The sequence below is a fragment of the Carassius carassius genome, chromosome 47 (genome assembly GCF_963082965.1).
Source record: "Carassius carassius chromosome 47, fCarCar2.1, whole genome shotgun sequence".
Classification (NCBI taxonomy): Eukaryota; Metazoa; Chordata; class Actinopteri; order Cypriniformes; family Cyprinidae; genus Carassius; species Carassius carassius.
The window spans coordinates 1629176-1751071 of NC_081801.1; the positions used below are offsets into that span (position 1 = coordinate 1629176).

At 36.6% G+C, this 121896-nt stretch overlaps 6 protein-coding genes and 1 long non-coding RNA gene across 9 annotated transcripts; 4 read left to right on the plus strand and 3 right to left on the minus strand.

Moving 5' to 3' along the window:
• Positions 1–6440: 6440 nt before the first annotated feature.
• LOC132130139 (cyclin-dependent kinases regulatory subunit 2) lies at positions 6441–8673 on the minus strand. The gene is made up of 3 exons (XM_059541805.1): positions 8466–8673; positions 8062–8189; positions 6441–7049 (listed from the first exon to the last, which is right to left on the minus strand). The coding sequence occupies exons 1-3, from the start codon at positions 8522–8524 to the stop codon at positions 7006–7008; spliced, it is 231 nt and encodes a 76-aa protein (XP_059397788.1). The 5' UTR covers positions 8525–8673; the 3' UTR covers positions 6441–7005.
• Positions 8674–12529: 3856 nt separating this feature from the next.
• On the plus strand, positions 12530–41143 carry LOC132130373 (SHC-transforming protein 3-like). Its single transcript, XM_059542071.1, has 12 exons — positions 12530–13781; positions 26313–26383; positions 28663–28726; positions 31047–31166; positions 31243–31296; positions 33748–33799; positions 36040–36169; positions 36243–36390; positions 37531–37585; positions 37677–37871; positions 39275–39570; positions 40651–41143. The coding sequence occupies exons 1-12, from the start codon at positions 13221–13223 to the stop codon at positions 40777–40779; spliced, it is 1875 nt and encodes a 624-aa protein (XP_059398054.1). The 5' UTR covers positions 12530–13220; the 3' UTR covers positions 40780–41143.
• A 3901-nt stretch (positions 41144–45044) lies between these two features.
• LOC132130375 (sphingosine 1-phosphate receptor 3-like) lies at positions 45045–47970 on the minus strand. The gene is made up of 2 exons (XM_059542072.1): positions 47769–47970; positions 45045–46311 (listed from the first exon to the last, which is right to left on the minus strand). Exon 2 carries the CDS (start codon positions 46175–46177, stop codon positions 45128–45130), a length of 1050 nt encoding a protein of 349 aa, XP_059398055.1. The 5' UTR covers positions 46178–46311; positions 47769–47970; the 3' UTR covers positions 45045–45127.
• Positions 47971–66842: 18872 nt separating this feature from the next.
• On the plus strand, positions 66843–68132 carry LOC132130745 (uncharacterized). Its single transcript, XR_009428767.1, has 2 exons — positions 66843–67266; positions 67842–68132. It is a non-coding gene; the product is annotated as an uncharacterized LOC132130745 (long non-coding RNA).
• Positions 68133–72571: 4439 nt separating this feature from the next.
• Positions 72572–78810, plus strand: LOC132130574 (small ribosomal subunit protein RACK1-like). The gene is made up of 8 exons (XM_059542319.1): positions 72572–72789; positions 73876–74047; positions 74129–74276; positions 74455–74550; positions 74787–74897; positions 76473–76613; positions 77659–77769; positions 78677–78810. The coding sequence occupies exons 1-8, from the start codon at positions 72681–72683 to the stop codon at positions 78740–78742; spliced, it is 954 nt and encodes a 317-aa protein (XP_059398302.1). The 5' UTR covers positions 72572–72680; the 3' UTR covers positions 78743–78810.
• Positions 78811–79616: 806 nt separating this feature from the next.
• Positions 79617–83577, plus strand: LOC132131005 (heterogeneous nuclear ribonucleoprotein A/B-like). 2 transcript variants are annotated; one of them, XM_059542954.1, is made up of 9 exons: positions 79617–79754; positions 80154–80306; positions 81323–81491; positions 81566–81724; positions 81798–81953; positions 82484–82577; positions 82664–82825; positions 82915–82995; positions 83525–83577. In XM_059542954.1, exons 2-8 carry the CDS (start codon positions 80173–80175, stop codon positions 82980–82982), a joined length of 942 nt encoding a protein of 313 aa, XP_059398937.1. In that variant the 5' UTR covers positions 79617–79754; positions 80154–80172; the 3' UTR covers positions 82983–82995; positions 83525–83577. The 2 variants fall into 2 exon arrangements, with proteins under 2 accessions (XP_059398937.1, XP_059398938.1); XM_059542955.1 differs by having other exon boundaries at positions 81798–81929.
• A 5389-nt stretch (positions 83578–88966) lies between these two features.
• Positions 88967–110628, minus strand: LOC132130335 (zinc finger and BTB domain-containing protein 7C-like). Of its 2 annotated transcripts, none has more exons than XM_059542014.1 (3): positions 110518–110628; positions 91916–93239; positions 88967–89612 (listed from the first exon to the last, which is right to left on the minus strand). In XM_059542014.1, the coding sequence occupies exons 2-3, from the start codon at positions 93223–93225 to the stop codon at positions 89042–89044; spliced, it is 1881 nt and encodes a 626-aa protein (XP_059397997.1). In that variant the 5' UTR covers positions 93226–93239; positions 110518–110628; the 3' UTR covers positions 88967–89041. The 2 variants fall into 2 exon arrangements, with proteins under 2 accessions (XP_059397997.1, XP_059397998.1); XM_059542015.1 differs by lacking the exon at positions 110518–110628 and adding an exon at positions 100690–100924.
• Between the last annotated feature and the right edge of the window lie 11268 nt (positions 110629–121896).

Consider the following 121896-nt stretch of genomic DNA (forward strand, 5'->3'; position numbering starts at 1 on the left):
AATAAAACAAATACATTAAAAATAAATAAATGAGGTCCTGATCGGATAATTATTATGACTGTATTACATATAAAGTATTTTTGCTGTTTTTTAATGAAAAATATAATATATAAAATATTCTAGTTTTTATTCCTTTTGATGATTTTGGAGTGAAATACCCCAAATTTAAAGAAAAGCTATCACTTTTTACATTTTACTGATATTATATGAAGGCTGGTTTAAATACAAAAAATACATTAAAAATAATAGTTTTAAATGTTTAAAGAAAAACTAATCTTTTTTTTTCTTTTCAAGAATTATTATTTATATATATATATATATATATATATATATATATATATATGCACAATATAATTTTAGTTTTCTTTTTATTCTGGGTCGAAATGTCAAAGAAACTACAAAATATAAATAACAATTATTTTTATTATTTTTATTTTGTAATTTTGACAATATTTCATGACAGTGATTTGAATAAATATAAATAAAAAAAATTGCATCCTGACAGGATCATAAACAATTTTCTTTTGCCATTGTATGTAAATGTGCTTGAATGTCATGGAAATAAAATAGAATAAGGTCAAATCTTTTTCTTTTGATTTTGGGGTGAACGGAGTCCTGGGCATTTGATGTTTGTTTGGCTGTAGTGTTCCCGCATCTCCTGTCCTCCTCTGATTCTCAGCTCACTCTTCCTTCCACTTCCTGTTTCCTGTTTCCAGAGCCCAGCTCTGTGCCCTCGTCCGGGGGTCTGATTCCTCCTCTGCTGAGGGAGCAGTCCTGGAGCGTTCACCCTCACCAGGCCTTTCTGCTCTTCTGCCTGGCCCTGGGTGAGTGCTACCTCTGACCTTTGACCTTTCTCTCTCACTCATCCATCTCGTCTCAATACTCTGAAGTGTGACTTCCCTTCGCTCCTCCTGCACTATTAAGTGTTCTGATTGGCCGAGGAGCCAGAAATCAGACAGGAAGTCAGTGAAGAGTATTTAGACAGCGTTTGTGTGTCTGCATGTTCCAGATCTTCTGTCTGATGGCTGATATGTTTTGGAATTTTAATTTTTACGCATTCTTTTTATTCAATCCATAAAGGATGAATAAGCTTATTAGTAAATAGTTTTAGATTTTCCTTCATTTGTTTTTGTTTTTTTAGTTCAAAATTCTCTAATTTATGATTCTGGTTTTTGTATTGTTTCCCTGCTGACTTATAAAGGAAGATGATTGACTGACTGTACAGTGTAAATACACTATATGTACATATGGAAAGCTCTAGATGTACAAAGTTTCTTCAAATCTTTTTTGGTAGAGAGACTGAATAAATGTTTAAATGGCAAAACATCTGTGTTGAGGTGTGTTAGTGAAGCTGTATATCATGTGTTTTAACATGCAAGCTCATGACAATATGAATATAACTTTGCACAACAAACTGATTCTTCTCTCAAATACATATGTGTGTATTTGTAACCCTCGTGCTGCTGAAAATCCTTTACCTTATTTGCTTTTAAAAATTGCTTGTAAATCTTTCAGAATGCTGTATTGTCGCCAATATTTGGATTCAGTTACAGTATCTTCTTTCAGTTAGCACAGGTTCTTGATTTCTTCTTTGATCCCAGGCCTCATTAATCTTAACACAGTCAATCTTGGCAGAGTTAAATATAAATAAAGCCTTTTTTCAAGTCCCAAATGTGAAAACCTATGTTATTTGAAAGAAAACTCATTTAAAAAAAAGATTGAATCCAGTATATGGCAATAATGTCTTTATGAGAAAATGTTGTATGCCAGTCATTTTTGACCAGGAGCAGCACAAGTGTAAAGAAGAGGGGGGAATAAATCCCCGGAAAAAATATTATTATTATTATTAGTTTTAAGTGGGTTTTAGTCCAATGAAATAACATTAAACTAGCATTTTCAGGAAAATATATTTATTCTCTCTCTCTCTCTCTCTCTCTCTCTCTCTCTCTCTCTCTCTCTCTCTCTCTCTCTCTCTCTCTCTCTCTCTCTCTCTCTCTCTCTCTCTCTCTCTCTCTCTCTCTCTCTCTCTCTCTCTCTCTCTCTCTCTCTCTCTCTCTCTCTCTCTATATATATATATATATATATATATATTTTTTTTTTTTTTTTTTTTTTTTTTTCCCCATATATATCCAGGTCAAAATGACTGGAGCAAAACATGAAAACATTTATTAATATATGCATTATTTTTTATTAAAAAAAATTTTGTAATACAGAGAGACATTTGTTTCAAATTGTTATATATGGGGTGTTTTTAATGCATTTGTGGTGATCCAGCCTAATCAAATACATATGGTGATTATTGATGGTTTATGATCTGAACCTAAAGTTTACGATGCATGTGTATGAAACTAGTGTCATAACACAGACAGCATGATGGTGCTTTCAGCTGTGAATGGAAGATCATTTGAAGTGTCTTGTTCACACTGAATGTGTGTGTGTGTGTGTGTGTGTGTGTGTGTGTGTGTGTGTGTGTGTGTGTGTGTGTGTGTGTGTGTGTGTGTGTGTGTTGGAGTGCTAAATACCCTGTAGGATCCATATGTAAGTGCAGTTTTCATTCAGGTCCTAGAGATGTAAGTGTTGAGTGGCACAAAAACGGGCAGAAGCTCAAGACTCCAGTCAGTGAATACAGACATGTGGTTTCCCATGATGCCGTGCTGGTGAGCAGCTGGCTGAAGGAGGAGGCTTTGATTAAAGACGTCCAGTACGAGTGTACAGCGGTGTCTGAAGCAGGAAGTGATGCGTCTAAAGTGGACCTTCGGCTCAACAGAGGTAGTGCTTCATCACTCTGTGTTAGTCTGAGCTGAACGTGATGTGACGTGTGTCTGTGTGCTCTCAGACGAAGCTGTGGAGCGCTGGAGAACCGCTCTGAACGACCACAACACACTCCTGCAGCAGTGGAAGAAAGCATGGGTGAGAGAAAGAGACACAAACCAGTGAATAAATCACAGCATCATTGATTTTATAACAGTCTCTCAATGAAATTCAAATAGTTTTCAACAACAAATTATCATATTACAACGATTTACGAAGATCATGTGACACTGAAGACTGGAGGAATGATGCTGAAAATACAGCGGAGCATCACAGAAATAAATTACATTCTAGCAGATATTCACATAGAGAACAGTTACTTTAAATTGTAATAATATTTCAGAATTTTTACGGTTTTATTGGATTTGTGATCAGATAAATGCAGCATTGGTGAGCAGAAGAGACCGATCTCAAACTTTTGGATGTTAAAGTGCATGTTTGATTTCAGACTCGTTTGGGCTCACTGCACACATTTGTTGAAGGTGAAAAAGACTTCGTCCAGTATTTATAAATATCTGCATTATTTATTTGTGATGCATTTCTACATTTAAAGTGCTGCCTCATCTGACTTTGGGTGGTACTGAGGTCACTTAGACATAGAAAAGCTTCCTTAAAATTGCTCCAGAAAATACTGAATAAAGGTGTCCCCTTTATTGCACTTCCCCTCCAAAAATTCATATTTATTTTATTGTATATATTTTTATTTATAATGTTATATTTTATTTTATTTTAGAAAAATGTACATTTTAATATTTTATTTTTTTATGTATTTTATATTTATAATCAATCATATTTTTAGTCTTTTATATTTATTTTATTTAGTATTTTACATTTATTGTATTTTAAATATTTATTCTGTATTATGTTATATGTTACATGACATTGTCTGGACATGAATTTAAGCTCAAAATAGTTTCAGTTGCTTCATTAAACACATTTGTTTTCTGCAGGTTGAAGATCTCAGCATGTGTTAGTGATGCTGATGCTGATGTTTGTTGTTTATTGTTGTTGTCCTCTAGGAGAGCTGTGATGGACAAGGTGTTCTCTGAACCGCCTCATTATCGCTCATCATGGCATCATTTTCTGACTCCAGGGACAGACTCTCAGTCTGCAGTCGCTCTGGGTCTGTTGGTGGTCCGTGGATCCCGTCTGTCGGTGAATGTGTGGGATTCAGACTGTTTGAGCGCCGTGGAGGATGTGTGCAGTGAGACGGGCCTCAGGCTGATGACAAGTGCTATCTACGACCGTCTGCACACTTCTATTTATACTCCCTCCATCCTCGAGAGCAAATGACGCCGGCTCATGTTAGTGAAAGCAAGATTTGGATTTCAAGTATTGTGTTATTTCAATAATCACGTGTGTTTATCTGAACAGATATATTTAAACTTTCCTAGAATATATTTTGTCTTTTAAAATAGAGGTTGTTACCACAATAAATAATATTTCTATCACTTGTGAGCGTCTATAACCATGTTTTTAAACATATCTGAAGTGTTTAGTATTGAGATACTATCATTAGTTTTTCATTTTCCATTTTAAATAATTTTACTTCAAGTATTAGTATATTTTAAGTGTTTAGATACTTTTTTTTATTTCAGTTTTAGTTTTGAAAAATGAGAAATGTTGCTTTGGCAACCTGGAAAAACAAAACCGTATTTATTGAGATACTTTTATAGTTTTATTCATATTTTAATTGCTTGTAATATTTTCTGTTTTCATTTTATTTTAAGTTTTTTTAGTATTTTCTTTTGTATTTTTTTTGTACATCTATTATTTTTTTTAATTAAATATCTATATAGATTTTATATTTAAGTACATCAATTTAAATTTAGCATGAAAAATAAAGTATTGGCAACTAGGTGAAATACATTTTTTATTTCGGTTAACGTTTATTTTATTTCAAATAACAAAAATAAAGTTGTTTTCAGTTTTAGTTGATGACAATAAGACAGATTTGCATGCGCCTGCCCTGTTTTGAGCTGTGGGTTTGTATGCAAACATAAAGACTTTAAAACATAAAAGCTTTTGTGGATTCTCTCCATGTCAAGGTCAATGATGTTGTCCTTTATCCTCATCCAGAGGTCAGCATACATGACCCTGACCCCTCTGACCTCTGAGATGACCATATGACAGTAAACTAACCCACACAATCAGTAGCCAATAAAAGACTTGTATATCAAGTCGATATAGACTCCTACAACACATACACACACACACACACACACAGAGAGACTCTTAACCACCTATTAAAGTCATTGTTTATGCCTCTGAACAAGGGAAGGTGACATCTCATCCATTCATCTTTCTGCATAAAAACCAAAACTGGATAGATTATTATTGCAATTAATAATAGTATTCAATTATTGAATGCATATGCAACAGTATTCTGCAGCTAAGCTGTCACACAATGCTCTTTCTGTACATTTTCCACAAGATTCTCAATGCAATCATTAATCTGTGAGCAAATGAAACTGTGTTGTGGTTTTATCTTGTGGTTTGAGGCTCTCTCCTCTTCCTCTGTGCATTATGAGCATCTTTTAGCCACATGCAGGATGTGGTTCTTCAGAAACAGGAAATGAGTTAGATCGAGCCACAGGTGAGTGAATTTAATGAACAATTAATTTAATTAAACTCCACTTTGATGAAACTCAGACTTAATAATAAGCATCTGTAAGTAAATCTGGTCATACTCCAGCCAAGGCAGAGACATTTATGATAACTGAACAGATCTGTTTAATGTTTTAGAGTCCAAAACCTAGTGGCTTTTATTTTATTATTTTGACAGCTATCGAAGTCATACAAGTTGTGATTGTTGTCTTATTTATATATAAAGAAAACCTGGATGTCTGGATATTTAGCAGAAGCATTAAAATACATATTTTATATTTACAGAAACAAAACTGGACACGTATTGCAAACAATAAAACGTAAACTCTGCCATGATAATCTGATAAAACATACGTTAAATATTCTGCCTTAATTATGATCGTAATTCTTCCGTCAAGTATTATAGTTCCTTCCTCTAAGCTTTAAACAACTACATATATTATTACAAATAGTTGTGCTTTAACGGGTAAGTTCGTCGATTTTAAACCAGCTTTGTATTGTAACAATGTCAGGGGAATAAGTTAATAATGAGTAGCTATGTTTCCCGTTTGTTTACATTCGACAGGTATAATGCTTTTGTAAAAACTACAGATCATACTTCCGTCTTTTTGAATCCCCACACACGGTAATCCTGATCGAGCCAAGTGCATTATGGGTGTTGAGGTTTTCCTACCTACTTCAGACCCTTTTCACGATTTTCTCTAGTCGTTTTGCACAATTTTTTGTCGCGTATAGACAGACACATTTTATATGTGTATCTTATCTTGCCAGCGGTGAAATTAGACCTTTTACAATTAAGTAATTTAGCATTAGAATATTTTTACAAACCGTTTTTATACACCGTTTCAAACCGAACCATGGCGTTAGTTGTGAAGTGGCGCCATCGTGTGATGAAAGATGTGAAGTGCTGATAGAAAAACCTCGCATAAAGCACATTTTAATACTTTTTTTATTATTATACAGAGCAGCAAGAATAAAAAACTGTTTACACAGTCACAATTCTACTCTTTTTCAAAAGTACATTGTGATGAAGGGTGAAAACTTATTTTCTTTTCAGGTAACACAGTTGCTGATAGTGCTGTGATCATGGCTCTTTTTCTATTTCTACCTTTTTAACAAAGTTTTATATGTGATATAAGCACATTTTATAAATTATCTGTACAGTATCACAATCGCCTTCCCTGAAGAATTCATTTCAACCTGAGAATGGCTGATGTCTTAACTGGATAGACACCAAGGATCTCCCTTTAGTACATCTTTTATCCCAAAAAATGTATTTAGCTGAGCCACTTAAACACTGATTTAGGTTTCTAAACACTGATGATGCATCACAGACTTTTATTCAACACAAATTTTTAAAGGTTTGGCTTCACTCAGAGAGGCACTGGAGTCGCATTATTATTATTATTTTTTTTCCCAGAGTTAAGAGTCCTTAATTTTCACTGAAAATACATTTCCCACAATCTCTTGATTCTGTTTGAGCACAACTGACGTGAAACGCAGCATCATGTTCAAAGGAGTCCAGAAAACGTGGTTAGTTCTCCAGTATTCACTGAAAACCACAGGAGTGTTCCTGACGGGTCGCTGTCACTGTTTCGGCAGAGGTCGCCTAAACAGCAGAATATGAGGTTCTGAAAAATAACAATCAAATGTAAGTCTTTTTAGTTCTTTCATCTATAATAACTTTTATATTAAAGGAGTCATTCACTTTCAGAATAAACGCTTCCTGATCATTTACTCTCCTCCATGTTGTCCAAGATGCTCATGTCTTTCTCTCTTCAGCTGAAAAGAAATCAAAGCTATTGAGGAAAACATTCCAGGATTCTTCTCCAAATAATTAACTTCAATACACAGACAAAGAAGTCAAGCATTTGTGGTTAAAAGAATATGACTTTTTTATTTTTGTTTTAGAAAATGATCGCTTGGCTAACGTAGATAAGAGCCTTATTCCGCGGCTGGGATCCTGGAAAGTTTTCCTCCGTAACCTTCATTTCTTTTTAAATGAAGAAAGACAGACATGAGCTTCTTGGATGGCATGGAGCGGAGTCAATTATCTGCGATTTTTATTCTGGAAGTGAATTTATCCTTTAAGGACACAGTTTGGAAATGCAATATTCAAGCCCAGATTCACACCACATGCTCAGAGATCAGCTGACTTTAGTGCTGTGATGAATGTGTGTGTGTTTGTTTGTGTGTATGTGTCGGTCTGGGTGTGTGTCTGTCTGTCTGTGTGTGTGTGTGTGTGTGTCTGTCTGTGTGTTTGTATGTTTGTTTGCGTGTGTGTGTCTGTCTGTCTGTGTGTTTGTGTCTGTCTGTCTGTCTGTCTGTGTGTTTGTGTCTGTCTGTCTGTCTGTTTGTGTCTGTCTGTCTGTGTGTGTGTGTGTGTGTGTGTGTGTGTGTCTGTTTGTTTGTTTGTGTGTGTGTGTGTCTGTCTGTGTGTGTGTGTCTGTCTGTCTGTCTGTGTGTTTGTGTATGTGTCTGTCTGACTGTCTGTCTATGTGTGTGTCTATCTCTGTGTGTGTGTGTCTGTCTCTCTGTGTGTGTGCGTGTCTATCTGTGTGTGTGTGTGTGTGTGTGTGTGTGTGTGTCTATCTATCTCTCTCTCTCTCTCTCTCTGTGTGTGTGTGTGTGTGTGTTTCAGACCTGGTTCATGGATCATATAATGCACCCATCCGAGCGACTGCTGCACGCCCAGCCTCCTCCACTCGTCCTCGGTCATCAGGTGGGATTTGGGCACTTGTTTGGCCAGTTCTCGCGGTAAGACCACGTGTCTGCGTCACAAAACGACAATCAATAATATTTACGTGCTGTGACTGACGTGAACGTGATGCTGCGGAATGACGTCACTACAGTAAAAGCACACGGGAGACAATCCTTCCACAAGTTTTCAATTGACGTCAAAACATACTTCTAAAATGACCATATTCGTATGAATTAATTATACTAAGCAATTCATAACGCTTCAATTCAACAATGACGAACAACTGACGCTTAAATAAACACGCGCCGCGTCGAGGCCTCAAAACTCCTCGTTTTTCTCCTCTTACCGGTATTCGTAAAGATCATCTGTGTATTTATCCGAGTAATAGATCTGTTTATGAGCCATTGTAGTTGTTAAATTAAGTCACTTATGACAATGATCAGATGTATTGATCCGTGAAAGAAGGATTCAATCAGACTTTCGCAACTTTAACAAATTTAACCGAAACGGTTTTGAACCCGCTGTTCAACCCGGAGCCGACGCTTCTGATTGGTTGAGAGAGATCATGTGATTGCAGTCAGCGTGAGCACGTCGGAAGGGCGGGGGCGGAGGAAACCGATCAGCGATGAAAAATGTTCTAGTTAATAATGTATTTTTGTATTTTTAAATAAAATTTTGCTTTTATTGCATCTAACTTTTCTAGTGCTCGACGTATTCAAAATTTCAAAGAAGGTAAAAATAAAATCGTATAAATAGTATTAGTATATTTCAAAAACAGAAGAGAAAAGCAGAAATAAAAGAAAGACGTAATAAACAAAATTGTCATTTTAACCAAAGTCATTTTAAGATATATATTAATATATATATTATATTTATATTTAATGATACCTAATTGTTCTGTCAAAAAAATCTGTAATTTTGGCTTCAAAAAGACAATATAGTTATTTGTTGAAAATCTTGCTCATGTGAAAATGCACACTTTCTTTTGTGTATTAAATAATAATAATAATAACCAAAAATAATTTTGCACAAGTTTTGGTCCATATTATGTCAAACACCTAAATGAACTCAAGCTACTGTTAAATAATATAAATAATTTACACATTAAATATGCATTTGTGCCATTACAGGTTTTTGAGATATGCACCGAATGATACATACTATTTTATCTTCATGCTCCTAAATGCATTAGTATTTAAAAAAAACACAAAAACATAAGCCATCATAATCAATATTGTTCATGAGTCAATTATAGTGACTCATCCTCTGGAATTTGCATCATAGATTGTTTGCATGAAAACAAATGCTGATCTTATGTAGCGGTATCCTAGTAACACCTGAATTCCATCTTCCTGCAAACGCATGTAGTGGCATGTTACACTACCGGAAAACACTCTAACACTCTATCGCGGCAGCCAATGGCATCCACCGGATGTGAGCTGCCAATCATTAAGGCCGGCCCCCTCACCTCATTCCTGTTGCTATGCTGTCTTTGAAACTATGGTTACAGTAAAGGTTCCTGTAGGCAGCATCTCTCTCTCTCGCTCTCTCTCTCTGTCTCTCTCTCTCTGTCTCTCTCTCTCTGTCTCTCTCTCTCTCTCTCTCTCTCTCTCTCTCTCTCTCGCGTTTCTGGATGCAGTCGGAAGATTTACTCTGCTATATGCAGTTTTGAAATAAAGCACAATCAATATGTTGTAGATATTATTGTTTTATTATATATTTAAATTTTTTATACTGTAAATTGACATTTTAGGGTCACAAAAGACATCTAGAATATTGAATCTTTCAGAGTCACATAAACGAAAATAGTCTGTTATAAATCTGCAGTTTAGTTAAAAGAATGCTTTTAGGTCACTAAATCTTACTATTAGTCACTGGAATAAAATTATTCTTGTCTTAGCTTGCTTTACCTGCCATTTAAGAGTGACATACCTCATATATGTCCTAACAGACATGTGATCATGTGATGTGATTTTTGGACTTTGGAAATAAAAGCTTTATGTGTTCTCTCTCTGTGTGTGTCTCTCTCTTTCTCTCTCTCTCTCTCTCTCTCTCTCTCTCTCAGTTTCTATGCTTCCTGCTGTTTTAATGAGCATGTGTAGGAGTGAACCCGACACACTTCAGTCACGACTATGAAGATAACACAAACACACACACACACACACACACACACACATAGTCCGCCACCCACTATCACCACTCTCTCTATGCGTATAAATATAAACATATAGAACACATCATTAGTAATAAATACAGTATGATTTCTTATATATTTGTAACAGATTTTCTGTGTTTTTCGTCATTCAGGTGTATTATGAAAGGAAGATGAACCTGATGAACTCGTTTCCAATGTGAGTAAACAGCCTGAGAAACACTGTAGAGTCAAAGAGATAGATGTGATGCAGATTAAATAAATCCTTATCCAGATGCGGACCACTTAAGCTTATTCATTATTGAAGGCTATTGATCAGCTTTTTATATTTAATTTGTGAAATATTAGAAGTCAAAGTGAAGTATATTTTTTTTATTAGTGCATGTTATTCCAACAAATATTTTATGTGACTTCATTGTGGTATGTAAAGGCTAATTTTTAAACTTAAATTGATACTCTTTTCTTAAACTTCCCTAAATGCATCAGATTTGTGGATTTTTCATCTGCTGGACAATAAAACAGGTGAAGAAATCACACAGATTTACACTGAAGAATGAACTCAACCAGGGAGAAAGCCCCTAGCAACCATACACAACATCCTAGCAACACTGTAAATACTCTAAAAGCAGTCACAAACACCTTAGCAACCAAATTGCAACATTCTTGCAACCATCCTAATACCCTAGCAACTGCACCACATTACATTTAAAAAACACACACACTCAGAACACCTTAGCAGCAATAAAAACCACCAAGAATCACCACACTGACATTTTCATCAAGAAATGTACAAATCTAGTTCCTTTTATTTGCTTTTGCTGCATCTTTTTATTTTTAGAACAACCTACTGCAATCAAACGGCTCTGTTGGGCAGGATGCATCATATAATTCAGTCGATGCAGTTCAGTGTATGTTCTTTGATCAGCCTTCATTCATATGAATGTGCTAAATTTGCACTGAGGACAGACACAACGAGGGATCAGTTTATCGGCGAGTGCAATCGACTATCATTGTTTTCTTCCGAAACAGGCCATGCATCCCACCGAAATGTATTTTAGAAGTGGGTTACATGCATTCAGGAGTTTAGAAGCGACGCAGTATGCATTGCTGTCAGGAAAGAATGGTTTCTCCCATCACCTGTGCTTTAAGTGGTTTGTCCCACTATTCAGCCAGCCTACCCTGAATGAGTCATCCTGCTCTTCCCTGATTGGCCGGTTGGGATCCATCCCGAGGGATTGCCATGCAGAAAGCTGCCGAGGCCTGACTTCATTCACAGAAACATCGGTATGCCCGTCTGCCTTTCCATTCACAGCAAGCCCAAATCATTTTTGTCTGCACGGCTCCCCAGCATCCTCACATCCTCTCCTCAGCATCTCTTCCACATCTCTGTGACCACACAGAACAAGGAGCTCTTATAACTCTTTCTTTGCTTTTGTCTTAGTGGAGAAGACAAACCCTTGCTCGCTCTCTCTCTCCCTCTTTCTCTCTCTGTCTTTTCCTCTTTTTTCAGTTTGCATGCAGGCAGAAAAGAAAGCGAGACGCTGGGAGGGACTGCAGTGCGTTAGCCGCAGCGGTACAAGAAGCTTGTGAATGACTGCTGCTTCCCTGTCACGAGCGCTTCTGGACATTTTACATGAATGGCTCTTTTTTTGCTGCCTTAATATCGTGGGCTTCATCCCGTTTACTCCTTTTTATCAGGGCTGGGAGATCTGACATCACTGTTTACGGTCGTATCCCTGCTGAATACGGATGGCATTTAAGTGAGATTGAATCGTTGAGTGTTGTGTATTTGAAAGGGATGTTTAATTATACAACAAAGCTCATTGAGGAGTAAAGCTTAGCTTGTTTTGTCCTCTCTAGGGGGAGATATTCGAGTGCTCGTGTGGATTGATTTATGCCGATTTCGTAGTACGTAAGGAAGAACGAATGTGACGAACACAGAGATAAAACCGTATTGTTTTGGGGTTTAAATTTGAACACATTTTTAAACTTGCCATTAACAATGGCGATGCATTAGCAAGGTAGAACCAACCAGACTGATGCGGGGAAAAGGAGAACGCTTTCAAATATTTAACATCAGTTTGGTAGATTATTATTTTACAATCTATGGCAGGTCATGCAACACACCTTTTGAGTAGAGCACCTTGCTTCTGAATTGAAATAAAACTGTGATTGCATGTATGGGAAATTAGAGGTCTCCGTGCATGGCGACTCAAGTTTCATTTTATGTGGTGTACATGTGATCCAAAAACATGCACTGTACTCAATTGTGTTTTCTGCATTGAATTATGTCAGTGGATTATGCTGCTGACTGATTTTGATTCTAGTTCATTCTGACTGAGCTCGGATTTCATTACAGTGATCTGTTTATTGCATCTTTTCCATTCTGTTTATCTGTTTCAACACGGACAGAATCAAAGCGAGAGGCGTTCCTACGAACAGGGCAAATTTTAAGAATTGATTGGTTCTACTGAGCTGTAAGTGGGAGTTTTTCTTTTTTGTAAGGGAAAGTGCTCTGCAGTGTTGAGTGAGTCTTTTGTTGAGAAGGGTCTCTCGTTCTCTCTCTCTTTCTCTCCGAGTGAGTCATGCATGTTCAGGGATCTGCCAGGATGCAGAGGGAGAGAGAAACATCCCATCACTAGAGCTCTTTCTCTTTCTCTCTCTCTCTCTCTGCCATCTCTGGCCCTCTATCTCTGTACAGGAGCGACCTCGCGCTGCTTTTCTCTCTAGTCGTCCTCTGTCTCCATGGATTCTGCGTCTTGTGGTTTATTTTTGGTCCCCAAGCTGCTGCTGCCACTGCTGCAAGGCGTCGGATTTTCCTGACGGTCCCCTCGCTTCCTTTCTTCGAACCCTTGAGGCCGCTTTCTCGGCTCCAGCATGTTAAAGAAGTGGACAGTCAGCTGGGAGTTGGATGTGTCCGTTCGCATGTAGGCTGGCACACCGAGGGGAATGCTTCACCGTGCTAAATACAACCGATTCCGGAATGAGTCAGTGACGTCCGTCGATGAGCTTCTGCACGGTCTCTCCATGAACGCCAAGGTCTCGGCCGTCCCGCCGTCGCCGCCCGTGGGCGACCCTCCGTACGCCCCACCAGCCGAAGTTTTGCCGCCCGACCCTGTGGAAGAGACTGGCACCTTGTGCACCCTCATCAACAAAGTCTCCAACCTCAAATTCGCCAACTCTTCTGGACTCCTGGGCATCAAGGGCCTGCCATCCGCCGTCAAGGACCTGGCCGTGTCTAAACTCCAGGGGGGAGCGACAGGAGGCGGATCCGGCAGCCCAGGATCATCCACCCTCCCAGCGGCCTCTGGAGCGCCTCACGCCCCGCTGGAGCCCGGTTCCACAAACTCTGGGAAGAAGGGCAGGATGGAAGAGTCTCAGCCCGGCGGAGAGAGCTGGGGCCTGGGCACATCGGGTGCTGTGGGTTGCGGTGGTCTAGTGAATAAGCCTCATGGATGGCTGCACTCAGCCGAAAAGATTTCCGGACCTGGAGTGACGTACGTCGTTAAGGTAAGATCCAAATTCTTTCTGTGTCCTGCATTACTCTTGTTGTTTTCCTTCCGTGTGCTGGGACGGAGGGATTATGTGTACAATACAGATCGCCAGTGACTCGAAACAGCACCATTAGATTCACAACTGACCATAAAAGCACAGACTGTTCTGTCACACACTGCACCATGTTTATCTGTTTTGTCTGAGTCTTACATGCATGTGGGCGATATGAGCTAAATCAGATTTTGTAATACCGTTAAAAAATAGTTTAGAATGAAATCATACGGTATAGATTAAATGATCATGTTTGTGTTTGAATAAATGAGTGAATTTAAAACAAGTGAAGATAGTTCATCTCATTTGATTTGTTTTCTTTGATGGAACTTGATCAAACAAATCAAAGGATGATTATGCATAACCAGTGTTTGATATTTTATAACACTAGAGCAAAACCGTAAAACTAATATCATAAACACCTGTGACTGAACCAGGGTTGTTATAGTACTAAAACTAAAACCATAACCAAACATTTTATGGTTTCATTATTTGAAATAAAATAAAATCAACATTAAATAATAATAATAAAAAAAAAACATAAACTTATTTTTAATTTATCTAGTTGCCAAGGCACCTCAGTTTCCTTTAGGGTAACTTCTTGTGCTACAATATCTAAAAATAAAAGAAAACTATTTTTAACTATATTATAACTAATATAAATTCTATAATAAAAAATAAATCTATATAGATCTGTTTTAAAAATGATATATAGAAAGATGGCAAAAACACACAGCTAAATTATTAAAACAAATTTTAAAACGAAAAAAGAAATGTCAAAATAAAAACTCATTTAAAATATGAATATTATATTATTATATTATATTATTAAGTTTACAAGCGTGATATTGTTCAAACTTGTCCTAATCTGCACTTTTCATATTCCTCTTTGTTATTAAAGTCAAATTACATTTATGTACACCGCTTTATACCAAGCAGCTTCATATTAATTAACAGGAAAATATTGTGTTTATGTTGTAAAATTGTAAAACGGATGCAAAGGAGTTCTACAGTAAGTAAAATTAATCAGTCGTGTCCAATCATAGCTTTGCAACATAGCTTTATTTAATTCACTTTATACAGTATAGCATGTTTTTACTGTCACACAGCCCAACACGCATGCGTTTCAGAGACTCTGACTGCCATCTTCTCTATGTGCATCGTTATTGTGATATATTCTCAGCTTCCCTTAAATATCAAAGGTATAGTGGTTCAGTTGTCCGTGCGACTGCTTATTTTTTACCTCTACGGATTTGATCTATTCAAATTAACAGCAAGTTTATCACATCAAAAGGGAAGTGCATGCAAATCGGGTAACCACGGCGACCGGTTACCAGTCCGGGGGGATGTTTTTCCGGGTACGGTTCTGTTACTGTATCGTCTCCGAGGATCATGACGTGTGCAGGACTGAGCAGTTATTCTTGTCCACATCTATATGCAAAGACAAGCATGATAACCGATCTTTGACTGTTGAAGTTTTGATTTGTGCAAATATGTGCACGTACGCCATGTTTTACATGCATGTAGCACCCGCTTTCTGTGCATTCGATATATGAATGCACAAGCTTGTATTTGTCTATAATTATATATGACATAAATATAAACATGTGCATAAATAGGTGCTACATGCATGTTAATCATGGTGTACATACACATATTTACACAGATGCATGCACTATAGAAATACCAACATCATCGTCTACTTTTAGGGTTGTTTTGCAAACATTTGAAATATTTGTGCTTCAGTAAGTGCATTTTAATGCCGTTGTACAAACATATTTGTGTAATAGACAATGCATGTTGAACACTGACCTCAGATCTTGCAGTATCGTGTATTTTAAGCGTATTGTCTAGTGTGTTTGCGATCAAATAGGCATGTTCTCAGCCCCATTGAGCTAAAGGTGACTTGGGTTCGTGCAGCATGAATCATACATTATTCCCTTCTAGCTTATTTTTTTAGTTCTGAATAGTCAGTTGGTGTCGAGGCAAAACACGAACCGCCAACACGACTCAATTATATTGTGCAAACCGGCGTGCAATGGAAGTGGACTAATTTGATGTGTTTTATTATCAGTGACAAAGGTCTCTCTAAGCATTCAACGTACAGAGAGTGACACAGAGTAAGTAAAGGACAGTATTTCTAGCTCCTTGTTTGAGTTTGATGTGTTTTTTGATGTGATAAAGTTAGCGGTGTCTGTACCAAACCCCTCTGGCGTCCCTTTGCTGGACTGAATGTGTGTTATTCTTTACAGTTCACTTATTTAGTGACCCTGTGCATGAACACACACACACACACACACACACACACAGACTATGCTCCATTTGACTAAAAGGACAGCTGCTGACATTGACTGGATGGGCTGCTTCTCAAACAAACGTGACTAGCATTCAGACAGACTACACACGTTTTTTTTCTTCTCTTAAAATTAATAAGACACTTATTGTGAATATATATTGCATATTCCACATTTTTTACAGTTTAGTGTGCCAGTATGTCTGTGTTTTGTGTTTAAATTGAATAGCTGTTATGCAAAAGCTTCCAAATTTTTAACTTTTATTTTTGCTCCGCTAAATTTATTAACTTCGTGAGTATCTGAGAAGACTGACTGTAGAAGACAGTTTACGCAAAAGCCCACTGTTGGCATTTCTGAGAATGCAACATGTACTTATACATTTCAAAACACAGAACACAAGTTTGCATAACATATGCATTTTCATATTTTTTTTAGAGTAGGTTTTTGGGCCTTAGTTTGATGGAAATTCTTTTTTAATTTTCTTATCATTTTATTGTCTTTGATTATCATCACGTTCCTAAATGTAGTAACTACTTCCTTGCAGTGACAAAAAACACGAAAAAGTAGGTTACTGAAAACCTGTTGGTTAAAAAATATCTAATATTACAAAATATATATTTAATGTTAAATATATATTAAATTATAAAATTTTCAGTGATTTATTTAAAATTATTTATTTTTCTGGTCATTTTACTGTCTTTGATTATCTTGACATTTTACTGTCAGTTGCTGAAAATCAATGGGTGTAAAAAAATTGCAAAATAGATATTTAATGTTACAAAATATAAATGATTTACTTCTCTAATTTATTTATTTATTATTATGATAATTTTACTGTCTTTTATTATCTTGAGATTTTACTGTCAGTTGCTAAATATCTATAGATGTAATTTATTTTGCAAAAATAGATATTTAATGTCATAAAATATAAATTGTTTACTTCTCTAATTTATTTATTTATTTACTATTATGATAATTTTACTGTCTTTGATTATCTTGACATTTTACTATATGTAGTAACCACTTTCTTGAAGTGACAAAAAAAGTTAAAAGTTGCTAAAATCCATAGGTTTTAAAAAAATATTCCAAAATATATGTGTGATGAAACGGCGGAGTCAGTTAGATCCATCTGCAGCAGTTTATTTAGGCAGGTAATCAAACAGAGAATGGCAGACATAAACTCAGGCTGGCATCAAAGGGGAACTCAAGCTGACGTTAGTAGAGAACTCAGATAGTCTAAATGATCAGGTTACTGAGTCCAGAGATAATACGGAGAATAGCAATATAGACCAGGGGTAAAACAAAACTTCACAAAATAACAAAGAGGAGAGCACTTGGCCCGCCTCTCTCCTGGGGGTGACTGCGGGTCTGAAAAGAGACACATGAAAGGTAGGTGAGATTCTGTAAAGAGAAGGAAGAGCCAACCTAAATGAGACCGGGGTGATCTGGCGCAGAATTTTGAAAGGACCAATGAAGCGAGGGGATAGCTTCTTGCTGGGTAGTTTGAGACGGAAATCTCGGGCTGAAAGCCACACCCACTGGCCGGGATGGTACCGGGGACCCCCGCGTCGCCTCCGATCCGCATAATGCTGATATTTGCGAATGGCCCGCTGTAAATGCACATGAGCAGCATCCCAAGTGGCCTCACTGCGCCGAAGCCAGGAATCTACCGCGGGGAGATCGGAGGGCTCGCCCGCCCAAGGGAAGAGTGGAGGCTGAAATCCCAGGACACACTGAAAAGGTGTCAGACCAGTGGCCGGTTTAACTAAGGAATTCTGAGCGTATTCCGCCCAAACAAGGAAACGACTCCACTCCTGCTGATTTTGATGGCAATAGGTCTGTAGGAAACGAGTTAGGTCCTGATTCAACCTCTCATCCTGCCCGTTGGCCTGAGGATGGTAGCCCGAGGTGAGACAAACATTAATATTGAGTTTCGAGCAAAGTTCCCTCCACACACGAGAAGTAAACTGAGGGCCTGGATCAGGAAGGCCAAAGAGCCTACACACATGATTGAGGAGGGCTTCGGCGGTCTGTAAGGCTGTGGGAAGACCAGACAAAGGGATGAAACGACATGATTTTGAAAACCGGGCTATTAGTGAGAGGATGGTGGTGAAACCCTGGGACTGAGGGAAGTCCGTGACAAAATCCACGGCGATATGGGACCAAGGGCGTCGTGGTACCGGCAGGGGTTGAAAGAGGCCAGCTGGTTTCAGGTGAGAAGCCTTGACCATGTTACAGGTGGAACACTGATGAACAAACTTGATCGCGTCAGCTCGAAGGGAAGTCCACCAGAAGCGATTGGAAACTAGCTGAGTGGTGGCCGTGATACCTGGATGTCCCGCGCTGGGAGTGCAATGAACCCATTGGAGGACACGGTCGCGGAGCTCGGGAGGAACATAGAGGCGGTCCCCCGGACATTCCGGGGGTGCGGGATATTTTTGCTGAGCTGTAGAAACCTCCGTGATTATATCCCACTGCACAAGTGCGACAATGAGAGAGGAGGGCAGAATAGTGAGAGAGCATCCGCCTTCCCGTTCTTAGAACCTTGGTCTGAAAGTGACTTTGAAATTAAATCGGGAGAAGAATAGGGACCAGCTAGCCTGGCGAGCATTCAGACATTTGGCGGATTTGAGATACTCCAGATTTCTGTGGTCCGTAAGCACAGTGAAAGGATGACACGCCCCCTCCAGCCAATGCCTCCACTCTTCAAAAGCGGTCTTCATCGCCAGAAGCTCTCGATCGCCCACATCGTAGTTGCGCTCTGCTGCATTGAGTTTACGAGAATAAAAGGCACAGGGATACATTCTAGCTGGATTACCATGACGTTGTGACAGGATGGCACCCACGCCCTTGTTAGAAGCATCCACCTCCACAATAAACTCTCTCTCGGGATCTGGGTGACGGAGAACGGGTGATGTGGTGAATCTCTTCTTCAAACTTTCAAACGCCACAGTGCATTCCGAAGACCAGCGGAAATGTCCTCCTCCTCCTTGGAGCAAAGAAGTGAGAGGAGCCACAACCATGCTGAAATTTCGGATAAATCGGCGATAAAAATTAGCGAAGCCCAAGAAGCGCTGTAGCTCTTTCCCTGACGTGGGTCGAGGCCAGTTAACCACCGCTTGTACCTTGTTGTCATCCATTACCACTCCGTCTGAAAAGTGAAAGTGAAAGTGACGTGACATTCAGCCAAGTATGGTGACCCATACTCAGAATTTGTGCTCTGTGTTTAACCCATCCAAAATGCACACACACAGAGCAGTGAACACACACACACACTGTGAGCACACACCCGGAGCAGCCATTTATGCTGCGGCGCCCGGGGAGCAGTTGGGGGTTCGATGCCTTGCTCAAGGGCACCTAAGTCGTGGTATTGAAGGTGGAGAAAGAACTGTACATGCACTTCCCCCACCCACAATTCCTGCCGGCCCGGGACTCGAACTCACAACCTTTCGATTGGGAGTCCGACTCTCTAACCATTAGGCCACGACTTCCCTTATAACTTCCCTGCACTGATGATGTAACCCAAGAACGAGATCCGAGTGTGATGAAACTCGCATTTCTGTATCTTCGCATACAACTGGTGCTCGATGAGGCGCTTGAGAACAGCTCGCACATCCTGAACGTGCGTTTCAAGGTTGTCTGAATAAATCAGGATGTCGTCAATGTATACAATTACACTCCGATTGAGCAGGTTTCTGAAGATCTTGTCTTCCACTCATCACCCTCCCGAATACGAATAAGGTTGTAAGCATTTCGTAGGTCGAGCTTGGTGAAATATTGGGCCGTATGGAGCATTTCAAGGGCAGCTGGGACCAGAGGCAGAGGATAGCGGTATTTGACAGTTATCTCATTGAGACCCCGATAGTCTATGCACGGTCGGAGACCCCCATCCTTCTTCTTTACAAAAAAGAAACTGGCCGAAGCAGGAGATGTTGAAGGGGTAATGAAGCCTTTGGCAAGCTGTTCTTCTATATACGAATTCATGGCCTCGGTCTCTGGCTGAGATAGGGGGTAGACACAACCGCGTGGAGGCATGGTTCCCGGCAGGAGCTCAATAGCACAGTCGACAGCACGATGGGGAGGTAAGTGTGAAGCTTCACGCTCACTGAATGCTTGGGCAAGGTCATGGTAAACAGCATGGATTTCCTGTAGATTAACGTCCACGGAGGGGCTGTCACTCAATTCAGGACCCTGGACAGCGGGTATGCATTTATTCCGACAAAACGAAGACCACTGAATAATCCTCCTCTCCGACCAGGAAATTTGCGGGTTGTGTCTCTCCAGCCAAGGAAACCCCAGAATCATAGGATGAAGTGGCGAGTGAATGGTGTAAAACTGGATGGTCTCCCTGTGTTCCGAGCCGATGCTGAGGGTGAGAGGTGGTGTGATGTGCTGAAGCTCCCCTGTCCCCAGGGGGCGACCGTCCAATGCTGTCACTGTCACAGAGGGTTCACAAGAGCGGAGAGAAATTTGATGAGTTTTTGCAAAGGTTGAGTCAATAAAATTTCCAGCATCTCCCGAGTCTATAAAAGCCCTCGATTTTACCACCTGCCCATTAACAATTAACGAAATATCCACAGTGAGAGATTTCGAAGAGAGTGAACGTGAACTCACCGCAGCGGGGTTACGAGGAGCGGCTTTCACCGGGAAGGAAGCCCTGAAATGACCAGCCTGACCGCAGTACATGCATAAAAGATTGCGCCGCCTCCTCTCACGTTCCGCCTCGGAGAGATGGGTGTATCCGATCTGCATGGGCTCGGGCTCAGAGGTGCATACCGGGTTGAAACTCAGGCTGGTCCTGGCTGGAGGGTAGCGAGCCCGGATGGTAAGTTCCATGATCTGACTGAGGGTCCTTCCGTCATCACGACAAGCAAGTTCTCCCTGCAGCTCCGCATTCAAACCCTTCCGATACAATATTTTGAGAGGATCCTCCCCCCAGCCAGTCTGAGCGGCGAGCGTACGGAAGGAGGGAGTGTAATCCGCTGCTGTGGAATTCCCTTGCCGCAGGACGAGCAACAGTTCACCTGGATGCTTTCCTCCAGCTGGGTGCTCAAACACTTCTCTGAATAGGGTGACAAAAGCATCATAAGTATTAGACGTGAGCTGACCTCCTGACCACAGTGCCGTTGCCCACTCCAGCGCTTTTCCCGTAAGCAGGGTGCAGATGAGAAAGATGCGACCCTCATCGGTGCGATGTTCCGGGGCCTGCTGACTTAGATAGAGCTCGCACTGCAACAAAAATCCCTTGCAAGTGGAGGGTGAACCTTCATACTTTTCGGGTAGGGATAATCTTGGATTTGAGATCGTACTCACGACTGGCAGCGGAGGACCAGGTGCAATGGGAGTTGGTGCCTGACTAGCAGCTGCAATCTGCGGGGTTAGTTCCTGAACAGACCTGACAAGTTCCTCTGTGTGCGAGGTTAGTTTAACCAGCTGCTGCTGATGTGAAGCAAGCACCGCAGCCTGGGATGAAACCTCATTGGCGAGATGATGAAACGCTGCTGGATCTTGAGTTGGTGAAGTTTTCTGTGATGAAACGGCGGAGTCAGTTAGATCCATCTGCAGCAGTTTATTTAGGCAGGTAATCAAACAGAGAACGGCAGACATAAACTCAGGCTGGCATCAAAGGGGAACTCAAGCTGACGTTAGTAGAGAACTCAGATAGTCTAAATGATCAGGTTACTGAGTCCAGAGATAATACGGAGAATAGCAATATAGACCAGGGGTAAAACAAAACTTCACAAAATAACAAAGAGGAGAGCAATCCATATAAAGGGGAGAAGACTAGTTGCAGGTGATAATACTTAAAATAATCAAGATAATTAAGCAGGGTTAGACGGGGATGATTGGGGGGAGAGGGAGACTGGGAAATGCAGTTCTAATATTCAGTAGAGAGGGATCTGATGCCGCCAGAGGAGGGCGTAGCAGACCGTTCCATGACAATATGTTTAAATTTAAATTATATATTAAATTATTTACTTTTCAGTCGTTTATTTATCTTGATATTTTACTATATGTTGCTGAAAATATATAGGTGTTGAAAGATATTGCAAGAAATATATTTAATGTTACAACATTAAATTAATTTTCAGTTTGATATTTTACTAAATGTGGCTTGCAGTGACAAAAAAAAACACATAAAAAGGTATGTAGCTGAAAACCAATTTTTCGAGATTTATAAATCATCTGAAAGCTGAATAAATAAGCTTTCATTGATGAATGGTTTATTAGGATCAGACAATATTTGTCTGAGATGCAACTATTTGAAAATCTGGAATCTGAGGGTGCAAAAAATCTAAATATTGAGAAAATCATCTTTAAAGTTGTTCAAATTAAGTTCTTAGCAATGGATATTACTAATCAAAAATTATATTTATGGTAGGAAATTTACAAAATATCATCAGGTAACATGATCTTTACTTAATATCCTATTGATTTTTGGCATTAAAAGAAAAAATTATAATTTTGACCCATACAATGTTTTTTTGACTATTGCTAAAAATATACCCCAGAGACTCGAGGCTTCTGTGCTCCAGGGTCACTTATGTATATATAGATATTATTATAAAACTTTGTGTTGTCTAACACCATCATTCAAGAAGCTCAAATTCTCCATCATTTTATGTAGCCAAATACTATTTGCCAAAACATCAGTGACTCATCGTCTGCTTCCGTCCTCGATTCCTCTCTGTGCTTTGAGTCGAACACTAGAGTTAATCTGGGCAATAAAAACAAGGCAGTAAGGAGATAATTTTCCATGAACCACTCGAGTAAACTTAACTAATCAGTGTTTACAGTGTTCTTGGAAGAAGGTGACGTGATTGGAGCGGACGGTGGAGTTAGTGGGTTCTCAGGTGGGTTACTGCTGGTGAATCATTCATTTAGTCAAGGAAAGTTGTAGTGAGACTCTGACTGAGTGAGTCATACAGCATTGAGAGATCAGTGAGGTGAGAGGCTAAATAAAGCAGAGATGTGCTGATGGATGATGTCATCGCCTGGAGAGGAAGTGACACTGCTCTCCACGGACGTCTCATGTAGAGCTTGCTGTTTTTATATGAATATTGGATCTTATTTTCTGGTATTTTATTTAATGCTTTTGTGATATGTGACCCTGGAGCACAAAAGCAGTCATAAGGGTCAAGGGTTAAGGGTTTTTTAAAATAGAGATTTATACATCATCTCATTATCTATACAAAGCTGAAGATACAACTACTTGAAAATCTGGAATCTGAGGGTGCAAAAATATTTTTAATAATAATAATTCAAATATTGAGAAAATCTCCTTTTAAAGTTGTCCAGATGAATTCTAAGCAATGCATATTACTAATCTAAAATTAAGTTTTGATATACTTACACTAAGAAATTTACAATTAAATCTGTACTTAATATCCTAATGATTTCTGGCATAAAAGAAAAATCTCATACCCCATCACAAATCCCATAATTTTGACCCATACAATGCATTTTTACTATTTCTTCAAATATTCCCCAGCGACTTAAGACTGCTTTTGTGCTCCAGGGTCACAAATCCTGTAAGTTGTATCTTTGAGTCATTTTAAATGACTTTTTACTCTTAAATTTGATTCATTTTTATTCAGAAAATTCTTATGTAGTTCATGTAGGTTTAGGGTTTTCAGTTTAAGATTTAAAAATATGAGGTGAATCCTTTAAGATGGAGCATGATTTTTTTTTAAATGCCTTCTATCAGTTTTTTATTTATTTTGGTATTCTTTTTATATGTTATCTATTACTTTATTTATTTATTTATTTATTATATAGTTATTGTAGGGTTAGCATTTTGAGTTTTATTTGATTAAAGAATATAAGATTAATCATTAAACCATTAAAAGAGTGTTTTTTTTATAGTCAGTTTTTTTTTCATTTTTTGTTAATCATTATAATTTGTTTCTATTTAATTTATTTTATTTAATGTTTTTTTTTTTCCTTCGGTTCATTTAAGGTCAAAGGTTTGTGCCTTTTTATAGATTTAATCTTGTGAGATTGATCCTAAAAACTGAAATGTGTCATTTTATTCAGTGTCCTCTTTTGTAGTTTATTTTAAATATTTTTATTTTATTGATTTTAATTAATACTTTAGTACATGATGGGTTAGGGTTTTGAGCTTTATAAAGATTTAATAATATGTGATGAGTATTAAAGATTTTTGTGTATTTGTGTTAATTTGTGTGGTGTGTGTGTGTGTGTGTGTGTGTGTGTGTGTGTGTGTGTGTGTGTGTGTGTGTGTGTGTGTGTGTGTGTGTGTGTGTGTGTGTGTGATTTACAGTGTCGGACTGTAGACAAGCAGATTAGATTATTAACTACACTGTCATTAATTAATCACCCTAATGTCGTTCATAACCTGCATTAATTATTATTCTCAAACATGATAAATGTTCATTATGAGCATTGAATGTCAGTACAAGACTATGAACATATATCAAAAAAACTAAATAAGCTTAATTTTGATATCATGTTGGCTTTAATGTACAACCCGAATTCCGGAAAAGTTGGGACGTTTTTTAAATTTTAATAAAATGAAAACTAAAAGACTTTCAAATCACATGAGCCAATATTTTATTCACAATAGAACATAGATAACATAGCAAATGTTTAAACTGAGAAAGTTTACAATTTTATGCACAAAATGAGCTCATTTCAATTTTGATTTCTGCTACAGGTCTCAAAATAGTTGGGACGGGGCATGTTTACCATGGTGTAGCATCTCCTTTTCTTTTCAAAACAGTTTGAAGACGTCTGGGCATTGAGGCTATGAGTTGCTGGAGTTTTGCTGTTGGAATTTGGTCCCATTCTTGCCTTATATAGATTTCCAGCTGCTGAAGAGTTCGTGGTCATCTTTGACGTATTTTTCGTTTAATGATGCGCCAAATGTTCTCTATAGGTGAAAGATCTGGACTGCAGGCAGGCCAGGTTAGCACCCGGACTCTTCTACGACGAAGCCATGCTGTTGTTATAGCTGCAGTATGTGGTTTTGCATTGTCCTGCTGAAATAAACAAGGCCTTCCCTGAAATAGAAGTTGTTTGGAGGGAAGCATATGTTGCTCTAAAACCTTTATATACCTTTCAGCATTCACAGAGCCTTCCAAAACATGCAAGCTGCCCATACCGTATGCACTTATGCACCCCCATACCATCAGAGATGCTGGCTTTTGAACTGAACGCTGATAACATGCTGGAAGGTCTCCCTCCTCTTTAGCCCGGAGGACACGGCGTCCGTGTTTTCCAACAAGAATGTCACATTTGGACTCGTCTGACCATAAAACACTATTCCACTTTGAAATAGTCCATTTTAAATGAGCCTTGGCCCACAGGACACGACGGGGCTTCTGGACCATGTTCACATATGGCTTCCTTTTTGCATGATAGAGCTTTAGTTGGCATCTGCTGATGGCACGGCGGATTGTGTTTACCGACAGTGGTTTCTGAAAGTATTCCTGGGCCCATTTAGTAATGTCATTGACACAATCATGTCGATGAGTGATGCAGTGTCGTCTGAGAGCCCGAAGACCACGGGCATCCAATAAAGGTCTCCGGCCTTGTCCCTTACGCACAGAGATTTCTCCAGTTTCTCTGAATCTTTTGATGATGTTATGCACTGTAGATGATGAGATTTGCAAAGCCTTTGCAATTTGACGTTGAGGAACATTGTTTTTAAAGTTTTCCACAATTTTTTTACGCAGTCTTTCACAGATTGGAGAGCCTCTGCCCATCTTTACTTCTGAGAGACTCTGCTTCTCTAAGACAAAGCTTTTATAGCTAATCATGTTACAGACCTGATATCAATTAACTTAATTAATCACTAGATGTTCTCCCAGCTGAATCTTTTCAAAACTGCTTGCTTTTTTAGCCATTTGTTGCCCCCGTGCCAACTTTTTTGAGACCTGTAGCAGGCATTAAATTTTAAATGAGATAATTAAGTGGATAAAAGTGTAAAATTTCTCAATTTAAACATTTGCTACGTTATCTATGTTCTATTGTGAATAAAATATTGGCTTATGTGATTGGAAATTCCTTTAGTTTTCATTTTATTAAAATTTAAAAAACGTCCCGTTTTCGGGTTGTAATCAGTTGCAGTTGGTTTGAATATTGAAAATGTTTTTTCCCCCACACAAGGGATAATAGTATCTAGTTTTGGAAAGATGATTATAAGCTCTTTTAGTCATATTTCTGTCTTCTTTTTCAGTATTTGGGCTGTCTTGAAGTCCTCCGGTCCATGAGATCCCTAGACTTCACCACACGATCACAAATCACACGGTACTCTCTGTCTTTCTACATGTATAAAACAGTCACAAACGCTTCTTGTTATGTTGTGCAAGGAATTGTGGGTAATATTAGCTGAAATAGCATGCACAGATGCACAGGTTAATTTGGTAATATTTTAATGTTTTATGGATTGAAAATATTTAGTTGTATGTGAATTTGGATTCAGATGTAAAAAAATGATGATTTATCAAATTTCCACAGTTAGTGAAATAAATGATAATATTTTATCTAAATTTAAAATTATTTATTATTTAATTAGATTTATCTTCATTTAAAATTATTTAACCAATTGTGTTTTTAAGCACAATTATTATTATATTTTTTTAACTCAGTTGGCAGTATTTACATTTTTTAAAAATTTAAAGAAATAGTGACAAGTATTATTGCTAAATATATTTTATATATAAAAAAAAAACTATAAAATTGAGATAAAATGACTGTTCTTCCAACTCTGACTGCATATATAGATAATAATTACAAAAGATAAAACATAATGATCTGCCCTAATTTTCCTATGTTTTTAAATGTTATCAAATGTAACATTTTGTTAATTTATTCATTTTATAAATAAAATAATTAAAACTAAAATCATTGTGTATATATATTTATTTAGAAAATTATAAAAACAATTGATAATTCTATTTATATATATTTACATTTAATTAGCATTTATTTATTTAATAAAATAATTTAAAACACATTGACAAAATGGGGACAGATCATTGTATTTATATTCATTTATATTTAATTTTATTTTTATTTATGTATTAGCTTGTTTTGTGAACTGTCCAAATGAACCGATTCACTAAAATGAATCTGATTTTCCAGTCGTATATATAACAGAGAGGACAAATGTTATGTTTTCTCCATTATATATTTCTCTTATGTATATATATATATATATATTTATTAATAATTATGTTTTTCTGTTGTTTTGCTGCTAAATCACAGTTAATGGCTTTTGTATGCTGCGTTTGAGTTACATCACAATGGCTCTGTGTGGCCTTCATGGCACTTTTATGTTTTTTTCTTTATTTGAATCCGCAGTCAAACGCTCATTTATTGTTGCTAAAACGAGATGTGAATGTAAGGCATCCGTGTGCTGATGAGTCATTGTATAACATCAGATGGGATCCCAGCGGACGCGGTTTGTTTATTGAACGCTGGGCTGTGTGGGCCGCTAGCGTTAGCAGCGCTGGAGATCACATGTCATATCCTGTTTTCTGCCTGACTTCCTGCTGTAGTGTTCACAGGAACACACCAGCCATTCCCGATCGCTCTCTTGAACTGTGCTTGAATGATGAACCATCAGCAGGTTTATCCATATTAACACTTCAGACATCATTTTATATATATTGTGCCTTTTGCAAAACATTAAATACAATTAAAAGCAATGTGATTCTCACAGAAATGATATTTTATAGGACCATTAATATTTATTGCATTGTAAAATTAGGTATTTTTTCATTACTGCATTTTTTCTAATTCTAAATATTATTACTGTTATATAAAAATGATTAGTATTTATACAGTATGGTAGTATCGGTTGCATTGCATTTAATTTATGCTTACTTAAATAAATGTTCTACAGTAATGAGAATCTAATGACAATCAACATTAATTAGAGTTATTAAAAAAATTAACATCAAAATGTATTACAGTACTGGGAAGATATGCTTAATTGCTATGAAAATAAAGTCACAGTGCAAAATAATATTTTTGGTATTAAAATAGGCTTTGTTTTCTTTACACACACACACAAAATATATTATACATTTATTTATTAATGAAAAATATGATGATCTACACTAATTGTCCTCAAAAATAAATATTTTATTTTACAATTTATGTTTGTATATTTTGTTTGTTTATATTATTTTTATTATCTACTTATGGCAACCATATTCTCTAGATATCATCATGAGCATTAGCTATTGAAACTTAAAATTTATAAAGTCAGAAAAAATACAATAATCTGCACTCATCTTTGTTCATTCTTTCATATTTTGTGTATGTTTATAGTATTATCATATGTTATTGTTATTATAAATATTTGTTAATATCAACCTGTGGCAGCTCTGTTCTATAGATATCATCATGAACAATAAAAACTGATAAGATTCTTATCTTTGAGCCAGATTGACAGGATGATTGAAGAGCTTTGCTTTGTTTCCAGAATGCCGCTGCAGTGCCACTGTTTTCACACAGTTTGCTCTCTCTGTGCTTCAGAATTGCTCATGTCTTCATATTTTTGTAATTCCTCTCGGCAGGGAGGCGATCAGTCTGGTGTGTGAAGCCGTCCCTGGTGCCAAAGGAGCTCTGCGCAAGAGAAAGGTACAGCCAGAGAACATGTGCAGTTATCCTGAGGCAAATAATAAATACATCTGAACAGAGACGTGTTATATTGTAACACATTCAGCTTCAAAAGTCCTAAAAGCACAATTGAAAGCTTTCTAAAGTCAGACTGCCATCATGGAAAGTCTGATTTTATGAGATGATTGTGTGCCTTTTTGTAAGTATTTGGACAAATTGGATAATGCTTTCAGCCAGGGTTATTATTCTTAACTAAAACCAACTCAAAAAATAAAATAAAAAATTAAGTGATTTAATAAAAAAGTATATACTTATAGTTGCTGAATAAAATAATTATTTAAAACACATTTAATCTTTATTTGTAGAATATGATTTTCGATTATTAAGATTTCATAATAATAATTAGATTTCATAATAAATTAAAATAATAATACAAAAAAAATCTAAACCAATAAGATAAATTAATAAAATATGAAATATTAAAAAAATGTAATACTACTACTACAGTACTACAAATGGAATGTAGATATAAATAAGACTAAATAAAATATTAAATATTCAAATGTAAAATTTAATAATTCAGAATATATTTAATTTTCATATAAAATAAAATTATATACTTTATTTCCGCTAGTTGCCAAAGCAACATTTCTAATTTTTTGTTTTGTTTAACTCTATGTACTAAAAGAACTAAAACTGTGAAATAAAATTAATATAAACTATATATATTGAAAACAAAAAACACAAATAAAATAAAATTATATATATATATATATATATATTTTTTTTTATTAAAGTATGAATAAAAAAGTATCAATGAAACTAAAATAACTTTGGTCTGATGTCATACATTTAACCATTTTTAAATCCATTTCCCCAGCGAATCAGCCCAGAAAATGTGAAAAAGTCTAAACCTCAGAAGTTCTTTTCCATGAAAACTGAGCGTCTAAGACAACGTGAAGGAAGCAAATTTAATTACATTCAATTTAATTAAAAAGCACCAGAGACAAGCAACGTAAGAGAGTTATAGACTATTGCACATGACAACAGGAAGTGGTCAGAGGTGGTGCAATTGATGCAGATGGAGAAATATAAGATGGAAAAGGAGAAGTAAATAAGGTAAAAACAGAAAAAGGCTAAACTAGGAGCATGATGAGGTTTGGAGTAAGATAAAGACGGTTAGAGATCAAATAAAGGCTGGAGAAAAGAGAAATGGCATGCTGCAGTGTGTGTGTGTGTGTGTGTGTGTGGGCATACTGTTAGCATGGTGACTCATTCTGTACTGAGCAGCAGTAATCAGCCCTCCTGCCTCCTGCTGTGTGTGTGTGTGTGTGTGTGTGTGTGTGTGTGTGTGTGTGTGTGTGTGTGTGTGTGTGTGTGTGTGTGTGTGTGAGTGTGATGCACGTTTGTAGCATTGGAAAGGGACGTGTCCGCTTTCAGATGAACGTATGTGTGTGTGGGGATTTTAGGGAAGCTTTAAAGCGTGCCGTGCTGAATGTCCTGATTTAATGACGCGATGCTGGACACAGAAGGATGCATTGCATGCGTGGTTTTTATTTTTTGAATCTTCTTCCATTTTATAATATGAATGAATACTGACACAAGTGATTTGAATTTAATTTTAATTTTAATGTGCATGGCAAAACACTGCATTTTAATTGACGAAACATTTGCAGCTAAATAATATACATTTAAATAATTATAAAATAAAAATACATTAAAATAATACCACAAATGAAATGCCAGTATAGCAGGAATAAATAAAAGATAAATTTAAAAAATTATAATTATTTAGAACATGATTTTTCACCATTAAGATTTCACTTTGGATGAAGCTATTCAATACAGGACAAAAGTTGGTAAAATAAATTAAAATAGCAGTACTACAAATGAAATATCAATATAATACAATACAAAGAATATTAAATAAAATATAATAAAATTATTGTTCAGAAAATATTGAATCTTTATTTGCGGAATATGATTTTGGACCAGTGAGATTTCACAAATCTCAATAAAGGACATAAAATTTGTCAAATTAATTAAAATAACAGTACTTCAACTGAACATAATATAATATGAATCAGTGAAATATAAAATTAAATGAATAATTTAAAAAAAATATTTAATCTTAATTTGTGGAACATGATTTTGGTTCAGTGAGATTTCACTGTGGATGAAGCTAATATTTTATGCAGGACAAAAATATTAAAATAAATTAAAATAACAGTACTAATACTATCATAGGAATTGGTGAAATATACAATAAAATAATTAGAGTTTATTTAAGAAGTTAAGAAGCAATGAAGAAGGTCTTAAGATGTGTCTCTCTCTCTTTCAGCCTCCCTCCAAACTCCTCTCCAGTATTTTGGGCAAGAGTAACCTGCAGTTTGCTGGGATGAGTATCAATCTCAACATCTCCACCAGCAGTTTGAACCTGATGACACCGGACTCCAAACAGGTCCAGAAACACACACTTATCTCCTCTCTTTCCCTCTCTCGGAGCAGATGAATGATGCTCCTTCCTGTTTCCTCAGATAATAGCCAATCATCACATGCAGTCCATATCCTTTGCCTCCGGTGGAGATCCGGTAAGATTTGACAACATCACACCCGTGATTCACTCCTCCACTGACACTCAGTCTCACCACACTTTATGGCAAATCTCAGAGAGCTCAGAAAAGAGTGTTTAAGGGCATATCGAAGAACGACTTCAGTGTTCCTGTTAATAATGGAGCCATACTAAATATATCTTATTTGTAATCTTTATTACACCAAAAGCAGCGCAAGATAGTTTTGAACTATTCCACCATCTATTCACTAAATAAGACTTGTGTTCGTGAATTACTTTACGATTGGCTAGCTTCTGCGTTCATGTTGTTTATAAGGTTGCTGAACAGTGTAAATATGATTGTTCATATTCTAATGAGCTGATAGATATGACATTAAAATCATGTCAAATTAGTAATTTTTCAGTGCAGTTCAGTCGATTTATTCCAGTCCTCATACACTAAATCCAAATAATTATACATAATTTTACAAATTAACCCCCCAAAAAAGGTTTAGGCTGAAGCCTTTTAGCAGTTTTTAAAATGTTAATGTGGGCGGTTATATTCATGAGATCATCGTTCTGATGTTGTAATCATGACGACGTCATGAATTGGTTGTTATTGGAATTTTAATAAGTAAAAGTGGATGGCCATATGTTAATCATTAATGTGATGTCATAATCATCTTGTTTTTACAAATATGTAATTTTGCTGTTTATAATGAGTAAATGTGGGCGGTCTTATGTTAATGAGATCATGAATGCAATGTCATAATCATCTCATTTTTACAAATGAGTAATATTTGCTGTTTATAATGAGTAAATGTAGGCGGCCTTATGTTAATGAGATCATGAATATATTTGCTGTTTATAATGGTTAAATGTGGGTGATCATATGTTATTGAGATCATGAATGTGATGTCATTATCATCTCATTTTTACAAATGAGTAATATTTGCAGTTTATAATGAGTAAATGTGGGCGGTCAAATGTTATTGAGATCATGAATGCGATGTCATAATCATCTCATTTTTACAAATGAGTAATATTTGCTGTTTATAATGAGTTAATGTAGGTGGCCTTATGTTAATGAGATCATGAATATATTTGCTGTTTATAATGGTTAAATGTGGGCGATCATATGTTATTGAGATCATGAATGTGATGTCATTATCATCTCATTTTTACAAATTAGTAATATTTGCAGTTTATAATGAGTAAATGTAGGCGGTCTTATGTTAATGAGATCATGAATGCGATGTCATAATCATCTCATTTTTACAAATGAGTAATATTTGCTGTTTATAATGAGTAAATGTAGGCGGCCTTATGTTAATGAGATCATGAATATATTTGCTGTTTATAATGGTTAAATGTGGGCGATCAAATGTTATTGAGATCATGAATGTGATGTCATTATCATTTCATTTTTACAAATTAGTAATATTTGCTGTTTATAATGAGTAAATGTAGGTGGCCTTATGTTAATGAGATCATGAATATATTTGCTGTTTATAATGGTTAAATGTGGGCGGTCAAATGTTATTGAGATCATGAATGTGATGTCATTATCATCTCATTTTTACAAATGAGTAATATTTGCTGTTTATAATGAGTTAATGTAGGTGGCCTTATGTTAATGAGATCATGAATATATTTGCTGTTTATAATGGTTAAATGTGGGCGATCATATGTTATTGAGATCATGAATGTGATGTCATTATCATCTCATTTTTACAAATTAGTAATATTTTCAGTTTATAATGAGTAAATGTAGGCGGCCTTATGTTAATGAGATCATGAATGCGATGTCTAATTTTTACAAATTAGTAATATTTGCAGTTTATAATGAGTAAATGTAGGCGGTCTTATGTTAATGAGATCATGAATGCGATGTCATAATCATCTCATTTTTACAAATGAGTAATATTTGCTGTTTATAATGAGTAAATGTAGGTGGCCTTATGTTAATGAGATCATGAATATATTTGCTGTTTATAATGGTTAAATGTGGGCGGTCAAATGTTATTGAGATCATGAATGTGATGTCATTATCATTTCATTTTTACAAATATTTGCTGTTTATAATGAGTAAGTATGGGCAGTCATATGTTAATGAGCTCATAGATGTGATGTCATAATCATGACAGTTTCATGAATTAGTTAGTTTTGCAGTTTTTAATATGTAAATGTCATAATCGCGACATCTTCATGATCTGTGTTTTTAATGTGTAAATGTGGGTGTTCATATGTTAATGAGATGTGATGTCATCATCATACCAATCAACAAATGAGTCATTTTTTGTAGTCCAGTTTCAATAAATAGAGGATGAATTGTGAATTTCAAAGTATGCATCAAACTCATTTCTAAAGAGCAAGAAACATTGTGTTTGCCGTTATATGACACCTTTAAAAAAACAGGCTCATAAAAGCATGAAGAAGTGGAATTAGCTCAGTTTAGGTTTGAATCATTTCCTGTGTCTTCTGTCAACAGGACACGACTGATTACGTCGCTTATGTGGCGAAAGATCCCGTTAACAGGAGAGGTATTATTCCCGTCTTTTCCTCTGCTGCATGCTCTGATGATCTGTGTTGCATTGTTTGCATGTAAAAATACTCTCTCGTTTCCGACTATAAATAATCCTTTCTTGCACCATGTTACATCTCAAGAAGCCAAAAGCTGAAACAAATCCATCATTAAGATGTTTTGATTTTAAACCATTACTTCCGGTTAAAATTCAAGTTCATAATCTCCTGTTGTGCCTCACATCAAAATCCAGCCACATATTTGTTAAGAGCTGTTTTGGTTTATAAAGGGTGCTTGATCTGTGCAGATTTCTCTCCTGATTCAGACCAGACTTCGTATTTCAGCCAAAATCATCCGTTTAAAGTTAAAACATCTTAGTGATGTATTTGTTCCTTTTAAACGCACAGCTTTTGACTTCTGAAGACATAAACTGATGAACTGGAGTGGTGTGGAATATTGTGATGCTTGTGACTTCATTCTGACGGCACCCATTCATTGCAGAGAATTGTCATTTTTGGGTGAACTGTTCCTTTAAGAGAATAACTTTGAAAGCATTGCAGGGCCTGTAACTTAATTTCTCTGCCATCCTAACCATAACAGTTACATAACATGTTTTTGCTGGATGGTGCAGAACTGAGGATGTTCTTGTTGGTCAACCACAGTTTTAGCTCTATGGCTCCTGAGGGCCAGTTTATTGTGTTTATCACGCCGGGCCGTCCTGTAACGGCACATTCACACACAAGCGTGATTGATCAGTCCACCACAGCTGCATTTAGCATCAGAAAATCAATTTCCGTGGCTGTTGTATCTCCGTCTCTTTTCATTTCATGGATCTTTTAACTTCCTGTCGGTGCAGAGGCCACGTTTTAAAACGTGCGCTGTTCTTGCAAATGCATTTTTGATGTTGTCAGAGGAAAGATCTGGTAATGAACACCTTACAGCAGAGTGAGTCAGCCAGTTCTCCATCTGCTGATATCTAATACTTGTGTCTTGTGTTTGTGCACGTGTGTTTGTGTACCTGCATGTCAGACTTACTGATGGTTCATTTTAATGTTTCGTGTATTTTAATGGATAAATCAGATAAAAACATGTTCATCACAGTTCACCCTAAAATTAAAAGAAAGAAATGTAATTAAGTTTTTATATTTATATATAAAGTCTTAATTGTCTTTATACAAAATAACATTTCTTAATATATATTTTTTAATTTAAGCACTTTTTTAGACATTTAGACAGTATTATTGTTATTATTATTATTATTACTATCAAGATTTCAGTATAATAATGCAGGGTTTCCCAAATGTGGATTCGGAAAAGAACCGCAGGTGTTTGCTGAACTGATGAAAAGCTGATAATTAAATAAAAAAAATGACAAATGAAAATAATTTTTTTATATAATTACAAAATTTCAATTTTAAATAAATTAAATTAAACGCTTGCTAAAAATGATTAAATATTTTATTTGGTTATTCAACATCAGAAGACTGTGAAACATGCAAGTATATTGTTAATTAAGTTAATTTAGTTATGTATTTTAGGTCAAAGGTTTTTGGCTGACAAAAATGTTTGGAAATTCCTGCCATAATGTATAACTTTAAAGTTGTATATATATAAAATTCTTATTATAGTGACTGATTAGATGCTCAGTACTTTTAATGTTGTATTTTTACAGTGTTTTTTACTGTAATAGTTTTATTTATTTAAATGAGCATATATTAAAACCAGTTAACAGGATTATTACTCAAATTAAATCCATAAAAAACTTTTTTTAAATAAAATAAACTTTAACTGAAAATAAATAAATAAAAAACGTTGGCTTATTTAATTTTAGCTTTTATTGCACTTGCATCTTGATGTACTAAAATAACACTAAAACTAAAACAATCAATAAAAACTATATAATAAAACAATAAAACTTAAAGAAAAAAATATATATATATATAAACTAATTAAAAACATGAATAAAAATAGGTAAAATGTATATTTTACAGCACTTCTTTTGTATTGTAATAGTAAAATATATATTTTATATGTATAAATTAATGAATAAAAACTACCATAATGTGCAAAATCTTCAAAATTTGCAAAACATGTTATAGTTTTTCTACAGTAATACATATTTAGGTGTTAAATGTGCTTAATTATCATGACAATAATCCTAATGGTCATAAAAGTTTTTTGATTTTAGGGTGAAACGTGTGATGGACATGCTCTCGACAGGATTGGTGATATTGATTCTGGCGTGTCCATGTTTTCTAGCCTGTCATATTCTGGAGTGCTCTGACGGTCTTGCTCAGGACGTGATCAGTACGATCGGTCAAGCCTTCGACCTGCGCTTTCAGCTCTATCTGCAGTGTCCGTCCAGCAAACCCTCGTCCATGCACGACAGGTCAGTCCTCCTCCAAACCTACAGGATTCTGACCCTGAGACCCGCTCTGCCTCTCACTGTGTCCTGTCTTCAGGGTTATGAGTACAGACGAGCCCCCGTGGACGGAGGAAGGAGAGGAGTCGGCCGATCATCATTACTACAACAGCATTCCCGGAAAGATGCCGCCACCAGGAGGATTCATTGATGCTAGACTGACCAATCAGACGCAAGACAGCAGCCAGGTCTGCACTCATGTGCTATTTACAGTCACCTGACCTCAGATCGATCATCACTCCAGCTCAGCTGCTTCTGCAAAGTTTCTGTCAATATCTCTTCATTAACTGTGTTTTGGTAAATAATGAGAGTAAAGATTATGCTATTATTCTGAGGTTTTAGTAAAACATAGTATTTACTTCTGTAGATCAGGGAAATCAGGTCACTAAAATGAATCAAGAGAATTTTAAATTGAGGGAACGGGAACTAAACAAATCTGATATTAATCGTAATGTTTGCATGCAGTTTTGTTTTAATATTTAAAATAATAATGCAAAATATAGAGCAATTCTAATATTTCCTCTCCAACATATATATATATGCATTACTAAAAATACAGAACAATTTAAATTTTCCCACTCAAATATGTATTTAAACAAGAAAATTGTATAAAACTAAGTACATAAATATTATATTTTGCTATAATGTCAAAATGAAGGATGCAAAATACTGAACAACTACTTAAAAAAAAATAATAATAATAATAATTAATATATTATAAACATTACATTTTGTTATAATATTGAAAAGAACAACACAAAATACTGAACTGTTCCAATTTTCTCTCTCCAATTTGTAATAATTTAAATAATAAATATGATATTTTTTTAAATATATTTTTAGTATTTAGTATATTTGGTATTTAATATTGAAAACAAAATACAAAACAACTTTTTCACTCCAACATATGTAATAATTAAATTAAAATAATACATTTTATACTTATCTATTCGTAAATAAATGAATAACAACACAAAAAGAACAATCACAACTTTCCCATCCCAACACATCTAATAAACTGTTAAATAAATAAATACATTTTGTCATAATACTGAAAAGAGCGATACAAAATACTGAACTATTCCAACTTTCCTACTCCAACATATATAAATTAAACAGTAAAGAAATATTATTTAACAACAATTTTTTTTAACCCACATTCTGCATGATCTACTTCTTAACTGCTTACTGTAAATGTTACATTAATAGTGTGATTTAAATCTGAGCTATAATAAACTGTGACTTCCTGTCGTGTGGCCTCTGTTTCCTGTGGACTCCATCAGCTCAGTGATGAGGAGGTGTTTTATTATTTTATTGTTGTCACACAGGCAGCTGGAGTCGACCAGACTTACTACCAGAGCCGCCCCATGTTCATCCAACAAGGTACAATCTCCTTTTATTCTCACATTGACATTGAGTTAAAGGGACAGATCACTCAAATATCTTCCTGTTTCTGTCTGTGCCTTTCCTTTAGGCTCCTGTGACATATACAGTCTCCCTGAGGTCAAAGGTCAAGCCCCTAAACCAGGAGAAGTGGCCACGTATGTGAACACGCAGCACATTGACACACAGATGTTGGCCGCCCTCCAGGCAGAGCCAGAGACGCCGTCCGAGTCGGGCACGAACGGGACAGCTAAAGACAGCCCGAGGAAGGACCTCTTTGACATGAGTAAGAGTTTACAGTCAGATCATTCTTAACACGGCTGTAGGATTATATAATGTACATGTTTTACAGGGCGATCAATAGATGGCACGTAAGAATGCAGTTCATGACACCAAAGTTCAAAAGTTCAGGTTGTCTTGGTGAGCATCCATTGCTGTGAAATGAAATGACTCATGACTCAGTCACCTCCAAGGTCATATTTGTTTTCATGGTATTTTGTATGCCTATAAAACTTCCTTTTAAAAAAAGGCTTTTTAGCAAATTTATGGCATAGAAGATTGATTGTCAAAATTACTTTTCATCATTCTCTGTGGCTGCAGAAAAATGAGAGAAAATACCAAAAAAAGCATAAAATGACGTGTCCAAACTGAACATTTCCGATTCTGTGTGTAAGCTCCGCCCATAATCAAACCTCATTGGTCCACAATCCAACCCCTCATTTGAATATTAAATATCTTCTGACTGCGTCAGCTCATTGTCAGCAGTTTTTCAGTAGAAAGATGATAAAAATTAGAAAAAGTGAGTCATTTTATTAATTATTCCCTTTTTTTCCTTTTGTTTCAAAGCAACTTAATGGAAAATCATGATGCTAATGTTTATAATATCTCAATATCTTTACGCCTCACTGTGGCATTTGGTGGACAGAGATTATGTATCTGGATAAAGTTGGAGAAGAATTATACTGTATATCAAAACATGTTTTATAAAATAGTGCTGGTTTAAGTTCTCTTAGAAAATAATAATCTAAAAATAAAAGTGCAATTCAAAAAATCTACAACATCAATTGATCACTGGTTTATGTATAACATCTGAACTTATTACTTATCATAAAAATAGCAAAACCATTGGTGTTCCTGGACCACAAATTGTTTTAATAAATATTAAAATATTAAGTAAAGAACATCTTCCATGAAAGTATTCTGTAAATTTCCTATTGTAAATATATCAAAACTTCATTTTGATTAGTAATATCCATTGCTAAGAATTAATCTGGACAACTTTAAAGATGATTTTCTCAATATTTAGATTTATTTGCACCCTCAGATTCCAGATTTTCAAATAGTTGTATCTCAGACAAATATTGTCAGATCCTAACAAACCGTACATCAATGTAAAGATGATTTATTTATAATGTATAAATCTCAATTTTGAAAAATGTACACTTTAAGTTTTTATATATTCACGGTAGGAAGTTAACAAAATATCTTCATGGAACACGATCTTTACTTAATATCCTAATGATATTAAAGAAAAAACTATAATTTTGACCCATACAATGTATTTTTGTCTATTGCTACAAATATACCCCAGAGACTTCAGACTGCTTTTGTTCTCCAGGGACACAGATGAAGAGCTGGGTGACATTTTAAGACTAAATAAAAATGTAAAATGTTTTCTCGTGCCATCAGAGCCGTTTGAGGATGCCATCATGACCCAGACTCCAGCATCAGAGCTGCATAAAGCGGCGTCTGTGGATAACTCCAGTCCTCTGCTGATGCGCGCCGCTGCTCTGAGAGCTCAGGAGGAGCTGGAGGACCAGACGTGGTACCACAGAGAGATGAGCCGCCGACAGGCCGAGAAACTGCTGCTCCGCGACGGAGACTTCCTAGTGCGGAAGAGCAGCACAAACCCCGGCTCATACGTCCTGACAGGGATGCACAGCGGCCTGGCCAAACACCTGCTGCTGGTCGATCCAGAGGGAACGGTGAGACACACTCACCAATCTCACACACACACCAAACTCACTGCTTTGATTTGATCCACACTGTCTCTTAAAAATAAAAATCCTGCTGCGAGCATTAAGGAATATGTAAACTGTTTTCAACATTCCTTGTAAATTTCACAAGTACTTACAAAGACACAGAACCTTGCATTAAGCATGAGATTTGAAATAGTGCTTACTTGTAAAACGAACTCCTGTAATCTACTATTTATTTTTATTTTTTTTTTACAGTGTATTAAAGTAAATGTAGTGGTATTCAAACATAGATTCCCGTTCGTTTTATTTAAAACATTTCCAAATCCTAAAACTGTTTAGCTCCAGGTTGCCACAAGTTTGGAGTTAGAAAGATTTGTTGATGTTTCTCAAAGAAGTGTCTTCTGCTCACTGAGGCTGCATTTATTTGACCAAAAATACAGTAAAAACTGTAATATTGTGAAATAATATTACAACTTAAAATAGCTGTTTTCTATGTGAATATATTGTCAAATGTAATTTATTTCTATGATACACAGCTGTATTTTCAGCATCATTCCTCCAGTCTTCAGTGTCACATGATCTTCAGAAATCATTCTGATATGCTGATGTGCTGCCCGAAGGGGTTCATTATCATTAACTAAAAAACTAAAATTAAAGCACAAATGATAAAATTATTATTATTTCCGATAGCTGACAATTTCATTTAAACTAAAACTTAATACAAACTATATAGACATTTAAAAAAAAACACAAGATTAATAAAATTAAAATGAAAACAGTGTGAACAAATTTAATCTAATTGAGAATATTAACAAAAACTGTAATAGTATATTGATACTAAAATAACACAGGTGTTGAAAACCGTGGGAACCGTGATACATTTTATTTTTCAGGATTCTTTGATGAATAGAACGTTCAAAAGAACAGCATTTATTTGAAATCTTTTGTAACATTTGAAATGTCTTAACTGTCACTTTTGATACATTTTATGTGTCTTTGCCAAAAAACAAATTCTACTGACCCCAACTTTTTTACATGGTGGTGTATATGTAATCAACTTTCAAATCAAATCTATGTCTCCTCAAGGTCCGGACGAAAGATCACATATTCGAGAGCATAAGCCACCTGATTGGCCATCATCGTGACAACAACCTTCCAATCGTTTCGGCGGGAAGCGAACTGTGTTTGAAGCAGCCAGTGGACAGAAAACAGTGACGACATCTGAAAACACACACGCTCAGATGACTGAATCTCCGTCGGAGAACACGTGACGCTTGTCCAGCTGCTTGACTGCGCAGATTTTAGATGGACGATTTTAGTTTGGATGATGCGAAAGCGCTCTCTCCGAAAGCTGATTTATTGAACTGAGTTATTTTATTGCGTTGGCTGAGAATCTCTATTTTTGAAGAAGACAGCGGTGGATTTCGGACAGCCGTTTGAAAGAGTTTAGACGAACTCGGGCCCCTGAGAGGGATGCGACGAAAACTAGATAAAGAGTATTTTAGAATAAAAAAAGTTTTAGTTTTGTCTATCAAGCACAAGCGGATTTTTCGTGTTCGTTGGTAAGAGCTAGAAGGAACTCTACTATTTGAGAAAACATAAACGAATCGAAATGGACCTGTCCTTCGCTGCAGCTAGTGTGCGAGATCATTGGGGAGCTTCATTCATCATTTGGAGAAGATGAAGTGAATGTGTTTGCTTTAGCAGAAATCACACATACTGCACGAACACACACACACACACACACACGCACACGGCTTTAAAGTACCTTCATTTTTCTATGACGTTGAAACCTGTGGCATGACTTAAATTCTTAATTGTACTTGTGGTCATTGTTGGTAGCATCCAGAGCCCCAGCAGAGGTGCTTTTGTGTGCTCACAATGTAAAATATGTATGCTTTCCCAGTATTTCTTGAGTTTAGCTCCTTCTTTAAACGTGTCAGAGGTGTGTAGTCGCTCGGCTCGGATCTTTACTTTATACCTTGATGTTTCTCTCGGTTCTGACTTTAATGGTTTTTTCATGACTGTGGGCTTCACAAACACACACACACTGGTATTATGATTCTCCTGCTGGTGATTACTTTAAATTAAATGGTTCTAAATGAATAGCACAATCAACGCTTTTCTGTTTTTGCACAGTCTAATTCCTGGACAAACTGAAATGTTACTGGATTTTTCACCCTTTTAGCCACACTTTAAAATATTCTATTTATTATACTGTAAACATGCTTCTGTTGCATTTAGTTGTTTTCTTTTTTAAATCCACATTTCAGATAAATGAAATTTGCAGTTGATGCTATTAGTTTAGAAAATAGCACCAAGATATGAATGCACTAGGGTCAATGTCAAGAAATTGACCCCAGAATCAACAAAAGAATATATTTTTGTCATAAAGACAAGCTTAATTATCATGAAAATAATTGTAAAAAATATTAGTAGTCCTACAAACAGGTTGAATTTTTTATGCTGAATATAATTATATATATTTTTTCTTATTAAATATGATTTATTTATTGTTGCATTTGATTACTGTTTCTTAATAAAAATGTCCTGAAACTGACCCCAAAATCAATATATATATATTGACATTTAAGCTTAATTGTCATGAAAATTATGAAAGAAAAAATTATGTTCTTACAAACAAGTTTAATTTATTGTTTAATAGTGAATATTATTATTATTATTATTTTATTTAACTTATAAAGTTATCATGCATTAATAAGGGTGAATCTCTTTTTTTTTTTAAAGGCAGGAAATAAAATCCAAAATCAACAGAAAATTTAATTTAAAAAATTAAGAAAAATGCAGTTTCATATATGCTCAACTGTGGATCTCTTCTCTTTCTCTAAATTTTAATATGCTTCTTGTTATCGTTTGCATTATTGCATCACTTTGAATATTGTCATTCTCACACAAACACAACACATGATTTTTATATAGTGATTATTGTCATATTAAACCCTGAATATATTGATGTGGAGGTACAGGATGAATGAGAAAAATATATGTTTAGTTTTAAATAATTTTCATTTTACAGTTAAATTAATTCTATTTAATTTCTTAAATACTAAATAACACACAACCAATAAATAATCTCATACTTCATATTTTCACTGAAAAATTTACAGCACAAGATATAATCAGTATGTCAATGCATTTTACATGTGCATATACATAAAGTGCATATTTTTGTTGATAAATATTATGTTTCAATTATTATTAGCCAAACCTAAATTGCAGATCATGGTGAATCAACAGAAGGTTTTGAAAAGAAACACTAGTTCAGTTTAAGCTGCTCTAAATCTAATATTTTCACACTTTTCTAGTCTGTGAAATTACTGAAGGATTTTACCTAAAGCTAAACTGCCAAATCCAAGCATAATTTCACAGATCTAATCTTCGGGAAAGGTGTTCTATTATATTACACTCATTAAACTGATTCCAACTAATCAGTGGTGGTTGAACTGTTCTTGTAATGCTGCAACAAAACTATTCTAGATCTTATTATTCATTACTAAAATATAGTGTTGCTTCACCATCCCGAGTTGTGTTAAGGAAAACGTGCCTTTTATTTGCACTATCGTGCTTTTCTCTTGAAAGTCCAGTAGTCCAAGCACCTTCCACTGATCACAGCGGTTCACAGGCCATGAAACAGGTGACAGAAAGCCCAAACTGTACTTGTACGAATTATTCCTATTCTTTATGATTGGTGGCAATAAAAGAATCATGTGTATTACTCTTTGATTTCGCTGGTTATTCGGGTGAATCTGAACAGGTTCAGGTCATATTTCAGCCCAAATTCAAAAGAAGGAATTTTTTTGCATGAAGAAAATGTATCCTATTTTCCTTTTTAAATTAATCATATATACAAATATATGATAGATTCTTAAATTAAGATGCATTTACTTGAGGAGCATCTTATCATTGCACTTGATATTATTTTGTTTTCTGAAAAATTTATCAAATTTAAGGGAGGATTTGCTTAAAGCAAGAAAGAGTAAACAGGGTGAAACTATATATATATATATATATATATATATATATATATATATATTACTTATATTTAATTGATTTTATAGATTTATTTTGTATGTGTCCAGCAGATGGCGCACGTGCACTATTAATGTTTCCTTACACAGAACTACACGTGGGACCATAAACAGCTGTATTGGTTAAAATCATTATGCTTTTAATCTTAAAATAAATTTACAGCAGCGTACATTACTTCATACAGACTGATCTCGAATGAATATTTTTGGTAAACGTTTGATAAGTTACAACAAAAAATCTACATCCTATATACAATGTATCATACAGACTGAAGTGTCAAACATGCAAACAAAGTATAATATATATCAGCACCTGGCATTAAAGGCTTTAGGTATACAGATAGTACAGCATTTAACATAATACTATATAAATACTGTCAATATTTATAGAATTGTGGGATTAGTCTTTTGTTTGTCGTGTCTGTACAGATCAGCTACACTGAATACAAAACAATGATTTTTTTACTCAAGTTTTTTGTTTATTCTAAACAACATTCTTAAATCAAGACACATTTACTTGAGAAGGAAAAGCACTAAAGATATTAAAACTTGTTTTTTGAAAAATGTAGCAGATTCAAGTTTTTGCTTAAAACAAGAAAAAAAACTGTCAATGGGAAAAGAAACATTTGATGCAAAACAGTGTTATAAATAAATATAAAAGTGTTATTTATGTATCATTGAGACTATTATAGTAGTTAGTATTTTGAATCCGTTTTTACTTTTATATTTGCTGTTTTCATTTATATATATATATATATATATATATATATACAATTAATTTTTTTGCATTGTTAAACAAATAAAAAAGGTTTTTATATTTTATTTCAAATTAAAAAAAATTATAATTGTTTTAATATTAGTTTTAGTTAACTATAATAACCCTGATTCAAAGGGAAAATATTTTTTTTCTGACCACATTGGCAGATATTTTGGTAACACTTTACAATAAGCTAGTTAACTAAATTACTTCTAAAGCATTTATTAATCTTATTTAATGTTGATTCCAACGATTATTAAAATCAAAAGTTCAATCTATTAATGTTATTTAATGTACCTGAGCTAACATAGACTAACAATGAACAGTTGGATATTTATTAACTAACAAAGATGAATAAATTCTCTAACAATGTCTTGCGCATTATTAGTTAATGCGTTAAATATAGTTAACAAACAGAACCTTATTGTAAAGTGTTACAAATCATTTTTTTTATTTTGTTACAGAAAACAGACTTATCTTAATGTCATTAGATTTCTCAATGCATCTTGATTTAAGAATGTTAAGAATTTTCAACAGAAAAATACGGAGTAAGAAGTATTTTTTGCATTGTAAGAACAGATTGGTTGGGATCTCAAATGAAAGCATCTGTCCATTACAGCTGCTTTCCATTGTTCAATATGCACTTAACGTGTTAATGCTTTAGTGTGCACTAATAGTGCACTTAAAAATTGCACACTAAAATTCTATAGCATGCACTAATGCTATAGTTTACTTTTGAGCGAACACACTGAGTGCTTCAGCTAGTGTTAGCTTGATTCTGCGCATTGGCGTCTGGGTTTTCCTGTTCGGCCGCTCGAGGGCAGTTGGAGCTGGATTTGCTCCGGCTGGGCTCCGCTGTGTTCTGCTTGCACCCCACCGAACCGTCTCGCACCAAACACCCACACATGAGCCTGTAAAACGCCCGGCGCATTTCCCTGCTGGCCAACGTGTAGATGACGGGATTCATGGCCGAATTCAAGACGGCCAACACGATGAACCAATCAGCGTTGAGCAGAAACGGGCACTTTTTGGTCTCGCAGGCCACATCGACGAGGAGCAGCATGAAGATGGGCGTCCAGCAGGCGATGAAGACGCCCACCACGATGCTGACGGTGCGCAGGAGGGCCATGGAGTGCTCGCAGTTGCTGTGCTTGGTGACTTTGCGGCTGCTGCTCTTGACCAGGATGTAAATGCGGGCGTAGAGGACGGAGATGGCCAGCAGGAGCGAGATGAAGATGGTGATGCAGAATGCGACGTAGCTCTTGCTGTAAAGAGGTAAGATGGTCGAGCACTGAGGAAGATCATCTAAACAGTTCCAGCCTAAAATAGGCAGCGCTCCCAGTGTGATCGCGATCAGCCAGCACATTCCAATGAGCAGAAACACCCGGTATTTTTTGCTTGCGTCATAAGGCCTCATTTTGATCATAGTAAGGTGGCGTTCGATCGCAATCGCAAGTAAGCTGAAAATAGACGCGCTTAATGCGACAAACATACTCCCTTCTCGAACAAACCACTCGGTTAGGGACAAGTGTAGCGTCCACTGGCCTGACATCAGCAGGTTGACTATATAAGTCACGCCGGCTAACAGGTCGCACAAAGCCAGGTTGGCAATAAAGAAGTACATCCGGTTATGAAACTTGTGGTTTTGCCAGATGGCCACCAGCACTATGAGGTTCTCCAGGATGATGAGGCTGCAAATGACCAAAAACACCGCCGTTTTGGGGTCCAATGGGGCGCCTTCGGTCTCATTGCGATTGTCTAGTTTCCCCGTGTAGTTGTAATGCAGGAAAATGTGTTGGTTGATCATTGCGAGATGATTTGGACAGGATCTTCCGGATCGTACAGGTCAGACGGGTCACAGATGGGTGTTTGGCGAGCGGGTCGACTGGGTTTACCCGTCAGTCCTCACCCTGTACTGTCATGTCGGTGGCACACATCTGCCTGTGGAGTCAACCAGATGTGCTTTAACACCAGCTGCTATAATAACACCATTTGATGATGCAGTCAGATCTGGATTTTGTTTCATAAAAACTTGACTTCAACACACGCTGGAACATTTGAGATGCATTTCAGGTCACAATAAAGAACTAAGATGACTATCAAGAATTAATGATATGGTGCCTCTACATTTATATACTAAGTAGTGTACATATATGGTATTTCAAGGTACTGTACAAAACTGTTACACAAAAGTTTGGGGTCTGTATTTTTATGTTCTTGAAATGTCCCTTTATGCTTACCAATGCTTTATTTATTTGCCTAAAAAAAGTTTAAATTGTGAAATGTTATTACTATTTAAAATATCCATTTTCTATTTGAATTATATTGTAAGATGTAATTTATTCCTGTGATGGAAAGCCGTATTTTCAGCATCATTACGCCAGTCTTCAGTGTCACGTGATCTTCAGAAATCAATCTAATGATTTGCTGCTCAAGAAACTATTATTATTATTGTCAATGTTGAAAACAGTTTGTGTTTAAAACCTTTTTTTAGAAGTCGTTGATGAATAGAAGGTGCAAAAGAACAGCATTTATTTGAAATAGAAATCTTTTTTTAACATTATAAAAGTCTCTACTCGCACTTTTGATCAATTTAATGCATCCTTGGTGTATTGCTTTCTTTCAAAAATCTATCTTACTGACCCCAAACGTTTGCACAGTAGCATTTTTCAAAGAAATCCATGGTACTACTCACTTGAAAAGTCCAACCTTAAACTTGCAGTTGCTTCTTGGAATATAGCAGCTGGTTTATTAAACTAGTCATTAGCTGGTTAAGATGGACGTGGTGGGTGGTTAACCAGCTACTGACCAGCTATTATGCTTTATATGAACACATTAACCATCATCTGAATTTTCCAACATGCAAGCTTCTTTATATTAGATTAATATAACATGCATTGCATGCACATATAGTTTTGAATTATACTGTATGCAGAGCAGGGTAGATTACTTACAAACAGTAGACCATTACCGATTCAAAAATACATGACAAAAATTGTAGCTAGTAACATAATCCATTACATTACACATTATAGGTAATACAATCAGACTACTTTGTGAATGCTGTTGTGAATATTACGGTAGGCTTAAGAAAGGATGAGAAGAGGAATTAGGGAAAATCAATAAATTATTACAACTGTGTGAATAGTATGTAATCATTTTTTTTTTAAATGTAATTTAATTTAATATGTAATCTACCCAGCTCTGAATGCATGATCCAGAATAATTCGATGCACGAAACTTACTTTGTCGTTTGCATTGAACTTTCTGTGGTGCGCATGATTGCAGATTGAACGACAATAATTTAAAAACCAACATAACAAGATTTCAGTCCCATAAAAACTTAGCATCGCATAAAAATCTCTGGCATGCATCTCGTCTTTGGTTGGGCTACTCACCATCAGTTATCACGAACCGCAGAGTTTCTTCACTGAGACCCATTCGTTGTCGTGTTTTGTTCAAATAGGAGCTGTTATATTCCCATCTTTAATGTGCAGAAGTTCAGACCTCCGGAAAGTAATCGCGCGCGCAATGGAAGAAAGTCTTTTTCTCGCAAGCGTCTGCTGCTCTTTTCCTGCGGTGTGTGTGTCTGAGAGTCCAGCCCACCACACACACCCCCACTGTCTGGAGCAGAACACTGTGATCAAGAGCAAACAAGAAACAATTCGGCTTTTTGCATTATTATAGCATATTTAGCTGCCCGTTAATTCAGAAGAAGTGAAAAGCATGATAAACATACAGATGTTAATGATGAACAAATCAGACATTCTAAAATGTTGCTGATCGTTTCAAATGTAGGCTACTTTCAACAGCGGCTCTTTGTTCTTAGAATGACAAAAGTATTATAAAAGTTAAACATTGAACATTTGACAACTGTTTTTACGATTAAAATATTAAACAATTGTCAGCAGTAGGCCTATCCTGTGATGAAAACTTTTCTTTTTTCTTCTTCTTTTCTTCAAAATTCACCGGTTTGATTTGAAAATATAGCCTACGATGGACAGTTTAATTCACAACATAATGTGACACACAAAAACAATTTGTCGGGTTTTTTCAACATATATGTTTCATTAGACTACATTCAGTTACATTCAAAATTAGTTACATTCAGTCTTCAGTGTAATTTACAATCAAAAATATTATTTGCAAATCATTTAAATCAATTATGGGGGGAAAAAATCACGTTATTTTACTGTAATTCTCTCTTTTGTTTTTGTTTTTCACTTAAATCCATGTAAATACTTGATTTTATTTAATGAATAAAATAAAACCAGTGTTCGAAACATGGTTATGGCCTTGAATTATCTGTTTTAAACTTAAGAAAAGAACTAGAGTTTAGTTTTTTATGTTATTTTTACTTAAGTACTGTAAATATGGATTTCATTCGAGATAACATATAGAGGGATACGTTTCAATTATTTTCTGTGGTAACAACAACTGGATCAAAAAATTTATTATGGAATATTATTTTGTTGACAATTTTGGCATTATGGCATTTCTTTGCCTTTTGTAATTATATATTTAGGCTATTTATGTTTCAAATAAAATTTCTCCAGGTTTTTTCCCCTTCGCCACAAATGAAGCTAGTTTTAAAAGAAACCAAAGCAGAACGCTTTAGTTCTTGGATCACTGCTCAGCTGGTCAAATTGAAATGCTTCATGCAAGAAAATCCAAGGAAAATGCAAGCTCGGTTAGAAAAGCTCTCATGACTGAGGTATGTTAGAATCGATGAGAAATAAATAAAGCGTTTAAAAATAACTGCAAACTCTCCAGTGCATAACCAGATTTTCCATCTTATCTCAGAAGCGACTGGCAGCGGCTCACTGTGCTCAGCCCGCAGATTTCAGAGGTGAGTAATGGAAACATCCCAGAAAGAGAGAGAGAGAGAGAGACTGCCAAGACCATCCAGACCAGAGGACCAGAGCAATAAACACACAGTGAGCTCAGCTGACATTCAGATGAAGCTGCGGTGAAGGCCTGATCCCTGCTGACGTGTGTGAGCTGCTCTGAAAGTGTGTGTTTAGCATTTATACACCACTGAGTCAAAGTGGAGTGCTCTACTGTTCTTCTTGTTGTTTTCACTGATCCTGGATCAGATGAGTATAATGTGTCTGTATCATGTCTAATTTAGTCACATTTAGCAGTACAACATTCAGTTTAATGGGTGATTCTCATCAACACGGGTGTCAAGATAACATAGCCGACGAAATAAAGAGAAAAAAGTAGATTTTTGCAATATCCAATATATTATTTATGTTTTTCATTTATCTTTATTTGGTCTGAGATATATATATGTATACAGTATATATATATACCACACACACAAAATACAGGTGAAAATCAATAAAAATTAATATGGAAAAACATTTGATTTATTAAGATGCAATTTCTGTTATTTATACCTGCATTAAATAATATGATGTATAAATACTTTATATATGTATTTATATTTATGTATTTAGTTTATAATATTCATTATATTTATATATTCATTGCTTAAATGTTTTAATTTAAATAATTAAATTAAATTTAATAAAATGTTTAATAAAGCATTTTTTCATTTCTAATATTTACGTTTAATTAATTTATAATTATAATATATATATATATATATATTTACATTACATTTATTCATTTAGCAGACGCATTTATCCAAAGCGACTTACAGATGAGGACAGTGGAAACAATCAAAAACAACAAAAAGAGCAATGATATATAAGTGCTATAACAAGTCTTAGTTAGGTTAACACAGTACACCTAGCATGGGATTTTAAATAATATAATATAAAGAAAAATAAAGAAAACGGATAGAATAAAAAAAGAATAGAGCAAGCTAGTGTTAGAGATCTTTTCACATACACACACACACACACACACACACACACACACACACACACACACACACACACATACAATTGCATAATTGATGAAAAGAAAATAGAATATAAAAATATTAGAAAGGTAGTTAGATTTTTTTTAAGAATAGAATTAGAATAGTGAGTGTTAAAGTTAGAGGATCAAATAAAGATGGAGGAGATGTGTTTTAAGCCGATTCTTGAAGATGGCTAAAGACTCAGCTGTCCGGATAGAGTTGGGGAGGTCATTCCACCAGAAGGGAACATTTAATTTAAAAGTCCGTAAAAGTGACTTTGTCCTTCTTTGGGATGGCACAATCACGCGACGTTCACTTGCAGAACGCAAGCTTCTAGAGGGCACATAAGTCTGAAGCAACAAATTTATGTAAATGGGTGCAGAGCCAGTGGTAGTTTTGTAGGCAAACATCAATGCCTTGAATTTTATACGAGCAGCTATTGGAAGCCAGTGCAAACTGATAAACAGAGGTGTGACATGTATTCTTTTTGGCTCATTAAAAATTAATCTTGCTGCCGCGTTCTGAATTAATTGTAAAGGTTTGATAGAATTGGCTGGAAGACCTGCCAATAGGGCATTGCAATAGTCCAGCCTGGACAGAAAAAGAGCTTGAACAAGGAGTTGTGCAGCATGATCCGAAAGAAAGGGCCTGATCTTCTTGATGTTGAATAAAGCAAATCTGCAGGATCGGACAGTTTTAGCAATGTGGTCTGAGAAAGTCAGCTGATCATCAATCATAACTCCAAGGCTTCTAGCTGTTTTTGAAGGAGTTATGGTTGATGTGCCTAACTTGATAGTGAAATTGTGATGAAACGATGGGTTTGCTGGAATCACAAGCAGTTCTGTCTTGGCAAGGATGAGTTGAAGGTGATTGTCCATCATCCAGGAAGAAATGTCTGTTAGACAAGCTGAGATGCGAATAGCTACCGTCGGATCATCAGGATGGAATGAGAGGTAGAGTTGAGTGTCATCAGCATAGCAGTGGTATGAAATTCATTTCTGAATGACAGAACCTAATGATGCCATGTAGACAGAGAAGAGAAGTGGTCCTAGAACTGAGCCCTGAGGCACCCCAGTAGTTAGATGTTGTGACTTGGACACCTCATCTCTCCAAGATACTTTGAAGGACCTATCTGATAGGTAAGACTCAAACCATTGAAGTGTGGTTCCTGAGATGCCTTTTGCCAGTAGGGTTGTTAGGCGGACCTGGTGGTTAACTGTGTCAAAAGCAGTGGACAGATCAAGCAGGATAAGTACTGAAGATTTGGATTCCGCTCTTGCCAGTCTTAGAGCTTCAACAACTGAGAGCAAGGCAGTCTCAGTTGAATGTCCACTTCTGAAGCCAGATTGGTTGCTGTCAAGGATGTTGTTGTGTGTGAGAAATGTAGAGACTTGGTTGAACACAGCTCGTTCAAGTGTTTTTGCAATGAAAGGAAGAAGGGAAACTGGTCTGTAAATGATGAGGGAAAAACACCAGTGTGGAGGGATGTGTTGATGAAGTGAGTGAGTGCAGGTACAACTATATATATATATATATAATTATTATTATTATTTTTATGTGAATGTCATTTTATTTTATAATGTGAGTTGAGTATGTTCTTAATGGTCTTTCGGGAGATTCACAGTTTTTGTTCATGCTGTCACACAGTTCACCCAAATATTAAACATACTCTTAATTATCGAAAAAAAATTGACTTATTTCAGAGCTGCAGTGAATCAGATTGGGCCAGAGAAACAGCCTCTCATTAGAGTCTCAGAGCTCAACACACACACACACACACACACACACACACACAGAGAAACACACACTGGTGTTTAGACCGCTGAGCATCATCAGCACTGTTTGCACATTTCCCACCTGGACAGCAGGTGTATTTGTACAGAAATCATGGATTACTAATCTGAGTTTAGTTTAGTGCCGCCAGAAAACACACAAAGCCAAGAGTCAAGAGCTTTCTGCAGAAAATGTTTTTGCTAAGAGCTCAGGAGACTCAGCACATAGAGAATAACGTTATCATGGACTTGTTGTTTGGCCAGAAATGACAATTTAAAGTTAAAATAGACCGTTTTTGGTCCAGATGTTAACTGATGGACTGGACTGGAGTGGTGTGGATTACTTGTGGATTATTGTGATGTTTTTATCAGCTGTTTGGACTCTCATTCTGACAGCACCCATTCACTGCAGAGCATCTACTGGTGAACAAGTAATGCTACATATGTGATAATTTTCCTAAGTGCTTTTTTTTATGAAGAAGTTCTCAAATATGTTCTTAAGAACCTCTTATTTACTTATTTGTTTGTGTGTGTGTGTGTGTGTGTCCAATTTGGACTACCGTTACTCAAGTATGTAGTGCAGATTTTAAGGACTTTGTTTGATCCAAAATCAAACCCTGTTGCAAACCAGGCCAATTGGATTGAATGTTTTTCAATCCAATCGGCCTGGTTTGCAACAGGGTTTGATTTTGGATCAAACAAAGTCCTTAAAATCTGCACTACTACTGCGGTACCTGCAGGAGGTGATACAACCAGCGATTGCCTCTGCCACAATACAGCATCAGAGAAACCCTCAACAGGTAGGCAAAAACAAACTAACCTACCTATGGCAGCATCATAGAGCAAAGGCGTTTGACATTATCCTAAATGACTGCATGTTTCCGGTCCAACTACTATCACACTTGAATTAACCCTGTGGAATGATGACTTAGACCACATAATGAAAGTGAGTGATGTGACATTCAGCCAAGTATGGTGACCCATACTCAGAATTCATGCTCTGCATTTAACCCATCCGAAGTGCACACACACAGAGCAGTAAACACACACACACTGTGAACACACACCCGGAGCAGTGGGCAGCCATTTATGCTGCAGCACCCAGGGAGCAGTTGGGGGTTCAATGCCTTGCTCAAGGACACCTAAGTCATGGTATTGAGGTTGGAGAGAGCACTGTACATGCACTCCCCCCACCTACAATTCCTGCCAGCCCGAGACTTGAACTCACGAAGGGATGTTCTCACGAAGGATTGCAAGACCGACTCTCTAACCATTAGGCCACGACTTCTCTTTGATGATTAAGTCACCACCACCTACATCAGCGTTTATAGCAGAGATTGAGAAAGTAATTGTAAATCTAGTAAATAATAGCGGCTAAGATGGTGTTACTTAAGAGAATCTGAAAGCCACTAGGCAAACATCTTGCTACATATTGAGAAGCATATTTAACACCTGTTTGATTAGACCAGAAGATCCCTCAACATGGAGGGACATCTCACTATTTCCATCTGTAGACAAAGTCTTTATGAAGTTCCTGCTTTTAAGAATACTACCTTGGCTGGTTGATGCTGGAATTTTGTCTAAAAAAAACAAAAAAACTTATAATCAGCGACTAGGCATTAATGAGCATGTTTTTTGCTTGAGGTAGGAATCAAAACTGGCTGTCCATGGAGCACTGTAAACTTTTGCAATAAAAGTTTAAATTTCAATAAATCAATGGCTCTGTACTGATGCCCCAGCCCACGTTCCTGTCACCGAACCCAGGGTTATGCTGATGATGTGGCCGTCACATCCCGAGATGAAGGCGTGCTTAAAAACGTGTTGTCAGATTCCTGACATGGTATGGCCTACAAGTAAAGCACAGTAAATGTGCAGTTTTCTATGAGAGGAGGAGTGGTGACAACCGTTGGTATCGATCAAAAGCCAACCATCTTTGACCAGCCACTCAGAGTGTATTCAAGACATGGGACCTACAGCTTTCTGGGTCACAAGTTTAACATTGCTGGAGAATTGAGTCTGCAAGTGACTGACATGGCACATCAGTTTATGACTAGACTGGATCTCATTGATGGATTACCTTTTTCAGTTACTCTAAAAGTGCAAGCAATAAGAGATATAGCTTTTTCTAAAATTCAACATCTTTTTGCAAATGTCTATATCCCACAAAAAGTATTGCATGAAATGGACAACAAAACTGTAAATGTGGGCCGTGGACCGTAAACTCACCTGCAAACACTTTTCTAGGAATCGCTAATTCACCAGATATTGTTAACATCTCTCAGAATTGCAAAAAAGTTACACTAGTTACACAGGTGTCATGTGCATTTGACTTGTTTTTGGAGGACTCTTACTGCTCTAAGACTTTACTATTGAGAACCTTGGGTACAGATGACAGTTTATAGTGCTGGTGTTTGGTAGTCTAGGTCATGTACACAATCTGGTGATCTGTGGACTTTTCATTGGGGGGTCTATCTAGAATAAGGGCTGAACAGATGGCATAGTACTGTTCAATCTCAGCAATTATAGGAAGCACGCTTATTTGGAAAAGGCAATGGTTCCTGTCCCCATAGAACTGTATAATCCATAACAATGCTTTAATCTGTTGGATCACTCAAAAAATGTGATTCCTAATGAAATTTGACTTTGACTGTAATGTGGAATCAAATAAAGTATATAAAATGTGATTCCAGCTTCTGCTTCTCAGAAAACATCCACAGTAATCTCAGAAGTAACTAAAAAGGCTGTATAAAAACGGAAAACGGATGTGGTAATTTTATGCTGTCATGTTTAAAAACATTTCCATTAACCTTAAAATAAAACACAGTGCAATGCATAGTTTAAAATACAATCAAAACACTGTAAACCACACACACACACACACACACACACACACACACACACACACACACTATACACTAAATTCCTTCATATTAACACGCACTGTTTTTCAGGACTTTTCTTAGTGTTAATGTCTCATATACTGTGCCCAGATACCAGTGTCTGCAATTACAGATATTATTTTATAGCTCTAATTTAATAACTATTTGGCTCATTTCTGTCTGTTTTTATTACTCCTATAAGGACTTTTAGGAGCAGGATTATTAAAGGGCATTGAATCTGCAGAAATGGTGTATTTGCTGTTTTTTCTGATGCAGCAGTCTGTCTCTGTGCCAAACATGTTCACTACAGGCCTCAGAAAGCAAGATCTGGGGAAATTCAGATGGAAACCCCTCATTTACTTACAAGAGAAACTCATGAGCAATTACAGTGCACCAAAGCCTGTTTGAAAAAAAAATGTTTTTCCCATTTTGCATTCCCATTTGCATGCATATTTTTATTTTTTATTATTATTTTATGGGTGGAATAGTTTTGTCTGCCATATTCAGGGAGGGAGAATGGTTCAGCGGGAAGCGTGTTGTTGTCATGTGTCAATAAAGCTATGAAACCGGAAATAACATCACAGAGAGGCCTGCATGTCAAGGTAAGACTTTAACCTAAAAGATATGTAATTTAGTTTTTTTATATCCAGCTTTCAAAGTCATGTTCAAAAACTAATGCTAGAATGTTTTTTTTTTTAAACGTGCAAAGGGAAATCTTTATTTTGCAACTTCTTCATTTTTATTAAACGGAATTAATGTTGTGGTTATATTTTTGGGAAGTGAACTTCACTCTTGTTGGTAAGTCACTCTCCTCTTAATGGGTTTTATAATCTAATGTCTTGAGATGTGGTCAGGTTGGTTTGTTCCAGTGAAATACCACAAGAAGAGAAAAGAAGGGCGAAAACTCAAAACTCTCTATGTTTAGTCTGAGCTCTGTTGTGTCACGTTAGTTGTGTGTACAGAACATTATTGGTGTTCAGACAACTTTAAGGAATATTTAATCCAAAAATGTAGAGCATCCATTTATTGAGCAATGCTACATTTCTACAAATCTAAATAAAGAAACAAAGGTTCTAAGGTTCTCAGAACATTTTCAGAATCGTTTGGCTAACTCTTATATAACTGCATTCCCACAATTTGCATGTATCAAACAGTCACCGAACTGATCTGAATCTGTTCCACGTCAGCCCTGTGTTGGTGAAATCCCAGCATGCTTTGCTCCAGTGCTTTCCATTTACTGGTTATTTATTCGTTCATTCTTTGTTGCCACAAATCAGGACACTGGCTCCTAACAGCGCCGTCTGAAGACTGGTTGTTATCCAGATGATTCCTGGTTTATACGTCTCATTGGCTCTGAACAAGGTGGGTTTATTCTGAAGCAAATGAGGCTTTCCAGAAGTTTGTGGTTCTGTTTTTAATTGATTAAATCCTGATGCTTTCTCCGAGTCTGATAGACGTCCGCTATTGATGTTATCGGTCAGCGAGACAGTGAGAGTTTAGAGACTTCAGAAGTGCTGAAGTAGAGCTGAAAAAGAGAAATCAGAATAGAAATCTCTTTGGAGGAATAGTTGAAACGAAAAACGAAATTTTGCTGAAAATGCCCTCACCTTCAGGCCATCAAAGATTAAGATGGGTTTGTTTCTTCATCAGATTTGGAGAAATGTAGCATTGCATCAGTCTCTCAGCAATGGATGCTCTGCAGTGAATGGGTGCCGTCAGAATGAGAGTCTGATAAAAACATCACAATAATCCACAAAGTAATCCCAACAAATCCATCATTTAACTTCAAACTGTTTGTTCTGCTTGACATGCAAGTCATCTATCGGAATATCTTCTGCATCTCAGATGTTTCTGCTGAGAAAACGGACCTAATGTCAAAAGATTTGATGTGTAATATTCATTTTAATTTGATATCATTTTAATTCATTTGGTGAAAAAAAGAGAGAAAAATTACAAAAAGTGAAGAATTTACTTAGAAATCATTTTCACTCAGACCTAGTGAAAATCTTTACTATTTCACAAATAATTATAAAGAAACTTTGAATTCAACATGAGATTTGGAAGTAGAAAGTCTGAAATAGGATATATATATATATATATATATATTTTTTTTTTTAAACGTACTCCACTAATCTTTATTTACACCTTCGTACAATATTGTTTTGCAGTGTTAATTTGACTAATTTCTATTTAAGGAACATCAGAAAAAACTACTTCTGAAACTAAGTTGATACTTGATAAATCAGTTAAGGCCGGCTGAGCTATGAAAGAGCATCATCTTGAGCAAAAATCCACACTTAGCCTATCGTGTCCTGTTAACATATAAGAGCTCAGTAATTTAACACCACAGGAACAGAAGGTTTGAGCTATAATGAGACACTGGGTCATTTTTTGTAATGGTGTCAAAAGGCATGTGTCATATAGAGCAGATGTCATTGCTTTAGACCACACATGAACACGCCAATTTTACAAGAGCTCGGCTGAAATTAATCACATGTAGTTTCCTGCAGCCTTTGTGCTTGATTGCTCAAATCATGTTACTAAGTTTTTACATGCTGGACCAGAACACAGGTGAGAAAATCCCACAGATGCACACTGAAGGAGAGATCTAGAGAGCTGGAGATCACTGAGAGACATCTGTGTCTCACATTTTGTTCCTGTGCTGGTTATTGGAGTTTGGTTATAAAGGAACTCAGTGTGCATCGCTCCTCTGCATCAGTTTAATATCACGTAAATGATCTTATGTCTAAACTTCCTGTTTGTGCATGCTGGTCTATTTTTATATTCAAAATACTATTGCAGAGTTTGAAAGAAAAAAAAGAAAGAAAGAAAGAATTTGGCCTTTTCACTTTGGTCCTTGCTGATTTAGAACAGTTCCTGGTTGAAATCCAACAGTAACACTGGATAACAGATGCTTGTCTCTGGTTAATGGGCACATTAACCTCTCTCTTGCTCTCTCTCTCTCTCTGTCTCAGAGAGACGCACTCCCTGGACGCACAGTAATTGTAATTTCCATGTCCTTGAGTTGGAGCCAAACCAAGCGATCCAGGGCTGACATGACCTTGTGAAGATGCTGAAAGAAGATGCTTACGTATACAGATGTACTCTTTCTCTCTTTCTGTTCAAGACATGTGATGCAATGACTCTCACATAGTGTTCCTAAGACCGGCCTCTTTCTCTTGGGTCATTTCCCGCTACTCCCTAGATATCTATTTATTTATTTGAAATTTTTAAATATATAAAATTATTGATTTTAACCAGGTTTATTTATTTATAGTTTTTTTTTTTATATTTTATTATAAATATTTCATTGATTTAAACCAGGTTTCTTTGTTCATTCATTTATTCATATGTTTGATTATTCATTAATTAATTTGTGGTATTTAATTGTTATTTAATATTTGTATTATACATCATTTTATATTGATTTGAATCAGGTTTATTTGTATTTTTATTTATTTTGTTTTAAAATAATGTATTATAATTAATTAATTTATATTATTCAGTTGTTGACTGATTTTCACAGCAGCTTTTAAAAACAAAACATTTATTTATTTACATTTATTATAAATATTTTTATTGATTTATAGTTGTTTTGTTGGTTGGTTGTTTTGTTTTCAAATAGTTTATTATTATAATTTATTTATGAAGTATGTACTTATTCAAAATAATTTTATTTTATTTATAAATTATGTTTTATTGATTTTAAACACAGATTTTAAAAATGTAAAACATGACAGCCTTGTATCCATCTTAACACAGACGAAACATTATCAACATTAACACACCATTTAAATATTTAAACATTTCAAATGGACGTACACCTCCACTTTACATTCGCTTTCTACTTTCCTTTACTCATCTGTTACTTCAAGCTACAATCTTAACTTTTCAGAAAGATCATAAATGAATTTCAAATGGCTTCAGAGGCCATATATTGATCTTTCATAATGTACATTATATTCTCCACTGGCGTATGTTTTTTTTCTTTTTTTTTTCAGTCATCTGTCTAACCCCATCCATTTTCTTCCAGTGGACTGTATGGGATGTTTATGATGTCCATAATGCTGTAGTGTGTGATGGTTTATTATTTAGCATCTGTGAATCTACAGTATATAAGTGCATCATTAAAACCAATCAAACAACTCATGATGGTCATCGGATGCATTTATATACATGACAGCAGCGCTTATACATAAACTTAAGTATTACGCTTTAGAAAATTGAAAAGAAGCATTAAAAGCCATAGGCATGAATAAAACATGGAAGTATTAATGTATGAAATCAGTGATTGTCACAGTGTCTGGGTTGTGTCCCTGGGTTTCCACTAGATGTCCCCCTTTCTCACGGTGTCTGTCACCTTATCACTTCCTGTTCCCTTATTTGGTCACCTTCCTCCTTGTTGAGTAATTGATTGTTCCCCACCTGTCTCCTGTTCCCTCATTATCCTTCTGTGTATTTATACCCGGTCTGTCTGAGTCTGTGTTACGGAGTCCTTGTTTAATGTTAATATTAATTCATGTCCGTCGCCTTGCCTTGCCTTGCCTTGCCTTGCCTTGCCTTGCCTTGCCTTGCCTTGCCTTGCCTTGCCTTGTCTTCGTGTTTTGTTTATGTTTGGATTTGTTGGATATCGACCCCTGCCTGGACTGTTTATTCTTTGGATTGCCCCTTTAATAAATGACTTACCTGCAATTGGTTCTATCTCCGTGCCTCATTGGATCCCGAACGTGACAGAAGGACTCCGTCACAGTAGGAACCAGCGGTATGTCATTTTTCCGTTCCCCAGCCAAGATGGCGGAGCGGCGAACCAAGTACCTGCGGTTGACCGCCCTCCGCCAAGAGGGCAATGAAGTGGGTGCCCTGGCTCAGGTGTTCTGGTCCCTGGCCGATGGCATGGGCTACAACGATGTGGCCCTCAAGGACTATTTCAATGGCGGGCTGGATGATCCAGTGTCTCATGAGGAGATGGCGCAGTTAGAGACACTGGAATTCTGGGAATTCGTGCGCTACCTGCAGCATCGGCTTCGGTGGGATGCCCCAGCCACTTCTGTCTCTTCCGGCGGGGTGGTCGTCAGCCCAGCACCACTGCCCAGGATGGCAACCAGCCAAGCGCCACAACCCAAGATGGCCACCAGTCCAGCACCACTGCCCAGGATGGCTAACAGCCAAGCGCCACAGCACAAGAGGGCCGCTAACCCAGCGCCAATGCCCAAATTGGCCACCGTTCCAGCGCCACAGCCCAAGATGGCCGCCAGCCCAGCGCCAATGCCCAAATTGGCCACCGGTTCAGCGCCACAGCCCAAATTGGCCACCGGTCCAGCACCACAGTGCAAGATGGCCGCCAGTCCAGCGCCACAACCCAAGATGGCCGCCAGCCCAGCACCACAGTACAAGATGGCCGCCTGTCCAGAGTCATGGCCCAAGATGGCTGCTTGTCCAGCGCCGCTGCACAGGATGAGAGTCACAGCTGACCCTCCGGAGTTGAGTCAGGTTCCAGTTGACCCTCCAGAGCCGAGTCAGGTTCCTGTTGACCCTCCAGAGCCGAGTCAGGTTCCTGTTGACCCTCCAGAGCCGAGTCAGGTGCCAGTGGACTCTCCAGAGCCGAGTCAGGTGCCAGTGGACTCTCCAGAGCCGAGTCAGGTGCCAGTGGACTCTCCAGAGCCGAGTCAGGTGCCAGTGGACTCTCCAGAGCCGAGTCAGGTGCCAGTGGACTCTCCAGAGCCGAGTCAGGTGCCAGTGGACTCTCCAGAGCCGAGTCAGGTGCCAGTGGACTCTCCAGAGCCGAGTCAGGTGCCAGTGGACTCTCCAGAGCCGAGTCAGGTGCCAGTGGACTCTCCAGAGCCGAGTCAGGTGCCAGTGGACTCTCCAGAGCCGAGTCAGGTGCCAGTGGACTCTCCAGAGCCGAGTCAGGTGCCAGTGGACTCTCCAGAGCCGAGTCAGGTGCCAGTGGACTCTCCAGAGCCGAGTCAGGTGCCAGTGGACTCTCCAGAGCCGAGTCAGGTGCCAGTGGACTCTCCAGAGCCGAGTCAGGTGCCAGTGGACTCTCCAGAGCCGAGTCAGGTGCCAGTGGACTCTCCAGAGCCGAGTCAGGTGCCAGTGGACTCTCCAGAGCCGAGTCAGGTGCCAGTGGACTCTCCAGAGCCGAGTCAGGTGCCAGTGGACTCTCCAGAGCCGAGTCAGGTGCCAGTGGACTCTCCAGAGCCGAGTCAGGTCCCAGTGGACTCTCCAGAGTCGAGTCAGGTCCCAGTGGACTCTCCAGAGTCGAGTCAGGTCCCAGTGGACTCTCCAGAGTCGAGTCAGGTCCCAGTGGACTCTCCAGAGTCGAGTCAGGTCCCAGTGGACTCTCCAGAGTCGAGTCAGGTCCCAGTGGACTCTCCAGAGTCGAGTCAGGGCTAGTCACCGATGACCCTCCGGAGTCAGGGCTAGTCACCGATGACCCTCCGGAGTCAGGGCTAGTCACCGATGACCCTCCGGAGTCAGGGCTAGTCACCGATGACCCTCCGGAGTCAGGGCTAGTCACCGATGACCCTCCGGAGTCAGGGCTAGTCACCGATGACCCTCCGGAGTCAGGGCTAGTCACCGATGACCCTCCGGAGTCAGGGCTAGTCACCGCTGATCCTCCGGAGTCAGGGCTAGTCACCATGGACTTTCCAGAGACTAGGCTGGACACCGTTGACCTTTCAGAGTCAAGTCAAGTCACTGGTGATTTTCAAGGACTGAGTCAAGTCACTGGTGATTTTCAAGGACTGAGTCAAGTCTCTGGTGATTTTCAAGGATTGAGTCAAGTCACCGGTGATCTTCATGAACAAGGGCAAGTCACCAATGATCTTCAGGTACAAGTGCAAGTCACCGATGGTCTTCATGAACAAAGGCCAGTCACCAATGATCTTCGAGAGCAGAGTCAGGCCAGCACCGATCTTCTGGAGTCCAGTAAGAACACCAGGGGTTTACCAGAGTTTAGTCATCCCATTGGTCCGGCCGCACGGAGGTCTGCTCCACCTTGGGGGGCTCTGGTCCTGACCACATGGCTGTGGTGGTTTTCTGCCCCGCCCTGGGGGCCTTCCGCCCTGACCACACGGTTGTGGTGATCTTCCGCTCCGCCCTGGAGGACTCTGGCTTCACCACAAGGACGTGGTGGTCTTTTGCTCCGCCCTGGGGGGTTCTCGCCCTGACTACACTGTTGTGGTTGTCTTCTGCCCCACCCTGGAGGACTCTGGCCTCGACCACAAGGACGTGGTGGTCTTCTGCTCTGCCCTGGGGGGCTTCATGTTGTTTTTTGTTCTTGTGTTCACTCCTGTCCCTGTTCCTCTCTGTCAGTCTGGCCCTCCGTCCCTCCCCCTGAACCTCCTCCGGTCCTCCTCCCTCCTGGTCTCCCTGTTTGGTGTTCACACTTCCGGTGTCTGTTCCCCATGTTTTTCTTTTCTGGCCCTCCGTCCCTCCCCCTGAGCCTCCACCTGTCCGCCTCCCTCCTGGTCTCTGTTTTGTGTCTGTCGTGGAGCGTCTGGGAGCCGCTCCGTAGAGGGGGGGTACTGTCACAGTGTCTGGGTTGTGTCCCTGGGTTTCCACTAGATGTCCCCCTTTCTCACGGTGTCTGTCACCTTATCACTTCCTGTTCCCTTATTTGGTCACCTTCCTCCTTGTTGAGTAATTGATTGTTCCCCACCTGTCTCCTGTTCCCTCATTATCCTTCTGTGTATTTATACCCGGTCTGTCTGAGTCTGTGTTACGGAGTCCTTGTTTAATGTTAATGTTAATTCATGTCCGTCGCCTTGCCTTGCCTTGCCTTGTCTTCGTGTTTTGTTTATGTTTGGATTTGTTGGATATCGACCCCTGCCTGGACTGTTTATTCTTTGGATTGCCCCTTTAATAAATGACTTACCTGCAATTGGTTCTATCTCCGTGCCTCATTGGATCCCGAACGTGACAGTGATGGTATGTTACCTATACATTCCATTACATTTCCTGTCATCTTCGCTTCACATGTGTTACCTGTCTTGTGTTTTTTAGATGTCAAGCATGAGTACAGCTGCTGTCTGGCGTCAGACACACAGACACAGAGTCTGAATCTGCCTGAGGTCAAGGCTCTGAATGTAATGGAGATCCTGTGAGTGTTATATTACACTGACCCTTAAAAGCGCTGTCCGTTTAGTGCTTTTGCATATAGACTCACATCAATGCACTTTTATATGCTTTAAGAGGCTGTCAACATCTAATGTTAAACTACTGCATCAAGCTAAGGACTTGTGAACATGAAAACTGCAAAAACATGTCCAGGTCAAATGTCACTCTATATTCGTTGTATTTTCATATTATTTACTTTTTTTTTTTTTTTTGGACAAGTAAACATGCATCACTGAATTATTTTTCCCCTTAGCATTATTGCAAAATATTTATAAAATAAATAAATAAAATTAATTTTTATTTAAATAAGCATTAATTAAATGTAACACACAATCTCCCACTGTGTACAAATCATAAAAAAACATATTCTGCGTAATGAATATGAAAGACCCGTTTTTTTATTTAAATTATTTATTTATTTATTTTGCATTTATTAATATTATTTACATGACATTAAAAAAAAATCTTAAATCTATATTTGAGTCCATTCATATTTTATTCATATTATTTTACTAGTATTTTTTACTAGATTCCAGTAAAAACATTAAAATAAAATCTGTGTATACAGTATATCTAATATAATTTCTTTCTTTTGATTGTGGTGAAATGCTTTTGACAACTTTCTTGGCTGTGCAATCCCAGTCAACCACAAAAACATTGTTGTTGTTTTTTTCTGTATTTGTCTTCTTGTGAAATCTTAGCACTTTTGATGCACATTTGTCTTGTTTTATTAGGAGGTGATTGTGTGTGACACTGATAATCAGCATATACGTGAGTGACACACTCGTGTGTATAAAAGACTGTGCTCTTGAGTAAGGGACCTAGTGGCTGATTTGTTATCATTATGAAGTGAAACAATAGAGGGTGTTGAATATTTTTTCGCAGGAAATCTGCTGTCAGATCCAAACTAATAATTAACCCCACAGGGATCTTCTCTTCCAGCCCTGCCCAACAGAAAGAAAAAACACTTGGGATCAAACTTTAAAAAGACTCGTGACTCAAGGTCTGAGTGTATTTGGTGGAGTTGACAAGATTACAAAGGCCATTGTGAGGAAATTTCCTGTGTGGCGTTTCTTCAGACCAGCGTCCCCATGACGACAATGTCACGACTGATGATGTCACAATGGGTCGAAGCCCACAGAGTGCTACATTGTTTCTTCGGTTTCCTCAGAGGATGCGAGCGATGAACACAGGAAATCGTTTTTTATTTAGAGAAATCTGATTGGTAGGAAAGTCTTGCTGCTCTTCACAATGGCTCTACTGCTAAAGAACATCAGATCTATCTATCTATCTATCTCTTGAAATATCACACTTCTGTTGCATGTTTTTTGTGGGTTTGAGGTTGATGTGATGTTTGGAGGTTTTGGACCTTTGAGCTGACTTCATAGTGAGTCTTTGGTTTCCTCTCCCTTGTTAACTCTTTTGTACCTGCAGTTTCAGAAGCGTCATGTTTTCAGAGAGCGTGTTTGACTTACACTCACCTTTCTCAGGGTGTTTTACTGACATTATAGAGATGAGTAATGAGGGAGTTATTTGACCATGTCAAAATATATAGTTTTTTTCATTGTCTTTGGTGCATTTATTGAAACATCCTTAATATTTGCAAAGAAGTCTTTGCATTTCTCAAAACAATTTGTACAAACAAATTGTCACAATTTGAAAAGTCCTTGTGTCATTTCTCACAAACATGGAAGTCAAAATGCTTAGTCATGTTGTCAATATAACAGTGCACTCTGTTAGTTTTACCTGATGTAAACTATGGCAATAGTTTGGATGCAGTTACTGTGTTGAAATGCAGAAGGTTGTGCTTCTTATGCATGCCATGTATCCATTTCTAAAGTTCAGATTTTTACACAGTACTGTATGTGGGATATTGATTGAAAGAGACTGGATAGGATTCACAGTTATACTTTACTAGTGGTCTGACAAGAAATAAAAAACATAACAACCTAATTGTGATGTAGAAAAGAAATATGGCACAAATGGGAAAATACTAAATTAGAAAGGCAAACACAGGAAACACTCCTTATGCAGATCTTTGCTTTCGCTTGCAGCACTGTATGAGGAATTGCAGTGCAGTCTGTCTACACCTCCTGATGTGATATTCTGTCAGCCCAAAGATTCTCATTTACATCACAAGAAATATCTTCCCTTGCGATTCCAATGTGGAATTAGAGTCAAGTGAACCATCTCACAACTTCATGCAAGTGGATGAGGATGCTTCAGCAGAGTTGCAAGAGTCTATGACGTTACTACACTTGTACTGTGTCTGCTAAGATGCTTTGGGAACACAGTACAATCACACATTCAAAAAAAAAAAAAAAAACAGAAAGGATTGTGGACTGCCAGGCCCAGGTGGCTGACTCAGAAATATCTGCAATGGATGTAAGTGAGGGCAAATGAAGTAGAAGTACGAAGGCGGGCGGAGTAGGGACAATACCATGATCTGGTGAGCTCACCATGGACCTCCAGAAAGAATGGAGAGGAACGCTGACGAGGGGCTTGGCGGCGCCCCGGCAGGAACCACTCATCCAGATGGTTATGGGAGGGCTTCTCTGGCGAAGACTACTCTTAACCCAGCTTTTCGACCACTTTCAAGAGGATACAGAGGAGTTCGGCATCCATCCCGTCTTTGATGATGCTAGACACGGATGATAGCAAGGGGGTGGGGTCAGTTACCAAGCCCAACTGTTCCTCTGCGTCCAAGGCTGTTAATGACATGCTGTCATCAATCAGCTCATCCTCACTTCCCCCAAATGAGACTGGGTGAAAAGGACAGGAGAACTCTCTCTCTGGGGCGAGGGCGAGGCACGCAGGATCTGGGCTGATGTGAGCTCGCTTTCAGCTGGTCGCTTGAGTCTTCTGCCCTGCTGTTTTTCCTCACAGGTCCCTGGGAGGAAGAAAATGGGAGTGTGCGAGGGGCAGAGCCACTCTCTGAAAAAAAGTGATCCGCTAGCGAAAGAGAGGCAAGACCGAAGTTCTTGTCGGGATGGATGGATACCGAATTCTTGGATTAATTAATCAATGCAGCATACTGTTACATACAACGCATTTTTTATAGTTCTTGTATGCACGCAGAGTATGCACATAATACAGAAATATAGACTTTGACTACATGAGCTTATGAAACAGTGTTTGCAGTTGGCAAATATATTCAAGTGAGACTTAAAACGTGTCATGCAAAAGAGGAGGTCTGTCAGCTGGGAGAGAAACAGTGCAGTTTTCCACTGTGGTACAAACATTGGGCCGCTCTGTGTGGTCTGATGAATGGGTGCAGACCACAGCGACTAGAACTACAGAATAAACCTCACCTGAACTCTACAATAGCTTTCACTTTTGAATTTTTAATGTGCATTGGCTTTATTTTAAAGAGCTTTTTTTGTCAAAAAACATCACTAAATCAACATCCAGAAGCCTTTTGTCGCTAGTGTCCACGCTCGTGTTTCTTTGGTTCCAGAAATAAAAACTAACCAGATTTCAAAAGTCTGTGAAATGCTTTCCGACATGCAGGGGCGATTCTAGGATTTTCATTTTAGGGGGGCTTAGCCCCCAATGAGGGTATGATGTAAAAAAAAAAAAAAACAATTAGTTTATGCTCTAATGCTCATTATTAACTAGTTTCATTCATTCATCCAGTAACATGCATATGGCACAGTTTTATAATCACTGAGGTGCCGAATGTGAGGTATTTAGGGGGGTTATGGGGCATGCTCCAACGAGAAAATTTTGATTTCTCTGATCTACATATGTGCATTTTAAGATGTTTTGAAGGCCAAAAAAATTGGATGACAATAGCTTTAAAACCATGTGCGGGCAGCTGTTTTTTTTCCTCATGTGGCAGATTAGTCAGATCCTCCCTGTAGTGACGTCATGTTATTGGTAGCCTATCTCCCCGCAGGGAGGTGTGTTTAAATGGCTGTTTGGTGCGGGCCGGAGGTGCGTCATCTGTTCTGTGCCTGCGCTCTTCCTGTTTACCGGCATTCAACAGAGGTCTGTGGTTAAAACACAGCCGTTTGGGCATTTTAACACCGCTTGTGTTATTTCTGTGGGGCTTTGCGTGCACTGGAGAGTCTATTGTAAACAACCGTTACGTGCGGTCTGGCTCGTTACACTGCCTAGTCCCAGCATTCCCGTGTGTTTACCGGTTGAGTGGGGATATCCAATATATGCTGTTTGGCATCTACTTCATTTCTATCCCGTGGATACTGACGTCAGCTCTGCTTTCTGGTGTGGCGAACGGCTGCGTTATTTGGTATGTGTGTTTATATTTCCGATTGCTGTTCATAAACTAGAACTAGTTTACTAATCGTCTTCTTATCTATTAAGGGCTAAGACTGGGCGTGCTGCATTTCCCTACTACATATAGAAGCACGCTGCTGTTTTGTTCCTGCTGGATTTGCTTTCGTTTCTTTTCTGTATATTTTTGCTGTGTGTTTTCATCATTTTGTTCTGGGTGATTTAGCGCGGCCCGATTTTGGAGTTGTTGGTTAAAACCTGCTCCTACTGTGACTGTATTTTGAAGATCTTTTCCTCGTACGTTGGGAAATAACGAGTTCGAGGGCCGCGCTCATTCAGATATTTATTTCTTCATTTGCCCTTTGTGGTGTTTCTCATTTTGGACTGGTTCAGAATGCTGAGATTTTCTCTTGGACATTGTTGTCTTTAAATTTATTTTTCCTTTTCCTTTTGTGTTATTATCTAGCTGTTTAAGCTAGAATTTATTTCTTTTCTTTATGTTGGAAGGGTTTCTTTTGCTCCCCTGCATTTAAGTTTTTATTGATTAATTTTTATTAATTTGATTTATTTTGGTTTGTATTACAATTACAGGAGCTGTGTGTCCGACGGCAGTGAGGCTTTCCTTCACCGTGTGCTGTGTTATGCTGTGTGAGCACCACTGATAAAATCACGGGTATTGGAGAGAGTGTGTGTGTGTGTGTGTGCACTTAGTGTGATTTTCCTCTTTTGCTCCCTCTCTTAGCCCATTTGATGCCAATAGGCCACAGCTCCGAAGTAATTGTGAATCCTTATTGTGGATTGTGATTTCCAGTTTAGTAATTGGCTGGGTGACTATTCCTGCATTTTAAACTTTTGTACTAATAAACAAACTCTATTTTGCTACCCACGTCTCTTGCTCACATTATTCAGTGGAACGCACCTGGGTTCCTTATAACATTTTAAGTGAACTGTGATTCCCTGGTATAGTCCCAGGGTGGCGTAGTCTATTGTATATCTCTTGAGGGTTGAATATCGCCAGCAAAAAGACCACTTGGCCACACTCACCTCATCAGCATCACACTCTTTTTCTCTTGGTTTTTATCTTGCTCTGTCTTTTCCCTCGTAAAGCTGAGCTTTGACTGATATAGGCTTTTTATTTTTGTCTGTCAGTGAAGAAAGTAAACATAGGGTCAACTGATAGGTTGATTTATGAATCATTTCCTCAGACAAAGCTACCAGGAAAGCTAGGTAACTAAGTCCATCAACAATGAAATATAAATTATTTTATTTTTTAAGCTTTTTAGCCTTTGTAATCAACAATACGGTTGGTTATTCACCAAGTCACCCCGTGAAAATCTATTTAATTTCAAATCATTTAACTAACCAGCTAAACGTGTATTAATGTAACTGTCTATTGGCAATATGATTAATCTGTTCTATATTTATTTCTATTTATTAAAAATAACAACATGAATTATCAATTTGCAACTTCTATTAATCAAGTACTTAAAATAAAATCACAAATCCCTTTTACTCTTACTCTAATATATGTATGTACACTCCTCCTGATTCATTATTACTTAATACAAAACTATATTTATTAATACAAAACAAAAAAACTCCAAAATAATAATGATGTTCTCTCTCTGGGCCATCTAGTGCTTTCAGATAATGATGTGTGTCTTTAATCATTTCTGTGCATGGCAGCATAATGTAATGCCAAAATACATAATAATATGTTTTAAAGTTTAAAAAGTAAATAAATAAAATAAATCATGATCGTTTTCTAAAGTATGTTTTCATGGGTGTTAATCGCTTCATTTTGTAGGAATAAAAAACAACTATCACACAAGGGCTGAAGGTGAACGCAACGAAACGTATTGGTATTGGATGAGAAACCGAACTGTCCCGTGTGCTCCCAATGCTCCAGTAAAATTACATTATGTAAACTGCAATGCATTTATGACAAAAAACTGCACAGATGCAGATGTAATATCATAGCATTAGCAATCTATCAATAAATGCACGCACACACGACACACACCTTGTACTCTCTGATGTTCGCTCTGCTCGGCGCTCTGCAGATTGAAAAATGCGCTAATTCCAAGCAGACTCAGATAAGGGGAGGAGCCGAAACTTGACGCAGCTTGTCGCCGTTTCAAATGAGTTTTTTTAAAGGGAACTGAAGCGATCAAAAATGTATTAATCAAATATTTTTTTAGGGGGGCTGGGCAGAAGCCCCCCTAAAAAGGGCCTAGTGACGCCCCTGCCGACATGCACAACAGAACAACACACCACCCTGCATCACATCCGCTGAATGAAATTTAACACTTGTTTCTTACTCATTTTTAGTGCTAATTCCAAAACAAATCAGTTGTTCAAAAACTGACTCAAACACATGATTCCTGTCTGAATCTGAGCAGATTGTTAAATTATCAGTCGTTAATGACTTTTTTTTATGTCTAATCCTGTTTTCCAGGAATGCCAAATCCTTTTTTTCACTCCTTTGCAGATTGTAAGTTAAATAAATGATACATTTTGAATTCTTCTTTGGTCATTAAACCAAAACGTTTGACATTTGACTGCTTTTGTTAAATCAATGTGCAAAAAAAAAAACAAAAAAAAAAAAAACAGGTAAATGGTGAAATGTTTGAATTCAGGCAATTCTGGCTAGGTTCTCTCAAAGTTATGAACAAAATTTATAATATATATAAAAATTATATAATTTAATAAAACATTCACTCAAAGTTATCTGGTCTCTCATGTTCTTTCAAGGTTAGCACAGAATATATATATTTATATATACACTCAAAAAAATGTACTTTCACCTTTGCCAATTTTACTTAATCCATTCATGTTGTGATTATTTAAAAAAATAAATTTAACAATGTGAACTTAATTTAATCTAGTTTATTAAACAAAAAAGTGTGTATTGTCAGCTTTACTTAAAAATTATTTGTTCAGCCAACATAACACTGTTGCGTAAAAGTAACAGATTAATAAAACCAATACAGGACTTGGATCTCATTGGCTGAGGATTTAGCAGTGTATTATGGGTAATTGTAATTGTAATAAAGGTGTTCCTGAAATGGCATTATTCAAATTTTATGTCATCATTAATTACATTTTTAATGTACATTTAACTCATTTGTTGCTTGTTTACTCTACCAAGGTTTGTTAAATTTACTTGAACCTATTTTGTAAAATGAACTAAATTATTAAAGACATTGTCCAAAACATTGCAAATTAGTTGGGCTGACACTATTAAATTAAGATGTGCCCAACCATAGTAAATAAATTGATTCTACCTTAATAAATTAAGTTGACCCAACATAAGTACATTAAATTGGAATAACAGAATTGCATAATGCTGAAATAAAGCAAATTAATCATGTGGAAATCCTTTCCATGATTTTTTATGTTCGTTCAAAGAGTTATTTTTTTGAGTGTGTGTATATATATATATATATATATATATATATCATATTTTTCGGACTATAAATCACACCTGAGTATAAGTCGCATCAGTCCAAAAATACGTCATGATGAGGAAAAAAACATATATAAGTCGCAATGGACTATAAGTCGCATTTAGAACCAAGAGAAAACATTACCGTCTACAGCCGCGAGAGGGCGCTCTATGTCTTCAGTGTAGACTACAGGAGCACTGAGCAGCATATCTGGCAGCATAGAGCGCCCTCTCGCGGCTGTAGACGGTAATGTTTTCTCTTGGTTCATTTCTCTCGGTTCATGTCAAATTAACTTTGATAAATAAGTCGCACTTAACTATAAGTTGCAGGACCAGCCAAACTATGAAAAAAAGTGTAACTTACAGTCCGGAAAATACGGTATATATATATATATATATATATATATATATATATATATATATATATATATATATATATATATACTGTTTAACTAACTTTTTTTTATGTTACTATTGTTTCAGAACGTTCAGAGAACATTCGAAAGTAACATTCCCATAATGTCTTGGAAATAATATAATGGAATGTTTTCTTAAAATGGAACATTCGCACTAAAAAAAAAAAAAACTTTTGAATGCTTTTGAAATTTTGGACTCTCACAGAAGATGGACGTTTTCATGACGCTAGTTCAGATCCTCTTAGGTTTTTTTTTCTTTGCAAATCACCAGAACTTATTTCTCATTTTCACCATCGCAAACAATGCTATTCATTACTAGCCTACTTTACATGTAACGTTTGTTAAGAACGCAGCGAGCTCCCAGATGGCCCAGTCACTAGGAGTTTGAGGTAAACCCCAGCCTGTCTTTGAGTTTTTCTGGGATGAATCAAAATAGAAAGGCAGGAAGAGGAGGAGAACATCTCTTTGAGGCTGAGCCACCCTGAGCGGACGCTGCAGAGAGCAGCACATGAAAGCAGTGTGGTTTCACGAGACCCAAACTCTCTGAACACAGATGTGCTGGCGACCACTGCTTTGTTCCTGGATATAAAAAGAGCTGGAAAGAGGGGTTACGACAGATTTAATCTAAAGGATATAAAAGTAAAGTAAAATTAAGTACCAGTTATATATATATATATATATATATATATATATATATATATATATATATATATATATATATATATATATATATATATATATATATATATATATACATTTTCAACAAACCTGAGGTGTTTTGATTGAAACGTGTGCTTATGTAACGTTTCCTCAAAATAAATGACATTTTTGTGCCTAATACACGACATTCAGACATGTTTTATGTAAATAGGACATCCGAATGCTTTTTGGAGCCGCTGTTGATCTTGAGCGACATCTTGTGGACATTTATTACAAATGTTGGGAATTTCACTTTTTTTTCCTTTTATTAAAAACAGGACATTTAACATTAAAGAGCATTAAAAAAGAAATTGAATCAATTAAAAAAAAAACATTAAAGAGCATCTACAGGAATTTTCACATAGTCACACACGAGGAAAAACAGGTACATAGAAGTGATAGAACAAATCAAATGATTTTTCCATCGTTCCCAGACACGTCATTAAAAAAATTAGAAAATTAGAGTCGATAAAATCTGGAAACACGAAACATTACCAAAGTGTTCCGTATTTCATATTATTGTACAATTGCATATACTTTGTTTTCTGATGATTTGTTTTACTGACTGGAGTCAACAAAAATGAATCTGGTCTTGATGGTGATGATTATTATTATTTTACATTATGTTTTATTGATATATTATTGTTATAAATATTATTTTAAAATCCAAAACTGATTTTTAATATTTATTTTAGTAGTAGTTGCAATCGGACTACAACTCCCACAATGCACTGCGGCATAGCTAAGGCATGAATATGTTCTTCCGGCGCGGAGCCGGTCCTTTTCCTGCACTGTAAACTTAAGTGAAGCGGCTCTTTAGACCGAACAAACTCAATCTAGAACCATCGACTGGGACTGACCGCCGAGATGACCGAACAGATGACCGTGAGAGGGACCCTGAAGGGCCACAACGGCTGGGTGACCCAGATCGCCACGACCCCGCAATTTCCGGACATGATTCTGTCCGCGTCCAGAGGTGACGGATCGATCTGGATTTTACGAGCACTCTAGTGTTACTAGAATAGTGCAGAATGAGCATTTACCATTGCATTTCAGTGGTTAGTCCAATACACTTTAAGAAATACCAGGGTACCCTTATGCAAGAAAAAGTTTTTAAAAAAATAAAACGATGTTGCCTTCCTTACGAAATGTCCAATGTTTTCAGATGATTTTGACCGCAGTCAGTGAAACTGAAATATATCTATATTGAATGTCTCTATATTGAAACTCAGTCTCATTCTTGCTATTCATATTTGATTGTAATAGTTATTTAAAAAATATTTATTATTATTTATATAAAAATGGCAGCAGGCGTGTTTTTTATGTTTTAAAATAATTCTAAGTTTAAAAAAAAATATATATCTATTCTAATATATATATATATATATATTAGAAATATAGAAATAAATTATTTTTTTATTTATATATACATTTATATATATACAGTGTGTGTATATATATATATATATAAAAAAGTGGCCTCCAAATTCATTCATATTGTACAGTATTTCTAATTACTATATACACATACACAGATATATATATATCTGTGTATGTGTATATAGTAATTAGAAATACTGTACAATATGAATGAATTTGGGGGCCACTTTTTTTCAAATAACAATAACATTTTATATATAATGTAACATTATATATATAGAATTAATGACAATAATAATAATAAATAAAATTCTTTACATTTATATAGCGCTTTTCTGGGCACTCAATGCGCTTTACATGGTCAGTAGATATAGATACAGTATATGTGTGTGTGTGTGTGTGTGTGTATGTGTTATTATTGCTATTATTTAAAAATGAATATATTTAATGTTGTAAAATAAGTCTTTTAAAATCATTTTAACTGCTTTATTTTATTCAGGAATCAAAAACTGCTGTTCTTCTATTCGGGTTCTGCCTTAAATATTTAATCTTCAAGTATTAATCTAGGCACTTGTCAAGTTTTCTGGCATTAGTTGGTTATGTAATATATTTTTTTGGTTGATGAAGCCACGTGTGTGTCTTGTTTGAACAGGACTTGCTCTGATGTCTCTTGTTTCTGCAGATAAGACTGTCATCATGTGGAAACTCACCCGAGACGAGACTAACTATGGTATTCCTCAGCGAGCCCTGCGTGGACACTCACACTTCGTGAGCGATGTGGTCATCTCATCAGATGGTCAGTTTGCTCTGTCGGGCTCCTGGGACGGTACTCTGCGTCTGTGGGACCTCACCACGTGAGTACAGGCTTTAACTGCTTTAAATGCTGTGCATTAATGACCTCAAACACACTTCTGCTCTTCAAATGTTGTTTGTAGAGGAACCACGACCCGCCGGTTTGTGGGACATACCAAAGACGTGCTGAGCGTCGCCTTCTCCGCCGATAACCGGCAGATCGTGTCCGGCTCTCGGGACAAAACCATCAAGCTGTGGAACACGCTGGGCGTCTGCAAGTACACCATTCAGGTGAGGGAACATCTCACGTCTTTTATGAGCCATAAAAGCCTGATGAAGCAAACATGACACTGAACAAAAAACACATATACAAACCTTTCAGTTTCAGTTAATGATCCCATAAACAGCCTATTATTTGATATATCAGGCTTTAGAGGGTTAAAGTTGAAGATGTTTTGTTGTTCCTCAGGACGAGAGTCACACTGAGTGGGTTTCCTGCGTGCGTTTCTCTCCCAACAGCAGTAACCCCATCATCGTCTCCTGCGGCTGGGACAAGATGGTCAAGGTGAGAGCGTTTTCAGATGTGAAGATCATCTGTGTTGTGTTTTGAAACAATGACTTAAATTGATACAATGTTGCGCTTTCTCCATGGTAACATTTCAAAGTGTTCTAAAATGTATTTATGCGAGTCACATGAGTAAAACTGTTAAACCTAATGTTTACGTGTTAATGTAATCTGCATGTTTTATAGGGTCATAAGTTTGCACTGACCTTTGACTCATAGTGTTTCGTCTCTTTGAGGTGTGGAATCTGGCTAACTGTAAGCTAAAGACCAATCACATCGGACACACCGGGTTCCTGAACACCGTCACCGTTTCCCCAGATGGGTCTCTCTGTGCCTCCGGAGGAAAGGTCAGATTCACGGTGTATGGGTGTGAAAATAAATCAAATAAGATTAAAATAAAAAATAATTAAATAAATAATACTAATTACAGTAATGAGTGGAAAAAAGCATAATCTTGTAGCATAACAGAAATTAAGTATTAAGTATTGTTTCAGTGTAAATTGTATTTTTATATATGAAAATGTATAACTGTTTTTTAAATTTCCAGATGGCTATCCCTTCCACAAGTGTGATCATATTTAGGGGTTCATGGCAGGGTTATTATTATATTGTTATATATATATATATATATATATATATATATATATATATATATATATATATATGTATGTATGTATGTATGTATGTGTGACCCTGGAGCACAAAAGCAGTCCTAAATCGCTGAGGTATATTTGTAGCAATAGCCAAACATACATGTATGGGTCACAAATATATATTATTAATATTTTTTTTTTGCTGACATAGAAAAAGGTATTAAATCTGTTACAAAATTAGACAAGCTGTCTGATCATAGATTTCCTTTTATACAAAAAATCCTAAGGATTTAAAGTAAAGATCCTGTTCCATAAAGAGATTTTGTAAATCTCCTACCGAAAATATATCAAAACTTAACTTCTGATTAGTAATATGCATTGCTAAGAACTTAATTTGAACAACTTTAAAGGAGATTTTCTCAATATTTAGATTTTTTTGCACCTTCAGATTCCAGATTTTTTAATACCGTATTTTCCGGACTGTAAGTCACACTTTTTTTCATAGTTTGGCTGGTCCTGCGACTTCAAAATGAATTTGACATATACCAAGAGAAATGAACTAAGAGAAATAAACCAATAGAAAACATTATCGTTTCCAGCCACGAGAGGGCGCTCTATGCTGCTCAGTGCTCCTGTAGTCTACCATTGAGCAGTATAGAGCGCCCTCTCGCGGCTGGAGACGGTAATGTTTTCTCTTGGTTCTTGGTTCTAAATAAATGCGACTTATAGTCCTGTACGACTTATATATATTTTTTTCCTCATCATGACGTATTTTTGGACTGATGCGACTTATACTCAGGTGTGACTTATAGTCTGAAAAATACGGTAGTTGTATCTCGGACAGATAGTGTCCGATCCTAACAAACCATACATCAACGGAAAGATGATTTATTCAGCTTTCAGATCATGCATAAATCTCAATTTAGAAAAATTGACACTTAATACTGGTTTTGTGGTCCACGGTCAAATATAGTTCACTAAAACTAAATTAAGTGAACCTATATAAATATTAAATAATATTAATAATAGTGATAATGACAAATGTAAAATCATAAGAACTTAAAATGAAAACAGAAAATGTAAAGTTGAATATATTAACAAATTATAAAGGTATATCAGAGATGCTAAAGTAATACTGGTCCATGGCATCTAAAAGTGTGTAAACCCGTGTGTAGAATCAGTCTTTGAGTTTATTTTCTTTCATGATATAGACAGAACTATTTAAACTTCATCTTAAAGGCTATTGATTGATACAGACTTTTTTTGCATTATTTCATGCAGTTCTGTGTCCTCGTTATGCTAGATGGCTTAATCATTCTCTGTCTTCAGGATGGACAGGCCATGCTCTGGGATCTGAATGAAGGCAAGCATCTGTACACGCTGGACAGTGGAGACGTGATCAACGCGCTCTGCTTCAGTCCCAACAGATACTGGCTGTGTGCCGCCACAGGACCGAGCATCAAGATCTGGGTACCATCAGCTCTCTATCCTAAACGCATCATTTATGACTGGATTTACTCATCAAAGCATGTTCTTAGCGCTTTGGTGATGCTTTGTGCTGTTGTGGTGGACAGTTAGCAAATAATTGCCATTTTTATATCGGCGTAATATCATTTGTTAAAAACTCCTATTTGTAAACTGGTGATTTCAGTTAATCAGCATTGAACATGATCGCAACAAAGATGCCGTTTAGGTTGGTGGGTGCAATTAATTTCGGTGAATTTGTCTTCACTTTGTTTTAAACTGGTGATTTCAATGAGTCAACACTGGAAATCATTGCAATACTTCATTGAACATCACTGAAATATGTTACATTTTTAAAATTGCATAAGAGTTGGTGAATTCAGTTCCTTTGGTGAATCGGTTCAAACTGTCCGTTTCAAAAATGTAATGAATTAACCATCAAACTTAATGTTGTATTTGACTAGTGTTTTCAAATAATCAACGCTGGAAATCATAGCAGTACATGTTAAATTTAAAATGGACTGAGATGAATTTGGTAGGTTCAAACCATTTTGGTGAATCCGTTCAAACTGTTCAAGAGTTTGATTCATTCATTCATAATAATTAATTTGTGTCAGCAGTTAAAGTTGTTTTTTTGACTGATTATTTCTGTTAATCAAAATTGTCAATTTTGAACATGCATTGCACTGATTTCAGTGATAAAAACAATTTACTGGTGACACAATTGAGTTGTTAAATCAAAGTCAGTTTGAACTCAAGATTTTTTTAATTTACCAACCATCATGCCATCTTTTTTGATTTTGAGAGCTGGCATTAGAGTTGCAAAATTGAAAAACCAGTAGTTCAAATCGTCAGCTGACTCAGATTTGACAATTCACTACTGAATTTTATTATATATAAAAACTATTTTATGAGTAATCGAGATGATTAAATACCATGTGCTAATTGTTAAATAACTGCAGAAACTGATTTTGTTCTAGATTTTTATTATAAGTGCACTACACTTGTCTACATGAATAAATGTAAATATGAATATTTGGTCTCTCCACAGGATCTAGAGGGAAAGATCATCGTTGATGAGCTCAGACAGGAAGTCATCACCACTAACAGCAAGGCTGAGCCGCCCCAGTGCACGTCTCTGGCCTGGTCTGCTGACGGACAGGTGAGAGCTTTCCACTGGCCACAGTCACCGCGTGTGCGTGTGTGTGTGTGTGTGTGATCACTGGACTGAGTTATATTTCCTGCTAATACTGTCAAAAACACACAAGGTTTACATATAAACACAGTTGGTTATGTTTAAAATTAAAGTAAACAGTTGAGAGAAAAACGGCTGCCTGTAGCTCTTAAAGTGATAGCAGCCTAATAGTACCAAACATGCTGCTGCTTATCGTTAAAGGGACAGTTCACTCAAAAATTGTAATTATCATCATTTACTTACTCTAATGTTGTCCCAGACCTGCATTCATTTCTTTCTTGTGCCGAACACAAGATATTTTGAAGAATGTGGTTAACTAAACACCTGTTGTAGTCATTGACTTTGATAATAGGAAAAAAAATAAACACTATTGAAGGCATTTGTTCGGTTGTCACGTTCTTCAAAATAACTTTTGTGTTCAACGGAAGAAAGAAACTCATTCAGGTTTAAACAATTTGAGAGGGAGTAAATAATGACAGATTTTTCGTTTTTTGGTGAACTGTCCCTTTAAATGTAAAAAACAATCACTGCTCTTAACTGAAGAACTTTAATACAGTTGCTTTAATAAAAATCTATGTATAATTTATACAGTGAAATGATTGTAGTGTTTTGTTTTTATACTTGTTCATTCGGTTTCTTGAATGCTACTGCTAAATACAGCTACTGTACCTAAAAAAATCTGAATGTATCCTTTTTTTTTGTATTTTATATATATTATTTACCTTTTGTTACACTTGCAAAATAGTAAACAAAGAATCGTGATAAAATCATGAATCGTGATTTTGAAAAGATTTGTGATTATATCTAATATAAACCAACTGCACAACTAAAAAGAGTTGTATTAACTGCATTATTATTATTATTTCTTTCTCAGACTCTCTTTGCTGGATACACAGACAACCTGATCAGAGTTTGGCAGGTGACCATCGGAACCCGATAAAGATGTACATTTCCAAGAACAGAATGCAAAATATGGAAAATTAAATAAAAAAATTGAATGAAATAAAACCGATCTTGTCCTTGTTAGTATTTTTCTCTTGTGGCTAATGCAAATTTGTAGTATATTAATGCACTTTCCATTGATTCTTTATGTAATTATATCTATCTTTTATATTAATTTGTTATATTACTCGTGATTTAATCTCATCATCTACTTAAGGTATATGAGTATAGTATATTATATACCAGTTTAACATTTATACACCTGCTGTACAATTGTGACAATTTACTATAAAATTTTGTTTAAATATCTGATTTGTTTTTGTTCAGTACTGTATTTCTAATTCCCATTTTACTATCTCCGTAACCTGGGTTCCAAATGCTACATGTAGTAACCATTTTATTGTTTTTATATTGTCCAGAATTAAGCAATGACTGGTTTTGGTCTTTGCAAGCCATTAAAAATTGGTGGAATATCTTTTTAGAGAAAAACATCCTAACAAACATAATTTAGTTTTATTGTCAGTGATGTCTATAAAAAAACAAGACAGTAGTATAAAGAAAGCCAGAATTAGTCTTGAATAAATGTTTAAAAGTAGCTAAAAATTCGGAAATGAATGTTCTTGTTATGATAAGCTCTACTTTGTGAGTACAGTCCTTCATCGACGATTGGTGGAAATAATGTCAATTGATAGGGAAGCCTAACAAGTTTTATTTTTTTAAAGTATCATTAGATATATAGTTTTTTGCATGTTTATGCATTGTGTTTTATAGAGCACACGCACAAAGCGTTACAACGAACAGCGGAAAATAAGTGCGCAGTAGGAAACCATAATGGGGCGGTGCCTTACCGTCTCCGACCAATCATAGAACGACATAGAAACACTGTCGTCCAATCACTGCGCGTTTTATTCCAGCGGACTCATCCGGTGCTATAAAGCTAGCCACGAGCGAGTCTTGTAAGCGAGAGTCCATTTTGGAAAAGCGGCTTTTTCAAGCGGCAATATTTTACAGTAAGCCGGTTAATTTAATTTTTTATTCGGATGGTTAGCGGCGTTGGGTTATTTTATGTTCCACACAATTACATTTTAGACTGAAATGCCCGTTTAATGCGCCCGACGCAGTCAAAACAATGTATACGCGATCGTGTAGCTAGCTTAGCCTTGCATGCTACTTTCGCGCTTCGCGGCGTGAATGAATCGTTTTATTTGTTTGTTTCGAACCACATAGCTCTTATGCGTTTCTAACACATTTTTACGCCTGATTTTAGTTGTGTGTGTGTGTGTGTGTGTATGTTTTAAACAAGCTTGGATTAAAATCGAGCGTTTGCTTTCAATCCAATGGTGTAAGCACGCGGCTACTCGATTATTCTAGCGTTGTGTAAACTAAATCAAATCTCTTGTGCTCCAAAGGTAAACAAAAGCGACTACGATGGCCGACGCAGAGCATCAGTTAATGGAGACCTCGGAGAACGGGAACGAGGAAGATTTTAACGGAGCGGAGGAGGAGAACGGAGCGTCTGAGGGAGGACAGATCAACGCCAGCAAGGGCGAGGAGGACGCGGGGTGAGAAAACCAGCGCTTTACTACGCTTTCATAATTCATGTGGCGTCTCTGTGGGTCTTGGTTTAACAGAGGGGGAGGGTTCTGCTTCTCGTTTTTGGAAATGAGGGTTGTTTGGGAATGAATCCTAACTTTAAAATCGCAAACACGCCGTCAGCAGTCGCTTTATTAAACCCAATATTGGAAACCGTTTTCAGTTAGCCGAATAGTAGCCTGTTTATTGTTGCCAAGCAACTGGGTCTCTATATATTGTAAATGGAAAGGTTCGTCCAATCAGAATTGGAGTTAGCGGTCAATAGTCCCCGCCTACTTTTCATTTGTTTCATGTTTTTTTCCCCCTTAATTTTTCACTCCATTTAGGGATTTTTGAATAGTTTTAAAGGGAGTAGGGTATTAATGCAATACCAGAGGCTGCAGTTTTAGGACCGCATATCTAGGATCCTATATATATATATATATATATATATATATATATATATATATATATATATGTACTTTTTGTTTCTGTATGTATTGGCAGTTAATGCTCTTATAGCACTTGCTATTCTTTCCTGTATAAGTTATTTGGTTTAGTTGCGTAATGTAACATTTAACTGTCCTCACAAACCTCTAAACATACCTGTTGAAAATAACCTTATTTGTGTTTTCTCTTCTGGTTTTAAACTCCATTTTCTAGGAAAGAAAAGCTTGTCAAGACCTTTAATTAGCCACCGCGCTTCACGTTTGTGACCCACTGTATGAAGTACTCCCTTTTTATTTATTTATTTATTTTTAACCAATACCACAGTGTTCTGCACATCTAAATGGGCTAATAAATGGAGATTGCTGGCATCACCTCGCACACAAAGTTTACGCCAGCTCTTGCATTAAAAATATGGAACGATTTAAAATAAATAGTTGGATGTGGTCTTTGCAGCTGTTTGGTTTTTGAATCCGGTCTCCTCTGTTGGACTAGAATTGGCTAAGTGGCACTGTCACAAATATTAGGGTTCTCATCAACTTGTCTGATTTTTGTGCAGTAAAATGTTTGTTGGAGGACTCAGCTGGGACACCAGTAAGAAAGACCTGAAGGACTACTTCTCCAAGTTCGGAGAGGTGACCGACTGCACAATAAAGATGGATTCAAACACCGGCCGCTCACGAGGGTTTGGGTTCATCTTGTTCAAAGAAGCAGAAAGTGTGGACAAGGTATGGATGCTTTCGCTTCCCTTAAATCCAGACACTTGCGTAGTGGCAGGGGTTCACGTCTCTTCATTTGTAAGGTGCTAGAGCAAAAGGAGCACAGGCTAGACGGTCGACAGATTGATCCCAAGAGAGCCATGGCCATTAAGAAAGAGCCAGCCAAGAAGATCTTTGTCGGTGGCCTTAACCCCGAAACCACAGAAGAGAAGGTCCGTGAATACTTCGGGGCCTTCGGAGAGGTGAGTTTTGACTCGAAGCATAAAAACATCTGGTTTTGTCATCCGACTTTTATTAATGCTGTATCTTTTGCAGATTGAAACTATTGAACTTCCAATGGATCCAAAGACGAGCAAAAGGAGAGGCTTCGTCTTCATCACATTCAAGGACGAATCTGCTGTCAAAAAGATCCTGGAGAAGAAATACCATAATGTCTGTGGAAGCAAGGTAACGAACGGGAAGGAAGACCTTGTATGTATTTTTCACATTTCTCTAATATTTTATTTATGACTTGTTAGTGTGAGTGTTATAAATTTATGGAGACTTGTTTGTGCCATGGGATTAACAAAAAAAAACTAAAATCTGACTTTTTTTTTTTTTTTTTAAATAGCAAGATATGAATGTAGAATTGAATTGGAAAAGTCAGAATTGTGAGCCAGATGCAATTTACCTAAAGTGTATTTTGTTGAAATGCAAACATGATCACAACTGACTGTATCCACCACCTTCCTTCAATTGCAAGAGTTAAAAATTGTAAATATAATTAATATTCACAATTTATCTTCCCTATCTCACAAACGGGGAGGTGTCAGGTCATTTTATTACCTTCCTCTAAATTGCAAGGTGTCGGGTCCAAATTTAGAATTTTTTTTTTTTTTCTCCCATTGCAACTATCATATCATTTTGTATACCTGTGTTTGAGTAACCATTTATCTTTTACATTCAGTGGTAGAAATTGTGCATTCATTTGTTTTTTGCCTCTGTTTTGTGTTTGCTTTCAGTGTGAGATCAAAATCGCCCAGCCCAAGGAAATCTACCAGCAGCAGCAGTACGGCGCTCGCGGAGGCTTCGGAGGTCGTGGCAGGGGTCGTGGGGGTAAGCGGCATGCTTTTAGTTGCTTAAGTATGCACATCACTCTAAACCCCATTCTCAGTCCTTGAACCAATTGTCGGTTTCCTCAGGCCCAGGCCAGAACTGGAACCAGGGCTATAACAGCTATGGGAACCAAGGCTACGGTGGCCCGCAGGGCTATGGTGGTTATGGTGGCTATGGAGGTTATGGTGGCTATGGCAGCTATGACTATTCCTCTCCATATTATGGATATGGTGGTGGTTATGACTACAGTAAGTTGGCATCTTCCAAAGGCTCTCATGATCATCCTGGGTTTGCTTCCATGTTCACTCGTTCACATGTTTTGTATTGGTTTCTCCAGGCCAGGGCGATGGGAGCTATGGGAAAACACCTAGACGTGGAGGCCACCAGAGCTACAAGCCATACTGAGCATGCAGAACAGGTAATGTATGAATTTATCAACAGATTAACATGTTTGCTTCCTTATTGCTTAGTTGGGGTTTAAAATGTTATTTGGACACTTGAGTGCACTGACACTAAGCTCAGTTCAAGTTCTGTTCTCATTTAATAAAGAGAATTCTTTAGAGCAGCGCTGATTTTTAACTTGGTTAAAAATTGCCCTTCGTAAAAACCTGCTAGAAACCCTGTTTTTAATTGAATCAAGTGTTTCATAATTGAATCTTGCAACATCGACACTCTTAATGAACTGAATTTAAACCTTGAGCTAAATAATAACATTTGTCTTCTGTTCACTGAGATTTTGGTGCAGAAACAATTTACATGCAGAAGTTGCTAGAAAATTAAAATTTTAGGAGGCTGAAATTTTTAACATGTTTTGAATTGACTTACAAATCCTTGTAATGGGTTTTAATGAACAACTGACCTTGGTTCTTTGCTGTGCAAAATGCTTGCTGCTTGCTTTATTGACATTTTTCCGACCTGCCACTGACCGTCTCTCTGTATCCCATCAGGACTGAAGTATTCCCAAACACCAGGATTCTGACCGTGATTATCGCAGTTCTCTCTCTCTCTCTCACACACACACACACACACACACACACACACGCGTGCGCACACGCGGGCTCTTTCCTTTTAGCAGACGAGATCATGACCCATTTGTACAGAACCCATTAATAGGGGAAGCAATGTCACTTCCACATTTTTATTTTATTTTCCTTTTGTCCACATTTCCAGAGATGGAAGTGTTATTTTTACTGTACTTTTTGGTACCTTTTTTGAATAATGTATTGTATGGTTGTATTTTACATGTCTACTGGATTTGCCACATGACGTTCGGGAGCTGCCAGAGCTTTTGAAATAAAACAATTTTGAGTAAATTTTTCTCAATGATTCCCGATGCTTGTTCTGCTTCCTGTTGCGTAAGAGAGCTGTTTTAAAACCCTGCAGTCCCGTGAATGTCAGCGTTTTGGGTAATGCATCTAATAATGATTGGAAGTTAATTTTGTTAGCTTTGACTTTTAAACTGATTTGTTTTTTGACTTGCTTTATCAGTTCTAATGCCCAAGTTGTTTTTTTTTTTTTTTTGTCGTCAATCAAAAAAAGATATTTGCTAGTGACCAGTAATGTTGCTCATTGAAATCTCATTCCTAGAGTGTTTTTGGTAGAAATAAATGATTTGTAAGTTTTTGGGTGTGTTCTTGTTTACTGGCTAATGTTAATTTGTCAATCTTAATGGTTTTAATTTTTTACTTGTTTTTCTTTTCTTTTTTTTCTTTTTTTTGCAATTGTGGACTAAAACAAGATCCACCTTTTTGAAGAATTTTTAGTTTTTTGGTTCAAATATCTAAACATTAAATCAAAATAGAGAGCAAACCTCTTTTAAAAAGGAATGAAAACTTGTTTTTCCTATTCAAACTACGTTTATTTTTCTGACCCAACTGGCTGATATTTGTTCTGGTTTTAATTATACTCTTCACATTTAGTTTCTCATAAAACTACACTTTATATATATTTTTTTATTAAATGTTTGCACTGGGGAAAAAGCTCTCTTTCAGTGTGACAGTAAAAGTACTTTCCAAAAAAGTTTTCAAACTTTGAAGTTTTGCTAATAGAATTTTTAGTGATGTGTTGTGAAGCCAAGTATGGTTTCCCATACTCCGATTTTGTGCTCTGCATTTATTTGGAGCATGCATTCCTGACACTTTTTTTTTTTTTTTTCCTGAAACCTTGTAAAGTAACTTGAATATTTAAATCAATATAAATGTAAACATGCTGATGCCTTAATGTGGACAATGCAACAGTCTTCAGCAGATGTTTTAATTTTTTCCGTCCATGTTTTGGATGGTTTCTCAAAGTCTGAGCTCAGTCTATACTAGCCTTACTGTTGCTGTTCTATACTTTATATTTTCTTTTTGCTTAGAATATTTGAATAGTGTATTTCATTTGCCAAATGTGCATATGCATGGTGTTTTCTAGCAGGCAGTATATAGTGTACACTATGCAGTATTGAGTACGTAGTAAGACTTTTCGTGCACTTTCAGAATAATTTAAGCAAATCGATTCATTTGAGTCATCGCTTAATATTGTTTCCAGAAGTCTACCTTTTACGTGTTATTTATTCACATGTTTTTTTTAACGAAACCTTTAAATGCTGCTGTTAATGACTGTTTTCGGATTAGTCAAATGTTGTTGTACACCATGCACATCACCGTTATGCTCCAAAACGAAGTTTGTACAGGTGAAACGCGAATCGGTTTGATCGAATCATTTAAGGAATCGATTCAAAATGATGAATCGATTCACTTGTGAGAAACGTAAACACGCGGTAAACGCGGTTAAGTTGCAAGGCAAGAAATAGAAATATGGATTACAAAGTAAGCAGATGGTTTATGGATGAAGGCTTAACAAGTCTGAGATGTGTATGACTCAATTTTCGACGTTAACGAACTAGCAGGGGTGGTGCTAGCGCAGTGGATAAGACACATGTCTTTGGTGTGAGAGACCTGGATTCGAATCCACTGTGAGACACCAATGTGTCCCTGAGCAAGACACTTAACCCCTAGTTGCTCCAGAGTTGTGCGACCTCTGACATATGTGGCAATTGTAAGTCGCTTTGGATAAAAGCGTCAGCTAAGTGAATAAATGTAAATGTAGCAGCTGTAAATGTAGCAGCTGAGGAAAAATGTATAGATGATGGGAAAATAGTTCAGAATCACAGAACTCTTGTTCAACACGCTGTCAGAATGAAATAACTGCAATATTCATGGGAATTAATTATTCAGGTGGTTTACCTTGCAGCAAGCTGTTTACAAAGACACGGTTTTTTATTGAAGTGATAAATGTGGTATTATATTTTCCTTAAAGAAATAATTAAAACAGCTAAAAAAAAACCGTTAAAGTTTACACTATAATTTTTGTAATGTGTACTTTATCTTGATTTCCAATAGAGGGCGCTAGATAGCAATAAAATGTGTAATATAAAACATGTATGAATATCGTATTTAAGTGGACTTTTTAATTGGTTTTAATTTTAGGGCTGTATTGTATATAATTGTTAATGGCCCATTTTTTATTTTTAACTTTTTAACGAAGTTTATTATGTTTCTTAACTAAATTAAGAATAGTTTGTCTACTTATTTTAAATCTTTGTAATTATTCAAGACATTCAAATAATTTTTAATTAAAAATAAATTTGCTCTCAGACAACACATCATCCTGGAAATATAAATAATCTTTAATGGTTTCATTTGATTAAAATTGGAGTCAGTTAAACATGCAATATACATCAACAGAGTTAAATTAATTTAGCAATCCTAATTTTAAAATTCTTCATAATTCAAAACAACATTTGCATGTGTGGCTTCTACTGAAGCCCAGTTATAATGTGTGGGTTTAGATTACTCATAGAGATGGTTAATTGTGCCAGAGAGGGCTGTCTGTTGGATCCTCACCACTTTGTGTCATAACAAACTACCACATGCTATGATTTCAGAGTAATTTTAGGTTGAGGTTAAGTAGAGCCGGTAAAGATCTCCGTCGTCCAGAAAGCTGGAGGTTTAGAAGCGAGGTCAAATCTGCCTTCGTTGTCCCCTCGAGATGAGTATGCATGCTCTAAAGACAGCTTTACTTGACCTCATCGCTGTAGATAAAAGCCTCATCAGATGACCCCATTCTGTAGAGTTCCCTTCTTCAGATTTCCAAGAAAGACATGAGCCATAAAAGACACAGGGTTCTTGAAAAAAGCTTTTTTATTTTTATTCCAGTTCTTTGAATCCGTTTACCAGGGATTTATCTAATATACAAATACCACACACATTTATAAAAATGACTTTCACTGAAATTGTTCTTGTGTAAAAGAGGAGTAAAGTGCATATCTCGGACACGTTCTGTGATTGTTTTATTTATTTATTTTTGTATGTTTTTAAATCTGTAAGAAATATCAATACATCATAAACTAAAATTAAAACGTCATCAAACAAATAGTGCAAGTAAGTTCCCACCAGCCGCCACAGAAGGGCTTCATACATATACAAACACATCTTTAAGCACCTTCATTGTACATGGTCATTGAAACATCTTTGCATTTTACACACCGAGATAAAAACATTTTAAATGTCTTGTGTGAAGTGCAGAAACTTAACTTTCCAGCTGATTTTAATTCTCATTCTCATTTCTATGAATTAAATGCTTTTTATTATTATTATTATTTCCATATTCTTTTGAATTCAGAGGATTTGATGTCAGATATCGTACACTGCATTGACACGTTCTCTCTTGAAAAACAGATAAACCAGAACACAATTGTGTTAGTGTCTTTATAAAACATCTTAGTAAAATATAGCCAAGGCTTATTTAAATATGCATAAATAGCATGAAAATCTGTTTCGTTTCAGTTTAAAGGAGGCATTCAGATGAGGAACAGTATCAAAGTGGTGGACGTTTTCCCCCGCTTTATTTTCCTGTACATGTCAAGCACCTCCAAGACACTTCATATGTGAAAAAGCTGCTTTGCAAACAGATTGGATATCAAGTTTGTTCTTTAACAACACTTCTTTGGATGTGTTACAATGTTCAGTATAGAAACACTTACAATAATCAACAATTTCACCACAGAACCTGAAAGCCGTCCATGCAAATTATTATTTTAAACAGCAGTCGATTTAATCAAGGGTCAATTTGAAATGCATAGTATAGACGGTTTCAACGGCAACAACATAAACAAACGTTACTGCGCATGCGCGCTTTTGCGGACCTAACTTAACTTCCGGTAGACTTCCAAATAGAATCAATAACAACAGCCAAGTCCCTCTAGAGTAGATATTTTTTGATAACAAACAAAATATGTTTGCTGCGTGGATCAGGCGGACTTAATGAAAATGCAAATTCATTCTTTGCCAATAGGAGATGTTTTAAAGCATAGACATGAAGCGCGAGAAATGGAGGTTTCCCCAGAAACAGCTGTAAACAAAGTACGCTCACACACGCTGCTTTATCAGGCATATAACATGCAAGTCTTCCTTCAGAAATACAGCGATATAAAAAACACCTGTGCCTCGTTTTGATATTTAAACATATAAATGTAAGGGATTATTATTACTAAACGTGCAGTACATAACGTTACTCATGTTTATTCAGCGAAGCCTTTTTGAAAATCGATCAGTTTTAAAATTGTGGTGAGTTTCCAAAAATAAATAAATGTATGGGAAACACATCCCGCAGCACAACCACCTGAGCCCTCAGTCTACTCATCGCCTTGACTTTAACCGCGTTTGTAGAATGCACTGCAGCCAGACCGATATACACAACACAGACCGGAAGTTAGGTCCAGGCGCGTGCGCCCAATGAAACCGTCTATAAATAATGACAAAACATTACTTGCATTTTCTCTCTTTTGTTTAATTGCATGATTAACTGCAGATTAGTTTGTCATATTGTTATAACACGTGATTTTGGCTGTTAAAAAAATAACTTTTTTTTTTATTATTATTTATAATCCTGAGAGTTTTTCTGATTAATTTTGTCTTTGTGGTTTTAGTGGTAATTGTATAAAATTTAACCGCTTCTGTGTTTTGCATAGTGGATTATAATGTGTAAGTTAGTTATTTTCCCGTAGGATTTAGCTTCACTGAAAACTGTTTAATTACAAAACCTGTCAGGCAATACAATGCAAACATCAAAGCTTCTAGCTTATTCAGCAGGACTTTTTTCTTTCTGCACACCTGATTGTCAAATTTTTGCATTTAATTTTCACATACTCCACTGCACTGGACACACAGTCTATGAGCGCATCACCCTTATATTAGCAAAGGCTGAAGCATCAAAAACAGCTTTAACAAATGCACATCCAAGATAATAACAAATCTAGTCATGTAAAAAGTATTTAAAATCCCTGTCATCCCATTTTGGAAGCTGACTTATGAAACAAACAAACAAAAATGTCCTTCTCATAATTTTACAGAGTCTGAACCCGGTTCGTAAAGACTTTGTGGCGTTCAAGGCGAGCGGCTGTTTCAGGGAATTAACAAAAGTCACTTTGCGGCCTCGGGAATGGGCGGAGCTCGTTCCAGTCTCACGGCCCAGGGGTCAGAGGTCACTGAATAGAAGGCCGGGTGTGGCAGAATGTCCTCCCTCGCCACAGTGAAAGCAAACACGCCCCGTTTCCTGTTCGCATCCTCTGAGATGAGCTTTCTGTCCGTCTCCCGGCTGTCACCTTTGACATCCTCCAGCGTTTTTCCTCCCGTAGGCTGCTCTTTCGCCAGCAAGGGGGCGCCACCGGTGGCTGGGAGCCGCATGGTCCTGTCTGCCTGGAGGGCGTTGGGATCTGGAGAGAAGAGGAAGTTGGTAGACCTCCAGGTGGAGGGTTTTCGTCCTCGTCGTGGGCGTGAGACGCGGCAGCTCTGACGCTTGATGTGCCTGTGAAGGTGGTCGGAGCGTGTGAAGCTCTTGTAGCAGTGCTCACATTGATACGGCCGCACGCCGGTGTGGATGCGCAAGTGGTTCTTCAGGTCGTAGTTGTGAACGAACTTAGAGTTGCAGTGCAGGCAGATGTATGGCCTCTCGCCGGTGTGCTTGCGCATGTGAATCTTCAATTTGTCTTGCCTGAAAAACAGAAAAACAGCTATTAAAGGAAGAGGTCACCCAAAAATGTTAATTTTTACTCAGTAATGCATCCTCTGCGGAAAATGTGTGCCTTCTAAAATGTAGATGAGTTTGTTTCTTCATCAGATTTGGAGAAATGTAGCACTGCATCACTTGCTCAGCAATAAATGCTCTGCAGTGAATGTGAGAGTCTGTAAAAACATCACAATAATCCACACCACTCCAGTCCATCACTTAATGTCTCAAGAAGCCAAAAGCTGCATGTTTATAAGAAACAAATCCATCATCACAAGACATTTTTACCTTCAAACCCTCACTTCTGGCCAAAATGTACATCTGTTATCCCTAACAACGCTTCCTTCAGTGGAAAAAGTCCATCTCATGTTGTAAGCAGTGTTGGATCTGTGCAGATTTCTATCCTCATTGAAATGAGATGACTTTTCCACTGGAGGAAGTGTTATTATATGAACTCGTATTTTAGGCAGAAGCAACGGTTTGAGGTTAAAAGCATCGTAACTGTGGATTTGTTTCTTACAACTGATGGACTGGAGTGCTGTGGATTACTTGTGGATTACTATGATGTTTTTATCAGATGTTAGGACTCTTATTTTGACGGCACCAATTCACTCCAGAGGATCCATTGATGAGTAAGTGATGGAATGCTACATTTCTCTAAATCTGATGAAGGACTCATCCTAATCTTGGATGGGCTGATTGTGATTAAATTTTAGCGAGCTGTTCTTTTATGTTTAGGTTTTGAGGTTTTCGTGCACACTTTAAGAATCTCAGCAAAACCTCAGGATGCATCATGCACGCAGAATAATGTACATGCATGCAGAAAAACACACAGACAGGTGTACGCCTTCGTACTTGAAAAGCAGACAGCTGCAAGTTGCTCAACAGTAACAGCGACCAAAAAAACACGAAAACCGGATTTAGTGTTCCTGTTATGTGGTATCCAGATGAGTTGTCCAGAAGCTCAAAAGCCTTCGTTTGATCTATTTCTCAGTCTAGATCTCGCTCATCGAAATTTCATTCCTCCACAGAGCGTTTGAGCACAAAAGTGAAATGTAGGTCTTATATTAACATCACTACTCTTTGGCTTTTATTACAGTGTGGAAACCATGCGGCTCCGACCACAGTGATGCATAAAGTGTTTCACAGCAGGTTTGTCCTTATGATGCTGCTCTAGTTTTCATGTGCCAGTTCATTGTTGTAATACTGAAGCTTAGCTCTTCTGCTTCAAAGAGGCTATTTATTCTAGTAGACAGTCAGTGTAATTTGTTTGAGGGGAGAGTTTGCTGCTACATGATAGCAAGTCAGAATTCTTTCTCGTGAATCTGTCATTGTAAAACATTAGTTGACTTCTTTAGTATGTCTGTTCCTGTTTAGTGTGTAGACTTTAAAGTGTTATTCTTGTACTCTGTCTGTTTGAATTGATGTTAAAAACAGTCTTGAAATGTTATGTGCTGATGTGCTTTTGGACACCATTGACTTTCATTTTATGGACAAAAACAGTATCCGCGTTTGCTCTGCAGGTAAATGAAACTAAATAATGCTTTAGAATGGCATGAGGGTGAGTAAATGATGACAATATTTCAAAAAATGTTATGCAAATCCAGATTGTGGTCTCCTTTTCATCCCATCATTCCCATCAACTATCACTTTAAATAAAAGTTGTGTTTTTGTTTAATAATAATTAATTAATAAATAAATTAGAAATAATGCAAATAAAATGTTAGATTAAAAAAAATACAAAAATTAAATGCTTAACAATATTTATAACTATAATTATAAACAATGTTTTTTTTAAAAATAATAATTAGAAGTTTGTAGATGGATGCAAATATAGCCACCATCATTCCCATCAACTATTAATATAATTAAAAGGGGCAAAAAATAAATAGAAAATAATAATTAAATAAAATATATAAACAAAAAGTATAAATAATTGTAAAAATATTTAATAATAATAAAATGAAACGGTAAAAAATAATTGCAATACTTAGAAATGTATAGAAAAAATACAATATGCCCACCATCATTCCCATCAACTATTGCGATAAATAAAAATTATAATGATTTTTTTATAGTAATTTAATAATACTTTGAATTTAATATCCTAAAAACAATAACATAAAATAGACATAAAATCTTATAATAATTATTTTATAAAAAGTACTTCTATACTAATATAGGAAAATATACTTGACTAGTATGACTTCTTCATGTTCTCTCATTTGTCTAGCCTTGAGGGCTCAAGTCTGTGGTACTCACTTTAGTGTCACCTTAACCCGACTCACCTGGTGAAGCGGACCTCGCAGATGGTGCACATGTAGGGCTTCTCTCCGGTGTGTGTTCTCATGTGCCGTGGCAGCTTTCCCGCTCCCTGAATCACCTTGTTGCAGATGGGGCACTGCTGTGACGCCTTGGGCTTCATCTTCCTCTCCTCCTCCAGCTGCCACGGAGGAAACAGCGTCCCGAGATGAGAAGCGGAAAGAAAACTCAGGTAGGACCTCAGGTCCGCTCCCTCTTTGATCGTTCCGAGAGCGGGGTCGGAAGTTATTCCCAACCCTGAACTCATGAAGTCGTTGAGGAAGTCTCTGTGGAGGACAGGGTTTGAAGGCTCATCCTTCAGCTCTTCTTTGATGATTTCTTTCTTGACTGCAAGGTCCAAAGGGCCGTTTTCCAACGAAGCATTGGGAAAACGGTGGGAAGGATCCTGTGGCTCCAGAATCTGAGGGTAGCCTGGGAATTCTGCTGCCCATATGGGAGGATAGAAGCCTGGGAGAAGGGGCGAGAATCTGGTGCCTCTTTCTCGACCTGGCACTTTCGGATAGAGTCCCTCTTGAAGTAAGGACTCTATCGAGAAGTCTTTCAGTGCCCGTCCCTCCAATCCCTCCGGACCTCTGGGTTTCTGGGCTTCCGGATTGTCCGATTTGTGTCTTTGGGTTTCTTGGCCATCCCGGTCTGTCATCGGCGCCCCTTGTTGGGAGCTGCATGGTGGGCTGTCTGTCCTCCCGTCCTCCCAAACTTTCGGTTCCTCTTGGTTTTCAGCCCCTTGAGTGGATTTCTCGCTATTGTTGTCCTCAAATTCTCCATCTTTGGAGTTGACCTCTTCTTCCATTTCCTCCTCGTCTTCTTCGTCCTCATCCTCATCGTCCTCCCCTTCAAACTCCTCTCCTTCCGGGGGTCCGTCTCCTCCACCTCCTCCCGTGTCCATGATTTCCAGACACACGTTTATAATGCAGGGAATTTCCAGGAGCCTGGCGGCGCTCAGGATCTCCTTGACGTTGGATGCAGTTATCGTCAGCGTCGATGTGTATGCGAACTCTAGAATGGCCGTCAGCGATTCCGGAGCCACGAAGTCCAGCTCGTAGATGGCGTGTTGGTTGGAGTCCTGGCTGGAGCCGGTGGCCACCGTGAAGAGCTTTTTGAAGTACTGGCTGCAGGCGGCCAGGACGGAGCGATGGGTGCGATACTCCTGGTCCTGGACCACTAGGATGACGTCACAAAGCAGCCCGTCCCGCCGCTGCTCATTAAGACTGCACAGGACGTCATTACTGTGGTTCGGGAAGGGGATTCCGATCAGGTCCTCGTCTGTGTGTGCCATCCTCTCCGAGGGGTCTGTGTACAGGTAGAAAAGTGAAATTGGTCAGAGCTGTCATGCATTAAAATAAGACTGTGCAGCTGAAGAGATATTTATTGAAAACATGGATAAAAGTGTCTGTTAAATGAATAAATGGAAAAAAAAATATTTAGACGATCATCTAGACGATCATCTAGCTCTTCACTACAAATTGATCAAATAAAAGTTGTGTTTAACAGAAATACGTTGCTGTTGTATTGTAAAATGTATACTGAAATAAATAAAACAAAGAAATAGCAAGCAATACATTAAATTAAATGCAGAAAGACTTACTCCAGTGATATTTGTATAATTTACAACTTTGAAAAATCAGTTTTTACAATATATTATTATTATTATAATTTCTTATGAAATATCATGCAACCAATATATTTTTTTAATTCATGGTTTATATATATATATATATATATATATAACTTTAATTTAATAAGACACCTTTTTGATAACTTGATGATAACTTTATTAAAGCATAAAACACAGAATCCAGAAAAAAAATACAATGGAAAACACAGAATATGAAGAAAATAAAAACGATTTCATTCTATAAAGTTTAATAGTGTTTTTATTTGACTTTTTGTTAAAAGATTGATTAAATTAATTTAATTAGACCCTGTTTTGATGCTATATTTTTATTAAATCATAAAGCACAGAATCCAGAAAGAATAAAATAGAAAACTCAAAACAGAGGATTGATTTCACTCTGTGAAGTTTATTTATAATCAAACCAATTATGTATTCATTTTCTAACAGACGTGTGAAAAGCATTTACTTTTCCATTCATAGTATAAAATGAATATCAGGATAAATATTAATAGAAAATGGCATGGAAAAAGAGCTATATTACAATCCATTTATTTAAATTGAGATTTGAGCTAAAGATGCTTGTTTCTGCACTTTGTGAACTTGTATGTTTGCACTTTGTGGTTAAAGAAGATGCGTGACACAATCAGATAATTAATTGGTTCCCATAGAGCGTCTGAGGAACAAATCTCTGTTTCTGGTTCTCTCTGATTGCGATCAAACAACAACTCCACTGGCTTCTGCCTTTCACACCATATACAATGATAGCATAGGCTATTTTCTGTGAAGGCCTCAAAAGATAGCGAATTAAATCTGATGGTTTGCATTGTGAGAAAAGCTGACACTTATCTTTGTCAAGTTCGGAAAAAAATACAGCACAGGAAGACAAAAGGGGTCAGGCTCTAGTTTCTGCTTTCCACGGGAATAAAAGTGTCAAGGCATGAGTAAAGGTAACCCACCGCCCACAGATTCACTCATGTTTCAATGCTATTTAATTGCAGTTATTTAATTGACATTAAATATTGACATTCCCTGAAATGTTTACAGTGACTTTTTAAGAGGCGTTTTGGCAGCATTATCCTTCATTCATGGCTATGAATAGAGTTTAATCTCAGTGTGTCTCGTCCCTGTGGTCAATGAAGGCATGAGGATGGAGCTGTCGACTGGTGTTCAATGCTCCTAAAACAACCTGTCCGGCAAATTAAATGAACTTCTGGTGTTTTCAGGTTTTATTCCTTGTACATTGTTTGTCTTTATTCTCTGTTATATTGAGCTCAGCTCTTACCAATCAACATTTTAAAATCCCTTCCACTGTTGCTAGGTGACGGTTGCAATTAGAACATATAGTCCACTAACAAAGCACATATCTTTTAAATTAAGATCATTGTTTATCAAACAATGTCGGCCTTCAGGTAAATATATATATATCTTAGTCATGCATGATTAGTTTGTTCCTTGCTTAAACCCTGTATGCGTGACAGTGTCAGGGTTATTATAGTTAATTAAAACTGAAACTCAAATTAAAACCATTTAAAAACTTTTCATTTCTTGAAATTAATATATACTGAAAAACTTAACTTCAGCTAGTTGCCAAAGCAACATTTCTCATTTTAAATTAGAATAACTTGATGTATTAAAATAACTAAAACAAAAATGAATAAAAACTATATATATATATATATATATATATATAGAGAGAGAGAGAGAGAGAGAGAGAGAAAACTAGAGAGAGAGAGAAAAAAATGACTAAAAATGTAGTTAAATACAGACATTTAACTAAAATTACAATTACAACAGAAAATAGGAAAAAAAATGAAGATTCAAAACGCTAATAATAGCTATAATACAGTTTCAATAATTTCTAACACTGATATGCGTGACATTTCATTCTTTTTTGATTGTGTGTAAAGAACACAAAACTTCGTTTAATTCTCAACACAAACTTTCTGCGGAAAAAGAAAAAGAGAAAGTCGGAGGAAGAGGGAAGGATGAGATTTCATGTCCCCAGAAGTTCCCTGACAGGTTGGGCAAAACTCAGAAAAAAAAAAGGTGCTCCACCCTGGAAGATCCTGCCAAGTTAAATAGGCGTTCAGAGCTAAAAACAACTCTAGGGAAGGAGGGAAAAAGAAGGATGAGAGACCGGGTGAGGTCTCCCACCCACCCTGGAAGCGCATGGGTTTCTCCCTCCGGCCCCCCACACCTCCTCACTCAACCCCAAAATTATAGTGTGTGTGTTTGAGGGCCGACGGGCCCTTCCACACACGCTTAACACTCAGTAACTCCTTCAAACCTTGACAATTTACTCCTTCCATATGACACAGTATACAAACAGACACACCACAGACTTCTGCTGCTTATATATACAGCTAATTATTAAAACTACAAATTGATCTTGTAAATCTTTAAGAAATCCTTTTGCGTTTTTCATGTCAGAACCAGAATTTTTATTTTTTTATAAAAACGAAAAAAATAAAAGAGAATTGAGTTATCTGTAAATGAGGTCAGAAATATAATCTTGTTTTCTTTTGAATTAAGTGTATTTTTCTGATCCCACTGACAGATATTTGTTCTTGTTTTAAAGCATAAACACTTTTTTTTAATGTTTTTTTTTTAAAAAACAAGACTTAATACCTGAAGACACTCAATTTAATTATTTTGTCTTGTTTTCCAGTACAAATATCCAAAAACTCTTAAATCAAGATACATTTAGAAGGAAAATTGCTTAAGATATTAAGTCTTATTTTATGGAAAATAATAATAATAAAAAAGTGGGGTTAGAAATATAGTCTTGTTTTCCCTTTGAATTAAGCATAAACTCATTTCAATTTGTACTGCAAACAAGACATCATTTTTTTTGTTTTATGCACAAAATATTAATCATTTTTTAGACAACAACTAAAAAGTACACTATCAGAAAAATAAGTACAAAAGTTGTCACTGGGGTGGTACCTTTTCAAAAGATATGCTTTTGTACCTTTTATGTACTAATATGTACCTTTATGGTATCAGAATGGACTCTTTAGGAACAAAAGTGTACCTTTTGAAAAGGTACCACCCCAGTGACAACTTTTGTACCTTTTGTTCTGAGAGTGTAAATGTATCTTGATTCTAGAATTGTAGATCTCTGTAATGGAAAACAAGACTGAAGAAGAAAATGGGTTTTTCCAGTGAAACTCTCATGCAAACTTTGACATTCGTTGACATTATCAAGCCGTTGTTCCCAGCATGTGGACAAAAACTGACCGACACACACCTCAGTGATAGATGCTATCTGAAATCCTGTTGAAACCATTGATGTGTCTCTGCTAGTAACGCTTTAGATCAGTATCTTCGACTGGACCGCAGCTCAGTTTGTCCATCTCTAGACAGAACATTATTTCCTTGTGAAATGATATGATTATCAGTTGGAGTGTAGTAGATTTTTTCTGCATGTGTATTGGATTGCTTTGTGGTTTGCTTGTTGTTTCTAATGAGAGGAAGATGTTGTGTTTTTCACTGAGAAATATTTTTTCATAATGTTCAAATGCTGCTGTCATATTTTGGCGGTCAGACATTCCTTATAGTTTCAGTGAATCCAATTGATTTGTCTGTTAATGACATGAAGACTCAAATGCACTTTTTTTTTTAGAAGCACAGATTTGGTTAAATATAGTATAAAATTTGTTTAATTTTTTTTTTGCATAAAATATTTAGCGAATGTATTATTATTATTATTCAGATGTTTGAGTCACTCTGTGTGTGTGTGTGTGTGTGTGTGTGTCTGTGTATGTATGTATATATATATATATATATATATAAATACAAATATTTTTAATACAATTATAAAATTATAAAAAAAAATGGTTAAATGGTTAATAAAAAGAAGCATTTTCAGATTCTTATCAGCTGCAGTTCGTTCTATGCCAAATCATTGTAAACCGTATCAAATCTTCTATTTTATGTTAAAAGATGTTTGGAGATAATCTGAGGATCTGAGAATTATGCTCCGCGTTTGTTCTGGTGACTTTCTTAATCAACAGTTTGTGGAAAGAGGTGAAGAAAATACCCTCTGTAGCCCCACAGAGTGCCACACACTCATTTCAGCACATAGACGTGTTTGTCATCTGAAGAAAAGAAAAATGCATGCATGTGTGAATCAGTTTTTCCAGCACCGCTATTCAGAAATAGCACTGCAAACAATAAAAAACAAAAAAAGTTAGCTAATGGTTTTGCTTTGATATTGCGTCATCCTCATTGTCAGCGTGCAAAAATTAACACACAGTGAGCACATTTTGATTCACAAATTCGCTCAGCTCAGATCACTTTTAATGAATCATTTGATTCAAACTTGTGAATCAGACTAAATTGAGCGCCTTTCAGAAATTAATGCATGCTGTGTCATCACCAATAATAACATTTTTTCCTATTTTCTTCTTTGCATGTTCATACATTACTAATTCTGAGTTCAACATCAATCATAATGTGTCATATCTCAAAACATAAATGACGTAAGTGAGTAAAAACCCAAACTACCCCCTCAGTCTTTGATCATTCAGAATAACACACCTGTGTTTGATGTTTGAACTAAAAACGTACACACACGCGAGCTTTGATGAACATCTTAACTGGGACAAAGACTTTAAGGCTTAACAGGTATTAGCGATTGTTTGTTAATGTGAAGTCAATGCGTGCTAACTGTATTTTGCAATTTTAATGCATGCATTTGGTGCACGGCGGATGCTTCGTCTGACTTTGTGACGCAAAGATGACCAACTCTTGATAGGGAAGAGTTACAACATCTTCTCCAAAAGTTAAAACAGTTCACATTTGTGCGAGATATTTCATCATGGCTGGAGTCTCAGACAGGAGCGAGCGTGTGTCACGCTGCTCAGACTGCTGCTAAATTGGCTACATCCAGCCGTGGGTTCGTGGGTCCTGAGGGAGATCATTTAGGGGCCTCACCTGCAGGGGCACCTGTAGGTTTTAGTCTATTAGTGCTTTGCAGAGACTCACGGCCCTGTTTACAGAGCTCGAACCACTGTGCAGCAATCAGCCAATGTGAACAGTTTAGAGTTTACATTTTTTCAGACATGCACGTATTGTTTCCACAGTCTGGATGATAAATGTTGAGGTTCTGCCAGCAGATTTAAACATTTGAATTAAATAGTAACAGAAGTTTTGAGTATAAATATTGCTCTTTGGCAGCCAAAGTGTGTGTGTGTGTTCGTGTACCTACTTTGGAAATATTTCAAGGACAAATTTGTACCCAAAAGTGAGCAAAATCTGACAAAATCGCCTAATATTGGGGACGTTCTCATTTGTAAAACTGGTATAAAAAATAAATTAAACAAGTTTTTTTTTTTTTTTTTTTTTTAATATGCAGAAAGTTTTCTTTGAGGGGTAGGGATGGGTTTAGTTAAAAAACTATCTGTATATAAAAACAATAGAAGTCTATGTAATGTCCCCATTTAGATATTATTATTAATGTTATTATTGTTATACATTTAAATATTAAATAGTTCTACATTACTAAATTATATATATATATATATATATATATATATATATATATATATATATATATATATATACATACAAGTAATTCAGTACTATTTAATATTTAATTGTTTTATTATAATTTATAATTTCATAAAACTATATTTTATATATTTTATATTTATATAAAATATATTATCAATATATCTATGTAAAAGTAATGAATCATTTATTTTTATTTGTACATTAAGTGTGTGTTAGTGCATATATATGCATATATATGTATATGTGTGTGTGTGTACTTGTCAAGCACTCTAATACAAATCGAGGACAGACCACAGACTTAAACCAGGAACTTAAAGAAAACATAATAAAGTGCGGCGTGTAGGTTTGGCCTCGTGTCTTGGCCGGAGTTCATTTAGAGTTGTGCTGTATATTTGAGCTGCTTTTCACCCGTAGACTGATTCACCCAGCGACAGATCAGAGCGAACGTAAATGACACTGGAAGAGCCTTGTTAGAATTACACACAGCCATTGTGTAACGTCTGCTGTAATTCATCTGTTGGGTAAATATATGAAGCAAGACGATACAGACACCTGCATCACGCGCTTCTGCTGCTACAAACAGTAATTTACACTGTTTTTAATCTGCGTTCAGCCCTCTTCAAACACACACACACATTCACCTATCACCCTAGCACCCTTTTAAAACCTTTTTGAATCATGTAATAACTGTCTAAACTTTAGTAATTCTAATGAATCTAGTTGCATTTGCTTCTGTGTTTGCGGTGGATTTAGAAAAAGCAAGGAGACGTCCCCATCACAGTTGTGACACAGATCTCTTTTTGATAATATGAACAGCAAAAATCACTGTCTGACATTTTCATATCTGATCTGGGCAAATTCTGTGCAGAAATAATTCTGATAGCTATCTGATTTTTGCGACTTGACGTCAATTTGGATTTTTTTGAAAACTTCCAACCCAAAATTGATCATAATCGATTTATACTTTGAATATATATATATATATATATTATTTAAAATATATTGTTTATATTAATTGTGTGTGTCCATATATATAACATTTACTTTAAACCATCACACTTAGCAGTTAAAATGTTTATCCTAAAATACAGGTGAAAACCCAAAATTATTCTAATTTCGTAACAACATACAAATGTGATATATTTAATGCTCCTATGAAAATGATTTGTTAAGATGACTATGTGGGTCAATCATGTGTTTAGATCAGTGGGCCGCATTGAAAAGGTCAAGAAAACAGCCTCTTTAAAAAATAATTGGCACTTTCTTACATCGTGTGAGCATCAGATTGTTTCGATAACGCTTTGCTTTGATACACATCAAGTCAGCGGTGTCTGGTGTATTTGTCGATTTGCTGTGTCATTATTAGTTGATGTTAGTTTGTGTTTACAGCAGGCCAAAACTCCACACTCATTTTCTGGAGACGACATCTAAAGAATGGCCTAAATAATTACATGAGTCATCAAATTACTGCCTACAGACGTGCTGTGCTATACCTGAGATGCACACAAACAAACATATTTTATATAAATTGTGCATATTCTGACTCAAACGCACACTTTTCTGCCTACACAGCTCTTGAACAGGTAAACTGGGCTGCAGCGCACTCACCGGTCCAGATCCTCAGGTGTGTGTTACTGTACGGCTGATTTACTCCAGGTCTAAGTGTCGTTTCAGATCCGAGCCTGTCTCATCTCCGTCTCTGAGGGACGTGAAGACATCTGTCCATCCCGTCTTCCCGAGCGTCTACTCTCCATTCACAAAAAACACAGCTGAGCATCCAACTACAAGCCCAAAACAACGGCGCACGCGGACAGACGGAGAGGTTTGTGTGGACTCTGACAGGAAAGAGGAGAGAGAGAGAGAGGAGGTGGATCTACTCTAGAGCAGCGATGTAGTTTTTATGGCTGGGTGGGAAGCTCAGGATAATAATACCCATCCTCCTCCACAACACAGTTTAAGCTCAGTATGTAATAAAGCCCATGGTGCACAAACCCTCTGATTTGGGGTCAGACAAAATGAATTTTTAGTTTTATTCGTGAAGGATTTGCAACTCGAACTTTGGCACAAATGAAGGAAGAAAGAGAAAAGTAGCAGTTCTATATATGCTTGTGCTGTGACTTCAGAAGATGAATTAGATTAAGGAACAAGGTGGAAAACCTGAAGTTCAGATGTGAGTGTAGAAACCAGTCAGTTTCACAATTCACAAAATTAAAAATATTAATAAAAACTTTAATAGTGCATCAGTGAAACTGAGATAACACTGCCGTGCACAAGCATACAGGTATATGCCATATAATGCTGTAAAAGTAAGATTCTGTATATACTGTTGTGTGTATACTATATACTACAGTATATGTATGTAGTATATACTGTTTGCATTGTTTCTTATGTGGCACATAGAACAGATTTGCCACTTATATTTTGCATGTGTGTCAGTTTAATTAAATTACATATTCTAAAATGGCAGAATCGAGACATTATGATTTTCTAGTTAATTAGAAGTTGTTTGTTTTATACATGTGGTTTGACCCATATTGCAGTTTAGGCAGTGTGTTCCTCAACAGGGCTGTTTCATTTCCCTCCGTTGAAACTGAAACCTGAGATTGACGGCTAATCAGTTAGTTAACTTGTAAGCTTATACTCAAGTGTTGTGTGAAGAGTACATGCGTTCATTCATTCGTTCATCCAGCTTTTTATTTACACTCATTCAATGTGGTAAAAGGGAAAGATGAAAGATTGTGGTTTAATGGGGTTTTTCTGCATATTCATCTGTAGCAGGTTCATTGCAAATTGTACATGTGTTTAGTGCACCTGTTTAACCTCATTAAATCATATATGTGACCCTGGAGCACAAAACCAATCTTAATTGACATTTTTTCAAAATTGAGATTTATACATCATCTGAAAGCTGAATAAATAAGTTTTGATAGGACATTATTTGTCTGAGATACAACTATTTGAAAACCTGGAATCTGAGGGTGCAGAAAAATCAAAATACTGAGAAAATTATCTTTAAAGTTGTCCAAATGAATTCTAAGCAATGCATATTACGAATCAAAAATTAAGTTTTGATATATTAAATGCTTAGTTTGATTATCAAATCATATAGTGCGATGCAATCCAATGACAGGTTTAACAGCAACGTTTTGATCATGTTAATTATGTAGAAACATGCATATCAAATATGATACAGCAGGATTTATAGGGTTAAAGAACCATTTAATATAGTTAACATGACGTGTCATTGTCGGTTCTTCAGATCAGTGTTTGTGGGATCTTTAAAACATTAATAAATTGATAATTTTTTAAAGAACTGCAAAATAAAAATAATTTTGTATATTTGTAATTATTATTATTATTAATATTATTTTTAATGATTATTTAAAAAAGATTCTATGCTATTTTAATATATTTTAAATATTCTTTGTTGTTTTTTATTTTGTACATCTTCTGCTTTGATTTAATTGTAGTTTTAGTCATTTTTATTTGTTTTAGCTTGTTTGAAATATAATTTTCATTAATTTTTATTTATTTTTTAGTTTTTAAGTTTAGTTAATGTATATTTAATTTTAGGTAATAAAAACTAAAACAAAAACTAATTTCTCAGACATCTTTTGCAGCTAAAATGCAGTGACAAATATGAAAAAAATATTTATTATTATTATATTATTATAATTATTATTATTACTACTAATTTTTTTTTTTTTTTTTTTTTTTTTTACAGCTGCATTCAGATGAAAATGAGATATACATTTAGAACTGTGACTGACATTCAACTTATACAAACTATTGTGTGTTTGGTGACCTTGTAATGTCTGACTTCAGGTAAGGTCAGATCTTTCTTTCTTTCTTTCTTTCTTTCTTTCTTTCTACAAATCAATTCTCCATTTCATGTCTTGTTGAGGAGAGATGTGCTGATACAAAATAATCGACTAAGTGATTTTTCACCTAGCAACCACACCAAACATCCTAGCAACTGCATAGAACCACCCTGGCAACCACACAACTCAATAGCGTTTTTCGTAGTCAAGCACCAAAACATTGATTCTGATACTGTTTTCAAATCTGATGCATAAATTTTTCAGTTTTCTATTCTCTGTTTTCTAAGCCTTAGGATTTGCAATGTGGGACTCCGTGCACAGATGTATTCTGGGAGTGGGGGCTTTGGCGCTCAAGGGTGTGGGCTTGTGGGAAAAATTTGTCATCTCTGCCCACTTACAGACAAACCCACCAACTAGGGTGGGAAACCGTGTCCAAGGACAACGCACACACACACAAACACACACACACGGAGCCCAAAATATGCAACAAGGTCATCAGTGAACCCCTCCACACTCCAACTCCTGTTTTTACTGGAAGTGTTGTGTCTTTTGGACAGTTTCATCTGTGTTATCTGCTATCTTCTGCACACACACACACACACACATATATATAATGGACGTTTTTGGAAATGCTTTTGCTAAGAGGGTTTTTATCTGTGATTTTTAGTTTGGTGTGTGAATGTGGACTGCATATCAATTATGTCTTAAATTTAATTTTGAGACTTTTTTACATTTCATGCTGAACAAGGCCTAGAAACGACAACATACAAATGTGTCAAAATCCCACCTTATTTTTATATGTGTGATTTGTTATCATGGCTTTTTAGGCGTTGACTTGTGGTGCAGTTGGTCATGGGGATGAACACTTTCAGTTTGTTGCAGCAGAAGCATACACAATTTTTTATTGTGTAAAAAAGAAAAAAAATGCATGCAAAAAAATTGCATTAGTGCAATTGATGTTTAAATACTGTTTTTGTACTTTTAAAATATGTATCTTGAATGCAGTGTAAGTCACTAAAGATAAAAGCACCTACTAAATGTAGAAATCGAAACGTAAATGTTGCAAAACATGCAGTTTTATTCATGAATCAACCAAAATTTGGCAGTTTTGTGCTATAGTGCAACAAAATTAAGTGCACTTAATATGCATTAGTGCAGTTGATGTTAAAAAGTTTACATATTTAAAAATGCAACTATTTTGTTTTTTACAATTAGAAAAAAATCAGGGCAATTTCTTTCTCTTTTTCTTGTCTGAACAAAGATTTGACATTTTTGTGCTAGTGCAAACAATGTGCATTAGTGAAGTTGTTTAAAAGTTTAACCATTTTATTTATATCTTTATGTAGTTTGTTAATAGTTAGGAGTTGAAATTACGTAATTAGAATGAAGCAAACACATTTTCTTTCTCTCTTCATATTGTAACCAAGATTTGACTTTTTCTTTTAGTTCAACCAAATGAAGCACAAATAATATGCATTAGTGAAACCGAAGCTTTATCAGACACTTTATAGTTCCTCGGAGTATGATGGGAAACAGTTTCATTATGCAAGCCGATCAAAATGCATAAAAGCTAAATAGTACAATTAACATTTACATTTATGCAATTTGAGACACATTTATCCATTGCATTCAAGGTAAACATATTATTAGTTCATGCATTTTCTGGAAATCTCACCCATGCTCTGCTGTCTGAGCTACAGAAATTACAAATTATTATTATTGAAACCAATTAGCTTCCACAATGATTCAGTAATTGACACACCTTCAGCAGAAAGGTCAGGACTCGTGGTTCATGTGTGAATCAGAATCAGAATCTGAATGAGCTTTATTGGCAGGTATGTTTACACATATGAGGAATTTGTTTTCATGACAGAAGCTTCTGCAGTGAAAGGTCATCAATCAAACTAATCATGCATGTAAAACACACCTCACACGTGTGTTTGAGACAGATGGAGTGTGTGTGAGGGTGTGTGTTTTGTGTTTTTTGAGATGCTCCTTCTGAAAGGACATTTTTTGTGGAGGATTGTGAGGGGGAGGCTGGCCGTGTGTGTGTGTGTGTGTGTGTGTGATTATGACTAGCCCCTGTCTGCCCTCAGGCCCTCTGGCTGTACCTAATTAAAACCAACCAGGCTGCAGGGCACAGGAGACAGATGTCTGTCAAAGCACACACACACACACACACACAAGATGCAAGTTGTCATAATGATCAGTCACACACCGTATGCATATATGCCGCTTCATGCAAAAAATGCAAGCACATATCACAGACATGTTCTCACACACACAGTTCACAGATGTCTATATTGATCACGGCACTGGATATTTAGCTTTCTGTTTGACTCACAGAACCATTTTATAGGCACACACACACACACACACACACACACATATATATATATGAATAGATTTGGTTATATTAAATTATTTGATATATATATATGCGTATATATGTGTATTTTTGTATATATATTACGTATATTACATATGTAATTACAAATAAAAATATATATAAGAAATATATCAGTATTATTTTTATTTAAAAAAATATTTTATATATAATGTATATTTAATTTATATATATATATATATATATATAGCTGATAGTCTGAAATTACACAGGAATCTACAAGAATGTTGGGGACTAGTATTTTTACCCAAGCTTGGACTAATTTGATTCGCCTAACAAGGAAATTCCAAGACATTTCCTTGTTTTTTGGAACACATATTGTGTCAAATTTAATTTTAATACATTTAGTCTTTTGTCTTTGTGCATTAGCAGTATATCCACCAAACCACTCTGAAGATATCATATCAGCCACTGAAAATCATATATCGTGAACGATATCCATACTCAGTCCTGTAACCAGCAGCTACCAAACGCTGAGATGATTCCTCAATCAAGTGAACTTCCTGAACGTCACACATTACAGCCCCACAGTCAGTCCATCAGGCCGCTCGGATACCTAAACTCTTCTGCTGAGGTATCAGCTCCAGTGTGTGTGTGTGTGTGATGTGAGGTTGGGGTGGGTGGATCAATGTGTCCTTATTTTAAATTGAGAGAGTGAGTAGTGAGTGAGTGATAGCCCACACACTCATTTCTCTCTCTGTCTTTCTGTGCCTCTCCTCTTTTCTCACACCAGTGGGTGGACCCAGTTTCAAAACCAAAATCTTACAGCAACATTACAAAACAGCCAGCTTTCCCTCTGTCTCTCTCTCTCTCTCTGTGTGTGTGTGTGTGGTTGATTGAGCTCGGTCGCTCTACGTAAACGTGTGTCGTGGTGTGTCGCCCTCAATCCCGTGTGTGTGATCATTTCAAACGTATGTGTGTGTTTCTGTAATTTACCCAGAACGGCGGAGAGAGGAGAGAGTCTGGGAGTTGCCACTGGTTACAGTGACTCTTCTCACACAGGAAACACCTACAGGAGTTTAGATGCTCCCCAATCAGCTGCTCTCACTTTTCATAGAAGACCAGAGGAAATCACTCAAACACACTCACACACACACATGGGCCCAAAGCATTCAGCTGAAATCCCATCAGATCAGCTTTAAATTCAAAGAAAGACACATCAGCTTAAAGAAACTAAACTATGTTACAGTACAAAGCGTACAGTCATAGTAAAGTACAGCTATTGTATAGAATATACTTGACAGTACAGGATAGCAATGCTTAGTTGATACTATAGAATAATAGATTGGTTATAGTGTGTAAAGTCTAAAATTAAATCATGAGGTATAGTCAAAGATTATTATAGTAAAGTCAAATAAAGCTTTATGGTGTAAGCTAGTTATGAAACCATAACATGTACAGTATAGCAAAGTCTAATCAAGTTTAGTACAGTTAGAGTCTAGTGGTAAAATAGAAAGTTTAGTTATATGACTATTTACGGTATGTTAAATATGATTTTATTAAAATGTTATTTCTGCATAATCTAGTTCTAGATGAGTACATTAAGTTATAGCAAGTCTAAAAAAATGGTTATAGTCTAGTTATTGATTAGTCTAGATATATAAAAGAATATAGTTTAATAAATAGTAAGGTTTGATTATAGATAGCACAATATAGTGATAAAACAGTAAGTTTAGTTATATTAAGTCTAATACAATCAGGTTATAGTCATATTGGTTTCAGTCAAATGTAATTTTAATATGGTCTAATGATAGAGGACTATAGTTACAATAAGTCTAATAAATTCAGGTTATGTTGTTGTGAAGTAATGTCTAGTTAAAGAGAAGTGAACTTTAGTTGAACATATATCTAGTTCAAATTAGGATTCTGATGAACTGATCATCAGCTTAGTTTATATGGAAGGGAAGAGCTGTGTGGAGTCATTGTTTGAGCATAAAACATTTTCTCCTTTGACCCAAATTTGTAGTTAATTTCCTGTTTGTGATGAGGTATTAGTCATGTGATGTGTAGGAGCAGCTAAATAAAAACACCTGTTGAATTCTTTAAGAAAGTTCATAGATTTGCACCGTGACCATAGGGATGGACTTTAGAAATTGCATGACCATGTGACCTGCTGAATTACTTTTAAAAATGGCATGCTATGACATCAGCATCAGGTATAGGGGTGGATGGCTGTTGAATATCTATTGTTAACCGTTTAAATGGTGAATTAATTAGATGTGAGGTGTGTGTGTGTGTGTGTGTGTGTGAAAGGTGAGGCCAGGACAGTTGTTACACTTTTTTAAAATGGGCTTTACCTAAATGGCCAAACAGGCTTTTTTGGATGATAAAGAGAAAGGAAGGAAAATGACAGATAGACAGGCAGTATTTGAGTGTGTTGGCGGCTGTGTCATCAGAAACCTGTTGTGTGAGCGGATGTGAATCCGCTAACTTTATCTCACGTTGTGAACTGGACAGACTGTTCTTATTAGGTTTCTTCAATGGTTACAAACACACTTACATGCACACATTCACAGAAGAGGCTGTGTTCGCATGTCTCCAAGTTATACTTCTGAAAGTGAAATTATTTCGTAACAAACCACAAATTTGTTTTTCTCTAGCTGAATTAAATGAAAAGATTTACCCATCAGAATTAAAATACTTGACTTTTGTAAGTGTTAATATGTGGTCAGCTGGTCGTTATTACAAAATTAACCCAGACCCTGATGTGAGTGTTTGTATCAGCCTGACGGGTTTATTTTGTGATAATGAAACTAGCACGGATAGAGATGGTGCACAGATGTGAGGTTTTTTTTTTTTTTTTTTACATTTTAGTTTCTTTAAAACATTGCAAACCAGATAAAATCTCTCATATTTCTTCTTCTTTTTTACTTCACATAGCCATCCTGTTTATTTAAAACAGTTCTTATCTTTAACTTGATCATTCCGATCATAATTGGTACTTTTCTGTGTTCTTTTATATTAAATTGATTTCTGAAGGATCATGTGACACTGAAGACTGGAGGAATGATGCTGAAAATACAGCTGTTAATCACAGGAATAAATTATATTTTAAAATATATTTAATTAGAAAATAGATATTTTAAATTCTAATAATATTCCACAATATTGCTGATTTTACCATATTTTTAATCGAATAAATGAAGCCTCAGTGAGCAGAAGACACTTCTTTCAAAAATATAAAAAAAACTTACTCTTTGAACAGTAGTGTATGTACACTGTGTGTGTGTGTGTGTGTGTGTATTTTGAACTTTTAAATATATTTCTGTTATGGAAATGTAAAGTTAAGATGTTATAAACAATACATTTGTGCTGAGCTGTGTTTGTGTGTATGTCTGTAGGGGGAATCTCTCTGTGTGTGTGTGTGTGTGTGTGTGTGTGTGTGTGTGTGTGTTTGACATACACTCATGTACCCAGCAGTGATCTAGAACCGCTCTGAGATCCTGATCATTGTTCTGGTTCCCTCGTTCCCACACCCTCACATGGTGAGAACCCACGGAGCGCACAGCGCACTCTCGAATGTTTGAGAACACACCTGTGTAAAAGTATCCGGCGTGTAACAAAAGCTCGCTTCAGATCAGGTTCAACTTTGATAAACCTTGTCCTAGTGAGTCGACAGACAAAGGCGTGGTGCGTATCCCGGCATAACCTCACTCCCTCACTCTGCTCCTTCCCGCTCTATTGAGTGTGTAAGAGTGACGGAGAGTTATGGACGCAGGAGTTTTTATATAATCACGGCCTGTTAGCGTGGGGTTAATCAGTGCTGCTCCAACACGCCGTGATGGATCTGAAAGCAGTTGCTTGGCATTGAAATCTGGTGTCCGTCACAGCCACAATTAAAATAAATGAGTAATTGAGTCTGGCGGTCATCTGCCCATTCACCTGATATACTGTGTCCCTGACCACACCAAACAAAGCTCCCCCTCTCTCTGTGTTGCTTTAATGAGAAGTCTATACTGTATTCACACAGTGCATTGAATGTACATGTTTGATTATTCCAGCCTTTAAGCCCTCAGATTCATTCTGTGATTAGCTGAAGTGATAGAGTCTTGGCTTATGTTCACAAAGAGAGCAGATGAATGATGTTTCCTGTATTCTGTCGTAGACATGACCATGCTGCTCACAGTTTCACTGTACGTGAAGTTTACGCAAAATAAGTCACAGCAGAAAACATGCTGATGAGGGTTTTCAAAGCGGTTAAAAAAAATTGAATTTATTTGAAATGTATCAGATTTTCTGAAGAATCTTTAAAAAAATGTTAAATAGTGCAAGACATTCCAATATCCCATGAAGCATTGCAAATGATGTCGCTGAATCAGGTTATGGTACAATAAAATCCTATAAGTGATTGATTTTAGGTTGAAAATATTAAATGTTTGAAGTTAATTGCAACAATAAAGTATTTAAACAATATATTTTGTTGTAATGTAAATGATGCATATAATATTATATTTTTAAATATATATAATTATATATAATGCATAATAACAATAGACCTTATTGAATGTGTCGTAGTCAGTTTTTGACAAATGATTAGGTTTTCCCTGTAAATATGCAATAATTTGTCACTTACAAAACAGTACTGTGATAATACCATTAATTTTGCACTTGCGGTTTTTTACTTATTTATTGACACTTAGACTCCGATCCGACTCTTAAGTTTTAAACATAAAATTTGAACGACTATCGAAACTAAAAACAAGTGCAAATATTTTGTGACTTATTATATAAACTTTCCCTTTCAGTTTTGTTTTTGTTCTCGAGCTGTTTTTGTCTGGTTGCTTTAGGGGCCTAATCAATAATAGCTGTCGATGGATTGGCCAAAGCCTGATTCTTCTCAAACGTGAGATCTCTTGCAGGGCAGCACTGAGGGATGCTGCGATAGCATCAGACCCCCGTCCCTGCCCTATCAGCTCATTTTACTGTATTAGACTTTCTAATTAAAGAGACTGTGAGAACGAGGAGGTGGGGGGGTCCCACACTCTCTAATGCACTTTGCATACACTCTAAAAAGTGACAGATGCACAAGACGAGCAAAGAAATGCCATCATAAACCCCTTCGATTTCACTACAGACAGTGATGGAGCAGTCAGACAGACAGCAATTAAAAGAAACTTGGTGAGAAAGAGAGAGAGAGATGAAAGAGAAAGAGAGAGAGAGAGAGAGAGAGAGAGAGAGAGAGAGAGAGAGAGAGTAGAGGTTGCTGACCTTTAGGTGTTGCTGGTGGAGTTGCGTCTTGGAGAGAAGTCTCTGCGTGTCAGGAAACAGACTGCTATCCTCCGACTCAAACATGTGAAAGTGAACACAGACGAGAGAGAGACAGGGGGAAAGAGATAAGCAGAGGAGTTGCGTTTTGCACAGAAGGTGTGTCGTGAATCAGGGAGAGAGAGGAAGAGAGAGAGAGACACTAAACAAAAGTTCACACCCACCCAGCCCTCCCTCTAAACCAAAAGTATGTTGGCAGCCGGCCGCTCGTGTCCACCTGACATGCACCTCGCTATGGGAGGAGAGACACACACACACACACACACACACACCTGCAGACGCTGGTAGGTTGTCATGCTCTGATAGCAACATGATCATCAACACGTTTACATTTGGAATAAATGCACACACACAGTGTCATGTGTTATTCTGCATTGGTTCGGAAAGTGTTCAGTGTTGTTAAAGGTTTTTAACAAATGTAATACATTTTATTGGATTTTTTTTTTTTTTTTTACATAGAATGACAGATTTAAAGATTTCTTGGTTTGTATGGAAGCCTGTTTTTGTCATGGGATTAAAAATATATATATATATTTATAAAAGGTAATTACAACGGTTTATTTCACAATTTGGCCTTTTCTTCTTGGAAATCTGTGAAAAAAATGAATTGCGAGGGGAAAAGGCAGAATTGTGACTGAAATTGCAAGATATTAACATTTATTTATAAGTTTGGTAAATATCAATTAGGAGCTTTCACAAGTCAATCAGACGTGTCTAGAAATATTTATTTATTTATTTATTTGTTATATAAATATATGCTTATATTGAATCATATTTATTGAGTGTTATCTATTTTACATTTATTCAATGCTTTTACTGTTTTATTATTCATAACATGGTGCTGTGTGTTTATTATACTATTCATATATTTTAATTAAGAATGTAAAATTAAAGAATAATACCATACTACGTATTTGGTGAATACTCATCTAGTTAAGTAGGCTGCATATTTATTGTGTATATATTGATCACGGCGCCTGTAGAAGATGTGTATATGGGTGTGATGTGTAAATATGTGTTGATTCTTCTCATGGCTGCTTTCCCAGCATTCAGTGTCTGTGCTGTTATGGTATTAAAGTCAGGGAGGGGTTGGAGATCTGTGGGCAGCTCCATTAATACCCAGCTAAAGAAGGGAGCGGGCTTGTTTCTGTGAGGCTCGTGTCCACCTGACATGCACCTCGCTATGGGAGGAGAGACACACACACACACATGAGTAAGGTGTTTGTGAATGCTGGTGTGCGCCACACACATAATTACACAATGCATCAAGTGCGCGGTGCTAAACGCATTACTGTGTCATTCACGCTGTGCAGACGGCATCATTTAAAGATCAAGATTAGTTCGTCTTTACCCGGCTCATATAACTCTTGAGTACTTTGATACCTGGAGGAGGATTTTAATTCAGCCGTGCATCATTAATCATGTGACATCATGACCTGATGAGTATGTGGTGTGATTCCTATCACTGCAGTCAAATAGGGATCACTGGACATGATTATAGAAGCTATTTATCTCAGAATTGCAAGATATTACTTTAGAAAAGTGAGATAAACTCGCAATGTTGAGTAAAACGTTCTGAACGGCGAGATATAAACTCATAATTCTGAATTTTTCTTGCAATTCAGTTTGTATCTCACAGTTGCGAGATAATTGCGAATTTCTACTTTGTTTCAAGTTAACATCTTGCAATTCTGTTTTGTTTTTAGTTCCATCTTGAAAAAACCCCCACAATTGTGACTTTTCTTTTTATTCTCAGTTTATACCTTTCAAAGTCAGACTTTTTCTCAGAATTCAGACTTTCTCGCAATTTCAAGTTTACTTCTCGCAATTCTGTTATATTTTTTTTCGCCACAGAATAAGACAAAGAAAATATAATTGTGACTTAACTAAATTTTTTTCTCACAATTCAACCACGACATAAAAATTTTTTTAAAAAAAGGTCATTGAAACCATTTATCTCACAATTCTGAATTTGTATTTATATCTAGTTTTTATCTCGCAATTCTGAGAGAAAAATATATGAAATGTTAGAAAGGCCAAATTGTGAAATATAATTCAGAATGGTGAGAGATAAAAAAAAGGTCACAATTACCTTTTTTATCCATTGATTCATTTATTTATTTATGTTATTCTGTGGTGGAAACCAGCTTCAATACATGATTGCCAAAATAAGGCAACTTTTTTTTTTTTGCTTTCTTTTTCTCTAAAAGGACTCATATGATGAGAATTCAAATCTTTTTTGATCCTTTGACATAAGAGTTTGATGTTTGACTTTGAAAACATACTGTAACTTTCAGAACTCAAAGCTTCATTGAAACAAAGATACTAAAATGACTCGTTGTGAACTTCCACAACTCGTCAGATAAAAATGTGATGCAATGAAAAATGCGATGAAACTGTGGTCTGACGCACATCAGTGGATGCAGCATCACACAGAAACATGATGTTATTGTAAAAATGCTTGATTTCCAGTTCAAGACCATTAATATGATAAGAGTCTTCATCGGATTCTCTCTTTCATTGATTTTTGTGTTTCAGAAAGATGAATGACACCGTCTAGTTTTTTCTGCCTCTTTCTCTCTCTGTTTTGTGATCACTGATTGTTTGAAATGAGACAGACCTATAAATGAGGACTCACTCTTTCAGCTGAAACTGCAAAATATCAACCACTTCCTTTCCTGCAGTGTGTGTGTGTGTGTGTTTCCCTGTGCAGTAACAAACATCTCCCTTATAGAAAGACACAAATGGGTGTTTCTTCAACTTTGGCCTCTTTTGACCCTGTGGACTTACTTAAAATTATTTTTTATTATTTTTATGAACTAATCTCATCTATTTTCTACCACATCTTGAAAGATGTATTGGGTTTGTCCCATTCTGGAGTTGAAACACATTATATTAATATTATTTAATAATAAAATATTTTCATTCTTTTTGTACAGTATGACAAAATTACAGATGACTGGATAAATAAATAAATACATATGTATTTATAAATATTTATATATTATATATTATATTGTATATATTTCTAAATAAAACAATTAACCTACGTTTACATTTAGCAGATGCTTTTTTTCAAAATGACTTAAGACATAAAAAGCTAATATGTAGGCTTTTATTATGTATGTATGCATTATGTACTATAAGTATGTGTGTGTATAAATATTTATTATTTATATAATTATTAAAGGGGTCATATGATGCGGTTTCAAGTTTTCCTTTCTCTTTGGTGTGTTACAAGCTGTTTGTGAATAGATAAGATCACAAATGCAGTTTTTTGTTTACATGGCACAATGCAACGCATAAAAACACAGTATAAGTCACCATAATCAGTAATTACGCACCAGTGTTCTGAACGGGACACCCATCACAGTATGATAAGGGGCGTAACATTTCCGCCAAATGCTTGAGGCATTCGGCCAATCTCAAAGCACTGGATAACTGGCCAATCAGAGCACACCTCGCTTTTAAGAATGATGAGCTTTGTTAAAATCGACACTTTTCAGAAAGGTGGGGCATAGAGGAGAAACAATAATGTACAGTATGTGGAAAATTATGTGTTTTTTTAACCTTAAGCCACATTTTTAAACATCATAAATTACAATTTATTATATACAGTACATATAATGCATTATTACGTAGTTATTATGCATTTATATTCATCTATATATTCAGTGCTATATATTTATATATATATACATCATTTAATTTATTAGTGCTAGTAATTTAGAGAAATGTGTGTGCACTAGAGAAACAGAGTGTACTGTTAGTGTTTGTCAGTGCCGACTACACCCCTAAAGTGCTCCGACTGGTTCACACCAGCCTTCTCTCTCCCTCTCTCAGCTCTTTCTCTCTCTCTGTCCCACAACCCACTGCATGAGAGGACTAGAGATGGAATGTAATCCAACCACACACTCATAGATTACCTCACCCTCCTCCAATCCTCTCTCTCTCTCTCTCTCTCTCTCTCTCTCTCGCCCTCTCCGGTGATATTGCTGCCAGGTCAGAATATTTTTCTTAGGCTCTCCTACACACTTTCACACACACGGCCCTCAACTCTCCATTCTTCCCCCGATCCCCTGTCCCATCTCTCTCTCTCTCTCTCTCTCGGGGTGGGTGGGTCTGGTCTAGTAGAGCTGTACTGAGTTAAACCCACTCACTGCGATCTCACACTCTCTCGTGTCTAAACTTGCCCGCTGGATTTGCTTCTGTTCTTACTCGTGTCTTTGGGTACGGTACAAAAATGACATTTTTGCCACACCTGCCAACGGGGGGTGAAACATTCCGGGCAGAAGTATTACTTACAGGCCCTGAAAAGTATACTTTGTTTCAATTTTCAAATTAAAGCCATTACTTATATTTTCAGGGTCACATGATCCAGAAATCATTCTAATATGCTGATTTGCTGCTCGAGAAACATTTCGGATCATTATCAATATTGAAAACAGTTTCATATGCTTCATAGAAACTGGTAATTTTGGGGTTAGAATGCTTTTTATTTTTATTTTATTATTACAATCTTTTATTCAGCAAGGACAGTAAATACAAGTATAATGTCATAAATATAAAATAAAATTAAAATGGGTTCAAAATTATTTTAACATGGCTTAATGCAAAGATGGAGTGTGTTGATGGAGTCAGTGTTATTACGTATAAATTAAAAATGTGACCGGTTTTGCAGAAGTTTTTGGTTAATTTAAGTTTTTATTTGCTTTTACTTGGTTTAAATATTTTCCCACAGTCAAAACATAATTAAATTATTTTACATGAGTATTGAAAAGTGAATTTATGTTGTCACCATAAGTTTGCAGATACACATCATTCATTGTAGTTGCAGCAAATTCAGCCTTTCTGATGAAGAGCCTCAAACCTCAAACAGTTTTGGAAAGGCTGCCACATGAAGAAAGAAAAAAAAACATTGAGGAAATGTTGTTAGAAGATTTAGAAGATCAGTTGTCTGATCTCTTCTGTAGTAGATGGGTCATTTGATGAGTTTTATTTACTTCCCAATCCCAGTTTTGTACTTGTATTTGTTTTTGGATGAGTGTTGTTTTGGAGCCACTCACTAGACTCAAATCCACACATAACTGTGGAAAACACAGTGCAAAGTGTTTTTATTCCTACACTGAACATAAAACCGTTTCCTCCTGTCATTTCGAGAAGCTTCTGTTATTTATGTGACAGGAAGTGTGATGTCAATTTATAAAAGGTTACCATCTTTATACACTTTTCCTCTTGATGTGGTTTGTTCAGCAGGAAGTTTAGACTGATGTCTATTCAGACTGACTCTGGAGTGCATCCATAACATCATCCTCTCATCATACAGTTTTCATTTATTTATTTATATTTACTGGAGAATATTACAAAACTGCTCATAACATCAACTCCACCTTTTAAGGTTTTAACCCAAAAGTTGGGTTGAAACAACCCACGTTTTTTTTTTTCAGTGTAGCATGAAAGATGATCACAACTAAACATTTGGAGGGTTACATCTGTCAGAAATGAGTAGGAATTATAGAGGCCTCTGTTTTAAGTGACTTCAGCACATTTGCGGCTGCAGGACTTCATTAGTTTCTCACACTGCGCTGCTGTGATCTTGGTCCGCTCCATATTTCGGTGACTGTAGCTGGTTTCTTACACATGACTTCATTGCCAATGATTTTCCAGAGATTTTCAATTGGGTTTAGATCAGGACTATGGGTCGACCTTTTCATTAATTCAGTGTTTTCAGCTTCAAGGAACCGCTTCCTCCTCCTAGCTTTCACTGACTTTTTTACGCACTTCAGTCTTTCAACAGTTTGATGCCAAACACAATATTTCCAATCAGACCCAATAAATTAAACTTGCTCTCATCAATAAAGTGAACTCTGGACCAGTTCTCCTCTCTCCACACAACATGCTCCCGAGCAAAGGTGAATCTAGCCTTTTGAGAGCTTTGGTCACTGCAGAGTGTGCTTTCTGACCAACTTCTCTTAAACAGATAACCTGTTCAGCAGTGAACTGTTCAGCAATTCCAGCTGCAGTGCTGAACCGATTCTCCATCGAGAGTCTCTGCATTATCTTGCCTTCTCGTGCATTTGTGACCAGCACAAATTTAGGAGACTTGGATTAATTAGTGTCATTGTAAAGCTGCAATGTATTAATATTCTAGATTCTACAATAATCTAGAAATCACAGATTTGGAACAACCAAATCTTGCAGTGGCTGAAAGGGTCGTCATCTGGACAACCTGCTGTTTCAGGCTTTCAGTCACCTTAGAGCAACCCTTCAGACATTTACATTTATTCATTTAGCTGATGCTTTTATCCAAAGCGACTTACAATTGCTTTATATGTCAGAGGTCACACGCCTCTGGAGCAACTAGGGGTTAAGTGTCTGGGACACATTGGTGTCTCACAGTGGATTCGAACCCGGGTCTCTCATACCAAAGGCATGTGTCTTATCCACTGCAAATTAGCACCAGGTGCCAGATTAACATCAATAACTGGGTGTTCTTTTTCAAATACCTCATTTACTGTACAGCGTTTATATTGTGCTTCAGAATACAAATGTGTGAAATATGCTTGAAATATATATTAAAATTTAAATAACAAATTATATATTATACACATTATAGATGCTATTATAGGCTTTATCCACTATTTAGATGTATTAGTCCATATTTAATTAGATAATGCCTTATTAGCATATTTAAACATGACATTTGATAAAACATGCAATACAAAACAAATGAGTGCTTAATCAGCTGGGAAAATTATGCCGAGATCTGTTGTTAATTTTTACCCTGCAGTGACTCTACTTTTTAACATTTTAATTAATAGAAGAAGAAAAAAATTCAAGTTAAGCCAAGCAATACAAACAGATAGGACATAATTCTATAGAAGTGCCATTACCGTAGTAGTAAAGGAATACAAACTTAAAGCAAATATAGAATTGGATAATACAAGTAAACTAACTAAACAGCTAATTAAAGGTGTGCATCTGACTCCTGCAGGTTCAGTCTGATTGGATGTTGTGATTGTCTCAGGTGCGGTCCGGTTCAGCATCAGACGGTCAGCGAGCGGACTGTGGGCGTGCCGTCTGACACCAGTCCACGGGTGACCACATGCTGGTCAGAAGAATTTAAACTAGTAATCACTCCGGCTAGCTATCAGGATCCTGGCAGGCTGGGAGGGCGTGACTGCTCACTGAGGGATTATGGGTAAGGCCGTTTTTGGCGGTGAGATGCTAAAATAGGCTTTTTCAGTGTGGTGCGAGGCGGGGTGGCTGTTTGCTGGACTCGGCGTTGGCTGCACTCGTTTAACTGACCGCCGTCCTGAAGAAGCTCTCTTTCATCTGAGCAGCACAATGAAAGATGGGGTCACAGTGTGACACCCATGTGTGTGTGTGTGTGTTCTTGTTTTTGTGACATATCAGGTGAACAACTCTGTATAATGACATGGGTATGACACAGGTATTACAAGGAGAGGGTGACTTATGAGGACATAACCCATGTCTCCATTTTTCAAAACGCTTATAAAACATACAGAATGAGTTTTTTGAGAAAGTAAAACTGCACAAAGTTTCCTGTGAGGGTTAGGGTTAGGTGTAGGGTTGGTATAGGGCCATAGAATATACAGTTTGTACAGAATAAAAACCATTACGCCTATGGGATGAACCCACTTTTCACAAAAACAAACGTGTGTGTGTGTGTGTGTGTGTGTGTGTGAGTGTTTGGAGGGAAATTGCATGTTCATAATTCACATCTCTTTTCCGGTTCATTCAAGTTTTCTGAGCATGCTGTAGTCTGCTGCAATCGAAGCAATTAAAAATACCATCTGTGCTATGTATATTATGAATACTGTGCTGAAAATATAAAGGGACAGTTTATCCAAAAATGAAAAATCAGTTTTTATGATATTTTGATAGGAACCTCACAATCCAATTTTTTCTTGTTTTTAAAGGCCCCATTAGGTCTCAGTTGGAGTTTTAGTTCATGTCTGATAAAACTAATTCAAGTTGAGATAAATGCATTTCAGATGTTCAGTCATTGTCTTCCTGGAACTGTGCAATGTAGACTTTGAATACCCTGCTGAAATTTAAAGCGATAGTCCACCTAAAAATAAAAATCAGTTTTTATTTACTTACAAAAGAAGATATTTTGAAGAATGATGGGAACTAAACAACAGTGGAGCCCACTGACGACCACTGTATGGACATTTTCCAAAATATTTTCTTTTATGTTTACCAGAAGAAGGAAACTCATGCAGGTTTGGAATGACGTGATGATGAGTAAATGATGACAGAATAGTTGGGTAACCTGGTCCTTTAAGTGTGTAGTGTAATATACACTACACACAATAAACAATAATGTTTGCACAAACGTTGTTTATGCAGTATATATAATCTCTTACATGTTAAGCATTTCAAGGCCCTATTAGGTCAAAATTTGAGTTTTGTGAGATTTTTTTTTTCATGTCTGATCATCCTAATTCAAGTATATTCAAGTCATTATCTTCCAGGAAAATGGACCCAAATTCTTTCTGACTCATCTTGTTTAGAGGAAATAAGCAGTTTTTTTGTCCAAAGAAATGCTGTCTATGAGAAGTCCCCTCCCCTTAAAGGAATAGTTAGTCCTTTTTGAACTTGAAAACACTGATTGACAAAATATGGGAAAAACATTATTCAAAATGTATTCCTTTCACAGAAAAAAAAGAAACATGAGTCATAAGAGTTTGGAGAAATACGCCATACAAGTCTGGAACGATATGAGTAAATGATGACAAAATGTTATTGGCGAAAGACCCCTTCAATAACAGTGACTAGCAATAGCAAGGAAAGATTTATTTATTTGCAGCATTTCGGGGGTTTTACAACAACATGAGGTTTTTTGTGCTGAACCCAAGGAGCATTGAAGAATCTTTATTCTTAAGAGTGAGCGACTGAGCATTGCATCTTCTGGAGCTCAACAGGTGATGAAGGATGAGAAGGAGCTCTAGTGAAGGTCTGTAGATGCATGTCTGATCTCTGTGTCATGGGTGACTCTGTGTGTGTGTGTGTGTGTGTGTGTGTGTGTGTGTATGTGTGTGTGTGTGTGTGTGTGTGTGTGTGTGTGTGTGTGTGTGTGTGTGTGTGTGTGTGTGTGTGCTATGTTACCTTATGTAATGCATGAATCAGAAGTGTGAGCAGGCCGCTGGAGTTTGGGTGGTTGCTATGATTTGCCCGTGTAGTGGTGATCGCTCACTCACTCATTCTTTTCATCTCTCTCTCTCTCTCTCTCTCTCTCTCTCTCTCTCTCTCTCTCTCTCTCTCTCTCTCTCTCTGTCTCTCTCTCTCTCTCTCTCTCTCTCTCTCTCGCTCTGTCTCTCTCTCTCTCTCTCTCGCTTTCTCATTCTCTCAGTGCTTCTTTAAAAGTCACCCACACACACATTTACTTAGCTATCTAACAGGACAACCATAGACTTTGTTCTTTTATATAAGGTAATTAGACTATAAACCAGGGGATGCGCAATTTAGGGGAAAAATATTTAATTGCGTTTTCCTTCTGATAAAACTGCATTTTTTTAAATGTCATTTTTTAAAACTGTTTCTATTTGTAAGGCTTCAAAATTTCATAACCTTCACATGATCACGAAATGCTCGTGTGTAAATGAACACTGTGCCACTCTCAACTCTGAAACAAGCAGCGCATATATTTATTTAATTAAATCACAGCCTTTGCATGATTTTGGTTTTGTTTCAATTGATCTTGAAACAATTTAAAAATAAATATGCATATAAAATAAACAGCATAAATAAAAATGAGTATAGATATTCTTATAAAATAAATAGCAAAAATAAAATATAATATAGAGTATAAATGTGCATTTTAAAAAGTATTATAAATAAAGAGTATAAATAAATATGCATATAAAATAAATAGCATAAATATAAAAAATATAAATATATATATGCATATCAAATAAACATTATAAGTAGAGTATACATAAGTATGCGTATAAAATAAATTGTATGGATAAAATACAATACAAATAAATAGGGAATGAATAAATATGCATATAAAATAAATAGCATAAATAAATGACAGTATAAACAAATTAATGAAGTGTATAAATATAATAAAAATAAGAAATAAAGATAATTATAATATTTATAAAATAAATATCAAAAATAAAATACAATATAATTAAAAAGAGTATAAATAAATATGTTTATAAAATAAATAGCATAAACAAATTACAGTATAAAGAAATTAATGAAGTGTATAAATATAATAAAAATGCATTATTTTATTAGTATGCATTATGGCTTTTTTTAGAATAAAATAAATGTCTACTTTTACACTTATGAGAAGTTGACATGTCCAGCGATGTGATGTTGTACTTTATCTAAAACTATACTACAGCTCATTGCTCGTTGATATATAATTATGCACATATATACAAATGGAGCTTCAAATCTCATACGATGATCTGTTTCATTTCTGAATTTTAGATTTTTATTGTGTTATTGTACATATTGTACAGATGTCTGTCTGTCTGAATGACAAAGTAAGTTAACTGAAGAACAAATGATTTAGTTGGGTAATAACACACACACCCATATTAAAACACATGCTGTAAAGCAGCACCTCGTCAGATGTGAATCTCCTAAAAGAAGAAACAAGTAGTGAAGTGAAGCCAGCTGCCAGCGTGTATCAGAGGCACACACACACACACACTTGCGCAAATTACAGGAGCGCAGCAAGCAAATTTAGCCAGGATGCTAACCAGAGAGGAGGAGGCAAAGACAGTCGGGCCTGGATGGGCTCTGAGCAGGACTATTTCAGTCAGCTTCACTCTCATTATTTATCTTAGTTCGAGTCCCTGCGCTCAGATGCAACCTACAATTGAGTGCTGCAGATGGGCTTCTCCATCAGACCCTCCCTCAACACGCCAACCCACCGCACAATTCCCCTAAATATACAACACACACAACTGGACCCTCCCACACCAGCCGCCCCACGGCCAGATCTGAGGAACACTCACTCGCACAATACACAATAAACACGGCCTGTCCGTCCATCCGTCTGTGTCTGTGTCAGCAGATGTAACAGCACTCATTTTATTACCTTTAAATTTAATGTTATGTATTTAATATTAGTATTTATATAATAGTATATATATATATTTTTATATTTGTAATATATGCACTTAATATTTTTATTATTAAATATTTAATATTATTTAATATTTATTTAATATAACATTTGAAGGGGTGAAATTATGGAGAGCAAATGAAGGTTGCTGAAATAATGAAAATTATTAACCTTTAAAAATGGTTTTATATTTAATATTAATGTTT

Coding starts and splice junctions, on each gene's coding strand:
- LOC132130139 (XM_059541805.1), bottom strand. CDS start 8,524: ATGGCTCATAAACAGATCTATTACTCGGATAAATACACAGATGATCTT. Junction 8,190..8,465: donor GATGATCTTTACGAATACCG/GTAAGAGGAGAA, acceptor TTTGTGACGCAG/ACACGTGGTCTTACCGCGAG. Junction 7,050..8,061: donor TTATATGATCCATGAACCAG/GTCTGAAACACA, acceptor GTTATTTTTCAG/AACCTCATATTCTGCTGTTT.
- LOC132130373 (XM_059542071.1), top strand. CDS start 13,221: ATGCTTCACCGTGCTAAATACAACCGATTCCGGAATGAGTCAGTGACG. Junction 37,586..37,676: donor CCCCATGTTCATCCAACAAG/GTACAATCTCCT, acceptor CCTTTCCTTTAG/GCTCCTGTGACATATACAGT. Junction 39,571..40,650: donor TGGTCGATCCAGAGGGAACG/GTGAGACACACT, acceptor TGTCTCCTCAAG/GTCCGGACGAAAGATCACAT.
- LOC132130375 (XM_059542072.1), bottom strand. CDS start 46,177: ATGATCAACCAACACATTTTCCTGCATTACAACTACACGGGGAAACTA.
- LOC132130574 (XM_059542319.1), top strand. CDS start 72,681: ATGACCGAACAGATGACCGTGAGAGGGACCCTGAAGGGCCACAACGGC. Junction 74,048..74,128: donor CGTCTGTGGGACCTCACCAC/GTGAGTACAGGC, acceptor TGTTGTTTGTAG/AGGAACCACGACCCGCCGGT. Junction 76,614..77,658: donor GACCGAGCATCAAGATCTGG/GTACCATCAGCT, acceptor GTCTCTCCACAG/GATCTAGAGGGAAAGATCAT.
- LOC132131005 (XM_059542954.1), top strand. CDS start 80,173: ATGGCCGACGCAGAGCATCAGTTAATGGAGACCTCGGAGAACGGGAAC. Junction 82,578..82,663: donor TCGTGGCAGGGGTCGTGGGG/GTAAGCGGCATG, acceptor CGGTTTCCTCAG/GCCCAGGCCAGAACTGGAAC. Junction 82,826..82,914: donor TGGTGGTGGTTATGACTACA/GTAAGTTGGCAT, acceptor TGGTTTCTCCAG/GCCAGGGCGATGGGAGCTAT.
- LOC132130335 (XM_059542014.1), bottom strand. CDS start 93,225: ATGGCACACACAGACGAGGACCTGATCGGAATCCCCTTCCCGAACCAC. Junction 89,613..91,915: donor TGCGAGGTCCGCTTCACCAG/GTGAGTCGGGTT, acceptor TCTGTTTTTCAG/GCAAGACAAATTGAAGATTC.